The sequence below is a fragment of the Cupressus sempervirens genome, chromosome 3 (genome assembly GCF_028749045.1).
Source record: "Cupressus sempervirens isolate cs-2001-9-10 chromosome 3, ASM2874904v1, whole genome shotgun sequence".
NCBI classification, from domain to species: Eukaryota; Viridiplantae; Streptophyta; class Pinopsida; order Cupressales; family Cupressaceae; genus Cupressus; species Cupressus sempervirens.
Window position 1 is genome coordinate 342,769,408 of NC_143120.1, and position 144,179 is coordinate 342,913,586.

Below are 144,179 nucleotides of genomic sequence, written 5' to 3' on the forward strand. Positions count from 1 at the left end.
AACTAAACAAAATAAAATGATAAAATTAAATCATATGACTAAAAACTATGTGTTTTCTTAAATATTCTATTTATAGTTTTGTGATGGTTTTCTTTGTGGGTTGTTTAGTTAGCCAAGTTAGGATGTGCATCAGAGATGTTTTTTGAGATTTCTTTTATGATTACTTGATTGCATGTCATGATGTATTTTATGATTCAAATTGACATTTATTTTATAATATTTTTTTTGATGAACATTTATGAGAACTTGAGTTTTGAAAACCAATGTTATTTTTGGGTCAACTATTAAGAAACCAAATTTAGTCAATATTACTCTTGTGGTATGGGATACAATTTTGGTTTGTGAGTTTTGGGAATGTAGTCTAGGTGCACGTGAGTGTTTTGCAATGGGGGTCGAATCCCAAAGTAGTTGTTAGGGTAACTCATTGTAAGTTGTGTAACAAGTGATAACATAGTAACTAAAAATCTTGCCTCACCCATGCCTTGAGATAAATTAAAAAGATAAAGAATTTTCCTCATCCATGCCTTGAGTGCTTGTATAGGCTAAGGATGGGAATGGGATGATACCTTGAGAGGTATGACTAGTTTCCTCAGCTTCATGAGATGGTATTTTAGTTTTGCATAGAGTCACTAGGGGGCTGAGGTCTTGAGAGACTACCAAGGTAATCTTAGAGTTGGCTCATGTGATGACATTCCATAGTATGTAGCTTGAGTCTTCTTCATAATTTTTTTAATAGTTGCCTCTAGTGGTGTGCTTGTTGGATGTTACTTTTGATAGTGTATTTATTGTGAGTGGTTACTTATTGATTGGATGCCATTTATTGTTGATAGTTGAATTTTATTGATGAGTGTTAGTTATTCATTGGTGGTGTTTTTATTGTTGAAGTTAGTGATTCGTGGTTTACTTTTATTGATGATAGTTGTTATCTATTGGTTATTGTGTTTGTGACACTTGACATTGATTTGGAGGTGGTTGTATCTTTTTGTCTTTAATATTTACTTTGTACTTAGTATCTTTTGTTGATTTTGGTATGTGATGTTGGTTTGAATGAGTGTCTTTTTGACTTTGGTTATCTTTTCTTTATTAGTAGTTTGTGCACCCTTGAGGTAGATTTGACTATTAGGATTCCTTACCTAGGATTGTTTTATGAGTTGATTAATTATTTGGGGATCATATATTATCTCTCCTACATGGTGGGAGTGAGAATCTGATTAAATGACCACACAGTAGAGAGGTAGTGACTTATTACCATTTGGGTCCCCTTAAGATTGATAGATGTTGGATGTTCATTGATGCAGTCAAGTACCTTTATTATGTACATTTATTTATTATTGCATACTACAACATGTGTAGTTGATGATGTTATCTGAATGTACTTTATCATATCAGTTGTTTTTATGTGTGGTTATGAGATTATGTATGTGTTTATTCATTTCATGATTATGAACATTGTAATTGAGACTTAATTTTTTTAATAAAACTTTATTAAACATGACTCAACATGAAGGAACCCTTCAGGAATGAAATTTGTATTATAATTACATATGTGTGAATGTTGTGTTTGTGTGTATTACTTCCGCATTATCACTTTGATGTTGTTTGAACTTTAAGAAAAAAATAGTTCAGTAAACTTTGTAACAAGTTACCTGTTTATTTCTCCTGGGATTTTACAATTGGACAAAGGCTTATATGATCGAATAGGATGAACATGAAGGAAACCAATCTTTTTTATCTTGAGAAGAAGGAAAATTTCTCACATTTCCTATCCCACTTATAAGAGTGTCTAAATAAGGCTGGCCAATAATATCTATCCCTCATTATCTTCATAGTTGAGACTCTAGATAAGAAATGACCACCTGCAAGGCCGTTATGAAATTCTTCTAATAGTCTACTGGTCTAGTTTGTATTGATACAAATTAATAGGACTCCATTGGAATCCTTCCTGAATAGGATGACATCCACTAAGATGTAAGGAATGGATTGTCATCTGAACTACCTTCAGTTTGTTTAGCCCTTGTGGATGTCTTCCTTCTACCAAGAAAGTAGTCATGTCAGGAAACCAATTATTTTGATTTTCATTCTTAGCTAGTTGTTCATCTTGTAATAAGAAGGAATCCTCCTTAGGTGTCTCAAAAGATGAGATTATTTTCTTACATAACCCTTTTCCTCTCACAAGATTGGTAATCTTGATTTCAATGTCATACTCATGGCTTTGGTGACTCGTCTAGCTCTTTTTTCATGGATGTCCTTATTTAGAAGGAAGTCTTTCACATGTGTATGTGAAATTAAGAGTTGGATCCTATTACTAGACAACAACTGTCTAAATGTTTTGAGAGCCCTTACAACATAAGAACTTAATTTTCTACATAATTATACCTACTCTCATAGCCTTTAAGCCCCTCACTAAATAAAGAAATAAGCTTCTCCAAACTTTCTTTATTTAACTGGGTCAAGATAATTGATATAGTTAAGTCTCCTCCAAGAGAATAGATGATAAAATCCTTATCAAATCTAGGATTTACAAGAGTAGGAGTTGATGTAATTGATTTCTTGATTTATTCAAAGCTATCCTTCCCTTCTTTAGTCCAAATAAACATCATATTTTTCTTTAGCATGACTGTAAGAGGTTTAACCATAGTAGAAAGGTTAGGATGAATCTTCTCACTTAATCCAACTGAGAAAACTATGAAATCATTTCTTATGGTTGGGGAGTGGGAGAGAGAGAATTTCACCTCTACCCTTTTTGGATCTATGGTTAGGTCATCCCTTGACATGATGTTCCCCAATACTTTTCCTTGATCAGTCATAAACACACATTTTTTGGATTAAGAGATACACCATTTTCTCTACATTTTATGAACACTTGATTCAAATGGTCAAAGTGATATGTTGCATGCTTTGAATAGAAATTTATGTTGTCAAAATGTATTACAAAAAAAATTTCCAATGCACCCTTAAAATCCATCTCCATTTTCTTTTGGAATGTAGCACCTGCACTAGTTAGTCCAAGTTGCATTTTACAATAGGCGTAAGTACCACATTTAGTACTAAATATTGTCTTGTATTCGTCTAACTCTTGGAGTTAAACTTGGTTATAGCTTGAAAAATCATCTAAGAATGAAAACATTTCTCAGTCCCTAACCTTGGACAAGATTTGATCCATATAAGGGATGGGGTAGTGATCTTTAAGATTAGCCTTATTAAGGTCCCTATAATCTACACATAATTTGATTTATCCATTCTTCTTTCTAGCTGGGACAAGATTAGTTACCCATGAGGGGTCCTTAATGGGAAAAATAATATTATCCTCTATGAATTTAGAAAACTATTTTCTCAGTAAAGATTCAATCTTCGAGTTAACTAGCCTTTTCTTTTGTCTAACATGATTTGCATCATGATTTAATCCTATGGTATGTTGGGACAAGCTTGGGTAGAAACCCTTTAAGTCTTCATATGTCCAAGAATTAACATCACTAAATTCTTGATATAAATAAAGAAAACTTCTTGTTCAGTCTCAAAGCACACCTTTCCTAGGTTGGGAGTCTTTCCATCAATAATGGTGTCGGGTTTGTAGTTAGCTAGGTTCAAAATTTTGATCCTTTCTTGGTCATCAGAGTTGTATATGCCTTCTAAGGTGACTAGACCTTTAGACGTCTTGATGGAGTTAAGCTTCATGATTTGATCTACATACTAACTTTGTAGCTTGGATTGATTTTTAGTAGAGAACTCTGCTTAATTTTGTTAACTAATGACAATTTTTTATTTTTTATTTTTTATTTTTGTCAATTTTACAGTTGTCTCGAACAATAAGTCTTATATGTTGTTCCTTTGTGTCTACAACATGCTTTGGTATGTCATAATGAGCACCAATTATTGCAAGTTTATCAACATGTTTGTTCTTATTTCTAGTAACACTTTGAATATTGAATCCTTATAAGGCATCAAATCCCAAACTTTGTGTTTATATGATTTGAGAAGGTTATTTTTTGTAACATTCTAATTTCTAGTTTGATTGACAACCAAATCAATATCCCCAAAGACTTGCAAAAGCTTTATACTTCTTCTTTGTGCAATTTGGATACCTTGACTAAAGGCTTAATACTCAACCACATATTTAGCACAACTAAATTGAAGTCTATATGGACAGTAGTATGTCTCCAAATTAGGAGAGACAAGCATTACACTAGCGCCTGAACCATTCTTATTCCTTGATCCATCAAAGAACATATTCCACAGTTCATTAGTATATTCTTTTATTTTCATAAGATTGGGAATAGTAGTATCTTCCTCATGTATACAATAAGTCCTAAGGTTTTTTTCTTCAACCTCTTGTACTAGATCAAAGTGGAAAGCATTAGCTCACTCATCAAAGAGATAATTAGGAACCTCTATCAAGAGAGTAACATGTTCATGGGTTATTCATTGTACATCTTCTTCATGGAGTGTGCAATTCATATTTATAGGGCTAGTTGTATGAATATATATATGTTGTTAAGAGTCGATGGTTCTCCCTTTATGAAATCATTTGTTCCATATACAATCCTAAATAACATGTAGGATCAATTAGATGTAATATAACCTCCTATTTGTGTGGTAAAGTTTCTAGAGAAAAATAATAATTTGTCCAAGAAGGTCAATAACAGATATGTCTTGTATAATAGTACTGTTGGCACTCAAAATTGGCTTCCCGATTTGAGTACCATTCCAAGCTTTTGAGCCCCTTAAAGCGTATTTAATGCATGTATACCCGGCTATCTACTTGAGGCCTAAGAGGTATTTCATGTTTCTAACACCTTGCATTTAGTATGTCTATGTGTCCCATGAAGATAAATTTCCATTCCGAGTCATTCTAGGAAGTTCTATTTTGAGCAATGTACAAATTTGCATTTTTGCTAAGTGTCAAACAATGACAAGAGGCCTTTGCATATCTTGCACCCAATAATGTTTCATGACTCTCCACTTTGGTAATGTTTAGTATGCCTATCAAAGAGCCTATGTTTCAGATTTAAAATTGTTTTGACATGTTTTGACTAGGTTTTGTTTCCCTCAAAGTCGGTGGTTTATTGTTGTCATGCTGATGTAAATTGTTCAAAATTTTGGGAGGCCCTGTTTGACTTCTTATAAATTTAACCTAGTTGACCAAAATGAGAAAATTTCTTTTGTATTTCATTCTAGAGGTCAGATACTTGTTATGTTTCTAATTTGAGCTTATGATGAATCCGTTTGATCAATTTTTGAATGCAATTCCAAATGTAATTTATGATTTTTACTAGTGTCAAGAGATGCAGATTGATTAGTGCCCCTGTTCGAGATGTCATAACTCTAAATCTATGATAGGTGAGATCAAATGGATTATACCATTGTGTTCTACTCTGAAAATTATTTAAGTGTGTCAATTTGCAAGTCTTGACGAATTCATTTGCACACTTTTCTAGGTCCATTCCATTTGAGAAAATCACTTTTCTACTACTGTTCCTAGTTCTGCAAATTCGAGTAGCCCACTTTGACCGCTCACCAAATTCATCCAGTTATTCATCATTAGCCCAAATCCCATATTTATACTATCCTCATGATAGTGAACCAATGCCCCAATTTTTGTGCCTCCAAGTGTCAGTTTGACCTATTTTCAAAGCCCAAACATAATGTGTTTTATTATTTTCTGGCATGTTTTCTTGCAAATAGTTTTGATGAGGCAACTTTGACAGTCAATATCTTTTGATCCCAAAATCGTCATGAGACAAAATCTGATAGGGTAAGAGTATGCAAAACAAAGAATCAATATGTTTGACTTTAGGGCCTAGTCAAATGTTTAGGTCAATTTTTAAGGAAGTCAAAGGACCCTTTGACACAAAATTGGCAGTTGGCAAGAAAGGGTAAAAAATGATTTTAAAGGTTGAATTTGTATTGCAAATTGGTTCTAGTCAGTGAGGTAATTTCATTGGATTGTTTGAGATGTCAAGTGTTTGAATTCAAAAAAAATTCGTTGGACCCACTCTAAGGCCCGACTGATTCCAATTTGGTAAAGTACTTTATGAGTTTGAAGATATCGAAAAGATGTTGCAATGATTCGAATTATTACAATGTTTCATTGTGTATAATATCACTACAAATTCAATAGATGAGACAATTTTTCATGAAATGACTGACACTGAAGGTTGTTGTAAATATTATTTGAACTACACTAGGTCCCCAATCCATGTTGAAAATGCTCCTTGATGTTGTAGGATGTATTGTGGTTACAAATGATTGTGATTCTATTATAAGAGATTGGGATGTGGCACTTCCAACTGCCAAATCTATGATTGAGCTAAGGGAATTACTATCTTATATAATTTCCCTTCAAGGGAGTTTTATTTTGGAAAGCAACAAGGAAAGGAAGAGGAGGTAGGAGTGCCATCATAAAATATGATTATATGAATTAAAGGGAGAAACAATGTTCAACATTATTTGGTTTGCCAGTCTGCTCACGCAAGCACAAAGGGAGGATTAAATCTTTCTTATTTATTTTTAAATGAATATTTGCTCACCATAACTAAGGCAAATTAGAACTAGCTCCAATAACATATATAACACATGTTATGTGGAGTTTTAAAGCTAATTTGGATCATCCTCCCAGTATGTTTTTTTAGACATGATTGAGTACATATTCCTTGGAAAAATGTCCAGACAAATTCCTCTTCACAACCAACATTAATGGAAATCCAATGTGATTTGATAGGAAGACATTCCATCAAGATCTGCTACCTTGACCATTCTCTGCCCTTTGTTATATGCGAATGGGGAATCCTTACAAAGAAAATGGAAAAGTGATCCACAAAGCTGGAGGGAACTCCTATCTTTATCTTCATAAAGATGGGGACTATATACTAACCAAAGCCAATGAAACCATTGGTCTAGAGTAATATGCTCATGTACATGAAGAATATGCCCACTCTCCCATTTTCTTTTCCAAATGTGATCATCTTTTGGGAACATTGCATAATAAGTCTGATCTCCAATCAACGTGAGGCAATTACATTAAGATTTCTGAATCTTGGCTTCCAAATTTTCAAACATATTCACCACCAGTGAGAGATGTGATCAAAGGAGGATGGTGATCATTGTTAGCAAGTGGAGAGAAGGATTTGAAAATATAAAAAAGGCAGAGGAGCCCAAATTAAATTAGTTTTTGTAGGTAGAATAGGATGGGGAGCCACAGGCTACTGTAGGATAAATGAGATGTCTATGCAAAATGTGGAGATAGCCATGGAGCTTGCTCTGAGCCTGTAAAATATGACGAAGAAAAATGCAGCTCAAAAGAGAACTCTCACATCTCCTCATCAATCTTAATTCATATGTGAGAAAGGAGGAAAATTGATAGAAGATGAGATTAATCACATGGAGGATGTGAGATGATGTGGAGGACATTTTCTACGTCAAGAAGAACATAATCTTCCCCACTCACATGTTAGCTTTCCTTACATTGCGGAGAATACTCTAAATCAAACCATTGTGCTCTAGGTTAAGGGAAACGACTGCAAACCATAACAAGCTCATCCCTATTCATTTGTTTGATTTGTGCTTTTATATGTTTTTGACATTGGTCTAGTAGGCCCCTTGCTTTCTTAATGCAACCCCCTTGAGATATGGGAAGTAGCACAAGAAACTGAGAAAATGATTTATGTCCTTAGTCCCACATTGGTCTTGTGGCAACCTTTTTATGTTTTTAAATACCAAACTTTACAAGCCTTAAGTGTCTTAAAGACACAATGGCTTTTGTAAGCCACAAGAAAGCACATGCATGGGCCCACCCAAGCGGCTGGAGGAAGATAGAAATTTTGAACAAACATGCCTGACAGATGGATGATGACATGGAACTCTAGACAAATCATAAATCAACATGTAGCAAGGACCCTCTAGACATGGCATGGATTCCAAGGCAATGACATGGCAAAAAGAAACATGTGGCGCAAAATTTCTATGTTGTTGGTGCTATGGTGGACTTGAGATCCCATAGTGACATATAGACAGGCCACCACATGGTAGGGATGATGACGTGGAGGAGTGGTGATGTGGCATGTGTTACGAGGCATATGAAAAGGTGATGATGTGTACAGAGGTGCCACATGTTGCGATGTCACTATGTAACGATGACATGGTGACCATGCTAATAGGGACAATGACATAGTGACATAATTAGGAAGTGACACATGGCACCTAGGTGGTAGACTTGTTCAGATGATGATGATGAGGTGATATAGACCAATAATAGAATGACACAGGGAAAAGGGGTAGTAAGACAAGATGATCTGTCTGATGATGGTATAAAAGATCAACCAATCAGAGTGTGACACATGTCACAACTCGGTCAAATAGGTTTGACCCAAATTAAAATTTGGAGGAAAAAATTAGGCATGAAAATTTAATTATTATTATTATTCTAAGTTTCTGAATGTGACAAACCATTTTAAATCTTTTGATTTATATTGTAAAGTTTGAACTTTAGAAGAGATTTAAATATTTGTCATAAAAATATAGTCTGAAACCCGTAACAAGAGCCTATTTTTCATTTTGAGATTTTGGGCATTTTCGGTAAGAAAATATAGCATTATTATATACCATTGGAACTGGGAAAGAAGGAACTTTCCATTATTGGAGTTTGCTTTTGCATAGGAAGCCACTGGTTCAAGTTATTCAAGGTTTTGTCTCAGGTATCCATTTTTCAGTTTCATTTAGGTATAGCAACTCAAATTTGATGTATGATGAAATGATGAATTGGGTGAATGCTAGATGCAGTAAAAATGCAGTTAGGAACATTTTTTGTCACCTCCAAATTAGATTGATGAAGGTATTATCAACATTTTAGATATTTTGGAAAAATAAGGGTTTTCATCATCAAGGAAGAGATATTTTCAAGTTTTTTTACAGATAATGATGAGAATCATATCAGATTTTGGTTATAGAAAGATGAGAGATGCATTGCAACAGCAAGGAATGAAGATTCAATTGGACACATGTTGCTTCTAGATCAAATTTGAGATTACATTCCTTTCCTATATCTCTCTCTTTCTCATCCATTGTAAGGGTTCCAATTTTTTATATGTCTCATTACTGTGATACCAGGTTGGTTTCAATTTGTCTATGAGACCACATTGTTGGATCCAGAGCTATGATTCCACCACATTCTTCATCATTTTCCTCCTGAATGAACAACAATAGTTAAGCTAATATAGATAGTTCTGATCTATTTAATGGTTTTATGAGTTGTTTACATGCATCTTGAATGTATAGTTTCAAAGAAATAAATACAATGAGCAAGCATCTTCATAGTTTCATTCTAATTCTCGTCTCCTATCTCTATAATCTGCAATGTTATGTGGTTTAGGGACAAAGAACTTAGACCCATTTGCATCCCCGTAAGGTTGTACGTCTAGTATGTTTTGCTATTGGAATGAAGAGCCAAGTAAATGCTTGATGTATTTGACAGGGTTGCTAGTTATTTGAGAAGGATACTTCATGAGAATGAGGTCTCTATGAATACTAATGTCTGATTCACAAAGTGATAAGATAGATTTGATATCTTGATGTATGGAATATGTCAATGGTATCATAGATGTATGTGTGTGGTTCATGGAATTGCCCAATAGATAAGGCACTGATTAGCTATAGGATCAACTTATTCTTATTGTTGCATATTTGGAGATTTTCTAAAATCAACATTATAATCATCTATTTCCCTTTTCATTTAAGAGTTGAAAGGATGCCCTCACGTACCTTATCAATTTCTTAGGTCATGTTATTAACTATTGCATGTCTACAATCTTTTCATAAGTATAGAAGATAAAAAGGTTTAATCTACTTTGATTAGATTCAGTCTATGCTTTGAATACTAGTACCATATGAAGAATCTATAAGTCCACTCACCTAGGATTTGTAGAGCATGAAGTAGAAGAAGGGTCCAACCTTATAGTTGGCTTGGTGTCTAAGACGATATGTTGTAGATGGGAAGTAGCTACCCCTAGATGTATTTTGTTCTCATCAGGGTAATTTGAAATCGTGAAATTTAAAAACACCAACATGTACAACCTAGACATGCATGTAATGCCAACTTGATATCTCTTAATACTCCCACTATCTGGAAAGAAGTGCCATCTAGTTGAACAACTCCTCTAGTCACTAGCTCATACTTAATACCTAGAAGATCAACTATATTCTTTGGTATAACCAAGCTACTAGTTCCAGAGTCTATCATATGATTGTGACCTAATTTATCTCCTATAATCAAAGAGAGATAAAAGGAGGGAGGTTTTTTCCTCTTACTTGTATCTTCTTCTTTCTAGGTTGCACAAGAATTGTTGCTCCATTTATGACAACTGGTCCATTTTGTCCTTTTACAATATTCAATTCTTAATGCAGTAATTCTAATTAAGATGGCATTGTGAGGATATCCAAAATAGGACCACTAAAATTATTCCTCTTAATATGATCTACAACATTGAGATGAGTATATGTTGACTTGGATATAATCTTAGAAACTATAGGTTTTGATATATGAACTGGGGAAACATGAGGCTCTTTAGACTTCTTGTTATTCTAATTTTGTATTGGAGCAGAAAAACATGTTGTACACTTGCAACCATAGTATGTGAAATGGCCCCTAAAGTTGAAACCAAATTTGATGGAGAATATGAGGAATTCTCTACTACTCTCCTCTTGCTTCTAGTGTTATGAGCTATACCATCATTGTTATCATGAGTGACATAGATATACCCCCTGGATGATAATTCACAAAAGTGTAGTCATCCTATTATTGGGGTTAGAGTCTAGTATTGGATCTATTAGAGTAAAGGATCAATTCAATTTCATTTTATTAAATCACATTTATTCCCTTCTTAAGATTTCCCTTTATGCACATGCATTCCCATTTAATAATTAAATATTAATTATTAAATGTCATTTACCTCTTAGGGATTTCCCTTTTAGGTTTTACGATCTCCTTCTATAAGGATTGATCAATTATACATTTTAATTCATTCTTTCAGTCTGATAATATATTCTTGCATATTTTCAGAGTCAAACCCTTGCCTTCTATTGTCTTTTTCTTCTCTGTGATAGGTTCTTGCATGCAGGTGTTCCATTGGATTTGTGGATTTTTTCTTATGAAATCCTTCATGGTATCAGAGTTAGATCTACTATAGCTTTCTCTTATTTGGAGAAAAAGAGGAATGATGGTTTGACATAAAAGTTCTAGATTTATTTAGGAAATTGGGGGGTCTCTCAATTTTGAGGCACTTTGAGTCCAAAGAGACCTCACAGTTGGATTCAGATGATGTCAAAACTCCTATTTCCATATAAAGCACTTAATTTTTAGAGTCTAGGAAATTCTAAGGCAAAAATGTTTTTTCCTACTAGGGTTGTACAACCCTTAGCACACATTTCAATAAGTTTTTTTATCAAAAAAAGGCGTAATTTTTATTACGTGCACTGTATTAAAAAATTTGCACCATTACGGAGCCTCCATGCCACCATGAAGTTGTCGCACACCACACTTTGCCAGACCTCTATCAACGCTCCACCTGCCTATTGTCCAAGCTCCCCTCCATGCCCAAACACTACTTGAGCTTTTCTTAGTTCTTGGAATCATACACACACCCATGGGACTATAACTTTGGGACTTAAATATTTTTAAAAATTTTTGTTTGCCTTCTAAACCTACCTAGGATTGTTTTGTGATATCTTGAGGATACAAAGGCATTTTTTTGGCTAACGATATATCATTGGAAAGTTGTTTCCAAGACGGACATGATGGTGAAGGTATTTTTTGGACTTTTTATAGTATTTTACCTTTTTTTTTGTCAAAGTCCAATGATCCATTATGAATTCTGGGGGCATCACTTGCTTATTTTAGCTCTATTTTTTTATTCAAAAGAATCGTCTGAAAGTTCTTCTCGAGCACTTTGTAGATCTCTATTATTTTCATTAGTACTTTCCAAAAGGTACACATGATTATAATCTAAATCTTTAATGGTCTATTCTTGTATACACTTTCTTACTAGCTGTTGGGGTTTGGGTTTTTGCATTGTGGAGCATGTTTTATATTCTTGTTTCTAACATTAACTTAAGAAAACTAGATTGAGGTAGAGCTTACGTCACTTATACCTAATTCTTTTCCCTCAATTAAGGACTTTCTAATGAAACTTAAACAATAGAGAAATTTTTTGCATGGTTGCGGGAAAGTAAAGACTAATAAGTAGTGCATTTAGTTGATTTTGTCAAAGCTTTGAGCAAACTTTCAAATTTTCTCTTCTACCTTTCATTCCACTATGGATGCTTTGGGAGCCAAATTTCCCATGCCCATATTTGAGGTATTCTATGATCAATTGGCTGGAGAGTAGGCCACGCTTACATAGTTTAAATCTCTAACATGATCAAAGAACTAGGCATTGGTTGGTTAGACATCTACAGGGAAGACAAAGTAGAAACTGAAGCCTAAAATAGATTTAGTTGGTAGTGAGAGTTCCATCAAGACATCTCCTAGACCACATTCTCAGAAATCCAATCCCAAGGGTTAACCTTCAAAGTATGGCGAGTCTTCCTCCAAGACTAAGAATTGTATAGATGATCCTTGCAGTTTTTGTGGCAAGGAAGGACATCCAATTTGCAGGTGTTGGAAACATCTTGAGGCTTTAGAGGAGGCCATGTAATGACACAATATTGCTTCTCTAAAGCCAAAAAATCCTCCATCAGGGAAAGGACATGCTCTTTCTGCATGAGCTTTGTCTTCTTCAACTACTTGGATTATTGATTCAGGTGCTTCTCACCATATGAAAAACTCACCTAATTTGGTTACCTCACTTTCTTAGAGTGTTACTACATGGACTACTATTGGACTCTGCACAACTTTTAGTTTTAGGTTCTAGCACTATCTCTTTGGAGAATGGTTCCCTACATAATGTTCTATTGGTTTTAGCCATTTCTACAAACCTCTTATCTATCTATCATATTTTTCATTCTAGCTGTGGTAAGATAGTTGAGTTCTCACCATATGATGTGGTTATTTGAGACCTCCACAATCCTGATTTGATTGTTGCTACTGGGAGTGTTAATTTACAAACTCACTCATATAATTTTGATGGCTTCAAGAGCTTCAATTCTACAAGAGTTTCTCTTGTTTTTCATGAAAACAAAGTGAGCAAACTTTGGCATGAGCATTTTAGCCATGTCAATTATATATATCTACAATAGACAAGTACATAGGAGCTAGTGTCTGGGCAATCTTAGATCTCTTGTATTGGTGGTATTTGTCAAGGTTGTGCACTTGGAAAACAACACAAAGATCCTTTTCCAGTAGGTAGATCCATTCGTGCTAAGGCACCATTAGAGTTGATACACAGTGATCTTATGTCTTTCACCACTCCATCTTTTTCTAGTTCTTGTTATGCACTTAGCTTCATAGATGACTTCTCTAGATGCACACAAGTGTACTTTTTGAAGTACAAGTTTGATGTCTTTGAGTCATTTCAAATCTTAAGACATTTGTGGAGAAGTGGTTTGGTCTTTTTGTGATGCATATACACATTGAAAATGATCAGCAATATGTGAATCAGTCTTTGAAATATTTTTACACTAAACATGGTTTACAACATCAGTTCATAGTTTCACATACCCCTTAGTAGAATGTGGTTGCTGAAGAAAGAACAAAACATTATAGGAGATGACCAATTGTATGATACAATCTTGAGATATGAGTTCTTCCTTTTGGGAGGAGGCTATCAATTGTGCCAACTATATTCAGAATCAAATGCCTCACAAAGCATTGTGACATTTGACTCCTGAGGAGGCTTGGAATTATGTCAAGCCTGATGTTTATACATTTTGTATTTTTGGTAGTGAGGCTTGGGCATTTGTTCCATATATATAGCAGAAAGCCATGGAGAGGAAGAGATGGCCACTCATATTTGTTGGCTACTATGAGGATGTGAAGGTGTACATGTTATTTGATCTTGATTCCATAGAGGTATTGTTTGAGCAAGATGTCCAATTTGATGAGCATTATACTCCATCACCAACTTCTCCCTCACTGCTTAGTAATTCCTCCCCTTCTCTACAAGATTCTTTATCCTTTGAGGAATATTTTGATGATGATCCACCTTCCCCTCCCCCCGATGTTCTGCAAGTACCTAAGTGGGCTTGTGATATTGTTGATGCAGTAGGACCTATGACAAGAGATCAGGTTCATATTCTCGTTGCACTCGTGCTTGGACTTATGGTACTGGTACTTTGAGTCATGTCATTTTAGATGATCCAAAAAGTTTTTCACATGTGACAAGACACTCAGATTGGGGAAGGGATATGCATAAGGAGTACTCGTCTTTGATAAAGAACCACACTTGGGATCTTTATTCTCTTTCAAAAGGAAGACAATTGGTTCGGTGCAGGTGGGCATACCATACCAAGTATGCTACAAGTGGTTCTATTGATAGATATAAGACATGTCTTGTTGTGAAGGGCTTTTCATAGGTGGAGGCTATTGATTACTTCGAGACCTTTTCTCCTATCACCAAGATGAATTCTATTTTCCTTGTACTCTCTCTTGTTGCTTCTCAGGGATGGACAATATTTTAGATGGATGTGAAGAGTGCCTTTTGTGTGGAGACATTCATGAGGAGATCTATATGGAGCAACCTCAAGGTTTTATGCAAGACTATTATGTGGTGTGCAGACTTCAGAGGTCCTTATATTGTCTCAAATAAGCCCCTAAAGATTGGTATGAGAAGATAGATTCCTTCTTTCTTGCATTAGACTTCCCACAATGTCATTATGATCCTATAGTGTACATTTAGCATCATGGGGCTGATCGATTGATACTTATGCTATATGTTGATGAGCTCATTATTACACATAGCTCACCCCTATGATTTAGAGTGTTCAACGAGATTTAAGATAGTAGTTTGAGATGATACATCTTGGACTATTGCACTATTTTTTGGGCCTACAAGTTTTTAGTCTTTGGATGGGATATCCATACTCCAGTAGAAGTATGCTCTTGATATGCTTCAAAAATTCAACCTGCTTGATTGCAAGCCTTCTCCCACACCTTTTCAGTTAGGTTTTTTTTTAGCTACCACTTACTCTACTCCTATAGTGGATTCCACTTTATATAGACAACTTATGGGTAGTTTGTTGTACTTGATGCACACACATCCTGATATTTCCTTTGTGGTTGGACTTGTTTCATATTTCTCACATGATCCTCATGAGATTCATTGGAAAGCTACCAAATGTATTTTGAGGTACATTCAGGGTATTACATGTTATGGTATTCACTATACATCAGGGGAACCTCATATTGCTGGTTATACATACTCATATTGGGCTAGTGATATTGATGATCAGAAGTCTACTTCTAGTTTTTCTTTTTGTCTTGGTTTTGGTCCTATCAAATAGTCTTGCAAGAAGCAACGTGCTCATACATTATCGTCTAGAGTCATCTAAAGAGGCAAAATACATGAAAACCATGCTAGCTTGTTAGGAGGTTTTATGGCTTTGACAATTGATGACAAAGTTTGGTTTTTCTCCTGATTGTTCCATGTTTCTTTGCTGTGACAATTAGAGTGCTATACACATTTCTCACAACCCAGTTGAGCATCAAAGGACCAAGCACATTGAGCTTCATAGGAACTTCATCAGGCATTTGATTCAGGATGGATGTCTTAACTTGGAGTATATTCCCACTACTAAGCAGGTTGCAGACATCTCACGAAACCTTTTGTATCCCTATGGTATCTTTAGCTGCATTTTATGCTTGGGGTGAAGGAAGATTTCCTTGGGGGGTCTCGGTAATGAGTCCTTCCTTCCTTCTTTTATTTTTTAGCATTCTTCTATCATTTTTTGGAGTAGTGTTTTTCCCACATGGTTTTCCCTATTTCTCTATTTTTTAGAGATTCAGTTGTGTTGGGTACCTCATCAGGCCATGTTGCTAAGACCCATTTTTTGCTTTCACATTGTAGTTTCCTTGCTTTCTCTACATTGCTTGTAGCTGCATTGTTGGTTATCTTAAGGGGGGTGTTAGAGTAAATGATTAATTTAATATAACTTTATTAAATTACATTTACTCCCTTCTTAAGATTTCTCTTTATGCACATGCATTTCCATTTAATAATTAAATGTCATTTACCTCTTAGGGTTCCCTGTTTAGGTTTTAAAATCTCCTTCTATAAGCATTGATCAATTGTATATTTCAATTCATTCTTTCAATTTGATAATATATTCTTGCATATTTTCAGAGCCAAACCCTTGCCTTCTCTTGTCTTTTTCTTCTCCGTGATAGGTTTATGCATGTAGGTGTTGTACTATATATGTGGATTTGTTCTCATCAAATCCTTTAGGATTGACTAACATTGTATTGCCACCCTAGAGTTTTCTCTTGTGTGGATAAGGGCTAAGAAAATCTACTCTAGGACATACACATTGTTCACAAGAAAAGTTGCATGCAACACAATACACTTGTTCTTGTGCAAAATTATTATGGGTAACAAGTGCCCTCGCTAGATTTTCATTTATATTTGCAGGGGCATCATTACCCATGAACCTGTGTTGGTTCCATGACGTTTGATTTTGATTTTACTACCTATTGGATGGAGGATTTTAAGAATGGGACTAAAAGACCTATTACCTTGAGCTTGGTGTCTCTCTAGAGTCATCACCTTGTTCATTTTCTACACCATTGTATTGTGATCTTGAAATCCCCTTTCCATATTAGAATTTTGATCATCAAACTTTTTATCTAGATTATAATTTTGGTCTTGATGTTTCTTATATATATATTGTGCCTCGTAACCTAAATCATGGCCTCAATTTTATCTATCCCATTAGAAGATATATAAGTTGAAGAAGCAATAACAAGAGGTTGGCTTGTAGTTGTATTAGGAATATGATGGCCTCAATTTTTATTTCATTTAGTGTCATTTTAGAACCAAAGGTAAAAAGATGGTTAGTGGGATGTAATATAAGTTTTGGTTTTTAATAATTCAAAGTACAGTTACATTTTATGATTTTTAAAAGATAATGCATCTTGAAAACTAATTATTGAGTTTGCATAATACCTAACTTTAACAAAAGAAAAAAAACACGATCAGTAATGTTTATAAGATAAAACATACTTTTTTTTCAAGATGAGATGAACAAATTAAAATATGAAAACATTATATCTATTTTGATATATCAAGCTATCATTGAAAGTAAATCAAATTTATGCTTTAATTAAAAGAATTATAAATAAAAATCATAAGTTTCGAAATCTAAGAAGTAAATTGTTATTTTAGTGGTAGTCTCACTTGATTTCATGTTAAAACATGTAAAGTTGACCAGGAGGAAGGTCGAGCATGCTATGCTTTGAGTAAAACATGAATATGAGTGCTCAATGTGTGGGTTATAAGTTCAAAGTTATTCATAGTCTATAGTAAGCCTTTCTTTAATGTAAATACAACATACATCTATTAGAATATAACTAGTTGACCAAGCCAAAAGAATATTGGTTTATGGTTCAATTACAATTTTGAAAGCAGATACATATTATGTATTTGAATATCTTTTGCCACTTTATCTTCATGTATGTGTTTGAAAGTATAAGTAACTTTAGTTTCTACTTACTTTAATCATCTAGAAAATGCTACTTATTGTTTATATAAATCTCGTTACAGGGCCCAAACATAAGAGAGTACAAGAAGAATTTAAGATTGTTATGTTACTTTACATTGATCAATAATCATATATAAATGAGAGAATATTTACTTTTCACATTGGTCGATAATCTCTATATACTTTAAAATGCATGTTCATATTACATGCACGTGCAAATCAAAGAGGGTTAACAATTCACAAAGAGATTACCATAACAATGCTACTTCATGTTTAGTTTTATGACACCTTAACAAAATATCTTAAGACAATGAAAATATCAATAAATAGCATAAGTTTTTGTCCCAGATTTTCTCATGACTAAAATTGAATCCATATGTATTTCTCTTTACTTACAAAAACTTTCCATTTACTTAACATTATATTACATTGATCTACACTCAAATGTATGCATTTACTCATTGCCTTGAAATTCAATCTTAGATCTAAGGTTTTTTATTTAATGGCTAAGGAGTGAATTGGTCAATCTCAAGGTACATATGAATGAACCTGAAATTTAAATTCTAAATTTTTCATCTTTAATATTCATTATCAATTAACTTGTATTTGCGTGGCATGTTGTTATATCATGGTATTTACATATAATTAATACACACTTAATAGAAATAGAGAATCATGTAGTTGTAGAAATTTTTGTTCTTGAAAAACATGCCACAAAATTATATTGTAGGATGTGACATATACACTTTATTGTACACTTTGATGTCCCAAACATTCTTTTCCTTTCATTTTTTGGAAATGAAGAAAATAATTATTAAAACATATTTGAAGCTAAAATTATATTCATCATTATCTAAACCATCTACAAGTCTACATATATCGCTTTTAATAATCACCATCACCATTAATCCAATCTGTGAAAAGAGTTTGATGACCCATTTTGTTTATTAAGCAAGCAAACTCCTAAGTGGTGTCCTTGGACATCACCGCCACAGATTCATATTCAAAAAGGTGATGAAATCTAAAACATGTATTCTTTGCAATCATTTATGTATAGTACATGTCAACCTCACATGAAAAATAAGTTTTAGGATGCAACCATCCTCCCTACAAACTATACAGTTGACCAATTTTCACAAAATTGAAAACATCATTGATTTTTCTAAAATTTTCAGCATTTGATCTTCATGACCTGTATAGTTTGTAGTCAAAAACAACAAAAAAATTGGATATCCCTCCTCTCCCTAACCCCCGTTGCCACCAAATCCCACTTAGAATTACTAGACCTAGAGCCCCTACCCCTAGCCTTCCCCTAGTGGGTCCCCTGTGGAGAGGAAGATTTACCCCCATGGTAAAAAAGTGAAGTTGGAGAAAGGTAAAGAGAAAGAGATGGAGGAATCTGAGGATGAGGGGAGAGGTGGTAGGAATAGGTCCGGGAGAATTATGAAATCCAATGCAAAAAGGAAGTTGAGGTCTGGGGCCTCGCAGGAGGAGGATTCCGATTCGAAGGAGATGGCCCACCCTAAACAAAGATTAAAACAAAAGACTTCAAATTTTGGTGGGGGGATTATGGAGGAGGAGGAGGTCTCACACTCCTTAATGTCTGGCTCAGGAGGTGTGACTAAAGGTGGGAATTAGACAACTCATGTTTTGGCTTCCATTGTGCTGGGGTGCGTGGACCTCATGTGGGACCAGTTCCTTGACACAGTTGAAAGAACGCCCTCCCCTATAACGGTGTCCTCACCTGCTAGGGTTATAACCAAAGACAATGTAATCTCTAACCCCCTGGTTTTGCAGGAAGTTGCTAAGGATTTGGTGGATGGTAATCAACATGGTAAGTAGGAGGTCCCCAAGGAGGCCTAGATGATGACCAACAAAGAGTTGTGCGAGAGAGTGTATGCCTTGGAGGAAAGAATGAGACTTCTAGCTAAGTTCACAATCAAGGTGACTCATGTTGCGGCTACTACTTTGCACCTGTTGAAGGATAACCAGGAGGGAGATCTGACTAATGAAGATTCTAGAATGTTGTTCAACTTCCTAGTCGAGGACTGGGCCAACATCCTCCTTAAAGGGAAGGATGAGAAGAAGCCCAATTAGGGCCTTTTCCTCTTTGCTTTTTATGTTATTTGCTTGCTGGTTCATGAAGTCTTGTTAGTTTTAAGGTGACTATGTCTTTGTTTATAAACTTTTATAGTTTATGTTGTTATGGTGCAGGCTATAGTAGTATGATGCCTACTATAACTCTTATTTTGATATTTTCAGGTGATGTTTTTGTGATTAAAAGCATTAGGGGGTAATTTTGTCTAGTTGTTGACCAATTTGACTGTTGTAAGAGCTAACCCCCTTGGTTTGGCCACTTTTTAATTCAAAAACAAAAAAATTGGGAAAAAAAAATCACTATGTTTTCGTGAATCTGGAAAAAAACAAAATTGACTTTGTTTTGTCTTTAGTACATTTTGTTTGGAGATTAGCTTGTCCCTAAGTTTTATGACAATTAAGATCAAACCAGAACAATAATTTTTTTTTCCAAATTGATTCTAAAGAATCACAACATCATTCTTCCTTCGTCGAAATCAAAGCTTAATATTCTTAAAGTTAATAGACCCATATGACATGAAAATAGACAATTTAAAGGAGAAGAAAAATAAATAGACAATGAGGAAGTGCAAGAATAGACAATTATAAAAGATTGGGCTAGAGACATTCTCGAACTTTAGAGCAGCAAAAGCACTCTTTGAATTTTTTTAGACCTCTTCAATCTTATTTAGATAGACTGTCGAAATGTAGCATCTCTAAGAGGCATTCTTATTAAATGCCAAAGTGGAATGCTAAAGCAATAAATCGTGCTTAAAGCGAATAGGCCAGGGGGAAAAGTTTTACATTATTGTCAGATTATAAGGCAGGATTCCTTGAAAGCCAATACAAATAAGAACTGCCATAGAACATGAAAGTATTTGACACCATGTGTTTTACATGAAAATTTCAGAAGATGCAGGGTTTACAAGTTGATAGATCTCCTACTTATCAAAAAGTACATTGGAAAGTGATGGGAAGAAATTTTGCAAAAGTTAAAAGTGAGAACTTTGAAAACATGAATTTTATTATTTTTAATCAAAATCTAACTGAAGAGCAAACCACAGTTTATCTCATGCTTTAGATACAGAGCTGTGCTCCATCAAGGAAATAACTCCTTGTATGGTGCATTTGACCTGCCAAATACATTAATTTCTTTGTAGTTCTCAGATGTAATCACATCTTTTGGTAGATCACAACAGCCAATTTTTTTCCCCTGAGGAGAATATTATGAGCAAACAAGTAGTTTGTAAGAATAAAAGTACTCTGCATCCCATGTTATGCTTTGCACATGAAAGAAGGGAATCCTAATGAATGGTAAGATCCACAATCAGGCAACAGCACTTTCATATCAGTGCTTTATTAAAAAAAAGCTAGTGCTTTATTCAAAAAAGCATATGTCAAAAGGAAAAACAGATGCACATTTTTCCTTTTATCTTTTTTTCTCCCAAAATCAGAAAGGAAAAACAGGAACACCACACATCAAATTGGTGGATTGCTTTATTGAATGTGAAAAGCAAAGAAATCAATGAGATGAGACCCACTGAGGAATCAACCAGAAACCTAGGTCTATGGGACCCACTGAGGAATCAATTAGAGACCATGGGAGGTAAGGGATCCACTGCTGAAAGCTCTAAAACCTAGTGAAGTGGACCCTGTTGAGGAATAAACCATTAATAACAAGGAAAACCACAGACCATCTGTAGAAAAGTATCCCTTCTTCAAAGATGTTTTTTTTAATGGAGTTTCCCCATGGCACAAGCATTACAACTGAACTGCTTCAGCTAAGAGCCAAGGACAAAGGAGTATCCATTCCGCCAAATTCAGCCGGGTCACAATCCCTGCCTCACCCCTTTTCGATATCAGAGCCTTCAAAGATGTTTTAACAACACAATACAGAATGCAATCAGAAGTAGCAAATCTTTCCAATTACAGATAAACATTAATAGTTACAAGTCACAGACTTATCCACCTGTTAGCTAGACTACTTCAAAGATGGGCTAATTGCACATTAAAGAAGGCAATCACAAGTAGCAAATCTTTACAATTACAGATACATTAACAGTTACAGTGACTGACCTATCCACCAGTTTGATAGACTAATTCAAAGATGTGATACACATTAACAGTTACAGTGACTAACCTATCCACCAGTTACATAGACTAGTTCAAAGATGGGCTGATTGCACATTGCACAAGACAATCGGAAGTAGCACACATCTTCCTAATTACAGATATATATAAACAGCTACAAGTCACTGACCTGACATTCTTCACACCGAATGGATAATAACCCATGTAAGAAGCATGAATTTTCCTCTTATACAATGACTTTATTGCAATTCAATGACCTATCCACCAGTTACCTATACTATTAGCATACATTCTTCACACTAAATGGATTAGAACCCACATTGGGAACATGAATTTTGCAATAACTTATTAGCTAGACTCTTACTAGGCATTCTTCATACCAAATGGATTACAGCCCACATGAGGAACATGCATTTTCCTCTTATGTCTCCTATGCAATGACCTCAACTTTTTCTCTCCCTGTGAGCTTCCAAAGGAAGGAGGAGGGCTGAGGGGAACATCATCAATAAAACCATGGTGTTCATGATCAGTCTTGGGCTTCCCTGGCTGAATTTCCCATTGGAATGGAACTCCTTCACCTACATTCACATTAGATCTGTAGTAAACCCTAGAGGAGTACCCATGTGGATCTTCCCTCACAAGATTACTGCAAAGAAAGAGCTTGTTGTCCAAGTGTAAGGCCCTTCCATCATCCATTGCAGTCCCAGATGAAGAAGAAGAGGAGAACTCTGAGATTCCAACAGAGCTCTCAATGGACTCTTCTGTTTCAGAGAGAAATTTCCTGCTACAATGGAGGGACACATTGAGACCCATCTGATGAGCTTCTTGATAACTCTAACAATGGAGAGGGTGAGAAGTATATAATTAGGAAGAGGGCCCATTGAAGAAAGTGAAACATTTATCCCATATGCCTAGGGGACCATTGAAGAGGGCCCATGGGACAAAGAGGCCTTGCTCTTCTGACTGTAAACAATACAGCAGGGCATCTATCAGTTGTACCCTTGACTATCAGGAACCATGCAAGCACTGCTTACCTACTATGCTATTGTTAATTGATGACCATAGAACAGAATATCTTACGAATCGTACTCTCTTTACTTAATCAGCCACAGGAATGTCATCTGTAAGTTTTCATTCGTTAGGCTTTCATAACAGGAGTTTTATCTAGGGTTTTAAAAAATGAGTTGATGTGGTGGAATCTGGGAACGTCTAAGGTGCAGATTCATTCCAGATATCCTGGAGTGCACGCATATACATCATCATCCAATACTGATGTGCAATTTTTATCTAAACCCACACCCGGTGAACAAATAAAGTAGAAACAATTGCTTTTGGACTTTTACAGCAGCGAAGTCGGAACTTTGTTCATAAAGTTGTGAAAGTTTTTTAATCGTTTATAATTATTAAACTTAGTTATGGTAAAGCAATACATTCTGATTACTTTTTTAAAGAGTTGGTGATATATTATATCTAAAATTTATTATTAATAAATAATAAATAATAAAAGAGTGAAAAGATTTAGTCTTTCAATGTTTTGATTATGAAAATAATCTGGTTATCTTCAAACATTTCATACTTGCAAATATAGATTAACATCATTTGGGGGTTTATATGCAAATGTCTTCACTTTAGACAAGTTAATCTAAGTGAGTAATATGATTGCTTTGGCATTTGAAATGATAATTATGACATGTTGGAAGGTCATCAACTTAAAACATTTTATGAAATATAAATGTTAAAATTAAAGTTCAAATATTAGCTTAAGTCTTTTATCCACCCACACATTTGACCTTACAGATTTTTAGGGGTAAAAATTATCTAAGCAACATCAAAGATTAATTTTTGATGATCAATATTAGTATGAGCCCAATACAAATGCCAAATCAATCAAAATCCTGTTCTAGAGTAAATTGCTTAAAACACCCACATAAAATTGGATATAATAGAGGATAAAAGTGTGGAACATAAATTTATCACCCTTGCATTATACATTACCTAGGCGTATGAGAATCTATATGAGCAAGCAAACTACCAAATTACAAAAAAGCATATATAATTATAATAAAAATAGAATAACTAGAACTATGATCTAGAGTTGACTACATGTTACATTGGATTTGTATGTTCCATGAACATTGAGAAGAGGAGAGAAATAGATGAAAATAAAGAAACAAGGTGTAGAATGCACTTCTTATACCAATCTAATGAGGAGGCATAGTACTTTTTTTTCTTAAAAAAATTGCATATTTATAATGTGCAGATACATATGAACATAAACAAATAAAAAATAATATGACATAGTGTCTAAGTTGGACAATTTTATTTTACCAAAAAAATTCATACTCTAGAAGTACAATGATGCAATTTTTTTTATTTTTATTTTTTTAAATTTTAATTTTTTTATAGTATTTAAGAAGATTTGATACCATTTAGGTACTGAGTTCAAAAAGATAGGCCTACTCCCCTACAAATTCACATATCTCAAACCCAATTCTCATTTAAAAAAAAAAAATTGCATTTCTTTCACCTCTTGTATTGTTTATGCAAATTTGACTCCTTTTTAAAATATATAGCATTTCTCTACCCTTAAAAAATGTTTAAATTTCTTTATTTCTCAATCAAGAGTAAAAATAAAATTTGATGTTTGAAGATGTGAAATTGGGTGTGTCAAGTGGAAAAATACAAAGTGGTTTTTTTTTTTTCTTGAGAATTGTTCTATATGTTGGAAATAACACATTAAGATTCCTCACAAAAAGAATTTGTTATAGTATTCAAGTATTTTGAAATATTAAACTTTTTGTAAATTACATATATTATTAGTTTGCGGTAGGCTATAGAACTATAGGCAAATCTGACTAGTGATTAATTGTGAGTTTTAACCAATCAAACTTCATAAATATTTTTAACAATATAATATGTTAGTATTTAATAAAGTTAGATGTAAAATATTTAAGTTTACTAATTTATAAAATTATTTCTCTTCTATTTGATTGGTTTATAAAATGAGGCAATAAGGACAGGTTTTTGGAAATGTTATTATTCTTTAAGTTTAACTAATATATTTGAAAAAAAAATATAATTGGTCTTTACTATATGATTATTATTATTTAAAACATTGTTGTCTGTTTTAAAGAAAAATAAATTAATTTTTCTTTGGAGGAACTTAGTTGCTCTCCAACCTTGTTTATCAAACTTTTCATATTAAAATCTTCGACACTACAAAAAGATATGATTTTGATTTTTTTTGTATATTCCACTTAATACTCCAAAGATGGCTCCAAAGATGGCAGGCTGGAACCAATCAAATCTACTATTTTTTATTATTTCAAATTAAATTAAAATTACAATAAAAGTGTTCTCATATTTTTTAAATAATTAAAAAATGACATGAACCAACCATTACCCATTTCGCTTCAAAGATTATCCCTCCAAAAGTATTTTACTATATATTTTCCCAAAAATAAAAATTGAAAGCCATCTATAGACAAATCCCTTATTTCTAGATTTTATAATACAAACGAGAAGCTTCCATATTAAACACAATAAAAACTCATATGGTAGGAAACTAAAAGAATAGTTTAAAGATTTTAATTCATACACAAAGACATGCTAAAATTTACATGTTAAAAATTATTAACCATGACACATAAAATTAGGATATATGACTACAACAAATGGTTATGCGGCCAGTTATTTAGTAAATTTTTTAACGAAAAGTGCATAGCCACTACCGTATGACTACTACTAGTCTTTCTATTAGTACCTCAATGAACAAAAAAAATTCAATTACACATGAAACAACCAATTTTATGGTCTCACATAAGACAATCCAATGTACATATTATTATTGAAATAATTTTGAACCATTCAACAAATGCATCATTCTTATAGTTACATTTTGGAGTCATATAATCCCAACACAAAAATTTTCTAAAGATTTTAAAAAAATCTAATACACACTTAAAAATACTTCAAAAAGAGAATTAAAAAAAACTTCAAAAAGAGAAGAATATTTCTAGTTTTTTTAGGTTGCTATTATTATGAATATTGTTGAAAGTCCTTGATACTTTCTTTCGTATAATTTTAAAAAAAATCTTGCATTATTTCAATAAAAAAAATAAATTCAAATATTGAAAGGTTGAGACTTACAAGCTATTGAATCTTCTCCCTTTATGAGGATTTTATTTCTATTAAATGAAACCCTATTTATTGGATATTCTCCCTTCATTAGGTTTTTATTTCTATTAAATAATGATTTGTAAATTATTTTAATCTGAGAACCCATTTGGTACATTGAATGTCGTGAGCTTCACGTAATCACATTTCTTAATTAGCATATATTGAGCTTCATGTTTCTCATGTTTCTTGACGGGAGACAAACATCTTTGCATTGTCTCCTAATTTCATTCTAGTCTAACTAGAAAAACTTACGAGCTTAAACTGTCGGTGTTTACCTATAGTTAGTATGGAAGGACGGTAAATTCCATATATTTAATTCTAGCAACATCCACAAAAATACAACAAATTAAATTGTTGGTGTATGTCTTTTTTTATTATCATGACATCATTTCTTTTAATGTTGGAACAGCCATTTTTACATGGCGTTCATGTCATACATTAAAAAAATAAAAATACAAAATTACTTGAGAGCCATGAGTGATTTAAAATACATACATTTAAAATTATATATATATATATATTTTAAAAATATTCTACAAATTTAGGTTTCATAAAGAAAAGTTGCAATTATATAATTAAAATAATTAATTCATTAATTCATAATATTTATTATCATAAAAAAAAATTATGCCTAAGATAAATATAACATAATATTGATAGAAATTTATGTTAATCTTAAGGGTTATAGTGTAATATTTCACAAGTTAGATGATACACATAGTATTATGTGAAAGATATGGACTAATGAGAAAGTGACTAAGCGATAAGCAATATATTTAGCTTTAATTTTTATCTTTCAAAATATTTTTTTTTTAGCTTGAATTCTTGCAATGATACACACATTTAGTTTGAGTTGATAAGACCAAAATCTTTATTTAGAAAGAAATAAAAAAATAAAAAAATTTAAAAACTAAGTTAAAGTTTTGGTATAAAAGAAAATGTATGTGCTACATCCAACTACTATGTCATCTCTAGGTGGGCATTACACTTTTAAATTAAGAAAAAATAACAAACAACATGAAATCTACTAGTAGAGAATATTGAGTTTTGTCAAGTTACATGATATTACATTTATGTTTTCTAACCAGACACCAAAGCATCATCACTCATTACATAACATTTTTGTAACCTGGTCAGGTTATTAAAACCAATTTTGGTTTATAAAAGCTTATCAGATTCTATTAAACCTGATCAAGTTTTTATTACCTATATGTAGCTATTGTTGCCCACGACCAAGGGCATTTTAACACCTAAAAATACAGAGAACAACAATTTTAGCAACTTTGAAGCACAAACTCGATTGAGCTTTGAAAAATGAATGTCATTTTCAACATTTGCGAGCATGGGCCTTGTTAACAGGGTGTTTGGTCAAGTTTTTTTTGTTTATATTTCTATTTCTTATTAAATAAGGTTTGTAATTTTCTTTTTTTTTTCTTCTAAATTTTAGTATCAGACCCATCAAATAATCCAAGAAATGACACAGAGCTGAAAGACCATCTCTTACGCAATCAACACCCATAAATACTTCAAATGGACAAGCACAAAACCCTTTGTTAACTGCGGAACAACCACAAAACCCACCACCCACTGCGACACAACTTCAAAACCCTCCACTCAATGTTCCCCTTTAACAACCACAACCATCTATAGACCCTCCACACATCCCATTAGATCATGTAAATGCTACCCAGGAGGACCTCATTAATTGCCTTACAGAAAATACCTCTCACATTTCCCAAATGGTAAATATGTTGAGGTAACCCAATCTTGGTCACCACTCAACCTTGGGGGATACACTAAGAAAAATTGGTAAAAGTGCGAAGGAGGTGTCTAGGGAGGTTACAAAATGGGGCTCATGGAGGGATAAGTGTCGTGCATTTTAAATCGACGTGTCTTCAATGAGAAAGTGAAAGATAAGAGCATAAAGAAAGGTGATATATGTACTCTTTTCTATGTGTAATACCTCTCATGTTTGTAGTATGAACCTTGTTATATTTTGATTCGAGGGATACTTGATACTCTTATTATTGTTCTTTGAGATGACATGAGGGTCAGATGTTATACTTTGATTTCAGTATCATAAATGGTATACTGCTATGCTGTTAAGTTTATCATATTTGCATGTTGATGTCATTTTGAGATGACAATAGGTCTATGATGATATTTGGTTATCTGGTATTTTGGATATATCTCCGATTCTGTTATATGATGGATTTTATGCTATGGTGATTTACTTCTTTCTTGTTTCATTATGCTTTATGCGAAGGTGAGTGATGTACATGGATTATTTAAGTATAATTGAATAAATGGTTAAATTAGATTTTTAATGAATTTATTGCTTCAACTATGATATTATATGCAATCACACTTGATCATGTGCTTTAGTGTGCAGGATTTATATCCCTAGCAATGGCACATGGAGTTAGTGATTCAACTATTCATATTTTACCAATGTCGTCCCTATATGGTTGACATATCCTTAACTAATTGTTTGAATTGAACCTTTCAGTGATTATTAAATCCGAACTCATTTTCATTATGTGATTAGATTAGTGAGCATGTTTGTGCATTTAGAGGCTCGCATTGTCGCGAAAGTAGTTAAGGTAATTTCTGTGATTTTGGGTTTTTGGGCTTTAAATTTTATTGAATTTAATTTCTAGTAGCTTTTCCATGGATGAATTCCTATTTCTAGGAACCACCTATTTTTGTTTGGGTCAATTTGGAGTTTAGCTAGTCTAATTGGCTATTTTCCCTAATTAATTATTCACTCAAAAAGTGAATAAGTATGGAAAGAGGAATTTAATTACCCACTTCTCACTTTCGCAAAATACAAAATTGAGAGCCTTTTTTGAGAATCCTCTTTTGGAGGATCATGTTTCTGTTCATTGTGAGAGCTTCGAGTGTGGGATCTTTGAAAGATCAGTCTCATTGGATCCAGCTCGGGGAGACCTTAATTTGGTGTAGTTTTCGACTGTATCTGTGGGTTATTTATTTTACTTGGCTATTTTTTGTTTTAGCCCTTTTGGCTGTCAGGTAGGGCTCTCATGTTTTCTTGTTCTAGCTTCATTTTTGGTATTGTTTATGGTAGCTGTTTGTTTGGAGGCTGAGAACTAGTGTTCCCCTCCATTTCTGTTTGCTAGTTTTTCCCGATTGGTTGGGTAGGAACATTTTCCTAGTTTTTGGAATGAGGGTTTGGGGTTTCACACCATTATGTTGGCCAATTTTTTTCATGCAATGTCTGAACCCAATTTTAATTGGATTTTCAAGGCTTTTGTGCCCAAAGACCAAATGGGTTTTAATTTCAAAGTTTTCCAATTTTGGGGGTTTTACCTTATTTTGTGTGCCACCCTATTCTCTCAAGTTTTCTTGGCATGATGTTGGTCATGGACTTGGATCATCTATTTGAATGTCAGTTAGACCATTGTTTTACTTCTATATTGCATTGGGATGTGTGTCACATCTATCCTCCAGAGCGTGTCCTTAGTTGAGTGATTTTCCACATTGTGTTCTCATTTAGTCCTTGTGTTATGATCTTCATGATTGTGGTGCACCACACACAAGTACATGCACGTACAATTGATGGGTGACTTGCGAGGCTCATTATTTCATGGTACTTCTGGGAGTTATGATCATTGGGGTTGGGTTGGGAATATACATGCCTATGGGTACTCATCGTTGGATGAGCATGGGTATGGTAGGGTAGCATATGGAGGTGGCTTCTATCCCGTAACCTGGTGATCATGATGCCACAGGTTGGTAGAGGGAGCTTTAATCAAGTGATAACTAAATAAAATACCAGGTGGCAATAAAACTTAAGATAATGAAAAAAGTTTTGTGCTAGAGCCTTCTGTCAAGGAGTTGAATCTACACGATCCGAGCTTGGGCTTGTCAACATGATGTTTTCCCTTACTTAGTAGCCCATTGAGTGTTTGACCAGGACCTATAGTTTATGCTAGGGTATAATTTAGTGGCTAATATTCGTAAATTGGCTAATTTTAGAATTTTTTGGCCAGTAATTTGGCTAATAATTTAAGATTTGATACAACCTAAGTTGCCATAGTTTTATAAAATTCAGTTCTAGAATATTTAAAATCGCTCAATAATTTATTTTATTGAAAAATTTAAACTCAAATATTCGCCACAATATTTGTTACATGAATAGATTTGAGTTACCTAAATATAATATATTATTAGAGAAATTAAATTGAACTGACCAATAATTATCATAATTATTAGTTAATTTAGGGATATAATCACCAATATTTATTATTCACTACTGATTTAAAGTATATGTAACGATTCTCATAACATTCCACAAGGTAAAAAAATGTTCAATTTTGATTTGTAATATTCCATGGTGATTAATGAACTTCCTATTATTATTGAGATTTGTCAATATTTTATACAAAAAAAATTATGATTCAAAAATAATCGCCAAAAATAATCATATTTAGAATAAAAAATTGAGAGTTTCACCAATATAAATAATTTTGGTTTTTCAAAATAATGAAAGATTCGCCAATATTTTATATCTTTTTTTGGAGGCGGCTTTCTTAAAGTTTACCCTGGTTTATGCATTGTCTTTATTCTTGGTTTCAATCATCATACTATCTGTCATGAGTGTTAGCCATGGACGTTTTCTTTATGTGTGTTTGTGGTTGGATCATTATCTCCATTAGCATGGTAGGAGTGGACCTATGGGTTCCACATGGTTGAGAGGCATAGCTACCTTCACCATTGTTGGAGACCGGTATACAAAGATGGTCTATTGTCCCAGTGTGATTGTTGCTAGATGTTTTCACTTGGTACTTTGGGTTCTGGAGTATGCTTTCTTGTGATTTATGCTTTCATTGGAATAGTTCTATATCATGTTTAGATGATGTTATTAGTAATGCATTCACTTATTATGATGTTTAGCGTTTGATGTTATGATGTTATCTTCTTTGTCAAAGTATCTTTTGCTTTTGGTTTAGCATATTAGATTTCCTATTCTTATGATGTTATTATGCTTTAGTAGTGACATTCTTATAAGACAACTCCAACTATCTAGCTGGCAGTTTGGGATGTTATATGTGGGGGATGGCTAGGACCTTTGAGGTTTCATGATGCTATTATGGGTGGGAGGAATTGCACACTTAGTTTTTGTTTTAGTTCGTTGCAATGTTGCTTATGTACATTGTGATGTTGCTTCTGTACATTGCGATGTTGCTTTTAGTTATTTCCCTTCACTATTATGTTAGATGGTTAGATGTAGTTTTCATTGAGTGGTTATTGTTTTGAGTGTCTATGCCTTGACTATGGATTCGGTACTCCCTAGTGTGGAGATTCTAACTTTGGTTTCTTGTTTCTTGTTTTCCTTGGTGTGTTTCTTATTTTCCCTAGGCAACCATATGTTAGCATTGGGTGATGCTTTAAAGTATTGCACACCCAGAGAAGAAAAATAGTGCGATATTGGAAAGTATCACACTCCCATAGAAACTCTATCGAGCGACACTTTAAAGTACTGCACACCCTTTGGAGAAAAGCCATACGATACTTATCAAGTATCGCACGCCTTCAGGAGAAGTGTCATCCAAACCCTAGAATTATTGCACTCCTTCTTTAGAAAGGTCATATGATACTGGAAAGTATTGCATAGTGCTAATTTAAAGTATCACCTAGGTTTTGGAAAAACCTATATGGGAAGACAACGAGTAGTTTTCGGTTTGACTAAAAGTTTTTCAGAGGTGTTTTGGATAGCCTTTGTGGTGTTCTTGAATACCTTGGAATTGCATTTTGAATTTAGAATGTTTTTCGATTAAAAAATGTTTGCATTCTTCCATGGTTAGTAGAGGCATTTGGAGATCCGTTTGTGTTTGGATGTTTGTTTAGTCTTCCATAGTGATCTTTGTGATCCTCATATGTTGTATGTTGTGTGCATCCATAATTGTTTAAATTTTTTTATCTTGGCTTATATTTATCCTTGTTCCAAGAATCTTCGGGCGGGGCGTTACATCTGGTATCAAAGCCCATGTCGCAACATTGGAATCTTTGTGTTATGCTTCCACTATAGTTTTGTTTTTTGTATGTGTTTTTTTGGTTACTGGTTGTTATTTTGATATCTTATTGTGACTCTTATGCTGGTGACTCATTTGTTCTAACCCTATCTTGTTGCTTCCATAGTGATGCCTCCTATACGTAGACCTGGTGGTTGGGGTGGTACCCATAGCAATAACCATGGAGAACACCAAGAAGAGGAATGTCAAGATGGAGAAGGAGAACATGGAAATAATGAGCAAAATGAAATTGGGGTATTGATGCTAGTACTTCAGGAGATTCTTTCTCGGTTGGACCCTTGTGTAGAGGAATGTTGACAGGATCATGATCATGAAGAGGGATCCCATCAGTTGGAGCATAGAGAGGAGGAGCATGAACGTGAATGCTCCCGTACTCCATTGAGTGGCCAAGGGCACCATCAAGGTGGTAGGGACCGCAACAATGAAGATTCCATCCATTTGGATATCATGAAATCTCTTCAACAATCCAAACTGCCATTGTATGATGGTAAGGGAGGTGGCCTCAAGCCAGAAACTTTCTTATTGGACATGAAGCGATGCTTCACTATGTACCCTTGTGTAACCAACATGAATGCACATTGTGTGATTATGTAGTTGAGGGACCACACATCCAAAAGGTGGAATTTTTAGGGGTAGAAGCTCTAGATCAACATTGTAGATCTCACCTAGGAGATCTTTGAGGAGAGGTTCTAAGAAAGTTTCTTATCTCCTCAGTTTAGAGAGGCTTGTGCTAATGAGTCCCATGAGATCAGGCAAGGAAACATGATAGTGGATTAGTATGAACTGTGGTTCTTTGAGCTTAGACAATACTCTTGCTACAACCATGATGCTTTATTCCTCACTCATCATTTCATCTAAGGCCTTAAGGAGGTCCTTATTGGAGAAGTCCATATGCATTAGCCTAGGACTCTTGTTCTTGTTGCTGAGAAGGCATGTATTATAGAGGAAAATTTGGCTAGAGGCTTTAGTGGAAAATCTGGTTCTCAAAACCAAAGTGTACGAAATTCAGAATAGGATGCATAGTTTACCCAGTCCTCAAGGAAAGGCCAAGCCTAGTCAACACCCTCTTAGGGTAGTTATCACTGTAAGAACAAAAAGAGGTCTTGGAGCAAAGGTGGACAGTCTTTTGGTACCACCAAAAGGAAAATGGGATAACCAAAGCCGTGGATAGAAATCTCAGTAGGATCGCCTTCCTCAAGGTGGCTAGCAAAATTCTAGCAGGGGTAGTGCACCATATCCTAGCATTACTCAGGGTGGCAACAAAATAGGTTCCAACTTCAAGGGAAACTATTATTCTTGTGGTCAACCTATCCATAAATATTTTGAGTGTTCTATCAAACCATCTACAATACTTGGTAAGAGTGCAACTAGATCTAAGCCCACAATGGGAGATATTGGTAGGAATCATTGAGTCTTTGCGACGGTTGACAATCATCAAGCTGAGCATCAAGGTATAGTGGTTGAGGCTATAGGTACATTACGTGGCATTTCATCTTCATTTTTTTTAATTCTATTGCTTTAGACTCTTTTATTTCACCATCCCTTGTTCAACAATGTGGGCTAGTGGTAGTATGTTAGGTCGATAGGTGGTAGTTTGAGTTAGCCATGGGTTCCAAAGTAGCTATAAACTTGTTGGTTAGAGGTTGTAGTTTGAATTTGGGAACCTTCACCACCACAGTGGATCTTCGTATCCTACCTCTAGGATCATACACCACTGTGTTGTGCATGGATTGGTTAATCGCTCATTAGGTGAATATTGATTTCTGTCATAAGTTAGTATAGTATGTTGATGACACAAGTGGGCAGATGGAACTTTTGGGAGTCTAGAGACTAGTCTCACTTCAGATGATCTCAGCTAATCAGCTAAAGTGGTGTGTCCAGAAGGGTTGTTAGTTGTTTCTTGTTTCTGTTAGTGATCTTGAGGAAGCTAAGAGCCATACGGTGACACTTGATGATCACCCACTCTTCATGAGTATGCAGATGTGTTTCCTGATGAGATACCTAGTATACCACTACAACATGACATTGATTTTCAGATTGTTCTTATACTAGGAGTGGAGCTGATTTTACAAGCTCCTTACCACATGACTACTTAGGAGTTGAGTGAGCTCAGATTATAGTTGGAGGAATTGTTGGCTGAGGGCCATATTCATCCTAGTGCATCCCCATGGGGTGCACCAATCATCTTTGTGAAGAAGAAGGATGGGTCTTTATGTTTGAGCATTGATTACTGACAGTTGAATAAGGTGATGATGAAGAACCGTTATGCTTTGGCAAGGATAGATGACTTGTTCAATTAGATGAGGGGAGCATGAGTATTCTCGAAGATTGATCTGAAGTTAGGATACTATCAGCTTCGTATCTAGGAGGCTGACATTCATTGAATAGATTTTTGTACATGGTATGGGCATTATGAGTTCACAGTTGTACCCTTTGGGTTGATTAATGTACTATTAGTGTTTATGAGTTTGATGAATGGAGTTTTTTGTACTTACCTCGACCAGTGTGTTATTATATTCTTCGATGATATATTGATCTATTTGAAGACTATCAAGGAGAATGAAGTCAATTTGCATCAAGTATTGCAATGCTTGAGAGACCATCAATTATATGGCAACTTGAGTAAATGTTGATTCTTCTAGTTGGAGGTGAAGTATTTGGGGCATATCATCACTGGTGATGGTATTGCAGTGGATCTAGAGAAGATTCGTGCTATCATGGATTGGCTAGTACCCACTAATGTCTTAGAAGTTCACAGTTTCATGGGATTGGTGGGTTACTACTGTCATTGTAGGGCCCATTTGCCGTTGCACCAAAAGCCATGACTGTTAGTGAACATGGAACACCACATAATTAACCACCTATGGGTAGGGGAGCGCGTCGCATCGCCCAACAATCTCCCCCTCGATGCGCATACCAGGTGCTTATGCAGGTCGGGAAGGCACCGGGGAGATTTGAACCCATGACCAGGCCAAAACTAGGCTCTGATACCAATTATTAGGATAAACCACGGACATAAATAAAAACTACATGCAAATATAACTAATAACAAAAAATAATAGAACACACAGAAATGAACACAAGGCACCAAGATTTAACGTGGTTCACCCAATCCCTGGGCTACGTCCACCAAATAGCAAGTCCGATCTTATTACAATCCAGTGATTACAACCTGATTACAATCCGTAATCCCTTACAGCTCAATACCACCGCAAGAACCAATTTCGTATCACCACATATGAAAAATACCCAACCCTAAGCCCTTTTTATACAAGTATTAAACCGCTTTAGGGTTATAACATGTCGGCCATAATATGTCGGCTACCATGTCGGCTACTTCCCAAAATTTTTTTTTAACCCCACTATTTATGAAGTATGTACAGTACTTCCTGATCAGTCACCACAATCTAACAATCTCCCACTTGGGGACTGATCAGGCTCCACACTAAACAACAATCTCCCACTTGGAGACTGATCCTGTAGTAATACAACTACCGCATGGGGCTCCCACTGGATCAAACCACCCTGGACTCTGCTGTTCTTTTATTCTCATTTAGTCTAAAAGACCAACTGAAGCTGAAGAGGAGTTCAGCTTCTCCCTTGTTACAAACTTTGTCAACATATCTGCTGGATTTTCATTGGTATGTATCTTCTCCAGCTTTAACTGTCCATCCTCCAAAACTGACCGAATGAAATGGTACCGCAACTGTATGTGTTTGGTCTTAGAATGCAGAGCTGAATTCTTAGCAAGATGAATGGCACTCTGACTATCTGTGAACAAATAATTATCCTTCTGAGGATGTCCCAGTTCTTCCAAGAAGAACTGAAGCCATATCATCTCTTTGGCTGCCTCTGTAGCAGCAACATACTCTGCCTCTGTAGTGGAGAGAGCATTAATCTTCTGTAGCCTAGAAACCCAGCTCACGGCTGCCCCACCAACAGTAAAGACATAACCTATAGTACTCCACCTGGTATCAATATCCCCAGCCAAATCTGAGTCAACATAGCCCTGTAAATCAATAGTAGAGCCCCCAAAGTGTAAACACTTATTGGATGTTCCTCTCAAATATCTGAGAATCCACGTGACAGCATTCCAATGCTCAAATCCTGGATGACTCATATACCTGCTAATGACTCCCACTGCATGTGCAATATCTGGCCTAGTGCATACCATAGCATACATCAAACTTCCTACAGCTGAAGCATAGGGTACCTCAGACATCTTATCCTCCTCTTCCTGTGTCTTGGGACACATCTCCTTAGTCAATTTCAAATGACCAGGTAAAGATGTGCTGACAGCTTTAGCATTCTCCATAGAGAAACGTTGCAACACCTTCTCGACATAATTAGCTTGAGATAGCATCAATGTTCTGTTCTTCCTATCTTTGCAAATCTTCATACCAAGGATTTGTTTTGCTGCCCCCAAATCCTTCATAGCAAATGCATGTGCTAATTGGCATTTCAGCCCCTTAATATGATCCATGTTAGACCCAGCTATAAGCATATCATCAACATATAAACATAAAATAATGTAGCTATCATCATCCAACCTCTTAAAATAAACACAGTAATCTGAATGACACCTATTATATCCATGCTCATGCATAAAACTGTCAAATTTTAGATACCATTATCGAGGTGCTTGCTTCAAGCCATATAAACTTTTCTTCAATTTGCATAGTAAGTTCTCCTTACCTTTAACCTCAAAACCCTGTGGCTAAGCCATATATATTTGTTCATCCAAATCACCATGAAGAAAGGCTGTTTTAACATCCATCTGCTCTAAATGCAAATCTTCAGTAGCCACAAGACTTAAAAAAGTACGAATAGAAGTCATTTTAACAACAGGAGAAAATATCTCATCAAAATCAATTCCCTTTTTCTGTGCAAATCCTTTTACAACTAACCTAGCCTTAAATCTTTTCTTACCTCCTTCCTCTTCTTTCAACCTATAAACCTTTTAATTCTCTAAAGCCTTTTTACCTGCAGGCAACTTGCACAAATCCCATGTCTTATTTTTCAGCAAAGAGTCCATTTCATCTTTCATTGCAGACTCCCACTGAATCTTAGTATCCACCTGCACAACTTCATCATAACTTTCAGGTTCACCAGCATCAGTAAGTAAAATAGAATACAAAGAGGGAGAAAACCTTTGTGGAGGTCTAATTGGCCTTGTTGACCGTCTAACATTCATTGGTGTGTGTGGTATTTGTTGTTGCAGTTGTTGCACATCATGAGGAATGGCTGGAACATTAGCTTTTGGAGTATCATCCAGCACTACATAATCATCTTCTTTCTTCTCATGTTGCTGCAACAGATCTTTGTACAACACTTTTTCATTGAATATGACATCTCGACTTCTTATAATTTTATGATTTTCAAAATCCCAAAGCCTATAGCCAAATTCATTAATGCCATATCCAACAAAGACACATTTCTTTGATTTAGCTTCTAGCTTGGTTCTATTTTCAGAGTCTATATGAGCAAAAGCTTCACAACCGAAGGTCTTGAGAAAAGAATAACTCACCTTCTTACCAGTCCATACTTCCTCTAGAATACCATAGCCCAAAGGAGTAGAGGGACCTCTATTAATCAAATATACTGCAGTATTGACAGCCTCCACCCACATGTGTAAGGGCAACCCAACATGCAACCTCATGATCCTTGCGCGCTCCATTATAGTCCTGTTCATGCGTTCAGCCACTCCATTTTCCTGTGGAGTCCTTGGAATAGTTTTTTGTCTATGAATACCATTAGTGGAGCAATAATCTTCAAATTCATGACTGCAATACTCACCACCATTATCAGATCTGAGACATTTTAATTTCTTACCAGTTTCATTTTCAACCAAGCATTTCCATTTCTTAAAAGTTTGAAATACATCAAATTTCTGTCTAAGAAAATAAACCCATACTTTTCTAGTTGCATCATCAATAAATGTAACATAATAATGGGAGCCACCAAGGGAAGATACCTGAGCCGGTCCCCATACATCTGTATGCACAAGCTCTAATTTCTCCTTTTTGTTTTCCTTCCGTGTCTTTACAAAACTCACTCTCTTTTGTTTTCCATACACACAACTTTCACAGAAATCCATATTCACACATTTTAGACCTGGTAAAACTTTCCTTGAATGAAGTACTTTCATACCTTTCTCACTCATGTGCCCAAGTCTATTGTGCCACAACGTTGTATCAGAATCTACAGCAGCTATTTGTTCTCCCTGCTCAACTACAGTAATTGTTCCTGAATATTCATTTTTCTCTGAAACAATCAAAGTAGAAGGAACAATATGACCTGTACAAAGATATAAGGTGCCTACTTTCACACCTTTTTCTACTACAAGGGAACCTTTTGAAACCTTCCAATTTTTATCATTAAAAGTAACTACACAACCCTCATCATCGAGTTGCCCTGCTGAAATTAAATTTCTACTTAGTTTTGGAACATGTCTTACCTCATGTAGTAACCAATGATTCCCATTCTGCAACTTAATCTTAATTTTTCCCTTTCCAACAATCTGATAGGGTTCATTATCCCCCAAATAAACAAGCCCAAAATCCCCTTGGACATAATCAATGAAATAACCTCTATGAGGTGTAGCATGAAAAGAAGCACCAGAATCTAAAACCCATGAATCATCAACACTCTCTAAAGACAGAAGCAAAGCATCCTCTTCGGATTTGGTACTTACCACATTTGCCTCTTTGTCTCCATCTGATTTATCTCCTTCATTTTTTTTTCGAGTCTAGCGATCTTTCTTTTTGTGCCTTGGTTTCCCACAGTACCAGCAATCATTTGGTCCTCTCGATTGAGACCTCCTCCCCTTTGACTTTCCTCTTGATTTCCCACAATTTCCAGAGTTACTTCCTCTTTCAGTTGTTCTGCCCCTGCTTTGTGCATTTAAAGCACTTCCTGATGTAGATCCACCTAAGGATTTTCTACGAGTTTCCTCACTTAAAATAACACCGATCAGATCATCATATTTTAGGGTACTAGATCCAGGAACAGAATTACTCACCGCCATTACCAAGCCATTCCAGCTTTTAGGCAAAGAACACAAAATCAAGAGAGCCCTAATTTCTTCATCAAAATTGATACCCACAGAAGATAATTGACTAGTAATAGTATTAAACTCATTTAAATGATCTGCAATAGATCCACCTTTTGCCATTTTCATATTAAATAAACGCTTCATGAGAAATACCTTATTTGAAGCGGAGGGCTTTTCATACAGTGTCGCTAGGGTTTTCATCAAATCTTCCGTCGTCTTTGCTTTTGTAATATTAAATGCCACCGATGGTGCCAAGCATAACCGAATGCTTCCGAGTGCCTTTCTGTCCAAAAGATCCCATTCAGCCTCTGACATAGTTCCCTGATTCTTGGCTTTTCCTTCCAACGGCTTCCATAAATCCTTCTGATATAAATAGTCTTCCATTTGCATCTTCCATAACTGGAAGTTCTACCCATTAAACCTGTCAACCCTCAATTTACCCTCATCTGCCATCGCTCTCACTCAACTGTGAGACTCCCACTTAACCGTGAGAATTTCCTGCAGAGGATAACTGAAAGACAACCTTGCTCTGATACCACTTGTAGGGCCCATTTGCCGTTGCAGCAAAAGCCATGACTGTTAGTGAACATGGAACACCACATAATTAACCACCTGTGGGTAGGGGAGCGCATCGCATCACCCAACAGTCATTTCATGAAGAACTGCTCATAAATAGCTCAACCCATCACTTCTCTTCAACAGAAAGGGAAGAAATATGTCTGATCAACTTGGTGTGAGGTATTGTCTAATGCTCTTAAGGAGTGTTTGACTAGTGCACCAGTCCTTGCAAAGTGCCTAATCCTATAGGTGATTTTATGGTGTGCACAAATGCTTTGTTGGAAGGCATGGGTGCGGTGTTGATGCAAGATGGTTCAATGATTTCTTATGAGTCTATAAAACTCAAGGACCATGAACTTAACTACCCCACTCATGAGTTGGAGCTTGTGGATGTAGTGCATGATCTTGTTCATTGGAGACATTTCCTTTTGGGATATAGGTTTGAGTTGCATAGTGATCATAGGAGCTTGTAGTATATCTTTACTTAGCCAAACTTGAATGCATTATAACATTGCTGGATGGAGTTCCTATGTGAATATGACTTTGATATTCATTACATTAAAGGGAAAGAGAATGTCATCATGAATGCCCCGAGTAGGAGGTGACATGAGATATCAATGTTGTCATTGGGAGTGGATCTACAAGGTCGTATCGTGGAGGCTTTACCTAGTGAAACTTGGTATCAAGAGGTGAAGGCAGAGATTGAGTCTAGACATACCCTTTAGGGAGATTTTTAGGTTATTTTCTTTAGTTTGATGAACTACTATGACACTTGAGGTGTATCTATGTACCTTTGTTGGGTGATCTTCGTACCTTGGTTTTTTTAGAAGTGCATCATGCACCATATTCTATACATCTTGGCGTCAAGAAGATGCATGCTAATCTTAATTAGCTATACTTTTGGGCAGGGATGAGACATGATGTTGCTAATTTTTTTGCTCGATGTCTCGAGTGCCAAAGAGTGAAGGCAGAACATCAACACCCAATGGGTCATTTACAACCACATACCATTCTAGAGTGGAAATGGGATACAATATCTATTGATTTTATCACGAGGTTGCCTATGTCATCACAAAGACATGATTGTATTATGGTGATAGTGGACAAGTTGTCCAAGGTAGCACATTTTTCACCCATGAGAAAATCCTACGCAACTTCTTCTATAGCACATGTTTTCTTGGAGGATATTGTTTGTTTGCATGGGATCCCTCATCAGATTATTTCGGATAGAGATCCAGTGTTTACTTTTGCACTATGGATGTCTCTCTAGGATGCTTTGGACACACAACTCAATTTTAGTTCAGCTTATCACCCAAAGACCGATGGTTAGACAGAGAGAGTGAATCAGGTTTGGAGGATATGCTTTGCATGTATATGATGGACCGACAAGTGAAATGAGAGGATCATTTATACCTTGTTGAGTTTGCATACAACAATGGGTATCCTAATTCTCTTTGCATGTCACCTTTTTAGGCCTTGTTTGGTAGACCATCTCGTACCCCTTTGTGTTGGGATTGTCTAGAGGACCTAGTTCTTTTGGGTCCAGAGATGCTTTAGGATATGGAGCAATAGGTTGTTCGTATTAGGGAGCATTTGGTTACTGCTCAAGATAGGCAGAAGAAGTATGTAGATGCCCATAGGTTGGAAGTCACTTTTCTATTGGTGACAGGGTGTTTTTGAGAGTGTGTTTGAGGAAGAGCCCCATCTGTTATGGGAAAGGCTCCAAGTTGGCACAAAGTTTTGTTAGACCATTTGAGATCACCAAGAGGATTGGTCATGTTGCTTATCGACTAGCATTGCCACCTAGCCTATAACGCATCCATGATGTGTTTCATGTTTCTATTTTGAGACAATATATTCTTGATGTGACCCATGTTATTGATTGGGATGCTTTATAGGTAGCAGACATGAAACTTACTTTAGAGCCCATTCATATCCTATGACATTAGAGGCTGACCTTGCGAGGTTAGGACATCAAGTAGGTAAGGGTCCAATGCAACCCAAGCAATGAGACCTCTGCGACTTGGGAAGACGCTACATGATTGATTGGATTATACCCCTATCTATTTGTTGGCTTCTAGGAGTAAGCCTATGCTAGTGGGGGAGGATGTAGTTCCTCTCGTATTTATAATCTAAACCTTGTTATATTTTGATTTGAGGGATACTTGATACTTTTATTATTGTTCTTTGTGACCTGAGGGTCAGATGTTATAGTTTGATTTCAGTATTATAGATGCTATACTGGTATGTTGTTTAGTTTATCATATTTGCATGTTGATGCCATTTTGAGATGATAGTAGGTTTATGATGATATCTGGTTATCTAGTATTTTGGATATATCTCCGATTCTGTTATATGATGGATTTTATGCTATGGTGATTTACTTCATTCTTGTTTCATTATGCTTTGTGTGAACATGAGTCATGCATGGATTATTTAAGTGTAATTGAATAAAGGGTTAAATTAGATTTTTAATGCATTTATTGCTTTGGCTATGATATTATATGCAATTACACTTGCTCATGTGTTTTAGTGTGCAACATTTATATCCCTAGCAGTGACACATGGAGTTAGTGATTCAGTTGTTCATATTTTTCCAATATCACCCTTGTATGGTCGACGTATCCTTAATTAATTGTTTAAATTAAACCTTTCGATGATTAATAATTAAAAACTCATTTTCATTATGTCATTAGACCAGTGAGCATGTCTGTACATTTAGAGGTTTACATTGTTGCAAAAGTGGTTAAGGTAATTTCTGTGATTTTGGGTTTTTGGGCTTTAAATTTTATTGAATTTAATTTTTGGTAGCTTTGCCATAGATGAATTCCTATTTCTATGAATGACCTATTTTTGTTTGGGATGATTTTTAGTTTAGCTAGTCTAACTGGCTATTTTCCCTAATTGATTATTCACTTGAAAAGTGAATAAGTATGGAAAGAGGAATTTAATTCCTCACTTCTCACTTTTGCAAAATACAAAAATTGAGAGCTTTTTTGAGAATCCTCTTCTAGAGGATCACATTTTTTATTTGTTGTGAGAACTTTGGGTGTGGGATCCTCGCAAGATCAGTCTCATTGGATATAGCTCAGGGAGACCTTGCTTTGCCATAGTTTTTGGCTATATCTATGAATTATTTATTTTACCTAGCTATTTTTTGTTTTAGCCCTTTTTTCCTATCAGGTAGGACTCTCCTATTTTCTCGTTTCAGCTCCATTTCTAGTATTGTTTCTAGTATCTATTTGTTTGGAGGCTGCAAATTAGTGTTCCCCTTCAATTTTGTTTGTTAGTCCTACTCAGTTGGTTAGGTATGAACATTTTCCCTATTTTTGGGATGAGGGTTTGGGGTTTCACATTGTTATGCTAGCCTTTTTTTTGCATGTGGTTTCTGAACCCAAATTTTATTGTATTGTCAAGGCTTTTGTACCCAAAGACCAAATGGGTTTTAATTTTGAAGTTTTCTAGTTTTGGGGTTTTTACCTTGTTTTGCGTATTGCCTTGTTTTCTAAGATTTTCTTTTCATGATGTTGGTCATGGACTTGGATCATCCATTTGGATGTTCGTCGGACCATTGTTGCACTTTTATAGTGCATTGGAATGCATGCTGCATCCATCCTCCCAGGCCTATCCTTGGTTGAGTGATTTTTAATAGCATTATGTTCTCATCTAATCCTTGTGTTATGACCTTCATGATAGTGGTGTGACACACACGAGTACGTGCACATACAATTGATGGTTGATTTGTGAGACCCATTCTTCTATGGCACTTTTTAGAGTCATAATCATTGGGGTTGGGTTCAGAATATGCATGCCTACAAGCATTCATCGTTGGATGAGCATGGGTAGGGTAGGGTAGAATATGGAGGGGGCTTCTATCCCATAACTTGGCAATCATGATGCCATAGGTTGGCAGAGGGAGCTTTAGTCAAGTGATAACTAAATAAAATACTAGGTGGTAATAAAACTTAAGATAATGAAAAAAGTTATGTGCTAGAGCCTTCTATCGAGGAGTTGAATCTACACGATTTGAGCTTGGGCTTGTCGATGCTAAGTGACTCTCTATGATGCTAGCCCCTACTTAGCAGCCCAATAAGCATCTGACTAGGACTTGTAGTTTATGCATTGTCTCTGTTCTTGGTTTCAGTCATCACACTGTCTTGTAAAAGTGTTAGCCATGGACATTTCCTTTATGTGTGCTTGTAGTTGGATCATTATCTCCATCAACATGAGGAGAGTGGACCTATAGGTTCCATGTGGTTGGGAGGCATACCTATCTTCACCATTACTGGGGACTAGTGTACAAATATGGTCTATTGTCCTAGTGCGATCGTTGCTTGATGTTTTCACTTAGTACTTCGGGTTCTAGAGTATGCTTTCATTGGAATGCTTGTATATCATTTTTAGATGATGTTAGTATTAATACATTCCCTTATTATGATGTTTAGCATATGATGCTATGACATTATATACTTTGTTAGAGTATCTATTGCTTTTGGTTTAGCATGTTAGATTTTCTATTCTTATGATGTTATTACGCTTTAGCAGTGATGTCCTTATAAGACAGCTCTAAATATCTAGTGAGTAGTTTGGGATGTTACATAAGGGGGATGGCTAGGACCTTCAAGGTTTCATGATTCTATTACAATTGGGAAGAGCCATGTACTTATTTCATTGCGATTGTTAATGTCCCCTTTTCAAAATACTTAAAAAATTAATAATTTTTGCTAAGGCTGGCGGGGTCAAAAGAAAAGTTTCAAGAAAAGGGGCTAATATATAGAAACTAGTGGATTAATAAATGTTAAATATTATTAAAATATATCGTATTTACTCCTCTTGTCGTGAGTTAGGGTTATGCCCTCTTTAAAGGGGTTCGGAGACATTTTAGGCTTATTCTATAACTTGATTTTTGCTCATTGCTTTGTTGTTCTTCAAAGGCTACCAAACCTATGGAGAAGAAGACCTAAATATGATATTTTGTAAGTTTCTAGGAAGGATAAGGATGGGATTTTGAGGTTATTCCATGTGAAATCTCATGTAAAGTTTACCCTTGTGTTGAATAGTGTAGATTTGTGAGTCCTCTAGTGTGTTTTTTGTAAGGGTTTGGTGTTTCTTATTGATTTTTTCATATCAGTTTCATTTTCTGTTTTATTGCATCTTTTTTTATGTTAAAATAGAGTTGAATAAATGTCTTGGGTTGTGATTCTACTTCTGTGATAGATTGCTAGTGTTTTATGGTGTTTTCGAGCTATTTTGTGTTGTTTTCAAGGGCCTGATGAGCATTATATTTGTCCTCCATTTTGGAGTTGTTGTGGAAAATATTTGCATATCTTGTCATGCCCAAACTACGAGGGCATAAACACACAATTTTTTTTTTGAAATTAATAATTAGAAAGCTCTAAGATCGAAAAGGTTATGTTCACAGTTAAGTATATATTCTCTACACTGAAAAATTAATACTCTCGTTATTAAGTTGATATCGACAAAAGTTATGATATTATAATAACTTATAATGATATGCAAAAATTTCTTAAATAACAATGTACATGAAATCGGGTTTAAAATTGATTGTAAAATCTAATCAAATAAATCCCCCATTTAAACTTATTTTAAATAGGCAATTTAACCTTTCTATACTTTATTTAATTAGGATGAACTAAAACAATTATAACAAAAAAAAAAAAAAAAAAACCAAAACACTACTATCAATATTTAAATTAAAAATTTTGAATGTGAAACTTTAAACTAGACATAAATTTAATTAACTAACTAATATAATTTAAAAACTAACTAAATCAACTAAAACTAAACTAACTAAATCTAAACTTAATTAAATTCAAACTAACTAACTATCTTTCTAATAAAAACTATATAATATCCCAAAAGAAAACTAAATTATCTTTAAAAAAAAAAAAAACAAACTTAAATCTTTATTAAATTAACTAGCAAATAAACTAATCTAACCTTAACTAACATCTAAACTAACCCCTTAACACTCTAACTTAATTTAATCATTTAATAAAACACAACTAAAATAACACAAATTAATCCTAATACTAATACTAACAAACTAAAATAATTAAAACAAACTAACTACAATTAAACAAGACTAACCTATAATCAAAAACTTAATAATAACTTAACCTAAAATAACAACTTTAAAAATTAACACAAATGACAAATGGCAAAACAAAATAAACTAACATCTAACAAAAATTATTAACAAATAAACTAATCTAAAACTAACTAAAATAACATATCAACTAATGTAAACTACATACTAACAACTATACTAAAATTTAATACTAACCTAACATCAAACTAACCCTACAACTAACCCCTAACTCTACCCCTCTCCCCCTACACCCTACCTCCTATCCCATCGGTCTCCCCTCACCCCTGCGCTTCCCTAGTACTGACTTTGCGTCAGTAACACTTCATCCCAAGATAGCCGCCCAAGTAAGGGTTTTGCATTAAATTTTTTTTTTTTTTTTTGCGTAAATTCAACACACTTCCACCCAAAAGCCAAGGTCAGCAAATTTATAAGGAGGGGATAGATGACGTCATCTTCATGATGACTGCTTGACTTTGCAAGATTTAAAACATTGTTAAAACCTCCTTCCAAACTGATGTCCACCAAGGTGAGGGAATACATTAATGACATAAAGTTTTATGGGTAGCAAAAAATAGATATTTAGGTTATGAGTATAATGTTTATTTAGTTATTCATAATCATTTTTATTGATTATTAATTTTGAATTTAAATTCAAAAACAAGGAATCACAGAGAATATTCTCTGTTGCAATGTATTTTTTTTGAAGGATTTAAAACATAGATTTATTCATTGTGACACATTCATACAAGATTTATTGATATCTAAAACAACTTAAATTGAATCATCAACCATAATCATTTGTTCTCCTATATAACTTGGATTGAAATAATTTGACCTTTGTCAAAATTTCCTTTTAAAGCAAATCTATAAGGACTTGTAATAATCTTAACATACCAAGGATTTGAATTATCCATTTAATTCAATAATGTAATTTATCGTTTGATTCTAATAATCATAAAAACTGAATCTACATGCATGATCATAATTTTCATTTTCAACATATAAGAAAACTTGAAATTTTGTCAAATTGAAAATCATCAATTCCATCCTAATTTTGATGTGCATCCATCTAATTTAAAATTACGATTGAATCACATGCTAAACAATTATACTCAACACCAATTTTATTGGCATACCTGATTCAAAGGCTCAGCCAGGAAAGAATCAGGAAGAAAACTCAGCTTCGTTGCCAATCCAACAAAGTTTGAAATACCAATTTACATAGGATATCAATCCCAAATTTCAACAATATAATTGAATTTTCTTCATGAGCCTCATCAAGGGATTCATAACAATTTCTGCAACACATTTCTAGAACCATGGATGGAACAAAATTCTGATCAGGTGACAACAAGCATGACCAAGAACAATTCAACCATGCATATTCACACAAGGTTATCACTATATGATTCACAATGAATCAACACTAGGGAAAGGTGGATTCTTCCAACTAGGAGAAGTCAAGAACAACACCAAATAGATGCTCAATTGGGGCTATAAACCAAGAACTTTCGTTCTTCCATTTCAACATACCATAATCATACAATGTTTGTGCTGACAGGTAGGGGCCCATAACACCCTACCCTTTCTCCTTCTTCTTCTCATCTTGAGAAGATACTCTACACTGGTTGGAGTCTAACTAAATAGACCTTTCCCAAAATTGGTCACTTCTGCCCTATCCAAGGGTGAGTAATACCAAAACACCCATGCAAGAAAATCTCAAAATTTCAAACATAAACATGAAAAGAAATCATCCAAAATAACATGGTTTTCAAATCTTCCCAACATACCCACAAACATACAAACATTCAAACAACAACAAGGTAGCATAATCATGAAACAAGAATGAAATCTAAACAAGGGAGATGAAAATTCCTAACTTCACAAAGAGGTAATGGCAATGAACAAGTTTGAGTAGAGCTTTCCCCTTCCTTGCTCCAATCTTCCAAGACTCCTCTCTAAATGTAGAGATTGGGTAATAACCTCAACTAGTCCAAGAAGGGCCTCTAAAAAAGCCTCAAACTCAACCACCAAAAGGATAAATAACTTCTCTCACCCACTTACAATTCTAGAAACTCCTAACTCAACCCACACTATGGTTAAACACTAAGTGGAGGTGGGGTAATGAAACTCATGGTAGCCATAGTCAATTTTCACACAAAAGCAAAAAGAGACTTTTTGAGTGGCCTCAAAAGTCAATAAAAGGGGCTTAGGGGTTGGAAAAGACCCCTAACCCATACCCATACCCCTTGGGTATAAATATTTCATGTTTTGAAGCCTTAGGAATAGGTTTAGAGCCAAACAAAAGCTAGGAATATAATTAGGACCAACTAAAAACTCTAAAATGTAGATTAAACAGTAATCTAGATTAGGGATGACTAAACTTGATTAAGAACCAAATTAGCAAACTGACACTAACTTAAACTAACTAAGGTCCAAAGGGTACACAACTAACCCTAATCAGCACATTGAAGAGCATACACAATTCACGAGTGTTAAGTGACACTAAAAGAACACAGTTTACGAACATTAACATTTACTGATCACGAAAAGATACATACATACATCTCACAATATAATACTTGAATTATGAACAACAAGGTTTCCAAAATTAACACATAGAGACCAGTTCTGTTCCTCCGTCAGTTTTCTTAGCTAAAATATCTGCACACTCATTGCACACATTAGTAGTCCTAAAAATCACATGTACATATGCATATATACGTATCAGGAAATCACATAAATTAAAACATCCATCTATAACAAAAATCAGGGTTCCTCTCATCCTATTCAATTCTTAACCATTTCAAATCTCTTAAATCAAAGTATCAATCCTACATTTACTAATTTCATCAACATACATATACATCAAACATTAAATGACAAACATCAAATATATCTGAAAGTAACATCACACAACATGAAATAATATAATATATTCAAGTATCAGATAATGTCTCAACATCTTGAGTCGTGAGTATCAAAATGATAAAGTAACAACTAAGGCTATGAAGGGTTGGGGCGACGCATCACAGATCTATTAATGTCATTTTTAGGTCATTATGTTGGCAAAATTTCTATAAAAATTCCTACTTTCAGATTTATCAATAATATGTGAAGTTGTGAAGTTTTTTGGCACTATTTTAGGCATACCCAATTTGGGTTTATTTGAGAAAATTATATAATCTTTCGAAGTGTTGTTTGATTAATTTTAAAATCTGACTAGAGAATGAAAATATGATGTAAAAATTAGAAAGGGGACATTACAATGGTATTAGAGCTATGATCTTGCCAGCCTGAGGGTTTGTAGAAGTTGCATGCAACTAAGTGAAAGAGAAAAGAGATATTTGCAACAAGAAAAGAATAAATTTTTTTTGATCAAACCTCCAGTTGATAATAAAAGTACAAAACCAAAGGAAAGAAAAAGTATGGCTGACCTGAATGAGATGGAAAAAAAATTATTCTAGGATATCTAGAACACTCAAAAGAAAATAGTGGGTAGCCTGGCAGAAACTAGAGGGGCTTTGTGGTTGTTGACAGAAAAACTTCAAGGAGTTGTATCTACCAATGAGAGAGGGAGCACTATAGAGGAGCCAAGAAATTTGAAACCCGCACCCTCTAAATCAATAAAGACTATTTTCTTACATGTAGATGAGCCATCAATACCAAATCCATCCTTTAATCCTATGGACGAGGTTACAGGTAACTTGATTATATTAAGGGCTACTTACAATGGCTTAGATGATGACTTTCACAATTCGATACCTTTTAGAGAATATGTGGATATGATGAACACTTTGATGCTAAAGAAAGAGTACAAGAGGGAATAGGAAATAAGTGGAAGAGAGCTCAAAAATAAAATAAAAAAGTTTACAAGACCTACATTTGATGGAACAAATGAAATTTCTACTAGAGCATGGAAAGAAAAATTACAAACCTTCTTCACACTTAATCCCATGAAGGAGAGTGATGTCATTCAATCTGTAAGTCTACACTTGGAAGATGTAGCCTATGATTGGTGGTATCATGGAATGACTATTCAAGGTCATGATAAGGTAAATACATTTGATGATTTTAGTCAAAGAGTGATAGATAGATTTGATCTCAAGGATGATGAAGATTATTTTAAAGAATTGTCAAAATTGAGAGAAACCAAATCAGTTAATGAGTATGTAGAAGAATTTTAAAAGGAGGTTGTTATGGTACTTGATATGAGTGAAAAGAGGATTATTTATCTTTTTCTTGATGGTTTAGAAGATTCTGTTAAGAGCTTGGTTAAGGCTTTCTCACCCTTAACCTTATAGGAATCTATCAAAAGAAGTTTGCAGCTTGAAACTTGTGTGCCTATGAAACTAGTCACTAATAAAAAAAACCCAAATCTTTGGCAACTTAAGGGAAATTTTCAAAAGAAGAATTTTCTAGTACCATCACTAAGGAATGTGATAAATTCAGCAAAAAAGAAGGTAGATGAAGAGACTAGGACTGAAGTACAAAGAAAAAAGCTTTGTTTCACTTGTAGAGAGCCATGGGTTCTAGGACAGATGTTTGGGGAAAGGTCAAGTACATTATATTGAGGTTTCTTCAAAATATGATTTAGACGAGCATGAGAAATTTCATGACACTAAGGAGGAGGAAGAATAAGAGAAAGTAAAGGAAATTAGCAAGGGTGGCACTTTGGCAACATTATCAGGAGTCCCAAGATACCATCCCTTTCAAATTTGAGGGGTACTAGCAGGGAAAAGGTTGACAGTTCTTCATGGTAGTGGGGCAACTCACAATTTTATTAATAAGGGATTTGTCATGAAAAGAGGGCTTAAAGTAGAGGATTTTCAGGGATTCAACGTTACTGTAGCGGATGAATTCACAATGCCTAACACATGAGTGGTGAAACAACTTAGGATGACTTTAGGAGATTATGTGTTATGTGATGACTTCTATGTTGTTGGAATTGAGGAAACATATCTTGTATTAGGTGTTCAATGGTTGCACTCTATTGGAGGGTACTACATGAACCATCAAACCATGGAGTTCAATTTCATTCCAAAGGGAAAGAAGTCTTATTGAGAGGTTTATCAAATGTAGCACCTAGCGTGGTCATTGCAAAGAGGATGGAGATGAATTTTCAAAGAGGACAAGTAGCTTGGGTAGTAGGAGTCATAATCCACCCAACAAGATCTCCAAAGAATCAAGGTAATTTCCATTTTGAGATTCAAAATATTCTTGATAAGCATAGTGTAGTTTTCAATGATTTGCCTCCAGGATTGCCACCAGATAGAGGTTTTGAGCATGTAATAGAGGTAGAGTAGGGTTCCAAACCTGTTATAACTACTCCATATCACCATCCAAGATGATATAAGGAGGAAATAGAAAAGATTATTAAGGAACTCATGGACATGAGATTCATAAGGCCTAGCTCTAGTCCATTTGCATCATCTGTAGTGCTTGTAAAGAAAAAAGGATGGTACAATGAGAATGTGTATAGACTACAAGGCTCTAAGCAAGAAGACCACAGAAAATAGGTATCCCATACCATGCATAGATGAACTTATTGATGAATGCATAGATGAACTCAAATCTACATGTGGAAAGAAGATGTGGAAAAGACTACTTTCAGATGTCACTATGGGCACTTTGAATTTCTTGTTATGCCATTTGGCCTCACTAATGCACCAGCAACATTCCAATCTTGTATGAATAAGGTATTCAAAAAAAATCTTTAGAATTTTTTTTTGGTGTTCTTTGATGATATCTTGATTTACAGTAAAACATGGAAAGAGCATCTAGAACATATAGACACTATTTTGGAAATTTTGGAGCAACAATCATTCTATGCTAAGTTATCTAAATGTGAGTTTGGTTTGACTAAGATCCTATATTTGGGACATGTAATAAGCTCTAAAGGAGTACAAGTTGATCAAATAAAAATTAGGCAATTTTAGATTGGCCTCCACCTACCAATCTTACATAGTTGAGAGGCTTCTTCAGTTTGTGTAGCTATTATAGAAGATTTGCCAAAGGATTTTCTCATCTTTCTTCCCCCTTGACTGATTTGAAAAAGAAAGGACCCTTTATTTTGACATAAAAGGCACAAAATTTTTTTTGATAAACATAAAAGAGGTAATGAGCTCATGCCCTATGCTTGCAATTCCAAATTTCTCTTTACCTTTTGTTGTTGAATGTGATGTTTCCGGAGAAGGTATAGGGGATTTCCTAACTCAAAGGGGACATCCAATAGAATTTGAGAGTAGACAATTAAATCAATCAAAGAAAAGTTATTCAATCTATGATAAGGAAATGTTGGTAATCATGCATGCAAATTATAAATTTAGACAATATGTGGTATGTGGGAGATTTATTGTAAAGACAGACCATAATAGCCTCAAGTTCTTCTTGAACTAAAGGGATTTGAATGATTATCAACAAAAATGGGTAAGAAAATTGCAAGATTATGATTTTAATATTGAATATGTGAAAGGAAAGAATAATGTGGTTGTTGATGCTCTCTCAAGGAAACCCACCTTGTGTTCCTTAACATCTATCTCTACTAATTGGAAAGCCTCCATAATCTTAGAATATGCTAAAGATTCCTTTGCCACAAAGATTTTGGATAATTTAGTGGATGATAATAGGTATAAGGTTGTTGATGAGATGATTTATTACAAGAACATGATGTTCTTAGTGCCAGGATCAAAGACTAAGGAAAGGATATTGAGGGCCTTTCATGACACACCTTTGGCTGGTCATTAAGGATAATTCAAGACATATAGGAAACTTCATGAGTGGTTTTCATGGAAGGGTATGAAGGAGGATGTCATTAAACACATTAAGGAATGCATAGTATGCCAACAAAACAAGAGTGAGAAAATTTGTCCTACTAGGTTGTTGCAGCCACTTCCTATTCCATGACATAAATGGGAAATTATTTCCATGGACTTCATCACTTGGTTGCCCAAGGTTCAAGGTAGGGATTGCACATATGTGGTGGTAGATAGACTAACTAAGTATACACATTTCTTTCCCATTGCATCTAATTTCAAGGAATCACAAGTGGCAGAATTGTTCTTCAAGGAAATTTTTCAGGCTAAATGGCTTACCTAGAAACATTGTCAGTGATCAAGACAGTATATTCCTTAGCTCTTTTTGGAAGGAGCTCTTTCATTTGGCAGGAACTAAAATCACTCCTAGTACTAGCTATCACCATCAAACAAATGGACAGATAGAGATAGTTAATAAATGGATTGAGGGATATTTGAGGAACTATGTTTCAAATCAACAACATTCTTTGGTGAAATGATTGCACCTAGGGGAGTATTTTTACAATACATCTCATCACATGTCTATTGGTATGCCTCCTTTTCATGCTCTCTATGGTTATGATGCCCTTTCCTTTACTGATCTAGTACTTTCAGATAACAGAGTACCTGCAGCAGGTGATTTCATTAAGCAAAGCCAAGACATATTAAAGTCCCTCAAGGATAATCTACAACATGCACAAAACTAGTAGAAGTTGTATGCTAATATGAAAAGGACTAAAAGATCTTTTGAGGTAGGAGACTTGGTATTTGTTAGATTGCATCCATATAAGTAAAACAACTTGAAGAGGAGTGGGGTAGAGAAGCTCAAGCCAAGGTTTTATGGGCCTTATAAGATCATCAGGAAGATAGGAGAGGTAGCTTATGAATTAGAACTCCCATAAAATAGAAAAATACATAATGTTTTCCATGGCTCTTGCCTAAAGAAGGTTCTAGGCCAAACAATCACAATATCAATAGAATTACCACCTCTTGATGATGAAGGTAAATTAGTTTTAATACCATAAGAGGTTTTGGATACAAGAGAAAAAAGATTGAGAAATAGGAGCATCACAGAGCATTTGGTCAAATGGAAAGGATTACCATTGAAGGATTCCACTTGGGAAGGAAAAAAAATTCTTGACCATGCCAAACTTCATTGCTTGAGGACAAGCAATATTTGGAAGGGAGAAATTTTCATGTCCCCTTTTCAAAATAATTAAAAAATTAATAATTTTTGCTAAGACTGGCATGGTCAAAAGAAAAGTTTTGGGACTAGGGGATAATATTTGGAAGCCACTAGATTAATAAATGTTAAATATTATTGAAATATATCTTATTCAACCCTCTTGGTCATGAGTTAGGGTTATGCCTTCTTTAAAGCGGTTTGGAGACATTTCAGACTCATTCTAGAACTTGATTTTTGCTCATTGCTTTGTTGTTCTTTAGAGGCTGCCAAACCTATGGAAAAGGAGACCTAAAGATGAGAGTTTTCAAGTTTCTAGGAAGGTTAAGGACAAGAGTTTGAGGCTATTCCATGTGCAAGCTCATGTAGAGTTTTCCCTTGTGCTGAACAATGCACAAGGGCAATTTGTGAGTCTTTGGGTGTATTTCTTCTAAGGGTTTGGTGTTTCCGGTTGATTTTTTCATATCAGTTTGGTTTGATGCTATATTGCAGCCTTTTTTCTATTAAAATATAGCTAAATATATGTTTTAGGTTGTGATTCTACTTCTGTGATAGATTGCTAGTGTTTTATGGTGTTTTCAGGCTATATTGAGTTGTTTTTAGGGGCCTAATGAGCATTGTATTTGTCATCCATTTTGGAGTTGTTGTGTAAACTCTTTGCAGATCTAGAAATGTCATTTTTAGGCCATTATGCTAGAAATTTTTTTGTAAAAATGTCTACTTTCAGATTTATCAATAATATGTGAAGCTGTGAAGTTTTTTGACACTATTTGGGCATACTCAATTTGGGTTTATTTGAGAAAATTATATAATCTTTCAAAGTGTTGTTTGATTAATTTAAAAATATAATTAGAGAATGATGATATGATGTAAAAATTAGAAATGGGACATTACAACGATGTTTCTTCTATACATTGCAATGTTTCTTTCAGTTATTTCCCTTCACTACTATGGTAGATGGTTAGATGCAGTTTCTGTCTAGTAGTTATTATTTCGAGTGTCTATACCTCAACTGTGGATCTAGTACTCCCTGATGTGGAGGTTCTAACTTTAATTTCTTATTTCTTTTTTGCCTTGGTGCATTTCTTGTTTTCCCTAGGTGACCATGCATCAACATTGGGCAATACTTTAAAGTATTGCACACCCAAAGAATAAGAATCATGTGATATTGGAAAGTATCGAACACCCATAAAAACTCTATTGTGCAAATTTTTAAAGTATCACACATCCTTTGGAGAAAAGTTGTACTATACTTATCAAGTATCACATGCCTTCAGGAGAAGTAACACACACCCTTTGGAGAAAAGTTGTACGATACTTATCAAGTATCACATGCCTTCAGAAGAAGTGTTTCCCAAACCCTGAAACTATCACACTCCTTCTTTAGAAAGGTTGTATGATATTGGAAAGTATTGCATAGTGCTGATTTAAAGGATCACCTGAGTTTTGGAAAAACTTGTTTGGATGGACAGTGGGCACTTTTCAGAGGTGTTTTGGATACCCTTTGTGGTGTTCTTGAATATCTTGGAATTTCATTTTGAATTTAGAATGTTTTTGGATTCAAAATTATTTGCATCCTTTCGTGGTTAATCATTTTGGTCAATAATGACATTTGGAGATCCATTGGTGTTTTGATGTTTGTTTAGTCTTCTGTTGCAATCTTTGTGATCCTTGTATGTTGTATATTGTGTGCATCCATACTTGTTTAAAATAAATTTATCTTGAGTTGTATTTATCCTTGTTCCAAGGATCTTTGGGAAGGGCATTACACTTTGATCCTATTACTAGAAACTCCCTAGAAGAAACTACTAAATCGTTTCCTATTCATTGGTCCATTCATTGTAGTATGAGATAAATGTTTTGGGATAGGTGGTATATGGTATTTGATCTACCACTATGTAATAGTTATGAGGTGCCTTAATATTTTTTGAGAAAGTTATATTGTGAGTTCACGCTTAGTGAGAGGCCAAATTACTTTGATATACACCAGTTCTAAGGTAAAGGAAAACATTGTGCATGGGATAGAACTAGGGCCTGTAGGGTGGTACCAACACAAGGAGACATAAAACATGAAAAAACATGTGCCACATTGTGGTCCCAATAGTCTTAAAGGAGTCTATTGATTTACAGACCCTTCATGGAGCTACATCACTGACCAATATCATCATTCATTGTGGCACACATTTACTTCTGGGAGTGGATGAATCATTACCTATGACACCCCCACCATCATTATACATACCATTAGGATTATCACAACCTACGCTAACTCTATCATCATCACTTGCACCACTAGTGTCATCCTCTCTTGTTCCATTTGCATCATCATCATCAGATGCATAATTAGAGTCATTAGGGCCAATTCAACATACATGTTTTAGATACCAACCTATATGTCATGGGGTAGATTTTGAGGTGAATTAGGATGGTTAACATCATATCCATATGTACATTGTGGGAGGAGATGGTATGCATCTAGACATGAGGATTGGAAGTTCACAGATGATTTGATGATGATGGCCTTTGTTGGAGAGGAGACACAAGTATGTTTGTTTGAGTTTTCACATTTTATTAAGTAATCACCTAAATACCATAAAAGTAAACATTTTACAATATGCAATGTAGGGTACAACATGGAATATTAGAACACCACACAATACTTATTTTTCTAGACATGTGGGGTTAGGAGTAGGAACACCCAAGGTGAACTTTTAAAAATATTCTTAAAAAATAAAACAATACATTGGTTTCTAAATACTATTTCTTAATTTCTATGACACTAAAAATACAAAGTTTCCTTAACCAATCTACTGAATCCTTGCACACAAGACATTTCAATGGTCAAAATCCTCATGTTGATTTTGGTATCCATATAAATATGTGAATGAAGGGCTGTGACTACAAACCAACATGTTTTTTCATAATACCTAATCTCCATTCAAAAATTGTGGCTGCTTAATTACATGAGAAATCCTCATTGTAACATAAATAATAAATACATCTATAGTCATTGACCAAAAAATTTTGCTTCTAATAAGAAGGTAGTATACATGATACACTTCCAATTTGTTCCACTTTCACAATACCACTCGATTACTACCTGTGTATAATACTACCACAAAATAGAAACAAGGATACACTTGAGTTGTGTTGTAATCAAAAGCATCTTTTCGTATGGATTATTAATGATCATAATATAGTTTCCTCATTTTCTAACTCTCAGTGTAGTCTCTTTAGATCTCCCCCACTCCAAAAAAAACCCTTTTAATCTCTTTGCACTCTCATACTTAGGGGCACCTCTCTGAAAAATCTTGAACTTATTAGATGAAATGTCACATCACTTAAGCCCTATAGAGAATCTTTGAATGAAACTTTAGATAAACCATTCTTTGCATCAATGATCACCCATAGTCTTCCCTTCAAAGATGTAACTATAATGTTTTGATTGTGCAAATATGCAAATACCTTTTGGGAGCTTTCCTAATCTTTAAATAAAATCAAACCTCTCTTAAAAATTTGGAAACTTTATGGTGGTGAGATATACACCTTTGCAAAGTTTTAACCTTCTTGGAAAATTATGCTTAATACACTGATGGATTTACATCTTTATCCAAACTCTCTAACAAGATAACATGTGAGGAAGAAAATAACTCCTCTCCTCTTCTAGTTTGACAATCATTCATAGAAATATGTCTGCCACATTCTACACACTTATCATAGCTTAAATGAAAATGCATACAACATGATAAATAACTCCTACAAAAATAATAATGGTGTTTAAAACCATCATGTGAAAGATATGTATAAAAACCATGTAATCCTGTAGGAGAATGATGTACACATTTGTGTTCTAGAACTGGTAAATCCTTTGGGTCTATATGCATTGATGTAGGACTTGACAATTGATTCGTACATTTTTAAAATTCTTTGACAAGAGTGTCATTGTTCTACTCATGTCTCCTTGCTTCTTGTTTTTGAACTTGACACCCTCATTCTTGGCTGTTGGAATTTACAAGTGGGAAGATTTACTTCTAAGGGGGGGGGGGGGGGGGGTGTGAATCAGAAGTAACTAACTTTAACCTTTTCAAAAGCATTTTAACTGATATCATTCACATTCATCTAATTCACCTAATAAACATGAAAGTAAAGACATGCATCCAAACATATAACACAAGAATTTGGTAACCTAGAAACCCTTCAAAATGAGAAGGTAAAATTGGGGTGGGGATGACACCCACAAAGTATCAATACAACAATATGTAATTGTTTGAGGTTACAAAGTTTGACCACTTCCAATGGTCTACCCTATGAAAGTTATGTCTTGTTAAAGACTTTACACCCTATTAAAAGTGACCTGGTTAAAGGATTTACAAATACTCACTTGGAATGTTACCCTGTTAAAGGATTTAGCACCTTGTTTAAAGGCTTACAACATGGCTATTTAACCAACCTATCATCATAGGATTTTCATTTCTAATACAATTTCTAGAGAGTATTAGAAAGTCTTGACCTGATGACTTGCAATCCTTAATTGCTGATTCTAGATCGTTGTTCTACTCTATCTACTCTGATCCTTACTTGATCTAATATGTCTCTATTCGAAAGTCCGATAATCTGTTCTTGATCAACTAAATTTTGCAATGCTACTCTACTCTTCTCTAAGTCTTTACACCCTTCTACACTTCACTATAATTCACCCATACACTTCTCACTCATGGACACATACAATGGGGTTTCATATTCCTTTTAAAGGCTTCAAAGACTTAGGGGTAGGTATGAATCTATGATCAATATTTACTCTTCATTTCTCGCTCAATTCTTGCACTTTTCCTATTGGTTGCATGCCTTCTCCATTTTTCTTATTGGATGCATGATGATTACATAGGTAATGCAAAATATTCAATCTTATCTTCAAGATCCTTCGAGATCCATCCTGATTCAGCTCAAAAAATGGTTCACATCTGAGTTTGTGAAGGCACAAACTCATATGCAGATTCTATGTTACTCGACACTTACTAGTTGCTGATGCTTGGCACATATAGGAATTCTGTCTCACTCAAATCCTATAGAAATTCTATTTTGCTCGACACCTATAGTTACTTGGCATCACATATCACTCAGCACTTGAACTTCACTCGACACCTAAAGTTCACTCGGCACCTATTAAATTCTTTGGCTTGACACACACTATAACTCGACACCATCTTGAGAATGTGGTTAAGTGTGTTGACACTCAATTGTCAAAACCAATCTGAGACCAACATTGGCTACATCAAAAAACATTATGCACTTTTATGTTTTGAAAATACATGATTACAAAATTAGTTTGCATGTTCCCATTCTCATCCTCAAATATCACATAATTTGGAATTTCATTAAAATTATCTTCTTCATTCCTATTCATGATTTTTTCATTTATAGTCCTTGATAGAAAGGAGAAATAATTATAATTATTACCTCTCAAGTCATTGTTGGCATCTCCTATAAGAGAATGAATATATGCAATTGAATCAATTCAATATGCATTGTCTTCTAATTTACATGTGCAACTAAAGTATCTTTGTTTTCCTATTTTGATATTGAATGTTGTATTCTCAATATCATCTTTATTAATTTTTACCCTATTTGAATGGACAACAAACTTGTGGTCTATGATTGTTACAAACCTTCTATTTCTTCAAATCATGTGCATTTGATTGTGTTAGCATGAATGTTGATGGTATTCTATTGGGGGAGTATCCTAAGCATTGGAGAGTATTGACATGTTGCATTCATGACTCTGTTTGTCATTGATGTCAACATAGTAGTAATTCTGTGAAGACTTGTAGAGCAGCAGACATAGATCATACTTGTATGGACAAATTTTTGATGTACAAGTGAAGTATGGTTAAGGACATGTTCCACTTTGTGTCCTAATGACAAGGTTAAATGTGTGTAGTCTAAGTCAAAGATGTATGAAAGCTATAAGTTATTTATGGAGAGTAGTGTAGAGAAAAAGTGCATGGAAAGTAGTTTTTGATGATCCTATTATATCTTCTAGCAAAGATATAATCTGGTGATGCACAATTAGAAAGTGATCGAGGAGAATCTAATGGTGACATAAAAAATTGTGCAAGTCCCAAAGTCACACATGTGAAGTTTTGTATAGACTATGAGATGACAGGGCTATTGTGATTACAAATTAATTAATTATCTTATTATAATTAATTGGGAAAGCCTCAAGGGCAACTCAAGGAATTATTTTGAAGATATGGTATAAAGGAAAGACATTTTTCCTTGTTTGTAATATATAGAATGTAAGTGAGATATGTAAATGTGATCAAGGAAGTGCAAATTAGATTAGAGTGTTTTGATGAATGTAAGTAAGTGATCCAAGGGATTATTGGATGCAAAGTTAATGATCTGGTATCAAGATCAGAAGGAGTAGAAGTCTCGTTGATAGGACATAAAAAGAGGAAGGAAGTACAATACAATTCTATTATTCTGCAAGGAGTAATTTAGAGATCATTTGGATAGTGGGTTCATTGGTCTTGCCCTTGAAGCTATTTGGAAATGGGTCCATCTATTTTCCACAACTCCTAACAAGGTTAGCACAACTCCTAACATGGATTCAAAGTCTCCTAATAGGGACTAATATGCACTGAATGTGTTTCACAAACTCCTAATAGGCTCTATCCTCTAACAAGGAAATTTTATATTAGTACATCATTTTTATGGGTTTCATCCCCATTAGAGTTTTCCCTTTGATCAAGGGCTTCCCTAGTTAAGATATATGGTGTTATTGTGCATGACTAGCTTGTTATGGTTTCTAATTATATTTTTCACATGGTTAAGTTTTATAGAGGTTGATAATTATGACAATAGTTGGATAAATGATTCATCACCTCCCCTAGTTATATTGGTGGACTATATATTCTAATAATTGGTATCAGAGCATTAGGTCCTTGAAGGGAAAGCTTAACAACTTTGGGAGATCTATGTTAGAATAAAGTCTGAGATTTGATTGAATTAGTTATGGCATTGGAAAGAGGAAGAAGATAAAGGTATGAAACTTTTTTTCCTATTGGACATGTAAATAATTTGGTCATTTTTCATCAAAGTGTCCTAAGAGAGTAAGGAAGAGTAGAAAGAATTTCCTTTTTGATGATAATGAGGAATTTAAAAGAAGTATGGAAAGATTTTTGTGCGATAGTAATAATGATGATGAACTTGGATTTGTTGAGGAAGTGATAGAAGAGATAGCTTTAGTAACTATTGTTGATGATTATTATTCTGATGAAGATATTATTCAAAAGGCTGACAAAGAGAATGTTGCGTTGTTTTATGAGACTAACATAGAGTTACAAAATGATGTGCAAATTATTGATAAAATAGGAGAACATAGATTTGAGACAAGAGAAGAAGTAAGAGTTGAGTTAGAAACTCCTACCTCTAATAGGAATCTAATAAGAATCACCCTCTAGAGTAGATAATTGGAAGCAAAAATAAATGACCGATGACAAGGAACAAAGTTAATGAAGAGATATGTTTGATTTCTCAAGTTTAACCTAAGAGAACATATGAAGCTTATGAAGATGATCATTGGATTCAATCAATGAAGGAATAATTAGATCAAAATGTAAATAATGACACATGGGAATTAGTTTCTAGACCTTAAGACAAGAATGTTTTAGGAACCAAATGGATATTTAGAAACAAGATGAATAAGCAAGGCGAAGTTGTAGGGAAAAAATAGAGACTTTTGTAAAGATAATCTTTAGAGAAAGAAGGAATAGACTATGAGGAGACATATGCTCCTGTAGCTAGAATGGAACTAGTAAGAATGTTCTTATCTTATGCAATGAATAAGAAATTGAAAGTTTATCATATGGATGTCAAATTAGCCTTCTTGAATGGAGAACTTGAGGAAGAGGTATACATTGAGTAACTTAGAGGTTTCCCTTTGAGAGAAGAGAAAGATATGGTATGGAAATTGAAGAATTCTCTATATGGTTTGAAGCAAGCACCTAGAACCTGGTATGCAAGATTGGACAAGTATTTGACAAATCTTGGATTTGCTAAAGGTATGGAAGATACTAACTTGTATTTTAAAGAAATAGAGAATGAATTGTTGATAATATTAATATTTATTGATGAAATAAATATTTGGAGGTAATGATGAAGCAAGTGATAAGTTTTCTTAAGAAATAAAAAATGAGTATCATAGGGGAAATGATTTTTTTCCTAGGTTTGCAATTTGTACAGACTAGTGATGGCATTTTTATTTCACAATCTAAGTACTTGAAAGACTTGTTGAAAATATTTGGCTTGGAAAGTTGTAAGCCTATTGCTACACCAATGATAATTGGTCACAAGTTATCTAGCAAAGATGAGACACCTATAGTTGAGTAGAAGAAGTACAGATCTATGATTGAAGGTTTGTAATAGCTCACTCACACAAGACTAGATATAGAGAATACAATTGAGATTATAGCTAGATTTCAAGCTTATCCTAAGGAGTATCATCATGTAGTAATAAAAAAAGATATTTATATATTTGATGGGAACATCTAATTATGGAATATGGTATGATAGATCAAGTGACTTCACTCTATGTGCTTATACTGATGCAGATTGGGTAGGTAGTATGGATGAAAGAAAGAGAAGCAATGGTGGAGCATTCTTTCTTGGAGGAATATTAGTTTCTTGGCTAAGCAAGAAACAATATTTTATTTCACAAACTACAACTAAGTTAGAGTATGCAGAGTTAGGATTAACCTTAGAAATAATAGTTACATGAAAATATAACCAATATAAGAAAATAATAGATCACACACAAGAGAATACAAGACACCAAGATTTAACATAGTTCACCCAATTTTTGCATCATATGTTATGAAAATCCCTAACCCTGAGCCTTTTTATACAAGCTTTTGACACTTACAAAATTAGGGCTAGAATAATAGACAAATAGTAGTCAACATCTTTTACAAGATGAAGTCATTTTTGGCTTTAACCCCTGTAGGGGTGTTGCCCCTCAACCTCACCCTATATTATGATAGGGAGCACACTTGGGGCATTGCCCCTTGAACCCATCTTGGAGGCATTGCCCCCAAACTCCTATAGAAATAATATGGGGAGACAATTGTGCTGAATAAACCTCCAAGTCTGATTAGGCTCTGCATCACAACAATCTCTAACTTGGAGACTAATTAGGCTCCACAAAAATAACCTCCCACTTGGAGACTAATCATAGCATTTTTAAACATGTAACTCCCACTAGAATATCAAACCACTCTGGAATCTCCTATTCTTTTATGTTATTCAGTCTAGAAGACCAACCAAAGTTGAAGAGGAGTTCAACTTCTCCTTGTCACTACCTTTGTAGACACATCCGCTAGATTGTCATTTGTATGTATCTTCTCTAGCTTTAACTATCCATCATCCAAAAATAACCAGGATGAATGATACTCTAGCTGTCAATAAACAAATAATTATCCCTTTATGGGTGTCCTTATTCTTCCATAAAGAACTAAAGCCATATCATTTCCTTGGCCACCTATGTAGTAGCAACATACTCTACCTCTATAGTGGATAAAGAATTAACCTTCTATAATCGAGAAACCTAGCTCATTGTTGCCTAACCAACAATAAATACATAACTTGTAGGACTCCACCTAGTATCAATATTCCCTACCAAATCTGAGTCAACATAGCCCTTTAAATCAGTACTAGAGCCCCTCAAATGTAAACACTTACTGGATGTTCCTCTCAAACGTCTAAGAATCCATTTATCTGCATTCCAATGCTCAATTCCTGGATGACTCATATACCTGGTAACAACTCCCACTACATGTGAAATATTTGGCCTAGTACATAACATAGCATACATCAAGCTTCCTACAACTGAAGCATAAGGTACCCTAGAAATATTTTCCTCCTCTTCTTGTGTCTTGGGAAACATCTCCTTAGTCAACTTTAAATGACTAGGTAAAGGTGTGCTAATAGCTTTAGCACTCTCCATAGAGAAACGTTGCAACACCTCAATATAATCAGCCTGAGATAAAATTATTTTCCTATTCTTCTGATCTCTACAAATCTTCATACCAAGGATTTTCTTTCTTGGCCCCAAATCCTTCATAGAAAATGCATGTGCTAACTAGCATTTTAGCCCCTTAATGTGATCCATGTTAGGCCCAACTACAAGCATATCATCAACATATAAACATAAAATAATGTAGCTATCATCATCAAACCTCTTAAAATAAACACAATAATCTGAGTGAAACCTGCTATATCCATGCTCATGCATAAGTCTGTCAAATTTCAGATACCACTGCCAAGGTTCTTGCTTCAAGCCATATAAACTTTTCTTTAATCTACACATTAAGTTCTCCTTACCTTTGACCTCAAATCACTGTGGCTGAGCCATAAATATCTCTTCATTCAAATCACCATAAAGGAAGGCTATTTTAACATCAAGCTACTCCAAATGCAAATCTTCAGTAGCCACAATACTTAAAACAATGTGAATAGAAGTTATTTTAACAATAGGAGAAAATTTCTCATCAAAATCAATGCCTTTTTCCTGTGCAAATCCTTTTACAACTAACCTAACTTTAAATCTTTTCTTATCTCTATCCTCTTCTTTTAACCTATAAACCCATTTATTCTGTAAAGTCTTTTTATTTGAAAGCAATTTTCATAAATCCCATCTCTTGTTTTTTAGCAAAGAGTCCATTTCTTCTTTCATTGCAGACTCCCACTGAATCTTTGTATCCACCTATACAACTTCATCATAACATTCAGGTTCACCAACATTAGTAAGCAAAATAGAATACAAGGAAGGAGAAAATATTTTTGGAGGTCTACTTATCCTTGTTGACCATCTGACATTCACTAGGGTGTCTGGTATTTGTTGTTGTGGTTGTTGTAGATCATGAGGGATTGATGGAACATTAGCATTTGGAGTATCATTCAGCACTAGATAATCATCTTTTTTCTTCTCATGTTGCTGCAACATATCTTTGTACAACACTTTCTCATTGAATATGATAATCTTGCTTCTTAAAATTTTATGATTTTCAAAATCCCAAAGCCTATAACCAAGTTCATTAATTCCATATCCAACAAATGCACATTTCTTTGACTTAGCTTCTAGCTTGGTTCTATTTTCAGAATCTATATGAGCAAATGCTTCACAATTGAAGGTTTTGAGAAAAGAACAACTCACCTTCTTACCAATCTATGCTTCATCTAGAATACCATAGCCCAAAGGAGTAGAGAAACCTCTATTAATCAAATATAAAACAATATTGATAGCCTCTACCCACATGTTTATGGGAAACCCAACATGCAACCTCATGCTTCTTGCACACTCCATTATAGTCATGTTCATGTGTTCAGCCACTCCATTTTTTTGTGGAGTCCTTGGAACTATTTTTTGTCTACGAATATGATTAGTAGAGAAATAATCTCCAAATTCATGGCTACAATACTGACCACCATTATCAGATCTTAGACATTTTAATTTCTTTCCAGTCTCATTTTCAACCAAGTATTTCCATTTCTTAAAAGTTTGAAATACAATAGATTTCTGTCTAAGGAAATAAACCCATACTTTTCTAGTTGCATCATCAATAAATGTAACATAATAATGATAGTCACCAAGGAAGATACCTGAGTTGGTCCCCATACATCTTTATGCACAAGCTCTAATCTCTCACTTCTCTTTTCCTTCCTAGTCTTCACAAAACTCACTCTTTTTTTTTTTTCCATACACACAACTTTCACATAAATATATGTTAACACATTTAGGACCTAGCAAAACTTGCTTTGAATGAAGTAATTTCATACCTTTCTCACTCATGTGCCTAAGTCTATTGTGCCATAGCGATGTATTAGAATCCACAATAGCTATTTGTTCTCTCTGCTTAATAGCAACAACTGTTTGTAAACATTCATTTTTCTCTGAAACAATCAAAGTAGAAGGAACAACATGCTCTGTACAAAGATATAAGGTTCCTACTTTTACACCTTTATCTACTACAAGGGAACCTTTTAAAACCTTCCAATTTTTATCATTAAAAGTAACTACACAAGCTTCATCACCGAGTTGTCCTACTAAAATTAAATTCCTACTCAGCCTTAGAACATGTCTTACCTCATGTAGTAGCAAATGATTCCCTTTCGACATCTTAATATTAACTTTTCCCTATCCAATAATCTAACAGGGTTCATTATCCCCCAAATAAACAAGACCAAAATCCCCTTGGACATAATCAATAAATTAACCTCTATGAAGTGTAGTATGAAATGAAGCACTAGAATCTAAAACCCATGAATCAACAACACTTTTTAAAGATAAAAACAAAACATCCTCTTCGGATTTGTTACCACATTTGCCTCCATTGTTCTTTTGAGTTCAACAATCTTTCTTCTTATGCACTATTTTACCACAATACTAGAAATCTCTCAGTCCTCTAGATTGACACCTCTTCCCCTTTGACTTTCCTCTTGATTTCCCATGATTTCTGAAATTATTTCCTCTCTCAGTCATTTTGCCTTTGCTTTGTGTGTTAAAAGTAGTCCTTGATGTAGATCCACCTAAGGATTTCCTATGAGTTTCCTCACTCAAAATAACACCAATCACATCATCATATTTTAGGGAATTAGATCTAGAAATAGAATTACTCAAAACCATTACCAAGCCATTCCATCTTTTAGGCAAAGAAAACAAAATTAAGAGAGCCCTTATTTCTTCATCCAAATTAATACCCACAAAAGATAACTGACTAGTAACAATATTAAACTCATTTAAGTGATTTGAAATAGATCCACCTTTTTCCATTTTCATATTAAATAAATGCTTTATGAGAAATTCCTTATTTGAAGTGAAGGGCTTTTCATACAATTTCGCTAGGGTTTCCATCAACTCTTCCATCATCTTTGCTTTTGTAATATTAAATTCCATTGATGGTGCCAATCATAATTCAATACTTCTAAGTGCCTTTTTGTCTAAAACTTCTCATTCCTAATTTGTCATACTTCCTTGGATTTTTTTTTCTCTTCTAATGACTTCCATAAATCCTTCTAATAGAGATAGTCTTCAATTTGCATCTTCCATAACTAAAAGTTCTACCCATTAAAGTTGTCAACCCTTAGCTTACCCTCATCTACCATTTCTCCCACTCAATCATGGGACTCCCACTTAATCATGAGACCTTCTTGTAGAGGATCACTTAAAAAAAGAGATGTACATCTAGCTTTGATACCACTTGTTAGGATTAACCTTAGACAAATATAATAGTTACATGCAAATAACCAATATCAAAAAAATAATAGATCACACATAAGAGAACACAAGACACTAAGATTTGAAGTGGTTCACCCAATCCATAGGCTATAGCCACCAATATCAAGTCCAAAATTATTATTATCCAGTGATTACAACCTGATTACAATTCATAATCCCCTACAGCTCAATACTACCACAAGAACTAATTTTTGCATCACACATTATGAAAATCCATAACCCTAAGCTTTTTTATACAATCTTTTTGCTTCTTATAAAATTAGGGCTAGAATGATACCTTTTACAATATAATGTCATTTCCACTAAAAACCCCCATGAGGGCATTTCCCCTCAACGCCACCCTATACTGCGATAGGGAGCGCACCTGGGATGCTACCCTAGGACCCTGTAGGGGTGCTGCCCCTTGAGCCCACCTTATGGGTGCTATCCCCAAACCCCCGTAGAAATAATATGGGGAGAAAAATGTGCCAAATAAACCTTTGAGTCTAATTAGGGTCCACATCACAACATGTAGAAACAATAAATAATTGCAATCAAGTCCTATAGATGAAGCAAATGCTGAAGGATATTGAGATAGAATTCTTAGAACTTGTTATCATTTACTGTGATAACACAAGTATAATAAGTATGTATAAGAATCTTGTATTGCATTCTAAGACTAAGCATATATCTATTAAGTATCATGTTTTGAGAGAGAAGGCAACAAAAAAGGAGATTAGATTGGAATATGTGAGTACTAAAGATCAGATTAAATATATCTTTATAAAGCCCTTACCTAAAGATACATTTGTGTAATTGAGAGGTATGCTTGGGGTTGTGCCCCTACCTACTTTAAAGTAGATGATGTAGAGATTGCATTAGTACAGTGGTACAAAGCACTATTATTTGACTAGACTGAATGTTGATGCTTCCTATATGGGGGAGTATTTGTGATGAGTGGAGTCATTGAGAATTCTTGGTATTTAGTATTGAACAATGTCTTAGGAAACTTAAGCTAGTTGAAGACTTGAAGTAGTAAATTGACATAATGAAGCCTTTGTCATTAATTTCAATGGGGGAGATAATGCATGAAAAACATCTACTAAGTATGTACGGGGGAGATATATATATAGTATGAAGAATTCTAATGCATGGGGGAGAAGCTAAGATTTGTTTAGCATGTGAACAAATGATGCTAAATCCTAGAAGATGGATAATAGAGAAGTGTTCTAGAGGATTTTAGATTTGATTAATGAATAGGATTTGAAAAGATGAGTTCAACAGTTGCAACAATAGAGTATTGTTTGATATCCTTGGAAACTAGATGTTTTCATCTATTTTGTCATCAATGCAAAAGTGGGAGATTGTTAGCATGGATGCTGATGGTATTCTGTTGGGGGAGTATCCCAAGCATTGGAGAGTATTGACATGTTGCATTCATGACTTTTTTTTTTATTGATGTCAACATAGCATTAATTCTATAAAGATTGGTAGAATAGCAGGCATAGATCATACTTGTACAGATAGAGTTTTGATGTACATGTGAAGTGTTGTTAAGGAAATGTTCCACTATGTCATGACGATGAGGTTAAATGCGTGTAGTCTAAGCTGAAGATGTATGGAAGCCATAAGTGATTTACAGAGAGCAGTGCAAAGATAGAGTGCATGGAAAGTAGTTTCTGATGATCCTATTATATCTTCTAGCAGAGATATAATCTAGTGATGCATAGTTAGAAAGTGATCAAAGATAATTTGATGGTGACATTAGAAAGTGCACAAGTCTTGAAGTTACATGTGTGAAGTTTTGTATAGATTGTTAGCTGATAATGCTATTGTAATTACAAATTAATTAATTATGTTATTATAAATAATTGGGAAAGCGTCAAGGCAAACTAAAGGAATTATCTTGAAGATAGGGCATAAAGGAAAGATATTTTCCCTTGTTTATAATATATGGAATGTAAGTGAGAGATGCAAATGTGATAGAGTAAGTGTGAATTAGATCAGAGTGTTTTGGTGAATCTGAGTAAGTGATCCAATGTATTTTTAGATGTAAAGTTTGTGATATGGTATCGAGATTAGAAGGAATAGAGCTCTGGTTGATGAGACAGAGATAGAGGAAGGATGTACAATTCAATTCTATTATTCTACAAGGAAAAATACAAAGATCATTTATATAGTGGGTTCATTGGTCTTGCCCCTGAAGCTATTTGGACAATGGGTCTATCTATCTTCCACAATTCCTAACAGGATTGACACAACTCCTAATAGGGTTGGAATCTCCTAACAGGGATTCAAAGTCTCCTAACAAGGACTGATATGTACCAAATGAATTCCATAGGCTCTAAGTAGGGTCTATCCTCTAGCAAGTAGCTTTTATATTAGTATATCATTTTGTGGGTACCATCCTCACTGAGGTTTTCCCTCTGATCAAGGGCTTCCCTAATTAACATATCTAGTGCTATTGTGCATGAGTATCTTGTTTTGGTTTCTAATTATATTATTCACATGGTTATGTTTTATAAAGGTTGATAATTGTGACCATAGTTGGATAACTGATTCACCCCCCTCTTAGTTATATTGGTGGAAAATATATTCTAACATATTTTATGCTTCTTTTTAAGCTCTTTTAGGTCCTCATAGGTCATTGTATCCTTCAAGTGTTCAAGATCAACCATGTGACCCTCCTAGTATCCTTTCAAGTCCTAGGTGCTCCCAAGTGTTCCTAGGTCAAGGGTGGCTTTCAATTATTCACTCATAGATCCTAGCCTTCCCTTTTGTAACATTCCCTCTAATTACCAACAATGCTCTTTAATGTTTTATATGGCTTGTCGAGGGCTCAAATTTGTCAAATTCATAATGCCATACTTTTTGCCATTAATTTTGGCCTAGAGAGCTTTCTAGTATCATTTTTTCATAGCTCTAAAGTTTATAATTGAACTAATGTTGTATTATATTCATTCCTCTTATGTTATTGTTGTGTCTACATTAGGTTACCCCATGTAGCTCAAGGTTACTCAAAAAGTGAAAGAAATGAGTGAGCACAACCAAACTAAAAAAGGTATTAAATACAAGTTAAGTTTATATTTTTAAATTTATTATGAATGAAAATAAACATGTACTCAATATTGATGAATATACCTAGCTTATTATATATATATATATATATATATATATACAAAAACAATTAGGTTATATAGAGTTGATGAATACACCTAATCTTGTTGATGTCTACACTAATACATTTGGTACAAAATTGCAACGGCAGTGCCGTTGCAATTTGGTAACAAATGTATTAGTGCTAGGAGAGGGAAGACGTAACATTCTCATATTTTCTTTCAATTGAATTTCATCACCATGTCATAAAATATTATCTTTTCTCATCTAGGAAATTGACAAAAATATCTCATTAGTTGCATTTATCGATCCCAACTGGTATTGAGAAGGGGGATGAATCAGTACCAGTCATAAAATTGGTTATCCTTCTTTCTTCAACCAATCTTAGTACAATCCACTTTACACTTTATCTATAAGATAAATTCATCAAGATAAAAACAAAATAACTCAGACACGTAGAAGAAATCAACACGTTGACACAAGTATTTTATATGTGGAAACCCTCAATATGAGGATGAAAACCATGGTTGGTGATAATAAACCCACTAGACCTTATAATTCATGTAAAGGGGTGCCCAATTAAGAGCTAAAAAATGCTACTTTTGAAAGCACATCTTGTTAGGAATGCTTGTAACCTATTAGAGTTACTAAAGCCTTGTTAGAGCTACTTGTCTATAGTAGTTACAAGTCTCCTTTTGAGAGACACCTTGTTAGAGGATTTTACAATAGGATTCCAAAGTAAAGTTGGCCTTGTTAGGGGCTTATAGTTAGATGTGATGGTAAGAATGCATACCAATTGTTTGACTTGAATGTGGCACTTCTTTTCCATGTAGATCTATGCTTAGACTCCCTTGAAGATGCTCTTATCTTCCTACTTATTTGATTAGTGATTTATCCTCACCTCTCCCTTGGTTGTCTATAATAGTTCTTCGCTACTATTCTTTCGCTCTACTATGCTTTCTTCTTCCCCTATAGTAGTTAATCTCTTTTGACTTCTCTTCTCTCTATTTTCTACAACCTCATCAACAACATTTGCACTTTGTTGCATACACCTCTTTTTAATTTTAGGGTATAGTTACCCATAACTGAATTGTCGTGCTCATTTTGAACTCTAATATTTAATTCCATGTCTACTATGTTCATGAAGGACACGTGAACCCTACACCTAGGGTCTAGGCTAGTAGCTTTTTCCAGTCTTAGTTGCACATGAATGTCGATATGTATTCTTTGCCTACGTGTATCATTTTGGCTTCTCCTTTCTATCACATCAGTGGTGACTCATCATGTTGATGACTTACATCAAATGATATCCATCTCTGACTTCTTGCTAGTAGGTATGCTAGAGTGTATGTTTGTGGGAGTCTTGAATGATATCTCTAGACTTCTTCCTCTTGTTTATTTCTCTCAACTAGTTGCCACACATTTTTGCCAAAAATATATTCTTGGCCATCAATGACAACACTTAGTGCTTCTCTTACTCTTCATGCCAAATATGCATGTGGGGCTAACAATCTCCCCCTTTGGAATTGATGGAACAACACATTTTACACCATGGTCCTCATTTCTCTTCACAAAGTCCCTTTCTCCTACTTTTTCTTGTACCAATGAAAGGTGCCAGTAGGCTGGTAGATGGACTTGGATAAAATATTTTGTACACTCTCCTTATAGTGTGTTTATCTTTTTCATGTCATGTTGATCTCTTTTTCTATTTCTATTTTTTCTATAGGTGTCTCTCTCCACCTTGCATGGTTTCCTTCTTTTTCATTACATTATCCCCCTTTTGATGTTCTCCTCTTGTTTTGAGATTCTCCCCACTTTAATTGTCACATGTATGCAGTAGTCAAAGGTGTCAGTAGGTTGATATATTGACTTTGAAAAAATGTGTTCGATACTCTCCTTATAGTGTGTCTATCTCTTTCATGTCATGTTGGTCTCTTTTTATGTTGTTGTTTTTTCTGCTTCTCTCTCCACCTTGCATTATTTCCTCCTTTTTCATTATATTCTCCCCCTTTTTATATTCTCTTCTTGTCTTGATATTCTCCCCTCTTTTATTGTCCCATGTATATTCCTTTTTTTCTCCCTATTTTTGTTATCAATGGAAAAATTTGTTGTGGGTTGACTATAGGTTGCTGAATATATCTTGATATTGCCCCTCTATGGTGGAAAGATGGGTGTCCCATGATGCCTTCAAAGTTGTGAGAGCATTTATCTCACTATTTATCTCACTATTTATCTCACCTAATAATATTTCTAGTTCACTCATGATGTTTCTTGGGGTTTGGTGATGTTGGCTTCTACACCTGTAATTTGTGCCTAAATTATGCTTGTCATTGGAGATAGTTTGCATTGTATCTCCATAAGCCTAGGTTCTTGATTCTCCTATTCATCCTTGATCTCATGAATGATATGTAATGTCCCTTATGTTTTATAAATGGTTTTCAAATTTTGTAGCTCCTATTGAGATTTTTAAAATTTCTCCTCCAGATCTGGTGATAGGGCATGTGGATCGAATGGCTTCTTTAGAACTGAGGCTGTGTCTTGTGAAGTTTCTTTCAAAATTTATTTGATTTCTTGTAAGGTTTTTTGGTTTTTTTCCACTTTTTTCTTACAATATATTCATCCTTTTGGTTGCAAGCTTCTTCTCAACTAGTTCTTCTACACTTCCTTGGTTGTCTTTGATTCTGTCAACTAGAGAAGAGAGTTGATTGATAAGATCCATATTAAGATCATAGTTGACATCAAATTATAGTTCTGCAATAATGTTTTTGGTAATCACCAGTGTGCTAGCTTGTTGCTCCTTCCTAAAATATATCTTCCCTTTTAGATGATTCTTTTATTAATTGATTTATTCTAGATACATGTCCTCGACCTTTTCTTTCTTTTCAACAATGAGTGGATCTATCTCCTCTTTTTGCTCTACTATCCCAACATCTCTTTAGTAAAATTATCCTTCATCTTCTGAGATATGATATGAAAATGATGACGAGGATGAAGATATCATTGTGTATCTAGCTGGTTTTCTTCTCTTTCTTACTTATTCTCCACCTATAGTTCTAGACAAGCTTGGTACTCTCATTTTACTTTCTTGTTTATGTGTCATGATTTTATACTACTTTGATTATTATTGTGCTAGTTTAACATTATCACTTTGTCTTTCCTTTTGTTATTCTACTTCCTTTGGTCCTTTTTTGGGTGGGGGTTCCATGTCTTCTTTCATAATTGGATACTTTTGTTATAATGTTTAGAATAACTGAGAGGGGGAGGCGGGGGGGTGGTGTTGAATTAGTTATCCGAGGTCCATATTACCAATTGAACAAATACAAACTTAAACTACTTTAGATCCTAACATTCCATAGCTCGATCTCTATAGTCAACTTTTAGTAACATCAACTAGTAGTCCACTATCCTAAAAATAATAGACTTGTAGAATGTAAAAATTAATAGTAAATCATGACAAATAACATTGACACAAGTTTGACACTAGGATTTAACTTGGAAACCCAATTTGGGAAAAACAACCAGCAACATGTGACCAACCTTTTACTCTTTTGAAGTGAGCTCTATTAGGAGGAAACCATGTTAAAGATTACAAAATACACAGTTAAACATTAGCTTGTTAAAGCATTTAATCACCATATTAGGAGTGGCCTTGTTAGAGGACTTTAGAACATTCCATGAGAATTTCACCTTGATTAAAGGATTTACATATGATTGTTAGGTCAACCTTGGTTAAAGGAATTCAAATACTAATATAATGATCAAAAGTAACAACAATTTTTGATATGTCAAGTAAAACTCACTTTGCAAATACAAATCTTAGTTTGGCTCACAAGCTGATCCACTATCTAGCCTTCATTGTCATCTTGGTCGCTAATTAGCTTGGAAACCCTTCAAGAAATCATACTATTTCTCTTCTTAACTCTTCTCATCCTTTTGCTTAAGTTCAAAAGTCAATAGCATCAACTACTACTCCAACCTTCAACCATATTTAATGTTATCCCTTGTACCTCCTTGAATAGGTAATTTTGATATTTTGCTTCTTAAACACCACCATAGATCTTAGGGTTACAATTAGATTCAACACATACAATGAATCTGTCCACCTTATTGTTCATCCTCTCCTTTTATAGACACTTCTTCAGGAATCATTGCATAGAAAAGTGAAAATGTGGTTTCCCTTGATTTAAATTTTCTAATCATCCATCCTTATCTTCAACACACTTTTCATATTCCAAGAAATCAACTCTATTGAATAGAAATCATGATTTCTCATAAATTGTTAAAATTTTCTTCCTCGACCAACATTACATTCTAACACTTCGTCATCACTGGGTTACTTAGTTGATACTAAATTTCTTGTTTGAAACATATATTGTTACTCAATCAATACTGATGCTTGGTCAACACTATTTCTTCTTGGCACTTCCTATGGCTCAATCGAAACTAGCATCACTTGACATATACTTCCAATTCTTAATCTTCTACTCTACTTCTCAATCAAGCCTATACATTTGGTCTATATTTCATATCTTCTTCAAGGTTTTAGTACAAATGTCTTCCTTACTTGCAACATGTTTTAAACAATCACTTTATCTTGTCAAAGTCTAACTAATCAAGTGTCCATTTGCACTTTCCTCTTTAAAACTCACCCTTTCCTTTAGATAGTTTTGTAATGACCAACTTCCCAAATCCTCTTCATAAATGTAATAGATATTAAACTTAGATTAAATAGCTAAATATATCACCAATAAGGTTTGACATCAATGACAACATAATAATTGTTCCAATTGTTGTTTCCAACAATCTCCCTCTTTGGTATTGTTGACAACACCTCTAGTCACCATGCAATCCAAAATATGTACTATCTCAAGAAACTCCCTCTTTGTACATTATCTTATCTTCATTAATATCCTTAGTTTCATCTTGGTTCACAATTTTGTGTCCAAAAATATTTTTCTTTAGTTTCATTTTGATTCTCATCCATGCAACTTTGACATGCAACACATAATCTCCCTTTATCATATTAGATTATGAAATCAATTAGATTCTTTTGTTTTTCTAGCACCAACTCATATTCAATCTCTCCCTCTTGTTGATCCCAGCATAGGTAATTGCTTCAATATTTTCCCTCTTTATGGTAATTGAATTACATCATTCTCCCTCTTTGAAAAAAATGCCAAAGACATTTTGACTTGTGCATCTTTTCATGTAGATATCTTGATGTTAGTTTTGAATTCATCTTCTATCATATTTGTATGAATAATTCAACATATTTTCCTTCTTCATTAATACTTAGGAAAATCTTAAAGTAGGACTATATGCATCAATTTATAAGATAGTATGATCAACACATTTGATGCAGAACACCATTTTAGCTTAAGTAGATTTGTCTAGGGGAATCACCCCTAGTTTACCTCTTAGATATTCATGATCATCTTTAGGTAAAGCTTTAGTGAATATATTAACCATTTTCTCTTTAGTGTTCACATACTCTAATTTTAGTTCTTTTTCTATAACTAGCTCCCTCAAGTAATGATACTTGATAGCAATATGTTTGGTCTTTATGTGCATCATAGGATTCTTTGATCTTTTAATAACACCCATGTTATCACAATAGATAACCAATGGATCAATAATATCTTTTTTCATATCTTTCAACAATTGCTTGATCCATATTGTATTTGAAAAATTTACTACTGTTGCCACATATTCAACTTCATGTGTTGATTGAGAAATGCAGTTCTACTTCTTGCTTGTCCAAGAGATTAGTCTCTTTCTTAGAAATAATTCACCTCCACTTGTTCTCTTTCTATCATCAACATTTCTCACCCAATCAAAAATAGTAATTTTTTTGAGTTCAAACTTATCATTCTTCTTGTAACATAATTCATAGTCTTATGTTCCTTTCAGATATCTCAATATCCTTTTCACTACCATAATGTGATTCTTGTTAGATTGTGGTGATTGATCAGGAAAGTACTGTACATACTGTACATACTTCATATGCAGTAGCCGACATATTATGGCCGACATATGGCCGACATGTTATAACCCTAAAGCAGTTTAATACTTGTATAAAAGGGCTTAGGGTTGGGTATTTTTTCATAATGTTGTGATACGAAATTGGTTCTTGCGGCGGTATTGAGCTATAAGGGATTACAGATTGTAATCAGGTTGTAATCACTGGATTGTAATAAGATCAGACTTGCTGTTTGGTGGACGTAGCACAGGGATTGGGTGAACCACGTTAAATTTTGGTGCCTTGTGTTCATTTTTGTGTGTTCTATTATTTTTTGTTATTGGTTATATTTGCATGTAGTTTTTATTTCTGTCCGTGGTTTATCCTAACAAGTGGTATCAGAGCAAGGTTGTCTATCAGTCATCCTCTACAGGAAAGTCTCACAGTTAAGTGGGAGTCTCATAGTTGAGTGGGAGCGATGGAAGATGAGGGTAAGTTGAGGGTTGATAGGTTTAATGGGTAGAACTTCCAGTTATGGAAGATGCAAATGGAAGACTATTTATATCAGAAGGATTTATGGAAGCTGTTGGAAGGAAAAGCCAAGAATAAAGAAACTATGTCAGAGGCTGAATGGGATCTTTTGGATAGAAAGGCACTCAGAAGCATTCGGTTATGCTTGGCACCATTGGTGGCATTTAATATTACAAAAACAAAGATGACAGAAGATTTGATGAAAACCCTAGCGACACTGTATGAAAATCCCTCCGCTTCAAATAAGGTATTTCTCATGAAGCATTTATTTAATATGAAAATGGTAGAAGGTGGATCTGTTGCAGATCATTTAAATGAGTTTAATACTATTACTAGTCAATTATCTTCTGTGGGTATCAATTTTGATGAAGAAATTAGGGCTCTCTTGATTTTTTGTTCTTTTCCTGAAAGCTGGAATGGCTTGGTAATGGCAGTGAGTAATTCTATTCCTGGATCTAGTACCCTAAAATATGATGATGTGATCGGTGTTATTTTAAGTGAGGAAACTCGTAGAAAATCCTCAAGTGGATCTACATCAGGAAGTTCTTTAAATGCACAAAGCAGGGGCAGAACGACTGAAAGAGGAAGTAACTCTGGAAATCATGGAAAATCAAGAGGAAAGTCAAAGGGGAGGAGGTCTCAATCGAGAGGACCAAATGATTGCTAGTACTGTGGGAAACCAGGGCACAAAAAGAAAGATTGCTGGAATTGAAAGAAAAATGAAGGAGATAAATCAGATGGAGACAAGGAGGAAAATGTGGTAAGTAATGAATCCGAAGAGGATGCTTTGCTTCTATCTTTAGAGAGTGTTGATGATTCATGGGTTTTAGATTCTGGTGCTTCATTTCATGCTACACCTCATAGAGGTTATTTCATTGATTATGTCCAAGGGGATTTTGGGCTTGTTTATTTGGGGGATAATGAACCCTGTCAGATTGTTGGAAAGGGAAAAATTAAGATTAAGTTGCAGAATGGGAATCATTGGCTACTACATGAGGTAAGACATGTTCCAAAACTAAGTAGAAATTTAATTTCAGCAGGGCAACTCAGTGATGAGGGTTGTGTAGTTACTTTTAATGATAAAAATTGGAAGGTTTCAAAAGGTTCCCTTGTAGTAGAAAAAGGTGTGAAAGTAGGCACCTTATATCTTTGTACAGGTCATATTGTTCCTTCTACTTTGATTGTTTCAGAGAAAAATGAATATTCAGAAACAATTACTGCAGTTGAGCAGGGAGAACAAATAGCTGCTGTAGATTCTGATACAGCGCTGTGGCACAATAGACTTGGGCACATGAGTGAGAAAGGTATGAAAGTACTTCATTCAAGGAAAGTTTTACCAGGTCTAAAATGTGTGAATATGGATTTCTGTGAAAGTTGTGTGTATGGAAAACAAAGAGAGTGAGTTTTGTAAAGATAGGGAAGGAAAACAAAAAGGAGAAATTAGAGCTTGTGCATACAGATGTATGGGGACCAGCCCAGGTATCTTCCCTTGGTGGTTCTCATTATTATGTTACATTTATTGATGACGCAACTAGAAAAGTATGGGTTTATTTCCTTAGACAGAAATCTGATGTATTTCAAACTTTTAAGAAATGGAAATGCTTGGTTGAAAATGAGACTGGTAAGAAATTAAAATGTCTCAGATCTGATAATGGTGGTGAGTATTGCAGTCATGAATTTGAAGATTATTGCTCCACTAATGGTATTCGTAGAAAAAAAGCTATTCCAAGGACTCCATAGGAAAATGGAGTGGCTGAACGCATGAACAGGACTATAATGGAGCACGCAAGGAGCATGAGGTTGCATGCTGGGTTGCCCTTACACATGTGGGTGGAGGCTGTCAATACTATAGTATATTTGATTAATAGAGGTCCCTCTACTCCTTTGGGCTATGGTATTCCAGAGGAAGCATGGACTGGTAAGAAGGTGAGTTATTCTTTTCTCAAGACCTTCGGTTGTGAAGCTTTTGCTCATATAGACTCTGAAAATAGAATCAAGCTAGATGCTAAATCAAAGAAATGTGTCTTTGTTGGATATGGCATTAATGAATTTGGTTATAGGCTTTGGGATTTTGAAAATCTTAAAATTATTAGAAGTCGGGATGTCATATTCAATGAGAAAGTGTTGTACAAAGATCTGTTGCAGCAACATGAGAAGAAATAAGATGATTATGTAGTGCTGGATGATACTCCAAAAGCTGATGTTCCAGCCATTCCTCATGATGTGCAACAAATGCAACAACAAATACCACACACACCAGTGAATGTTAGACGGTCAACAAGGCCAATTAGACCTCCACAAAGGTTTTCTCCCTCTTTGTATTCTATTTTACTTACTGATGCTGGTGAACCTGAAAGTTATGATGAAGCTGTGCAGGTGGATACTAAGATTCAGTGGGAGTCTGCAATGAAAGATGAAATGGACTCTTTGCTGAAAAATAAGACATGGGATTTGTGCAAGTTGCCTGCAGGTAAAAAGGCTTTAGAGAATTAAAAGGTTTATAGGTTGAAAGAAGAGGAAGGAGGTAAGAAAAGATTTAAGGCCAGGTTAGTTGTAAAAGGATTTGCACAGAAAAAGGGAATTGATTTTGATGAGATATTTTCTCCTGTTGTTAAAATGACTTCTATTCGTACTTTTTTAAGTCTTGTGGCTACTGAAGATTTGCATTTAGAGCAGATGGATGTTAAAATAGCCTTTCTTCATGGTGATTTGGATGAAGAAATATATATGGCTCAACCACAGGGTTTTGAGGTCAAAGGTAAGGAGAACTTAGTGTGCAAATTGAAAAAAAGTTTATATGGCTTGAAGCAAGCACCTCGGCAATGGTATCTGAAATTTGACAGTTTTATGCATGAGCATGGATATAATAGGTGTCATTCAGATTACTGTGTTTATTTTAAGAGGTTGGATGATGATAGCTACATTATTTTATGTTTATATGTTGATGATATGCTTATAGCTGGGTCTAACATTGATCATATTAAGGGGCTGAAATGCCAATTAGCACATGCATTTGCTATGAAGGATTTGGGGGCAGCAAAACAAATCCTTGGTATGAAGATTTGCAGAGATAGGAAGAACAGAACATTGACGCTATCTCAAGCTGATTATGTTGAGAAGGTGTTGCAACGTTTCTCTATGGAGAATGCTAAAGCTGTCAGCACACCTTTACCTGGTCATTTGAAATTGACTAAGGAGATGTGTCCCAAGACACAGGAAGAGGAGGATAAGATGTCCGAGGTACCCTATGCTTCAGCTGTAGGAAGTTTGATGTATGCTATGGTATGCACTAGGCCAGATATTGCACATGTAGTGGGAGTCATTAGCAGGTATATGAGTCATCCAAGATTTGACTCATATAGACTCTAAAAATAGAATCAAGCTAGAACCTAAATCAAAGAAATGTGTCGTTGTTGGATATGGCATTAATGAATTTGGTTATAGGCTTTGGGATTTTGAAAATCTTAAAATTATTAGAAGTCGGGATGTCATATTCAATGAGAAAGTGTTGTACAAAGATCTGTTGCAGCAACATGAGAAGAAATAAGATGATTATGTAGTGCTGGATGATACTCCAAAAGCTGATGTTCCAGCCATTCCTCATGATGTGCAACAACTGCAACAACAAATACCACACACACCAGTGAATGTTAGACAGTCAACAAGGCAAATTAGACCTCCACAAAGGTTTTCTCCCTCTTTGTATTCTATTTTACTTACTGATGCTGGTGAACCTGAAAGTTATGATGAAGCTGTGCAGGTGGATACTAAGATTCAGTGGGAGTCTGCAATGAAAGATGAAATGGACTCTTTGCTGAAAAATAAGACATGGGATTTGTGCAAGTTGCCTGCAAGTAAAAAGGCTTTAAAGAATAAATGGGTTTACAGGTTGAAAGAAGAGGAAGGAGGTAAGAAAATATTTAAGGCCAGGTTAGTTGTAAAAGGATCTGCATAGAAAAAGGCTATTGATTTTGATGAGATATTTTCTCCTATTGTTAAAATGACTTCTATTCGTACTGTTTTAAGTCTTGTGGCTGCTAAAGATTTGCATTTAGAGCAGATGGATGTTAAAACAACCTTTCTTCATGGTGATTTGGATGAAGAAATATATATGGCTCAGCCACAGGGTTTTGAGGTCAAAGTTAAGGAGAACTTAGTGAGAAAATTGAAGAAAAGTTTATATGGCTTGAAGCAATGACCTCGGCAATGGTATCTAAAATTTGATAGTTTTATGCATGAGCATGGATATAATAGGTGTCATTCAGATTATTGTGTTTATTTTAAGAGGTTGGATGATGATAGCTACATTATTTTATGTTTATATGTTGATGATATGCTTGTAGCTGGGTCTAACATGGATCAAATTAAGGGGCTAAAATGCCAATTATCACATGCATTTGCTATGAAGTATTTGGGGGCAGCAAAACAAATCCTTGGTATGAAGATTTGCAGAGATAGGAAGAACAGAACATTGATGCTATCTCAAGCTGATTATGTTGAGAAGGTTGTCAATGTTTCTCTATGGAGAATGCTAAAGCTGTCAGCACACCTTTACCTGGTCATTTGAAATTGACTAAGGAGATGTGTCCCAAGACACAGGAAGAGGAGGATAAGATGTCTAAGGTACCCTATGCTTCAGCTGTTGGAAGTTTGATGTATGCTATGGTATGCACTAGGCCAGATATTGCACATGCAGTGGGAGTCGTTAGCAGGTCTATGAGTCATCCAAGATTTGAGCATTGGAATGCTGTCAAGTGGATTCTCAGATATTTGAGAGGAACATCCAATAAGTGTTTACACTTTGGGGGCTCTACTACTGATTTATAGGGCTATGTTGACTCAGATTTGGCTGGGGATATTGATACTAGGCGGAGTACTATAGGTTATGTCTTTACTGTTGGTGGGGCAGCCGTGAGTTGGGTTTCTCGGTTACAGAAGATTAATGCTCTCTCCACTACAGAGGCAGAGTATGTTGCTGCTACAGAGGCAACCAAAGAGATGATATGGCTTCAGTTCTTCTTGGAAGAATTGGGACATCCTCAGAAGGATAATTATTTGTTCACAGATAGTCAGAGTGCCATTCATCTTGCTAAGAATTCAGCTCTGCATTCTAAGACCAAACACATACAGTTGCGGTACCATTTCATTCGGTCAGTTTTGGAGGATGGACAGTTAAAGCTGGAGAAGATAGATACCAATGACAATCCAGCAGATATGTTGACAAAGGTTGTAACAAGGGAGAAGCTAAACTCCTCTTCAGCTTCGGTTGGTCTTTTAGACTGAACATGAATAAAAGAACAGTAGAGTCCAGGATGGTTTGATCCAGTGGGAGCCCCATGTGGTAGTGGTATTGCTACAGGATCAGTCTCTAAGTGGGAGATTGTTGTTTAGTGTGGAGCCTGATCAGTCCCCAAGTGGGAGATTGTTAGATTGTGGTGACTGATCAGGAAAGTACTGTACATACTTCATAAATAAAATTTTTTCTTGGGAAGTAGCCGACATATTATGGCCGACATATGGCCAACATGTTATAACCCTAAAGTGGTTTAATACTTGTATAAAAGGGCTTAGGGTTGGGTATTTTTTCATAATGTTGTGATACAAAATTGGTTCTTGCGGTGGTATTGAGCTGTAAGGGATTACGGATTGTAATCAGGTTGTAATCACTGGATTGTAATAAGATTGAACTTGCTGTTTGGTGGACGTAGCCCAGGGATTGGGTGAACCATGTTAAATTTTGGTGCCTTGTGTTCATTTCTATGTGTTCTATTATTTTCTGTTATTGGTTATATTTGCATGTAGTTTTTATTTCTGTCCGTGGTTTATCCTAACAATTCTCCTTAGGACTTGTAGAAAATCTTGTAACTATCCCAACTGTTAATGTAATATTAGGTCTGCTATGAACAACATATTGTAGTTTTATAATCATTTATCTATATAATATATGGTTCACATCAATAAAATTATCATTCTTAGATAATTTATGTCCTGTGACCATAGGTGTACTGACTTGTCTTGAATCTTCCATTCCAAAAGTTTTCAGTATCTCCTTAATATATTTGGATTGAGTAATAAACATACCTTTCTTCATTTGATATACTTGTAAACCAACAAAGAATTTGATCTCACCAAACATTGACATTTCAAATTCCTTCTTCATCTCATGAGAAAATGATTCGCATAATGTTTCCTTTCCTCCAAATATGATATCATCAACAAAAATTTTAGATAAAAATTCCTCATTGTTCTTACTAGTCTTCAAGTACACATTATTGTTACCATTTGTTCTTTCAAATCCAATATTCACCAAATAGTTATGGAGTCTTTCATACCATACTCTAGGATCTTGTATCAAACCATATAGATCCTTGTACAACTTAGACACCATATTCTTCTTGCTAGGATCCACAAAACCTTCTAACTACACTATGCATACTTCTTCTTCAAGTATCCCATTCATAAATCCAGATTTGACATCCATTTGATATACCTTAAATCATTTGTAAACAAAATATGAAACTAGTGTTCTAACTCCTTTTAGTCTTCCTACATGAGAAAATGTTTCCCAATAGTCAACACCTTCTTCTTGTGCATATCCTTTGCATACCAATCTAGCCTTGTTCCTTGTGACTTCACCTTTTTCATTCATCTTGTTCTTGAATACCCACTTTGTTCCAATATCATTTTTGTCTTTAGGTTTGGGTACTAGTGTCCATGTTTTATTCTTTTCAATTTGCTCAATTTCTTCATTCATTATTTGTATTTAATCCTTGTTATCTAAAGCATCTTTTAAAGATTTGGACTCAAAATCAAAAACTAAGCATGCATCACTTCTGAGACTTTTTCTTGCTATAACACCATATTTTTTATCTCCAATAACTTGCTTAGGTGCATGATGTCTTCTCACATATTTTGCTAGCACATGTTCTTTTCTTCTTTCTCCTTCTAGAGTTTCATCTTGAAAAATGATTTCAATCTCATTTTCTCTTTCTTGTTCAAGTTTTGGTTCAAGTTCTCCATGCTCAACATTGTCTTCCTAATGTTTGGCTCCCTCTACCTATGACTCAACATTATTATTTTTTTGCTTGGCACCCACAGTGTGCTGCTCGACAACTAGTTGTTGTAACTTGACATTTCCCTTCTATTGTTGATTTGTAGCTTTGTTGACTAGTTAATGTGGGGTGCTGGGAGCACTATCATTTACATAAATGAATGAACTATAGTCTTTAGGATTTTTCTTGCATTCAACTTAATTCTTTTCTACATACTCATCAACTTTCACATTTGCACTTTCCACAACTTTGTTAGTGTTAGAACTTAAATACTTATAAGACTTGTTCTTGGTGGAATAACCTAGAAATACACCTTTACCACTTTTAACATCAAGTTTTCTATTTCTATTATCTTTTAGTATGTAACATTTTCTTCCAAAAAATTTAAAATACTTTACATTAGGAGCATACCCATACCATAATTAAAAGGTGTAGCATTTTTACCTTTCTTGACTTGCACTCTGTTTAAAGTATAAACAATTGTACTTACAACTTCTCTCCAATATTTCTATGACATATTTTTCTCCATCATCAATGTTCTAGCACAATCCATGATTGATCTATTTCTCCTTTCAACTATTCTAACTTGAGGAGGGGTTTTGGGTGCTAATATTTGTCTTTTGGTTCCTCTAGCATTGTAGAATATGCTGAACTCATTATAAATGAGCTCACCACCTCTATCAAATCTCAAGCACTTCAAACTCTTTCCTATCTCCTTTTCAACTCTAGCCAAATACCATTTAAAGAACTAAAAAGCATATGATTTTTATTTAATAAACATCATAGTCATCATTCTAGAGTAGTCATCAACAAATAGAATGAAATATTTGTCTCCACAATAACTTTGAACACTATTAGGTCCACATAAGTCAGTATGAACCGATTGCAAAATATCATTGCATGATTATGTCATTCTCTTCAAACTAGACTTTATCATTTTTCCCAATTGATATTATTTACACATAGAATCATTATACTTCTTCAATTTTGGCAAGGCTCTTACTCTTTTCATTTTACTAATGCTAACTAAATTGCCAAAATTTACATGACATAACCTCTTGTTCCATAGCCAAATATCTTCATATTGTGCAAATAAACATGTGTCATCAAATAAATGTAGGTAGAATAAGTTACCTCTTGTTTGATCACCACTTCCAATCAGTTCACAATCAACATTAAATATCTTCACCTTTTTGTGATGGAATGTAACTCTATAACCCTATTTGTTCAAGTATGAAACACTCAATAGATTATAGTTAAGTTCTTCAACCCAATAAAAATTGTCACATTTGATCTTCTTAGTCAATTGTATTGATCCTTTACCTTTTACAACATATGGAACATCTACTAATTTAACACATCCGCCCTTGTATGGTCCAATATTATCAAATTTACTTTTATCAACAGTCATGTGATTTGAACAACCACTTCAATTATGCATCTATCACTTTTATTCACATAAGAGATGTTTGAAACTTTCTCATCTTCATCAAAATCTTCTTTCATAGAAACATAGACTACTTCTTCATCATTACTTTTGGATTTAGTATCAGTTTCTTCTTCGGCAATGTAACAAGATTTCTTACCTTCATCTTTGTAGTCCTTGTATCTCTTGTTTTCTGGGTCATCTCTTCTCCCTTTGTATTTTTCTTATCTCTTATCATCCTTGTCTTCTCTATTAGGACATCTTGCAACAATTTGACCAAATTTGTTATATGAAAAATAGATTATAAGAAGTTTACCTTTGTATTTCTCTTTGCCTCTTGCAAGTCTTCTAGCCATTGGTGCTTCAAGTTCATCGACTTCATCATCAGATGTGTCATTGTCACTTTTCACATGTTTTCCTTTTCCTTTCTTACTAAGAACCAATTGTGATTTCAAAGAAGATTCAACAATAGTAAATGTATAATAAAAAAAATTAGACATCTCAAAAGGAATAAGCTTACCAATCACACCTTCTAGGGTTAGGGCATTACTTGGAGTACATCTTAGTTCTTGTATTGTAGAAACCCTAATAGCATAAATAGGAAGTAAAACTCTCAATACCTTTCTTATTACTATTTCATCCTCAATCTTTCCATTAGCACCTCTAAAAGTATTGGAAACCTCTTTGATTCTTACATAGTGTTGGCTCCTAATTTAACAGTGTTTAAACAACCAAGTATGCAAGGTAAGAATGTGTCTATGGGCACCTATCTCCAATAATGGACACACTTCACCAAGAACTTGGGCCAACTATAAGGCTAAACTCCTTCTGCACTTCAGGCTCTGCAAAACCTAGGCGGGTATACCTATAGATTCTTTATATGGTACCAGTTATCAAAGCATACACTAAATCTAATGTAAAGTAGATAAAAACCCCTAAATCTACTATACTTAACCAGGAATCACAAGCATGAAATAGCTAAGAACATAACTCATGAAATTGGCAAGCTAAGTGCAAGTTAACATTGAATAGCTTTCAACAAAAGATGGAAGATTGATTTAATATGTTGATATCAGCAAGACCCAGGTATGAGCAACAAAACCTAATGATCCTATCTCTGATCAGTGTCTTATCTATTGGGCAATTAAATGAATTATAACCATACATCTTCTAAAAATCTTAGACATATCTCTACATCAAGATCCCTAATCTATCCTTCACTTTGTGAACTGACATCTGCTACAGAATGAATCTCATATTCTAAACATCCTATCATGAAATCTGCAAACCCTATGAAAAACATCAAGAAATTACATGGTTCTTTGCTCCACTAGCAGGACATTTTAATCACATACATTCCTAAATGAAATGCAACCTAATCTATGCTCTTCGATCACAAATTAGAAGAAATAATGGATCCATAATTAGGAGACAAGATTCAGACTGAACTTAAAACCTTAGCTATGCTTTATTTGTTTTCCTTGAAACCAAATACATGAAAGATATACAAAAATTAACTCATAAATCACCTAATAGAATAGAACTATCTGTATAAAACATCAAATGCTACTCAATACAATAGAGAAATGCTGGGTGTGTGGTTTTCACAGTCTAAGCAGAGCTCCAAGAACTGAAAATGAAAAACCAACCAACAACCTTTTCAGAGAAGAAGAAAGAATATTTATGGAGAAGACAATTCCTGGATTCAATTTGCAATCGACACTTGTCCCTTTGGAAATCCTTCCGTAGAAGAACAATAGCTCCTTTCTAACTTCTCTCTATAACTGAAAATCAAATCCTTTCATTTTGGCTCATAAAATATCTCAAAATGTAATGATGAAAGGATGCAACTAATTCTTGATACTAAAATGAATTCACCATAAAAGTGAAAATCCAGTTCAATGTAACTTTTAGAATGTAAAAAAAACTGCTTAAGGATGATTTTCTTTACATTCAGGTTCCAAAAGCTCTTCAAAACTACCTTGTAATTGATTTAGATGATTAATGATCACATTTGTCTGTTCTGTTGCCAATGTCCTTGATTTCACAAATTGACCTATAACTTGAACCAAGAAGCACCTGTGCAAAAACAAACTCTAGATTTGGAAAGTTCAAGTTCTCCTGGTTCCAACGGTATATTGGAGCACCCCTTTTGCCTAGAAAATAATCTAGTTATGGCCTTCTAAAGTTTTTAGTCCTGTTCATGGCTTCCTTTGTATTTTGCAAAAAATTAAACTTTTACTAAAGTTTAAACTATATAAAGTTTCAAACTTTATTTAAATGAAATTGACGTAGATTTGAGGGAAAATAATAATAAAATATTAAAATTTGAAAAGTCTCAAATTTCCCCTCATTTTCTAGCCAGATCAAACCAAGTTTGACCAAGCTTGACATGTGTCATCTTCTGATTGGCTGAGACTTGGGCAAGTGCCACATGTCACATTTTGATTGGACATCCTTATTAGCGCCACATGTACTCTTCTTGCTATGTCGCTATGGTTAACTCGTGAGCATCTTCACTAGGCGAGATAGCGAGGACATGCCACATGGCATGAATTCAGCTACCCTTGCCACCTCGCTATGGCGAGTCATCGTGGAGGTCCCGTTTGGTGAGTTAGTGATGACCCTCCGATCTGGACACATGTCACGATCTCGTTCAATCTAAACTCACTTGTCTTTTCCAAATTTTTGGATTTTTTCGGCAACTTGCTATGTCGCTAGCCAAATTTTTTTGGATTTTTCGACTAGCGACTAGCCAAATTTTACCTTCTCTAGTTGCCTTTCCTGTTGATGTCATTCTTGCTCGTTATGCATTTCCATTCAAAATTTCATTAGGTATCTCACAAACTACCCAGTGAAGTCGGGCCTGCATGCACATCTTGCCTTTAAAAGGCTGTGTCTTAAAAACATTTGAATATATGGTGTATAGGTGTATTTAAATGTTTTTTGAAACTCCAACATAGTGAATATGGGACTAAACATCTCCATTGAAGTCTGCTTCTTTAAAATTGTGCAGCTTCTCTCTCTGATGTCGCATGGATACTCTGAACTAGAGTGGTTTCCTTCATTTATATTGCTGTATGCATGCTTTGACTATGTATGGAATTTTTAGTTTAAGCCATGGAGACCCCGCCTGCTCCCACCTAACGTGTTCCTGCTGACTATGTGGGCACTTCCTTACTGGTGTTTTCTACAAACTGCCCGTGCCTAATGTGGATAGTGTTCCTTAGAGGCTACGACTTCTTTTAAACTGTGAGGCTCCCAAATAGACTGTTGCCTGCAGATTTCTCTAGTGCATTGTGACTACTCTCCCCCTTCATCTCTGCTGTGGGCCCTTTTTGGATGCCATGGGTCTCTTTGCTACACTGGAGTCTCATTCACATGTGCCCCTGCCGTACCCTGCTCTATTAAAATGCAGGTCCATTAACACTGGGTGTTGCCCTGTCTGCTGCAAGTGGAGCTCTTTTTTACAAAAATGTGCATCTCCATTTTGCTTTGCATGGGCAGAATGCTTGAGATTTTGTTTTTAGCATGGGGATTTATCCATAAAATGTTTACAGCCAAGACTTGAAAACATCTGCATCATCATCCTTGTGTTGAATCAATGGCTCCTTATGTTCAAGTCGTGGATTCCCCTGTTTGCTTGCTGTTGATGCCTCTGAGCTCTTCTTGTGCTTGGACGTCTCTTATTTGATGTCATGGCTTTGAAAACTCTTGGAAGATTTTTCCTTTTGGCGCCTAAATGTAATCTTTATTCCCTTTTCAACGTGTCCTACTTGGTTCATCTCTTAGCGTGGATTCCTTTCTTTGTGGCGAGTTCTTTCCTCTTGCTTGTGTGGGTTGAAGTCACGTCCTCCAAGACTGAAGTCACGACCAACAAAAATAAAGTTGTCTCCACTTCCTCATGCTTCCAGCACACTGTAACTTTGAATTCTAGAAGATGTTAAACAATGACAACAATTCTATGAAGACAATAGTGAATATGGTAAGAGCATTGACCCGTAAAACTTGGGCAACTCTGTGATTTATCACACAGATCATTAGCAGCAAAGATCACCATTTTCTAAAGCAAACCCTCCAATACACTCACATCTAAACAACAATCTCCCCCAATTTAACCAAGATGTACATTGTACTCCAAAAGTGAGAAGCACCTTTGAAACATAAAACATGGACATTCCCAGTGATAGTATAGAGGCAATGTTTATACAATTTCTAGAAACCTTTCAATCTTAAAAAATCACCTCCATAATTGATGTCTTGGTGTTCATTTCATCCATGCATGCTTTGCAACACAACCCACTTATTCGAGGATAAAAAACGAGTTGTGGCACCAAGAGGAATATGGCACAAATTTAGCTTATCTATTGCACATACTGAAAATGACCCTTCTTGGATTTTGTTACAAGACTAACATTGATCTTCCTTTTTCCCTTTTTAAATTTGATGCAAGAAGCATCGTTAACCAAGATTAATCCAGTCCTATATGCAGGGCATGCAATCATGGGTTGTGATGATTTACACAAGCGTCGGGCCCATTTTCACATAATTGCCACTACCTCTCAATAACAATGAATCTCTGGTTTCTAAGAGCTTCATGATCTAGTGATTATAATGAATAAAATCATAGTGATTTCATCCTTAACATCTTTGAAAAACTCATGATTCTCTTATTAGGCTAGCGAAATCAGTCGGGCCCAAAGTGGGTTCGGCTAATTTTTTTTTAGTTTTTGAACACCTAAGTCTTAAAACTAACCCATTCATCACCTCAGACTGATTAAAATCAAGCTCAATCACTGAATCATCAAATAAAACTCGCTTTACCACTTATTTGCAAACTGTGAATTTGGTGCTAGGAGGTCCTTGGACTGGCCTTAAAAACTGATCCAAACACCTGACTAGGCTCTAAAAATTAGTACACTAAATCTTTGTTCTGCATACTTTCACCCTATCAAATCTCATCTAATGACGAGTTCCCAGTCAAAAGATATTTTCCATCAAAGTTGCCTTCTTAGAATTACCTGCAAGTAAACAAGTTAGAAAACAACGAACTAGGTTTGGATTTGGCCTTGAAAACTAGGTAAATGGGCACATGGGGAAATGAAAACTGGAAGACTGGTTCTCTATCATGAGGACATTATAGATCTGCAATTTGGGGTCATGATGAATAACTGGCCACAAATGGCGGATGTTCAACGTAGGCTACTCATAATTTTGCAACTAGGAACATTAACTGAAAAGTGATTTTGGCAAATGGAATTGCCCTAGAAAAGTGTGCATATGGATTCCTCATGACTTGCAAACTAACACATTTGTATTATTTTTAGAGGACAACATAATGGTATGATCCATTCAATCTTAACAATCATGGATCTCAAGTTATGACATCACGAAAAGGGTTTTTGACAAATCTGCAAATGGTGACACTAGTTAACAAGTTATAAATTGTGTTTGGAATCATGTTAAAAAATTGATCGAACAGATTCGTCAAGACTTAAAACTTGAAACATAGGAAGTCTCTAATGTCTACAATGCAACACAAAAATAATTTCAGCATTTTGATCAAATGGTCAAAAGTTATTACAAGTCAAACAGGGCTTCCTAGAAATATGTGCAATTTGCAAAAGCATGAAAATAGTAACTAACAAACTTTGAGGGATTCAAAACCTAGTCAAACGGACTTGAAATGGCTTGAAATATGAATCATAGGTTCCTAGGTATGGACACTAGATACTCTCAAAGAGGAAAGTCACAGAACCTTTCTAGGTGCGAGATATTCAATGGCAAACACAACTTACTGTCGCTATTTGTCACTTAGGGTAAAATGCAGATTTGATAATTTCTCAAAACAAGACTTCACAAGATGACTGAGAATGACAATTTAACATCATGGAACGTGTAGATAGGCTAAATGTAGGGTGTTAGAAACATTAAACACCTCAGGGGCCTCAAAGGTATAGTCGGGTGCATATGCATCAAAAAGCATTTATAGGGCTTTAAATTCTCAATGGTGCTCAAAATCAGGGCTACAATTTTGAGCGCCAACACATAGTACTGAACTATATTCTCACCTTTTTCCATTCTCATTTCATCAAATTTTCTATCAAGCTTTCTGATTTAGCTTTCATGACATTATCATCTCCTTCATATATGGTCTTTAGTTTATCTCACATTTCCTTTCCATTCTTGCAATATTTTATGTCATCAAACTTAGCATAGCTTAGGGCTGATGCAATCTCCAACATTTCCTGATTATGTTCTTGTTTCTCTTTGATTTATTGAGTGGACAGAGGGACTTTTTTATTATCTCCACATATTCATTGTCCACAAAATCTAGTACACCATCACCAATTCCAGCTATATGTAGCCTCATACATCTTTTCTATGTAGTAAAATTCTCTTTGTTTAATCTTGACACCTCCTTTTTGTATATCATGATCTTTAGCTTTAAGCACCTTCAAATATTTATGTACATGAACCAATGCTTTGATACCAATTTTTAGAATGTTTAGAATAATGAAGAGAGGGGGGGGAAGGGAGGTGATTCAATTTTCCAAGGTCTAGCTATACTAATTGAATAAACAAACACTTAAATTACTTCATATCTTAACATTCCATAGCTTGTTCTCTATAGTCAACTTTTAGTAATATCAACTAGCAGTCCACTATTCTAAAAATAAAAAAATTGTAGTATGTAAACATTACTAGTAAATCACCACAAATAACATCCACACAAGTTTGACACTAGGATTTAACATGGAAACCCAAGTTGGAAAAAAACCACCATTAACATTTCACCAACTTTTCACTCTTTTAAAGTGACCTCTATTAGGAGTCAACCCTATTAAATGTTAGAAAACACATTGCTAAATGTGACTATTGTCACTTAGGTTTGCACCCTTGTCCAAAGCCTGTGCATGAGGACAACCTAGTGAAACATGGAAACAACCTCCAAGCTGTGGGACTTGAACTATGAGGTTGAGTCTCTGGAGAAGGACAGCTTCCTCTTACTATCAGAGCACACCTAACTACTCTTGGAGAGGAAAAGGGAGAATGAGAGCATGAAAGAAAATCTACCTAATCTAATCTAAAGAGGTGATGCACCAAAATAGAGTGTTTAGACCAATCTCTGCCCATATATGCACTTTTGAACTAGAATGAAACTAAGGATATACACATTCAGACTTGCTTTAATCTAATAATCACACACAGATCAAAAGACCAAGATCAATGACACAAGGAAAGAGAGATTCACTTATATTATCATTCATAGGCCAAGGAGATATAGTCATGCAAATCATAGATCTCTACAAAACACTAGTAAGAGGCAAAGAATTCTTACACTTTCATACCAATGGCTAAAGGAGATAAGACATAAAATCATGTATTTTAGAGGCACAGGGGAATTTACATTGAGAATCTATAGAGCAATAACAAAGAAAACAAAGAAAGGTCGACCTTTAGAAAATTCACAAAAATTGCCTTTATAGTTCAGGCATGACTGAGATTTTCCCTCCAAAACTATCCTACAACCACTGCCATCAAGGCTCTGCCAAGAACAATCATGGAGAAAATCTGATCTAGATTCAGATCCAGATGCAATGATATTAGATCTTCTATGTCAACTAATGCCTTGAGAGGATAGAAATGACACCATTGATTGTCCTGACTAGGTAGATGGATCAATTGGGGGTGGTGGAGTGTTCTTCTTGGTTTCACATTCATTTTGGGTTGGTTGGGATTGATTACAAAGATTAAATGGCATAAAAAATCCAACTTTCTTCATTCTTGAGCACCTGAATCAGCAGGGTCAGCAAGTCAACTAAACTCTGCATCCAAAATGGGCTATGTGGACCATTAACCTCTTTCCTTTTTGCCACCTCGCAAGGTCTTCCCAAGTTGACCACCCCTTTCTTTACTAACTATGCCACCTTGCAACCCTGACCGCGACAGTCACATTAATTGCCGATCACTAATCATTACTGCCTCCACCAGACCCACTGGGACACGTGTCACCGAGGCACTATGTCACTATGTGTATCCTCTGAGCAATTTCCCATAGCGAGATAGTGCCCACCATGGATCCAGACCGATTTGACAATCATGAAAACTCATCATATTACTGTGCTATCTCCCTAAAACTTCTGGGCCCACAAAACACTTGGCAACCACTTGGCACATCCTAGTATCCTCATCTTGGCGAGACCTGGCCCCATTAATCTATGTGGCACAATGGCGCTATGTCACTATGGGTAATATCCCCGCAGCTTTCCATAGCGAGATAGCACCTACCGTCAATTTGCTTAGATCTACGGTGATAAAGAAAATTGCACAACTGCAAACTGAGCTGGCTGAATGGACCATGAAATATCACCACTGTATTATGACCCACCTGACAATTGCCACTGAGGATGAGCCATAAGATCACTTTGGAGAAGGGTGGGCCCATTACGTCATCTGTGCCACATGTCGCTGAGGTGCTATGTCGCTATGGATAATATCCTCACAGCTTTCCATAACAAGATAGTGCCCACCCTTGATACAGACTGATCTGATGATCGTGAAGACTCATTGGATTACTATGCTTTGTCCTTAAAACTTTTGGGTCCATGAACCAACTCAGCACACTTGGCAACTAACTCAGCTCGAACTGGTACCATCCCTGTGATTTCATAACACTTGGCCCCACCCTACCACATGTCACTAAGGCACTATGTCACTATGGGTAATATCCTCACAACTTTCCATAGCAAGATAACACCCACCATTGATCTTCCTAGATCTGGCGGCGAGCAAGATGGATCTAACCTATTAGTATACCAACCAATAAGAATTGGCCACATGCCAACCTGTCTGAAAAGTCCTCATTTGTGGCCTACCAAGTGAAGTAGGACCCACATTCCACACAGTCATACCTTAGCCAATGAAAAGATTGACCAACTGCCAATTTGTGCCAAATTTCATCACTGATATTCAATGGGGCATACCTGGGACCCACCTTCCTTCTATTGTTGCCATAGTATCATTTTTCGTCTGGGCACTATGTCGCTAACGATGAGGAACATCGATTTTCTTATAGTGCCATAGCGCCCGTCATGGATCTAGCAAAATTTGGTGTCGGAGAAACAATATGGAAAGAGAGGACCCACTTGACATGTGGTGAAAAGGAGCTATGTCGCTATGGCAAAGGACCATGCAACTTCCCATAGCGAGATAGTGCCAACCATAGATATCTTTTGATCTAATGATGAGGAAGCTATGATCCTACAAGAATAAACCTAGGAAATAAGGAATATCCTAAGGTTTCATCATTTAATTTTTTTGATATTCCTAGGATGATTTAAAATAACATTAAACTGGAAAGTGACCATTGGGTGGGCAAGTATTTAAAATTCAAATATTTGGCAGGGGGCACAATATGTAACAATGACCTTATTAAATGATTTAATCACCCTATTAAGAGTGGCCTTGCTATAGGACTTTAGAACATTCCATTAGAATGTCACTTTGATTAAAGGATTTACCTATGAATATTAGATCAACCTTGATTAAAGGATGTAAAATGGTGATACAATGGTTAGAAAGTAAAAATAGGTTTTGATCTATCAAGTAGAACTCACTTTACAAATATAGATCTTAGTTTGGCTCACAAGTTGATTAATTGATTGGCCTTGATTGTCAGCCTAGTCTCTGATTAGCTTGGAAACTCTTCAAGCAATCACACCACTCTTCTCAACTTTTCTCATCCTTCTAGTTAAGTTCACCATTCAATAGCATCAACTACTACTCCAAACTTGAACCATACTAAAAGTTAGCCCTTGCACCTCCTTAAATAGGTAGTTCTAATCTTTTTCTGCTTAAACAACACTGCAGATCTTAGGGTTATAATCAAATTCAACACATAGAATGAATTTTTCCACCTTTTTGTTCATCCTCTCCTTTTCTAGAAATGTCTTCATGAATCATTTCATAGAAATGAAAAAAAACAATCTCCCTTGATTCAAATGTTCTAGGTTATCCATCCTTATCTTCAACATGATTTCTATATTCTAAGAAATCAGCTCTATAGGTTGGAAATTAAAGTTTCTCATAAACTGTTAAAATGTTGTTCCTTGGCCAACACTACATTCTAATACTTGGTCATCACTAGGTTACTCTGTTGCTACTAAATTTCTTGTTTGCCACACATATTGTCACTTGGTCAATACTAATGCTCGGTCAACAATGTTTCTACTCAACACTTATTGTGGCTCATTTGACACTAGCATCACTCAACATATACTTCAAATTCTTAATCTTCTACTCTATTTCTTGGTCAAGCCTATGCATTTGGTCTATCTTTGATCCCTTCTTCATGGTTTTAGTACATCTATCTTCCTCACTTGCAACATGATTTAAACACTCACTTTATGTTGTCAAAGTCCAACTAATCAAGTGTCAATTTGTAGATTCCTCTTCATAACTAAACCTTTTCTCTAGATGATTTTGTTATGACCAACTTCTCAAACCCTCTTCATCAATCAAATAGATATGACACTTAGATCGGATAGCTAATTGTCTCACCAATAAGGTTTGACATCAATGACAACATAACAATTGTTCTAATTGTAGTTTTAATAACTTTTCTTTCTTAGGCTCTTCAATTGGAATATAAACTATGGTAGAAGATTCCTCTCTTTCGTGTGCTTCCTTTTCTGGTGACGAATCAATAGAGATGGTTGTTGTTTTGATTGTTTCTTATATCTTTTTTTGAGTCATGCCTTTAATTGACCTGACTTTCTTGTGTATTGTTTGTTTAGTCTCCTTTGTAACCAGTGAGGCATCTGCCAATTGTTCATCTTTCTAGTTTGAATGGAAGACTTGTCTTCCTTAATGGATTCTCATTCCTCTTCTTCCACCACATCTTCCTCTCTTTGAGTACTAGGAGTTTTGTGTCCCCTTTCTTATTATTTTCTCTCTTCTTCTATCCTTGAGTGTGTCCCTATACCTATTTCTTGGGCCAGCCAGTTCCCATACTCATTTCACCTCCTATTAATTGATTTCTCTTAAGATAGACATCAATGTCTAGTGTTATCTCTTTTAGATTCTAACTATTTCCTTTTTTGTCCAGCTCCTCTGTCTTCTTATGAGATCTATTATATCCATTATATTATTGAATCTTCCTCTTATGATTTTTTTTTGTGATTTGATCATTTTGGGTCACATCTTCATTAGAGAGTCTTCCACCATATTTTTATAATCCTTTACTCTAGTGCTCCATTCATCATTTGATAGTTTTCTTAAATCTTTGGGAAATCCTAAGCCCACATCTAATAGTCTCCTATCTCTTATTCTTAGACTAGATTGTACAACATTTACAACTATTTCTTTGTTGTCCTTGGTGAACCTTGTGAATCTATTCTCAAGAATAGTGTAATAATGATTTCTTACAATTATGTCTACAACCTTACTAATAGGAATTGGTTTAAATTTTTTCTTACCTTTATCAGGTGCTAGTGACACTTCCACTCTAGTAGCTTTAATGATCACAACTACTTTAGCTACATCATCTTTAGATTTTGTTTCTTCAACTTCTGGTTCCTTAGGAGATTATGCCCTTCTCCTCTCTACTTTCATAGTTATGTGAGGCAAGCTAGTTGCAAGATTTTCTATTATTTCCTTTATTTTCATCACCTTGGATGGCATAGCAGTGGAGGGCTTGGATGCATGACTCCATGTGATTCTTGGTTTAGTAGACTTTTGTGTTGCATGTTGATTCAATAAGAGTTTGTCTCTAATTTTTGCACATGTGCCAAACCTTGGAAAAATGATGCTTCCTTCTGAGGCTAGAAGCCTTTCTATATGGTTGCTAGCTTCTTCATCTTTAACCTCATAGCTAAAAGGTGTCAACCATAGAGATCTGGGTTGTGCTAAATATACAATGCACTTATCCGTGCTTGCTAGAAAGAAAATCCTATCCTTGTAGATTTCCACTAGACTTGTGGCTATCCTCTCTCTTTGATTCATTACCTTTTGAAAATGATTAAAGAAATCCTACATCATAGATTTTCCTTTTCTTTCCAATCTCCTATATATCTCTCCTATTGAAGCCATGACTGGTTTGTATTTTCTCCATTTGATCTTTGGGGATCTGGGGAATTCTCCCCTTAGGTAGAAGAAAATGCATATTAGTATGGATCCATATCTTAGAGTTTGATTCTGATGACCATTCTTTATCTTTCCAACACTATCTAGTATTTTTCTATGAAGATATGCACACAAATCAACTTTTTATTTGTAGTGAACAATATGAACAACTTTGTAAGCTATATTGCTTGGATCATAGTCACTTTTGCTGGCGTGACACAATTTGTAGCCCAACACCATGGTCAAAAACTTCAATTTGGAATTTGAAATGTCACTTATGGTGTACACCATTTCATCTTGTGTTATCCTTCCTCCTATGACCAAGGATACTTATTTTTCCAAGATAATGTTCATGGACAAGTCAACACCATATGCATTAAACCTAGTTACCCCTTCAATTAGGGTTTTTTTGATCTTATATGGTTGCCCAACCACATATATTTGTCATTAATTCTAAAAAGAACAAACCTTACTTATTCATTATGAAAGAAATTGGGTATTTCCACCACTTTATATAGAGTTGACTCCACTAGATCCTTCTTTCCCTCTTTCAGAACTCCTTCGAAACAGAATGTGTTGTACAACTCTTTTATCTCTTGGTGGATAATCTCTTGCATTTCAACATCTAGATATGCACTCACATATTTTGTGAGTAGAATATCATCACGCAAAGATGATAGTGTAATTCCATCTTCAACCCACTTCCTCTTGCTATGATTCCTTGATACTCTAGATGAATCATTTGCCTACTGCCAATTAGGTTTACCTTGCTAATTTATTCTACCATTTCTTTTGATTCAATATTTCTCAGTATGTAGATTTGTAAGAGTTTCTTCCTATAGATGATACTTCCACAATCTCTAGATTTTTATTTTTAAGTGTTTTACAATATAAAAGAATAGGTTTTTTCACAATGAAAAGTATCAAATGACTTTCAATTCTTTTATTTATATCACAATATTTGAACCTTAGGGTTAGAATGATTAGCAAGTGCCTTACCAACCAAAGGACATATATCATTAATGTATCAATCATTTGCAATGGTTAGTTTCTCAGAGACTTGATCAATAGGTTATATTTGATGTCTTCATTCCTTCCCTTTTATCTACATTGCTACTAATTTTTTATTAGGGAATTGGTTCCTAATTTTTACTTTTATCTGTAGACCCATCTAAGATATATGAGCTTAATTATTTTGTGAGATCTCACCAATGAATGCTGATTTTTCAACCTCATCTAGGTTAGTCTCAACCTCTTCACTTTTCTTCTTCCACTTAGTTGTGAAGTCTTTCTCCATGTAGTGCCTCTCCCATTTGACTTCTATGAGTCATCTTGATGGATGCAACCTTGTTGATCTCTCCTCAAGATGGGATCATGATTGTGACCATGAGTGGTCTACACCATAGAGGTGATTTGATGTATGTTTCTATATTAGTTGCCTTGATTATGCTTTGACTGATTTATGAGATTATGATGTGATTTATGGTTCACTGAGGTTTATGCCAGTGGTTACCAAGATCGATGTGGTATCATGAGGTTGTTACGTGATTACCTTGAGATGTGTGCAGAGATTTTACTGTGTACTTTTTACCATGCTACACTGGACTAGGTTCCTATAGCAGTGGGTGGTCATGTTTATGACAGTGTTTTCTTATATCTTTTAAGTGCCTTTAAGTGTTGTTTAAACAATCATTATTAAATTCTTAAGTAATTAGAAATGGGTTGTTCATTTGGATTATTTGGTTATGTGCTGTAGACATTGACCTTGTTATATTTTGATCTGAGAGATATTTGTTACTTATGTTATGTTTTACTTTTGAGATGACCTAAGGGTTGGATGTTATACCTTAATTTCAGTATCATAGATGTAAGACTACTATGTTGTTTAGTTGATCATATTGCATGATGATGCCATTTTGAGATGATAGTGTGTTTTATGATGATATATAGTTATCTGGTATTTGGACATATCACTGATTATGTTATGTGTTGGATTCAATGCTATGGTTATTTACTCCATTCCTACATTGTTATGCGTTATGCATACGCAAGTGATGTAAATAGATTATTTTAATATAATTAAATAAATAGTTAAACTAGGTGATTTAATGCATTTATTGCTTTGGCTATGTTATTATATGCAATTGCACTTGATCATGTTGTCTAGTGTGCAGGATTTATATCCCTAGCAGTGGCACATGGAGTTAGTGATTCAGCTATTCATATTTTACCAATGTCATCCCTGTATGGTCGATGTATCCTTATTTTAAATGTTTAAATTAAACCTTTAGGTGATTATTAAAACCAAACTCATTTGCATTATGTGATTAGACTAGTAAGCGTGTTTGTGCATTTAGAAGTTCGCATTGTCACGAAAGTTGTTAAGAAAATTTATGTGTTTTTTGAGTTTTCAAGCTTTTTAATTGATTTATTTTAATTTTTGGTAGCTTTTCCATAGATGAGGAATAGCCTATTTTTGTTTGGGTTGATTCGGGGTTTAACTAGGTTGCCTAGTTAATTGCCCTAATCGATTATTCACTTGAAAAGTGAATAAATATCCAAAAAGGAATTTAATTCCTCACTTCTCACTTTTGAATTAGAAAGTTGGAGAGTAAAACCCAAAATCCTCTTCATGAGGATTTACTATTTTGTTCATTATGGGAACTATAGGCATGGGATTGTTGCAAGGTTGAGTTTGTTGGATCCAGCTCGGGGAAACCTTGGATTGCTATGATTTTTAGCTACTTCTGTGGGCTATTTATTTTATGGTTCAGATTTTGATTTTTCCCTTTTGGCTGTGAGGTAGCGCTTTCCTATTTTATTGTTGTAGCTTCGTTTCTACTTCTTTTTTTGGTAGTCATTTGTTTGGAGGCTGAGAACTAGTGTTCCCCTCCATTTTTGTATGCTAGTTCTACCCGGTTGGGTGGGTATGAACGTTTTCCTATTTTTTCGGATGAGGATTTGGGTTTTGCACGATTATGCTGGCCATTTTTGCATACGGTGTTTGAACTTGATTATTTTTGGATTTTTGGAGTTTTGTGCCCAAAGACCAAATGGGTTTTAATTTTGAAGTTTTCCTAAATTTTGGAGTTTTTACCTCATTTTGCATGCCGCCCTATTTTCCCAGTTTCTTAGCACAATGTGCGTCATGGACCTTGATGATCTGTTTGGATATCAATTAGACCACTATTGCACTTTTATGTTGCATTGGGGTGTGTGTCACATTCGTACTCTTGACACTGTGGTTGGTTGAGTGATTTTATACCTAGTTTTATGGTTTCTTTTGGACCTTTGTTAATATTTCGTGGACACTAAGATTCATGTAGAATCTATGCTCTCGGATTGAGGCTGATTGAGTGAGTTCATGATGTTTGGTCTTGTTGCATCATTAGGATTCATGTAGAATCCATACTCGTAGATTGAGGCTGGTCGAGTGATTTCATGATATATGGTTTTATTGGTTTTTGGGATTCATGTAGAATCCATCCTTTCCATGTTGCTTTTAGTTGGGTGTTATCTTTTGCATTGTCTTCTCATCCTATCCTTGTGTTTTGATCTTCATGATGGTGGTGCACCACACACGAGTACATGTGTGTACATTTGTTGGGTGACTTGCAAGTCCTGATCTTCTATGGTACTTTTGAAAGTTATGATCATTGGGGTTGGGATGGGAGTATGCATGCTCACGGGCACTTGTCATAGGATAAGCATGGGTAGGGTAGGGTAGCATATGGAGGGGGCTTCTATCTCGCAGCCTAGTGATCATGGTGCCATGGGTTGGCAAAGAGAGCTTTATATAAGTGATAACTAAATAAAATGTGTGAATGGTAATAAAACTTAAGATAATAAAATGTGTGAGCACCTGATTAAGTTTGAGGACACAATGTGTGAGCACTTGTTTAAGTTTGAGGACACACGATCTGATCTTGGGCTTTTCAATGCCAAGTGACTCTCCATGATGTTAGCCCCTACTTAGTAGCCTATTGAGTGTCTAACCAAGACTTGTACTCTTTGCATTGTCTTAGGTTCTCAGTTATAGCCATCATACGGTCTAGCGTGAGTGTTAGCCATGGATGTTGTTTTGTGTGTTTGTGGTTGGATCATTATCTCCATCAGCATGGTGGGTGTGGACCTACGGGTGCCACATGGTTGGGAGGCATAGCTACCTCTACCATTGCTAGGGACTGGTGTACAGAGATGATCTTATATCCTAGTGCAACTTTGGCTGGAGGTGCTCACTTGGTACTTCGGTTTATGAAGTATGCTTCTTATGATTTATGATTTCATTGGGATGTTGTTTATCATGTTTAGATGATCTTAGTTTTGACGCATTCCTTATTATGATGATTAGCATGTGATAGGTGATGTTATCTACTTACAGGTTTATCTTTTGTTGTACTACTAGCATGTTAGATTTCCTTATGCTTTTGGTTATTAGCATGTTTAGTAGTGACATCCCTATTACGACAGTACCAATGATTTGATTGGTGGCTTGGAATGTTATGCATGGGGGATGTCAAGGGCCCATGATGGCCTTATGATGCTATTGACTGTTGGGAGGAACAACATACTTAGTTTGGTTGTTTAGTTATTATGATGTTATTTGTGTACATTGTGATGTTTATGTTCACTATGATGTTTCTTTTAGTACATTCTATTATTTCTATGATATAGATAGATAGATGTTCCTCTTTCTTGTTCCTTGGCATATTGTTGATTATGCACTCGAGTGTTCACTCCTCGATCTATGTGGATCCGGTACTCCCTGGTGTGGAAGTTCTAAACTTAGTTTTTTTTTCCCCTTTTGTCTTTTCCTTAAGTTTTTCTTGTGTTTCTATGGGTGACATTTTATCAACATGATGTGACACAAAAATGTATCGCATGCCCATTGAAAATTTTTCATGCGTCCCCTAATTCTATTGCATGCCTCTTGGAGAAATATCATGCGATACTAGAAAGTATCACACCTCCTTGTAATAAATGTCGTATGACACCCTTAAAGTGTTGCAAACCTTTGGGAGAAGCATTGCCCAGTCCTTGAAAGTGTAGCCCTCCTTCTTTAGAAATGTTGCATGATACTTTTCTATGCTCTATTAAAGTATCGCCTAGTTTTTTGTAAAAACCTATGCGGGTGGGCAGCGGGCACTTTTTGGTCTAGTTCAAACTTTTTGAGAGTTGATTTGGATACCCTCTTCAGTGTTCTTCAACCCTATGGTGTTGCTTTTTGATTTTTTTTGTGTGTGTTTTATTAGTCTATCTCTTGGGGTTTAAAATATATCATTTAAGTATAAGGAATTATACTTAAGATATATTTTAATATATGCAATGAATCTTTTGAGATAGGTTTCAGACCTCTCAAAGATAAGATAAAGATTCTAGGAAATTTTAGGGCTTCAGAAATCTAAACTTAGCCAATTTTCAAGGCTTCAGGATTTTAGACTTAGCCAAATTTAAAAATTCTGCATTCTACCCCAACTTGGTGTTTTGTTGATGTGTGGTTTTTTCTTCGAGCCCTCATCTTGTGTGTGATTGCTATTGGCTTTTGTTTTCTTGTCTTAGTTTGGTAGTGGCATTCAAAGATCCATTAGTTGCTAGGATTGTGGTAAAGTCTTCCATTGCGATCTTTGTGATCTTTGTATGATGTTGTCTTGTGCATTCATACTTGTAAAAAAAAAAAAAAAAAAAAAAAATATATATATATATATATATATATATATATATATATATATATATATATATATATATATATATATATATATATATATATATATATATATATATATATATATATATATATATATATATATCTTGGCTTTTATTGAATCCTTGTTCCAAGGATATCCAGGTGGGGCATTACACTCCATTTTTTCCATGGTCACATTTTTTTCTTTTCTAACTAGAGAATTGATGCCCTTACTTCTGCTACATCTGTAGTCTCTTGCAAGATTCACAATTTTTTGTGGCAGATATAGTAGGTCATTTTGGTACCTTTCCATGGTTTGGAGTTTTTCTTTGGGTTTAACCTCAACTTTACATTGAGTTGTTGGGTGTCTTTTTTTTCCACAAGTCATGCAAACTGGTGTGGGAAATCAATTCCTTCCAACATGACTCATTACCTTAGGAGACTTTTGATTGTCTCAAGCTTTGATTCAATAATCTTCTACTCTATATTTGTACTTTTTGCAGTAGTAGAAAGATATGTCTATTCTCTTCTCATTAAAATGAAATGTACACTATTATGTAGTGTGGCCATAGAGATGGTATTTTTTATAGTACCCTTCATTGTTGCACTACTAAACATGTTTTGTCTACTTAAACCAACACACACTAGATGTGTGTCCTATCTTGACACAAAAGCTACAAGTGGGTTTTGTAGTACTCTTACCATTTAGAGACTTACTTCCTAATCTTCTATTATTCTCATTATTTTCTCTAGATGTCTTCCATTCTTTAGTCTTTCTATCACCTTGGTATCTAAGATTGGTTTTTCTTTCATTTCTTCTTTGATCCTTTAGTTACTTATCAATCTTTTCAATGTAGTAATTGAATCTCCTCTATTTTTCATTGTATTCATTTGTACTTCTCATTTATTCAATGAGTTTGAACACTCTCTCTATAAATTCCATGAATTGTTCCGTATTTGAGTGACTACACTATTCAGTCTTGAATTCATCCACTCTCTTTGCCACTGTAATGGCCTCATCTCTTATTAGGATGGAGGCATCTTTTTTAGCTTGAGCTTTAACAACTTCTTTGATTGGCTCATCTCTTTCCTTTCTTAACTAAGTGGAGGTTCCCTTTAGTAGATGTATTTCAACCATTAAATCAAAGATGGCTTCCTCTAACTCTTTTGAGCCACTATGTTTCTTTTTTCTATAAGTTCTTGACTTTCATTGAGTTTCAACATCAACTTCTTTCTCTTAGTTAAGAATTTTCTTAGCTTTTTCTTCAAGTCCTCCATTTGATCTCCCTTCAATTTGTTAGACATGTTGCACTAGGGATGTATGCTCTAATACTAGTTGTTAGTCCCAACTATACTAAGAGGGAGGGTGTGGGGTGAATCAATACCACTCGTAAAATTGGTTATCATTTTTTTCAAGTAATATTAGTATAATACAATTTATACTTTATCCATAAGATAAATGCATCGATAATTTTTTTTAACTCACACACACAAAGAAAATCAACATATTGAATGTCAAAACCCTTGATGTGAGGATGAAAACCATATATACCTACTAGCCCTTTTAATGCATGTAAAGCGGTGCCCGATTAAGAGCTACATAATTCTTCTTCTAAAAGCATGTCATGTTAGGAATTCCTATAGCCTACTAGGGTTACTAAAGCCTTGTTAGAGATACCTGTTTAAAGGATTTACAAGTCTCCTTCTGAGAGACACCTTGTTAGAGGATTTAATAATAGGCTTCCAAATTAAAGTTTACCCTATTGGTGGCTTATAATTAGATGTGATGGTAAGAAATAATACTAAGTGTTTGACCTAAATGTTGCACTTCTTTGTTGTATAGATCTATACTCTATCTTCCATGAATATGATCTTATTTGTAATCACCCAAAAATGATCATCTAGACTATAACTCCCCTTTCTACCAATTTTTTTAAATTTATCTATTACTTATCTTTGATCAAATTCTCAAATATTTTTTTACAACAATTATAATCTATAGTTTAACCACTTTATCCTAATCCTTTTATTTAATTGAAAGAATTTGCTCCCTTTTTGTTAAATAAAGTCCCTAAAATTCCCTTATCCTAAGTATGCACACATAAAGTATTATTCCTATTTTAAAAATAAAATAAAAGGCTTTTTGTCTCACATGAGGTGTAGACTTTCCAAGGTGGGTGGAATCTTCATTCTCCTCCACACATCTCTAACCTTTTAAAACTCCACAATTTATCTTTATTAGGTGAGATTCTTGTCCACATGGATACCTCAAGATGCATCCTCCACCCTTGATTAAGTCTCTCTTGGCTTTTAATCTTGACCATCTATTTTTATTTAAAAGAGAGGGCTCTCTCCTCATTCTCCAACCTTATGCTTATTAATAATTCTATATTGTAGGATTTATAGGTGCTTTGGATGATTGAAGGAATTTGGAGGACTCTTGCATTTGCACCTCATACTTTCTTCTCATACTTGCATACTAACATTCTTAGTTTAGTTTTCTTTTATACTCATAGCTTAGATCATCTAGTCTAAATAGAAGGCTTTGTAATCTTTCATACTTGTTAGCTTGCATCTTGCATCTCATCTAGTTTAGCTTTCATCTTGCATCTCATCACATAGTGATTCTTGGATGCTAGCATTCATGCTCCCATCTTTGAATCTTTCATTCTATGGTAGACCTTACAAGGGTTGCATAAGCTAGATACATTTGAGAGACATCATGTCATAGCCTTTGCATGCCATAGATATGAAGCTATAAGATGCCTCTTGGGATGTTCTTCATCATGAAAATTCTCAAGAATAAGGGTTTATATAAGTGTGCCACATTTTTGGTATACATTTTTGGTGCCCATCGTGGGGGTCAACAACCTTATCTAGCTTTTCATCACCATTTTAGCTTGCTATTTTAGGTTTTATTTTTATAGATAGAAATATCATTTGATACTTTTCCAGTATCATGTGATACTTTATACTATACCAATACAATACATTTCTAGTTTTACCATCATAGTGGCTTGTGTATTCTATCATTTGGCTATTTTATAAAGTATCACACTGCCTGATATAGAGTATCACACTAGGAAAACTGTGGCTTGGGTATACATGGAAGTATCATATGATACTATATTTATAGATAGAAGTATCACATAGTATTTTTTTCTTAGCTAATTTGGTTTCTAGTTCTCATTTTTAGTTTTAAAGCTTGCATTTTGAATTTTTGGTTTCTCTAACAGTTACTAACAAGTGGTTTTATAGGGTGTTTTTAAGATTTCACTAATCATTTCGTGCCATAACCCTATTTATTTTATAGGTTCTCTTTCTTGCTCATTTGCTAAAATACATTGCTAAAAATTGAAAAAAAGGGCTATTAACATTTTCTATACGGCTGCCCAAACAAAAAACAAATTTTTTTTTTTTTTGTGTGTCTTCTTTCATTTTCAAGTGCAACATTAAACTAGTTGTTTCTTTCTATTAAGCACATAAAACTCACAAGGGTTTATTGTTGGTAGGCGAGTATGCTCTTCACCTTTTAGGTAAATTTGAAATCTTGAACCTTCATTAAATCACAAAAGTGTGTGGGATACTCTATTCTTTAGTGATTTTAATTAACTTGATTGGTGTGTTTGGGGGAAACATTAGGGAGTAGGACAGTATGCTCTTCACATAAAGGGTGAATCACAAATCTTGACCTCCTTGGTGTGGATCCATTTTGTTAAAATCCTAGTGAGATTCATACCTTTAGAGGGCCTTATATTGGTGGAAAGATATCAATAGGAAAGACCCAAAGTGAGAACAAGAAAAACCTAGCTAATCTAACCTACTATTATCACAAACTCCTTAACAAAGGCCAAAGCCTTGGGGGTCGTAACACTTGACTTCACTTAGTGAAAGTACTTGTGGGATTGTGACCATGAGGAAATCACTAGGTGGGTATGCTTAGGGTACTCTTATAGTTGTGAGGCCTTTTTCTTGTATCAAGTGCAAGAGGGGTGTTACAAATGAGACCCTTACTAGACACTCTAGGATTTCGAAGCCACTCTATTAGCCACTCAATATCTTGGTCCAAGGATTGATCCTAGTGGAATACCCAAATCAACCCAATATTATACACTCACCATATGTGTCCCTTTGGTTGTGTTAATATAACTTCCATGACAAAGACAATAACTATTGTGCACAACTACTTTGTGTGAGGTGAGGGGGCATCAAGTGTGGGCTAAGGTATTGAGTAATGAACTATGACCTTTAAGTAGATATTTTTTGGTGTATTTTTAATTTTTGCTAGACCCATAGATATCTATTGAACACATACATGATGGTAGTCTTCATAGGATTTTTACATTGAAACCTCCCAAGTATTTGTATTGGCAAGGTTGCTTTGTCCCTTGTCCAATTTCTTGAAGATGTGTTTTTGTGCCACAAATCGGTTTCAAAACACTATATTATCATTACCAATTGAAAACATTTTGCTACAATAGTCAAACTTTCCTAAAATGATCATTTTTTTTTGAATAGGTATTTTGGGGACAAAGTGACAAAAGGTTGTCTCAATTGAACTTCTATCATACTGCTCTTTTAAGAAGTATCGTATGATACTCTTGGAACCTTGAAACTATTGTTCTACCATATAAATTGTATTGTATGGTGATACTACATTTTGTCATACTACCTTTAACAAACTATCATTCTGTTATGTTCTATTGCCTTGGTATTATGGAAACTATCACATGATATTATTTTCTAAACTTGTATCACCCGGTCTTTTGAGCTCTACCACTTGAGTCTGTCACTTGCAAAATATGAGCTTTGATTGTGTTTTAGCTGAATAGGGGTGTCCACACTTGGCTCTATTTTGTCCCTAGGATTAAACTTACATGTTTAGCTATATTCTAGATTGAAAAGATCAGCTTGGCTCCTTCAATGAAAACTTGATTTTATAGATTGCTCGGTTGTCAAAATCTACTTATGCTACTTCTTTGGCTATTTTCTATTGGCCTTCTTTCCTAGCTCCTATCTTGAGTCACCAGTGTCATAAATTTCTTGTAGGATTTTGACAAATTATTATCCTCACTACATTTCTTGACAAGTGAACATCTTGATTTTGCAAGTTTTAATTCCAAGCACTTTGTGTCATCTTATTAAGGTAAGTATTTGGCTATAATTTGGTTAAGGTATCTATCATTCCCTCATTTTTTAATAATTGGATTCTCCAACTAGGTGTCCATGTAAGAAAAACTTTGAAGATAAACCAATTTTTGACAAGGTTGAATAAGAAAAGTCTACCACTTGGTACGACCCTATTAATTACTTTGGTAGTTCTTTTGATACCCCACTTGATAATCCTATAGCTAAAGAAAATGTATCTTTTACCATGAATAAAGAAGAGATACTCCACCATTTAGATAGGTTCTTCCATATTAGGAGAGAGTACATTGAAAGAGGGAAAATGGATACTCAAGATGAACAAGCTAGGCTAGAGAAAGAGAAATGTGAACAAGCTAGACACATAGCCTCTAGGATAACTACACATGCTCACAAAGAAAATGATTCCCATAACTAAAAATCTCAAGGTATTGGGAACACTTACACATATGGCTTTGATAATAAAAATTCTAATGGTTCCTTTAATAACTCTTTCACAAATCATATACACTATGGAAACAATGAGAATAATACCCATCCAAGAACCACAAGATCACATGTTGAGGGATATGCATCACCACCTAGATACTCAAAACCTTTGCCTCATGAAATTGAAATGGATAATTAATTTACTAGTGAGGACCTCATTAGGTTCCAACAAGACATGCCTATAGAGGCTCATGCTTAAGGCACTAGAAGAAATGGTGATCGGTACTTTGTGTATATGAAAAATAAAGGTTAGAGGATACCCCATAACTTTGGCATCCAATGAATCATTCAAAAGAGAGAACCAACTAAAAGTGAGATATTGAAGAAGCAAGTCCAAGTCTTACAAAATCAATTTACACACATGTAAATGGAAAAACAAAAAGCTAAGACCTCATTTTTTGAGACCATGTGTGCTCTTCCCTTTGAAAAGCTTCTTTACATGATGTAATTTCTATGGGATATAGAGGTTCCCAAATATGATAAATATGATGGAAATGGTGATCCACACAATCATATTAGACAATTTTATGCACTTAGCATGGAATTTGTGCAAGAAGACACATAACCCATGCAAGTCTTTCCAAGGACTTTAAATGGACAAGCCATGTAATGGTTCACTAAGATGTCCCCACCTCTCAAATATTTTGATGACCTTGTGCAACAATTTATTCAACACTATTCTTACAACATACAACATCCCATCACCATGCTAGATCTATGCAACATTTAGGAGAATTAAAGGGAATATTTTTTTACCTAATTACAAAGGTGGAAGATTACATGCTAGATATCCATCAAAAACCCTCGAGAACAAGAAGATTGATATTTTTGTTAACACTCTTGTACCTAACCTATACTGCAACCTTAGAAAACAAGTGTTCACTACATGTAATTATATGATTGAGAGTGCTTATCACATTGAGGATGTTTCAATTAAGAAGAGTGAAATAATCTTGACCAAGGACAAAAATGGTGATGGTAATGGAAAGGATAAAAAAAAGCCTTGGAATAAAAATAAATATGTTGTCAATGATGGGGTGGTGGATGTTCTTAAGACACAAGAACCTACTTTTCACTTGGCTAATGTTATTCTCACTACTAAACAACAAGAGGAAACAATATCTAATGACTCCAAAAAATCTCAAACCTATGACAAGACAAAGTTCAAAAAGTCCTCTAATCCTAAGGGTAGCTTCACTTCGTTGTTTGATTCATATGATTTGATCTTAAAGACATTCTTTCTAACAAGTTTGTTACACTACCTAATAATTCAAGACCCTATGATCCTACTATCAAACTTCCTTAATGGAGAGATGATCACTATTACAATTACCATGGAAACAAGGGCCATAATACAAACAATTGTATTAAGCTTAAGGATGTGATACAACCTCTCATCGATGGGGGAAAAGTTTTCATTGATGTGTTGGTTAAGAACTATGATTGTAAAACCTTCAAGGACCCTATCCAAAATTATGAACACAGAGAAACTTTAAAAGAAAAAAAAGGGTAATGACACTAAGATCAATTACATATATACCAACATTGAAAATTTAATAATCATGCTTGAACCTATTGAGGTGAGTGTCTACATGATGGGGCCCAAATTTGATGAAGAGTTTAACTGTGATATGGATGATGAAAGGCCTAAAATAGTCTTGAGAACTCTTGATTCCTACTAACACATTGATAACAATAGACCTAAGGTTTCACTTAGGGTATTGTATCTCTCTTCTTCTCATGGTGAGACACTAAACACTATTACTAGGGGACACTCCAAGGTTTTCCTTAAAGTGGAGGATAATTCTTAACACACTTCATCTTCTAAGAAAACTATTACTTCCTCTATATCCAATTATGATCCTACGAGTTAGTGGCAGTGAAACTTAGCTCAAATATATATCTTTGAGTTTCTAAAGTTGTCTCCTTTTCACAAGGGGATCTTAGAAAAATCCTTACATGTAGCTAGTGTTCCTGCATATATCGGCATATATAAGTCCCAAGCTATGGTGAATCATATATTGTCACCACATTACCTTACATTCTCCAAAGAAGATGAAAAATTGCTTAGTCACCCTCATAATCTTGCAGTATACATTGAGGTTCAACTCTATCATACTCAAGTGAAACAAGTATTAATAGACAATGGTTTTGGGTAGAAAATTATTTCTTCTAGTGTTGTTCAACAGTTAGGGTTGTCTAAAATTTCTATTGACCCTAGGCACAAATAACTATAAAATTTAATGACGATGTTGAATTTTCTTTCAAGGGTCTTATCATGCTACCTACAATGCAAACTTGGAGAAATTGGAGATTTTGAAATAAGAGAAGCTTATGAGAAGCTATGTGTGAATGGAAACCTAAAGGATGGATACAAGATAATTGTAGACAATGGGCTTACCCATGCCCTAGGATTTCATAAATTTTTTAATGTCTAATGGATAAAAAATCATGCTTACCCAAGTTCATGGCCTGAAAATTTTCTTGGAAGGAGGACTAATAATGATTAACAAAGAAATCATTCACAGGGTAACTAGGTACCCTTCTTTGGATTTTTTGAAGAACATAAAGGTCAAAATGAAGAATGATGTTGAAAAATTGACCAAGGAAAAATGGAATGGTCATGGTATGTTAATTGATGGAATCAATGATACATTAATTGAATTTTTTGTTTTTGTGATTGTACACAAGTTCTATCAATTAAGCAGATTGAACAACATGTCATGTGTTGAAGTTGGTTTGGGATACAATATTATGAAGAAATATTTGTGAGCTTCAATTGCACCAACCTATAGAGAACCTAGAGGTAGTGAGAAAAGAAAAGAAAACCTTTGTAAGTTTGGTTCCCTACTAGTTTGCATATTTTCTATGCACAAAATTATTTTCCTACCATTGAAACAATTGGATGGGATAGGAATAGAACTTCTATGGAGCAACTGAATGACTTAATAAATAGATTGGATGATAATTTTGAGGTAGTAATGGATAACTACTTTGAAGAGTTCAAATTTAAAATGAAGAATAGAATGAGAATTCTAAAGTCTATTATAGAAAAATATTATGATGAAATATGTTTCATTGTAGAGACAAATTTTGTATATGCAAGGGTAGTGTATGATTCCAATGCCCTATGAGGTAAATGTGGATGATGTAACGACAACAATTACTACAATCTTAGGAAAAAAAGTTGATGCTAGTGTCAAGTATTTTGGGACATACAAGACTATTATTGTTGAGCTAATTACACAATCCAACACACCTAAGGTAGGTAAACAAAGGAAAAGGAAACTTGTTGAGGCCAATGAGAAAGAACAAGGAGAAGAGTTTGGACAACCCTTAGAGGCTAAGGAAGGCAAAGGAAAAGAGCTTGTAGCTATCAAGCCAAGAGAAACCAAGTAAAATAAGGTTGTTATAATTGAACCCAATGTGCAAGAAGAACTGAAGAAGGAAATAAAATAAATGGTGGCACCTAAAAGGCCAAAGAGAAAGGTGGTCATCACCAAAAAGAGGTTAGCATAAGCTCCTATCGAGGTAGTCACAAAAAGTTTGTCAAAGATAAGGAAACTGACTGAAGTTCAAGCAAAGTCAAAGAGAATGTTGATCATTGCACATGAGGAGGAAGATGAAGAAAAGACCAAGTTTGATGAGACTGCCAAACTTCTAGTAGTAAAAAAACTCCCTCCAATGATTGTAGATTAGGTATGTGAAAAATTGATGGAATCAAAAAGCATAATGAGATTTAAAAACAATCAATTTGATTCTTTGAACAATGATGATCAAGTTAAGCTTGAATGTGAAATGATTGATATGATGATCAAGTTCAAGCAGACACCCCTAGAATTGGGAACTAGATTTCTAGTGGGATTGTAGAAAAGAGTGGATGCTAAGTGGAAATGAGTATTGTCCACTGAAAAGAAAATAAGAGAAATAACATTAGCACAAGTTATGCCAAATTTAGGGAAGACACACATGTTTTTAGCCCTTAAAGGTTTTGTTAAGAAATTTATGCATAGGGATAGGGAATATAAAGTTTTGAAGAGTAAAGGTCCTAAATTTGAGCATAATAGTATAAGAGTATGGGAAGATGTGTTTGGAGTGCTTAATCGAACAATAGAGGTGAGGGAAGACCAAGATGCAATTCAATTTGAAAATGAATGTAAGTAGGAAATGGCCATGTTGATAGAAGAAATTCAACAAAGTGTCAGTGGATATGAATGGAAAAAAATATTACTAATTAAAGAGGACACTAACACCCCTCCACCTAATCCTAATATATTGATTGAAGAAGAAATTCAAAGTTTAAAGATAGACTCAAGAAAAATCTATACACACCCAATTTTGCTATAGATAGTTGAATATCCAAAGCTTGAAGTCAAGAAGAATGATGATGTTATAGTCACATTAGTTATAGAGGCTACAAGTGCCGAGCAACTTGGTAAGGCATTAATTATATATATGCCACCAACTTATATGAAAATTTTGCAAAAGGTTACAAATTTTGATAAAGATTTATGCACTTAATTGGTCGAAGATGAAATAAAATAGAAAGAGAAAGAGGATACTCAAGTTCTTATTCAACTACCAAGTGAAAAGGTTGCTTAAACAAAAACTATGACACCTATGCAATAGGTGATATCTACACTAGTGAAACAATCAAAGGACAAGTGGAAGTAATTACAACTATCACTGTGAAGTGATACACCCTCTAGATCTTAGGATGTGACTCGTGCAAATGAGGAAGATGATGAGTTAATTAACCTTAATGTGGTAATTATATTACCTACATATGATTTGAATAATCTTACACTTGAACAAATGCAAGAATTGAAAATCTTGTTGAGTTGTAAGCAAAAACATGAACAACTAAGAAGGGAGTAGAAGATAAAATGGGTACTTCATACTGTCAAAGATATTTTTTTAGATACATTTGGAATCATATATATATATATGTAAATAATCAATATACAATTTTGGATCAGCTACTGTATATAGTTTACAAAATTTAGACAAATGATATAGAGACAAATAAAAGTTATTACAATGGTCTGAGATAAGAATAGAACATAAAGTGTGATATAAAATTTCATAGGAACTTGTACAGGGAAAAGCCAAGCTTTCTACATCTATTACACAATTGGAAACAAATTTTAAGACCATTAATTCTTTATATTTAAAATTGTGTGATATAGATTTCTTTACCATAGATAATACACACTCATTAGAGCTATTACATGCAGATATAAGAGATAATATTATTACATTGGGAAAGAACAAAATTTCAAGTTCATCCTCTTATTATAAACTAAAATTCAATCAAAAGAGGTTAGCCAAGCTCATGGCTAAAGATACAGAGATAAGGCACATGTTGGCATTGATTCAACTTCACTTATTGTCACATATAGAGATAATTTAGAAACTAATCTCTATTACTAGAGATATTTTGAAGAAAAAGGAAAATTTTTCAAACATTGCAGGATTTGTTGATCTAGCTGTCGATCTAGATATTCAATTTCAAATTTTGGAATAGGTTCTAAAGACAAAGAATATGGTAATGAAAAGATGTACAAATCAAAGATTACATATCAAATTTTGGAAGATTACAATTTTGGTTTCAGGGGAAGTATACATTTTTTGAGCGAAATGATTGCACAAAAAGTGTTTTTGCAACTAATGCCAAAAGGGGAGATTGTTGATCTCTAAGCTTATGTTTTTGATTAGTGTCCAAATACTTAGTCATTTACTAGGAAAGATTACAAGATCATCACTATGACCAAGTTATCTAGTAAAGGTCAAGCATACATTACTTATGTTGAGTAGAACAATGATTATTGAGCATTTAGTAGAGACTGAGAAAAGATATGAGCCAAGAAATATAATATGAGCAAAGCAATACAATAACGACTGAGCATACTGATAAGTTATATAGAAGCCGATTAATAGCGCAAATGTTTATGCATGATTGAGTGTTAGAGCATTCAAGTGCTGAGTAGTTCAGTTTTGATATGAGAGTTTGTAATGGCACAAGCTCATATGTATACAATTTTGGCCAACTTTTCTATGATATTTAATATTTGAAGAGCTAGCTAAGATGTTGATTATTCTTCATTGTAGAAGGTAATGATCCCTAGGTGAACAATTCAACCAATCAAAAAAAGGGATGTAAGAAACAAAAGATGGTAAAGTGTTAATAGTCAATTGAGATCTAGAACCTTCATAGAAAACATGTTTAAAGAGGATTCTAACCCTAGAATCACAAGGAAAGTATGAGAGAATGGCAGAGAGATTACAAGTGCATGAAGAAGGTGAAGTTTGAGAGTAGAGAAAACAAAGAGGAATCAAAGGAGGGAAGGACTAAATAGAGTTTTTAGATTAGTAGAATTAGATCAATGATACATCAAGGAGACCCAATATTAGCTTGAAGAGCATATTGAGGGTCATGTACTAAGTCAATTATTTTTAATTGAGAAAAGGTAAATCTCTTAACATAGTGGTCTTAATAGGCCTATGTAAATCTCTCAATAGAGTCATTACTTCATTGTGATTGTAAAATCTTTTAACAAGGTGAGACCTAATAGTCTCTTCAAATTTTAACAAGGTGTACCCTCATAGGGTAGAACATATTTTATGATCAAACATTGTTAATAGGTTAATTTTATTGTTGTAACAATGAAAATTTGTAGGTTTCATCCCCACCCTAGTTTTACCTCCATCTTGAAGTGTTTATGGGTTACCAAATCATTATATTATGTGTTGAATTATTTATAGGTATGATGTATTTCATCCATGTTACAAAATTCTAGTTTTAATGGTAGATCTATGAGATGAATTAGGTGTGAGATTATTTTATTAGTTTTGACGGTAAAATTTTTAAGATCTTGATTAACCCTACCCCACTCTTAGTAACTTGTTTTGTATATACTTATTCCAACAATCTTGAGGTTATGCAAATGCATTTGAAGAATAAACAAGAGTTAGTCCAAGTAGATCCAAATCTGTCAGTTGCAAATAGTTATGTGGATCTACCAATAATTTTGGAGATTGAGATTAATGCCATTGAACCTCTATAGACTAACTAGGATAACACATTAAGTAACATTTTGTAAATACACATACTAAAATCAGATAGGTTTGGTTTGAACCCTACACCCCATGAGCCATGAGCCATGAGTGACTAAAATAAGGGGTAAATGCATTAATGATTAGGGGGAGTTTTGAAGTTTTAAAGATTTGAAACATGTATATACCGAATGTGGAGTCAGAACATGTAAAATGTTTATTGAGTCAAGGTATGGATTCTATCCTAAGGGGGGTAGTTATGTTTCATAGTTGTAATGAAATTTTTTTTATCATGAAAAAGTGTTTTTTCTACTAATGTCAAAGGGGGAGATTTTTGATTCCTAAGTCAAGTTATCTATTAGTGTCAAACATTAGTCATTCATAAGGCAAGGTTGGTTGGTCATCGCTGCAGTCGAGCCATCCTATATAGCTAAGACTATGTATTAAAGACTTGTATATATTTCAAGTTTTGTGCTAAGTAATAGTTACTATCAAGAAATCTAGAGGTCATTAAGTAATCCACTAATTGTTAAGGTTTTCAGAGATAGTAGTAGAATCCAAGTGATGTAGAGGCCAAGCAATTCACTATATGCCAAGAATACTTAAGGCCGAGGGACAACAAAATGAAATAGTTTATGTCTATTAGAATTTATAAGTGGGAAGATTTACTTCTGAGGTTGGGGGGGGGTGTGAATCAGAAGTAACAAACTTTAATCTCTAAAAACTTTTAATTGAGATCAATCACATGCATCTAACATCTCTAATAACCATGAAAGTAAAGACGTGCATGAAAATAGATAACACAAGATTTTGGTCACCCAAAAACCCTCCAAAATGAGAAGGTAAAACTGGGGTGGCGATGACACTAATAAATTATCACTGTGGTAATATGTAACTAGTTAATGTTACAAAGTTTGACCATTGTCAATGGTATGCCCTATTAAAAGTGACCTGGTTAAAGGATTTACAAACACTCACTTGGAATGTTACCCTACTAAAGGATTTGCAACCCTGTTAAAGATCTACAATATAGCTATTAAGCCAACCTATCATCATAGGATTTTCATTCTCCTAATACAATGGTTAGAGAGTATAGTAGAATGTCTTGACCTGATAACTTACAATCTTCAATTGCTGATTCCAGATCCTTGTTCTACTCAATCTAATCTGATCCTTCCTAATATGATAATTCTCTATTCATAGTGTTGATACTTTGTTCTAATCAACTTGATTCTACAATGCTACTCTTCCACTAAATTCTTATACCCTTTTTTGCTTTGCTAACATTCTTTCATGCATTCCCACACAACTTCTTTCTCTTCCTCTCGATTCTCTCATTACTAAATTATGGGGTATCAACCTCCTTATAAAGGCTTTTGAGATAGGTATGAATCTATGATCAATATTCATCCATCTTTTTTCACTCAAATATTTACACTTTTCCTATTGGTTGCATGATTTCTTCATTTTTATGATTGGATGCATGTTGATTACATAGGGAATGTAAAAGATTCGATCTTATCTTTAAGATCCTTTGGGATTCATCTTGAGTCAGCTCAAAAGTAGTTTACATCTAAGTTTGTGAAGGTAAAAACTTAGATGTTGATTCTGTGTTACTCGACACTTATTGATTACTAATGCTTGACACATATAGGATTTTGTCTTGCTTGGCTCCTATAGTAACTCTGTCTCGCTCGACATCTATTCTTTTCTTGGCACCTATAGTGACTCGACATCTATAGTGACTTGACACTTGAAACTTGCTCGAAACTTGAAGTTTACTCGATGCCTATTGTGACTCAACATCTATACTATACTTGGCATCAACCTTAGAATTTTCTTAAGTGTGTTGACACTCAATTGTCAAAACCAATCTGAGACCAACAATGTCGAGTGTCTTTATGGTATAAGTGTTGATCAAGACAATTTTAAATATTTGTTTGGAAAGGCACAAAACCCTATGTAAACAATTTTTGATTATCACAATGAGGTGATAATGCATTGAATATACAATATTTTATATTAGTATTGTAAGTAAAAATTGAAGGACTAGGTAGTGAACATTCTAACAAGTGTTTCAGGGTTCAAATCTCTTAATAGAGTAGCTTTAATAGACTTTTGTAAATATCATAATAGAGCACTCACTTAGCTATGATGTAAAATCATTTAATCAAGGTAGGACTTAACAATTATTTTATCCTTTCATAGGATAGACCCCTCACATGGTAGATCATCAAAAGTGATCAAAATATTTTATCCATAATAGGCACAACTTTATTACTATAGCAGTGAAGATTTTGTGGGGATCAGTCCACTGCAGTTTTACCTTCACCTTGGAGGGCTTTTGTGTTACCAAATCTATGTGTTAATGTGTTATGTGTTTATGAATTTTTAATCTTTCAATTAGAAGTTATATTTAATGTTATGTTGAAGTGAACAATTACATTGATGTGAGCTTAATGTTCAAATGAGAGTTTATGTGAAGATATCAAACATGTTTCATGTTTGAAGTGTTAAAGGTTTTATAGATTCTAATTTATGCCCCCCACAACCATCCCCCCCACACCCACCCCCCCCCCCCCCCCCCCCCACCCCCCCCCCCCCCCCCCACCCCTATTTGTCTACTTTTTGTCCACCATGATTGGATTTATTGTTGTAATTTAAAAAAAAAACTAGGAACAAATTGATTTAAATTTAGACAATAGACTTTAAATCTTATCTAACTGGAGACCTTTGTGTTTAAAATAATAGATCTAAACTATTGAGAAACTACAAAAAATCTATAGTAGAAATTTAGAAGAAGAATGCATTCTACCAGCTAGGGTTTTAGAGAAAAATAAAAGAAAAATAAGAAAAAAAACCATGTTGGAATTAATCAAACAAATATTCTTTTATGCATTTAATTCAAATCAAAATATTTGTTTAAAATATATCTAGAAAGGCTAGTTTTTCCAAGGGTTAGACTCTTCACTATGATTTGGACCCCAAACTCTAAGCCATAGCCTTCAGGTGTTCATTTTTCACCTTATTGTCTCTTAAATTCCCTCTTTCCCTTTGAATACAGAGACCCAAACATTATTGAAATATTTTCTAATAAACTAGGTATCCTTCTCAAGTATGATATTATCCCTTTCAACCATCCACACTTGGATGTTAGAGTATCCCTTCCAATTAAACTCACCATAAACTCATAGTGGGTTCATGGACTCAGTTCATCAGGATTCAAGATGAAGCTATGGAATCAGTTCATTAGGATTCAAGATGAAGCTATAGTGCACAAATTCCAACATGGACTTGGGAACTTCAATATCCAATGTCAAGATAGAACACAAGGATCAATTGAAGTATGCTTAGACCAAAAATCTGATTCAACATTATGCACTCAAAAGGACACATCAAACATTGACAATGTTCATAATTCCTTAGCACACTTTGATAACTTATCTGGAGAACTTTAGATGGTGAAAAAAAATAAGATTTCAAGTACTGAAATTGGTAATGTTTTTCATTTAGAGTATGGACCAAAATTATGCTTGCCACTAGTTTTCAAAGTTTCTCCACCCTCTTCAACCTTCTTAATAATTTTGGTTTTTGATATCCTAAGGTTGAAGCCTTTAAATAGGGGATCTACTTCTCCCCTCTTTGTCGCAAGGGATTTTCTTAATAAAACTCTAATTGTAGAATTGAAGGTTCATTAGATTGGGGATCAAATTGTTTCAAAGATAGCATCCAACATCATTTTTGGGATAGCAAAGGAAGAAGGTGTCATCCAGGGTGAGAAAAAGTTTATGACACTTGATGACCTACTCAAATAATTCTAATATTGGAAAAATCAAGCATCTCCAAACCCCTCATATGCATACATAATTTCAGATCTCAGGGAAGTTGCTCATGATACTAATCAAGGAGGACCTACACAACTAAATGAGACTCACTAGGTTTAAAATGAATGTTAGTTAATGATTGGACCTTTCATAATGAGGATTCATTTGGTTTAGAGGAGTGTATATATCAATAGGTTCAAAAGATGTCTAAGAACCTCTATTGTCAACAATTGGCTAATATTACCAATGAGATTGAGCATAACATTACATAATCCTCCATAGAATCTGAGTACCTTACTCCTATGGATTTCTTTGACCACCATCAAATTATTTCAATTTCTCAATCTCCATCATAGAGCTAACATGTCCCCAAGACACCAAAATGTAGAGGTAGACCAAAAGGCTCCGAGACTAAATTTGAAATAGCAACAAAGATCCAAACTACATTGGATCATAGTTTTATAGTTACCAAAAGATTAAAAATGAGAAAAAAAGTTTATCCTTGTTAGCAATCAAGATAAACTCATGGAATGTCAGAGGCATTAATGCTTCTAACAAAAAAGGTAGGATCAAACCAACAATTTCTTCTATGAAGGCATATATTATCATGCTACAGAAAACCAAACTTTCTCAAGACACATTTGAAAAAATAATTTCCAAATGGCCAAAGTGGTCTTCCTTGCACTCTCCTGAGATAGGAGCTTTATGAGGTCTCACTATCCATTGGAATCCCCAAACAACTCAGGGAAAAATCATTCAACAACATAAAAATTGGTAGATGATGAAGATGATAGAGTTCAATATTTATTTTATTTTGATAAATATTTATGGACCCACTTCAATGCAAGACAAACTTAGAGTTTGGAACAACCTCACTCATATGATTCTGCTTCAAGATTCCCAGTATGTCATCCTAGCGGGTGAATTTAATGCAATACTGAACCAGTAGAGAAAGCAGGGGGTATTAGTCCACCCATCAAAACTATCCAAGAATTTTATCACTTTGTGAACAATAATAATCTTATGGATATTCACCCTACTCAAGGTTCATTCACTTGGATAAACAAGAGAGCTAGATTTGCACAAATAGTTGTTTGCTTAGAAAGATTTCTTTTATCTCAAGAATGGAAACTCTATAATTTGAATATAAATCAGAGATCCTATCTCTACTAGGATCTGATCATTTCCCAATTTCACTTACCATCTCCTAGTTTGAAAATGGTGACAATATTTAGAATCATTCATCTTTCAAATTTGAAAGGATGTGGCTTCACCATCCTCATTTTCTCCACCTTATAAAGTAATGGTGGGTTAGTACACCCTATTTTAATGGATCTATGATGCACCAATTTGCCATGAAATTGAAGCATACTAAAAATCTCATAAAAAAATGGAATCAAAAAGTTTTAAGAATGTATTTAAATAAAAACAGGAGGTTAAATTTAAATTGGATGACGTGTACAACAAGATTATTCAAAATGATGTGAATGAAGATACCTATGTAAAAACAAAATTTTATAGAAAGAGTGGGAAGGATTTTGTAGTAGAGAATAAGAATATTGGAGGCAAAAATCAAGAGAATTGTGGCTACAGGAAGGTGACAAAAATGAAAAATATTTCCATGCTTCAGCTAATAAAAAGAGAGTAGCTAAGATAATCTTTGAAATCAAGGATGTAGTTTCAAGGAACCTCATCTCAAATGAAAAGAAAATTCATGAAAAAGGGGTTAAATTCTTTAAGAATCTTCTTGACCCAGCCACATTTCCATTACCCTTAGAATTTCAAGTGAATGAGATCTTATAATCCATTCTAAAAATGGTGTCACCTCAAGAGAATGCCATGCTTATGACCGCCTTTTCTATCCAAGAAATTAGGAAAGTGGTTTTCTCTTTCCCCCTAGATAAAGCTCTGAGTCTGAATGGATTTAACTTTTTGGGATACTATTGGTTGGGACCTACTAGCTACCATTGACAAGTCAAGGAAAAATAAAAATATGCTCAAGTACTTCAACACCATGAGTATTATACTAATCCAAAAATTCAAGGATTCAAAAATGGTTGCTGACTTTAGGCAATTTCCTTATGCAACTTAACATACAAGATCATTACCAAGACCATTTACTTGAGGATGCAACATCTCATTCCTACGATTATCTCAAATGAGCAAGGTGGTTTTGTCTCGGGTCAAGAAACCATGGAAGGGGCATTGGTGGCTCACAAGTTCCTTGATTCTATTAATACTAATCAAGCATAAAATTTTGTGATCAAATTATACATGATGAAAGTATATGATAGATTATGTTAGGAGTTCCTATTCCAATTCTTACTCAAAATGGGATTTTCAAAGGGCTAGTACAAATGGATAAAATCATGTATATCAAGAGCTTGGTTGTCAATAATAGCTAATGTTAAAATAGTGGGATTCTTCTCTTCTACACAAGGAGTTAGATAGGGATATCCTTTATCCTAAGTACTATTCATCATCATGGTTGAAACATTCGGTAGAACTATCAAACTTTAGAATGGGTTAGGTAAGTAGAAGGGTGCAAACACCAATGGCACAAATGTATCCATCACCCATTCTTTATTTTTTGATGATACCCTATTATTTGGTCTATCACAAGTTCAAGAGTCTTGACAAAAAAAGCACACACTACAACTATATTTTGATGTTTCAAGGAAAAAATAAACGCTCAAAAATTTAAAAAATACCTTTTCAACACCAACAAAGTTATATTTGATAGAATAGTTTTGATCTTGGGATTCTCAATGGATTTCTTTCCATCTATATATCTTGGCATTCCATTCTTTGTGGGATTAAATAAAACAAGTTATGTGTCTTCAATCCTTCAACATATTAAGAGAAAAGTTATGGCTTGGAAAGCTAGATGGCTTTCATTATCAAGAAGAATCATCCTTATCAAATTAGTAGTTTCAAAATTGCAAATTATTATTTATCTATTCTTAAGGAAGTCCAAAAGTTGATAGGAGACTTCCTTTAGACAAGGAACATGAATGAGGAGAGGAAAATACCCCTCATATCTCTCCAAGAAATGACACATATCCCTACAGTAGGAGGTGCGAGTGTTCATGGCTTAACAAATAGAAATGGGGTGTTTGGTGACAAACTAGTTTGGCAAATGTACAATAAACCACAATCCACATGGTCCCAGATAATGCATCAGAATTATTTGGATAACAATGACCCTTCAAGATTTTTTTCAATTTTGGACCCCTAAAGGGATCAGTCATATGGGACTTCATGATATCTTTAGGAGACAATGTCCTTAAATATGCCATTTGGGAAGTACCAATGCAACTAAGGTTAAGTTCTAGAGAGACTCATGGAATGTTCAACCTCTATTATCCAACTAAAAAAACTCAATAGATATCATAATAGTATCAGAAGCTAATTAGGGGGCACAAGTAAATCAATATGTATTGGCAATCTGCATACATTTAGGGCAAGTCATCTGGAAAGATCCAAATTAATTACCATTGGCACAATAGAATAGATATAATCTTTGCAACATTTTGGAAAATAAACATGTCTTCCTCTTGGGTAGCGAAGAAAAACTAATTTGGGCCCCAGCTAAGGATGGTAAGTAATCAATCAAAGAGGGTTCTAGACTACTACAACAAATAGGTTCGAACAAAATTTCATCTCGGGCATATTCATTTTGTTGGAATCATGTTGTTCTACCAAAAGCTAGTTGCTTTGCATGGCTTGCAATTTAACATAGGATTTTGACAAGTGACCAATTGGACATATCTCATATTACCCCACCATTTAATTTTTTTACTACGTAATGCATGTTAGGAAATCATTGATCATCTCCTTATGAACTTCCCTTTTGTGCAACAATGTTGGACTTTTGTCTTGAGAAATTTAAACTATAGCACTCCACTTCTAAATAATATATGGGATCTTTTTCAAGCATGGCCATTTCTTTATCCAAATTCTCTATTCACTAACATCTAGAAGTGTGTCCTAACATTAGTCATATGGGCCATCTAATGGGAAAGAAATAAATGTATCTTTAGGAAAATAATTTCCTCTATCGACAAGGTTTTAAAAGGCATTGAAAGATCAATGTCAAAAGTGACTAATGCAAGCCTAAGAAGATGCAATATTAATCCTATCATCACCCCATGGGATGGTAGGATTCTTTGAGTGTGGAAAAATTTAATTATCCCATCTGGGTGGGGTGTAAGCAAGTCAGCCTCAACTTTAATAGATCGGTTAGTTGTTCATTGGCATCCACCTATAATGCACTTTATGAAGCTCAATTTTGATGGGGCCTCAAGAGGAAATCTAGGAGCTTGAGGATTGGGGCATGTACTAGAGGCTGCCAAAGAAATGTAATCTCTCACTACCTCCCCTCTTCCTACTAGCACTAATAATATTGCTAAAGAAGAGGCTCTTTTCGTAGGACTAGTACTAGCCAAACATGGAAATAACCATCGCTTGCACATTGAAGGAGATTCTTTGGTTATCATTAATCCATGCATCAGTATGCAAACATACTCCTAGAAACTTAAATACATCTTAAATAAAATATGGAGGCTCTTAGATCAGTGCCAGGATGTGTGCCTTTTGCACAGGCTTCAGGAAGGCAATACAGTTGTAGATTTTCTCTCAAATTTAGGCTATGATGGGAAGGTGATATCTTCTCTAAATCTGATACACCCAATCAATCATCACAAGGATATTAAAAGTTTGATAAATTTAGATAAGGAGGCTTGTCATTAGTAAACTTCTAAACTCAAGCATGTTGTGTCATGGTTGCAAATGTTGAGTTCATTATTAAGATAGTACAGGGCCTTTTATGCCTCCATCACTCCCATGTGTGTTTAGTTGTAGTACTGATGCACAAACCCTAAAGAGGATAGTCAATGCAAAGGTTTCACATGGCACTTCCCAATTATCATGTGCTAAATTATTCAGTTAGTGCATCCTCAATTCATAATTACTGACATGGATACTACATATCAAAGCATATTAATGAGAAATTTCCCATGTACTTTTTCTGCTTATAAGATAACTTGCCTATTTCATATTGGGGAATTACTCTTGAAGATGTCAACACTAGGGGATGTCTATGTTTTGTGTGAAACCTGTCACACGATGCATAGGATGGTCTTGCCAAAAAATTATTGCATATGGATTTTGCCAAGCCTTGAAGAGAATGTATTACCAATGCAAATAGATGACATGACCCTGTTGGTGTGATTTTTCATAGTATAGAAAAACTTTTGATATTTGGGTGAAAAATTAGTTAAATCTTTGATTCTTGCAAATTAGGGTTTTATCTTATGAAATCCTGAAAATTGTTAGATTATCCTATTTGTGCCCTATTTTGTGGGTGGTATTTTCCTTTTAAATTCTCAGGGTTTGTCTCTCCAATTGTCCTTGAAAAGGCCCTAAGTGTGTAAAAACCCTTATACCTTTGTTTTGTGTTGCCCTAGTTTTCAAATTTTCAAAAGGTATTGTTTCAAATATTTTGGCAGGGAATTTTATCCTAAAGATTTGTTTGCATCAAAATACCTTTTTATCCTTATGATAAACCTTTTATGCGCTTTAATTGTGATATTTTATTTTAAAAGTGATGCCAAGTTGAAATGTTTTTCAACACTGTTGATTTTCTCAAGATCAAGGGTTCTTGCATTCCCACATTATCAAGTTGCAAGGTCTTTAAATAAGGTGGGGAAATGCATTTGTGACATGTAGCCCCTGATGGTTTTTGAGATTTAGTGCACCGCAAAAGGTCTTGTATGTTAGCATGGGTCAGGACACTTTTTGCAAATTTTTCAGATTTGTCAGGACACATTTTATTTTCCTCTGCTATCATTGGTTGTACAAAATAATGAAAACTTTACCTTATGATCAATATTCATCAACCGTGGATCCTGTTTAGATCCACAGTTCCCTCATTCTTGCATTATCAAGTTGCAATGTCTTTAAATGATGCAGGGAAATGGATGCACGACACGTGGCAATGGTAACATCATGGGCTCGCCTTTTGCAAAAAGGTAATAATAGTGTGTCCTCCATGGTGGTTGTCAGATGACATGGAATGAAGAGGAAGCATTTCATTGGTCCGTCCAAATTGATTAAAGTGCACAGTCATTGCAAGATTTTGATCACCATTGATTAAAGCAAGATTGACAAATCACACTTTCCCACATTATCAAGCTGCTCAATTTTTAAATAATGCAAGCAAGCGGACATGGTGGGACCTGAACCAATCTTTAGGAAATGTGCTGAGTCATGCCACACTAGAAGAGATTAAAAGTAACAAAGTATGCTCATGGGTGGAAAGTGACAAGTTTGCCAAGTTGGAAGCAACAATGTCATGGGCACGAAAACTTCAATCACTGCAATTAAAATTGTCAAAGCACATGGATTAAATGGTAACATTTTCATTGGTCAAGTTGGTTTGGTGGGCCACAAAATAAAGAGATCTTGATTCACCGTTGATCAAGGTAAGATTGACGGTGCCTGCATTCTCACATTTTCAAAATGCAAGGTCTTTAAATAATGCAGGCAAGCAGGCTTCTGACACGTGGCCGAAGATCTTAGAGTTTTAAGAGACTTTCTATTTTTGAAATGAAATCGTTTGATCAAAGGGAGATCAATGGGTAGAATTCAAATTCAAGATACAACATGAAAATAGCGATTGCAGAAATGAACATGATATAGAGTTTCCTTTGTGCGACCTAAATACTCTGATATAGCATGCGAATTTGCCATTATTGAAGCATAGTTATAGATTTTCTTAGTGCAAAAGAATTTCTAGAGCCAAGGCATGAAATTTTTCAAGGGTTTCAGCAAAATTCACAGAGAAAACTATAGAGAAAGGAGGGCAAATTTGGCGAGTAAGTGATTTGTAACCAGTAGAAATAAAAATTTGATGCTACAAAGGTTCTAAACTCTTAAAGATGCCTCAATGAAAGGATTTTTCTGGGCAAACTGAATATTCAAAAAGGGGTGTGCATGATGATTTTTTGGAACAATTACCTTTGTCAGTTCATGAGATAACTAAGGGGAGGGAGTTGATTCCTAAAAACCATAGAGTAGCTGTAGAAGAGGGTTTCTATGACAAGGCCAATTGGGTATGAGATGCTTAGGTATCATGGGAGGTTTGGAATTATTCAGAAAGTGGTTTTTAGAGCGAAAATTGGATACTCCTCTGAGCAATGTCTGGGAGTTTGATATTGGAAAGTTGACAATCCCTAAAGTTTTCTTCGACAATGCTTTATTAATGGATTTGGACAAGAAGTATGACCCAATTACAGGGTGGATAAAGAATCATGCTGGAGTAAACCTCTTGAGGGTCTATCCTGAATTGATTAGAGAAGTTTTTAATCTTAACCCTAATGAATCTCATGCTAGATTTATTGATCCTGAAGGTTTCTATGATATCTCCAGGGAGAGAATAAAAGCTTCTCATAGGGTCCAATAAGTCTACTATCTTGAAGATGTGATTAGAAACATTTTCACCTTACAAGAACAAGAATTGAGAAAGGAAAAGTGGACGGTGTTTAGCAAAACCCTTGAATTCATTAATGCTTTTGATCCCGACTATGACCCATTGAAAGAAAAGAAATACTGGGGAGCCAAGATACAGGCCTTGATGAATAATTTTTCTTAGATAACACAAGCTATGAATGAAAAAAGGGCTACATATGTTAGGGCATACCCAGACAAGGCTGCAAAAGTGTAGAAAAGAATCAATACTAAAAACATAGTAATTCCTAGCTAATATACCTTGCAGAAAAGGTCAGGTTATGTAATGATTCAGAGTCTTCAACAGGGCCTCTTCATCAAGGAGAAAAACTAGGAAGTCCATCTACAACTAGTGCTCCAAAAAGGCAGAAGTTAGAATAGGGATCTTCTTCTTCTCAGCCAAAACAATACTCCCCGAGCTAATCCCTAATTAGGATAGATGATTCATCATCTTTAGGGAAACAATTAAGACAAATTGGTGGAGAAGGGGATATAATTGTTAATTCCATAGATCTAGAGATTGGGGAACCACAAGAACCCCCTACACCTTCCTTGGAGCTTATTGTTGCTGATTATAAAGGTAAGGCAATTAATCCTATAGTTTCCCAAGCCTTTGAGAGGTTTGTAAATGATGAAAATTTTGTGAAATCTAGAGCATTTGCACAATTTTTGTGGATATTGAATATAGGCAATTTTGAAAATACTTGTGAAAATATAAAAGCAGAGCAACCAAATAAACCAGACTCTATTATTGAAGAAGAGGTAAAATCTAAATTTTTGAATGCTTTTGCCCAATTTATACCTGAGGCCAGGAGGCAATTAGTTAAACAATCGGAAGTCCTTATCTTACCTGAATGGGATATAGTGAATGCTGTGGTTTTTTATTCAGTAAGAAAACAAAAGGATATCTAGTTAGAAACTGAAGAAGAGATATTATAGGCTCATAGAGGAGTCAAATTTAGTGATGATCACCAAGTCCTTGTAATTTGGTCAATTGAGAAAAGGGATAAAACTAGGATGCAGGAAATCTCTACTGCAGAACATACTGGTGCATTAACAGTATACAGGGCTGGTGAGGTTTGTAGTAAACATTTAATGGGAATGGCTTCAAAAATGCTAAAATTTGGTGGTGTGGTATCTGGCCAAGAAGAAGATAAATTTTCTTAGCTAAATTCTAGATTTGAAGACGTGCTAAAGGCATATGAAGAGAGGGGCAAACACATACAAAATTTGGAGAATTAGGTGTCTCAAATGGAGAAGATACTTGGGAAGGGAAAGGTGGGAGAATCCAGTGCACTTAGAATTGCATACCCTCCACAGTCATTTGTTAAAGCAACCCCTATTGTTGAAATACTAGATACCCCTGAAAGGCCTCAATTCTATACTGTAGAGGACTTTGAAGAAGAAAAAACCAAACTACATGAGTTGCAGGTAGAATTAAAAAATCAATATGAAGGAAAATTAAAGAAGGGTGTGATGTATTTAAGGGATAAAATACAATGGTCAACCTTCTTTGATTAGTTGACAAGAATTACAACCCTCATGGGTGAGTTGAATAGAGATGAAGTTAAATTGACTCCTCTAGCACAGAAGTGGAGGGAGAGAAATAATGATATCACACTCATGTGTATATCTACCATCCAAATGCCTTATCATCAAGTAGGGAAAATTTTTGATTTATTAAATAAGCTAGAAGATTTTGATGATAAAAGGGATTCTTTGCAAAAAAGATTATAACATTTTTTTTCCAAGTATATTGCTGAAAAATTCATTTTATTTCCTTGTGCTTTAGAATCTGTTGACACAATAAAGGAAAAAGAAAAGTGGAAAAAAGAGTTGGATGAAATATTTTATGAAAGGATCAAGAACATCATGAGTGAAACTGGGCACTAGTTTTGGGCAAGAACAAATGAAGAGTTGGTAAAGATACAATTATTTTATAATGCCATTAGAAAAGAGCTTGATGATTTAGAGGAATTTGCAAATTCTTTAGTGATTATACAAAGAGAGGCTCTAAATTTTGATTGGCCAGATGATGCTGCTTATAATGAATGGAAAAATTAGTTCTTAGAACAAATGTCAGAAGATGATGAGGAGGAAGATGCAAAAGTAAAAGTTATCCTCATAGTTAATAATGAAGACATGGAAAATCCCTAGATTAAAGTAAGTTTGCAAGTAATTGAAGATGATACATCACTTTCAAACCTCATGGCCATTTACTCTGAGGATGAAAAATAAATGAAGAATCAAATCAAAATTTCTTGTCTCAACAATTAAGAGTGTAACAGAAAGGGACCCACCAAGGAGTGTTCAATGTAGTAGCCTTTATGTTATTTTCTTTTGTCTTTTATGACAGGTGTATGTAGGTATCTTTCAAAAGACACCTGTCACTTTCTTTTAGCCTGAAGCTTGTTGCATCTCAAACTATTTAAGTGAGATTCCAAGGCTAGAGAATGGTCCAAATTCTATTGTTTCTAAGTGATATGCTTAGTCTATCTCTGGTCCAAATTTTTGAAAGCAAGTTTATGATGTATTTTCTTTGTCAATTCTCTAAGAATACATGAATATAGAATGAGCTGTGTTTCTTTCTGAAGGTCATTCTGAGTCTATTCTAAATGATATACTATTTTCAAAGAAAATGAATACAAATTGTGAACTGTCCCCATATCAGTTCTTTATGAATCTTGTCTCCTTCTAATTACTTGGTTATCTTGATATTGTATAAGTAAAGGCTTGTTCAATTGAATGCAATCTAGTTAGGTTGTATATCTATTTATCACTGTTGTTAATTCAATGGATTAAATAAAAGCTTTGGTGAATTTGATAAGTTTTCTTTATTAGTGGAAAGGGTTTTGAATGATAAATTCTGATAAGAATTACTGATAGAATTTGTTGTAAGGCAACAAGTTAGATCTAAGAATTTGCTATAGACTCTAAACCCCAATGGATTAGGCATTGATTAAATTGATTCAGCTGAAGGAGAAGTATGTCACAAATGGTTGTCAAAAATGTAGAATTAAACCAATTTTACTTTTATTTCATGTAGATCTTCAAAGTTGGCCAGTACTTGTCTGCATGGAATGTTTTAGCTTCAGTTAGCCACTATTGTTAAGAAGATCTGTAGATCTATAGAAGAAATTTTTGCCATATCTGTTATATGGGATGTGTTTATCAAGTTATCAAGAATTATGTATGTGTTTGAGGATTTGAGATGAGAATCAGAATGAAACTAAAAATAATCCTCATACAATTTTCCCATTCTTGAATCATCCTTGGGTATACCCACCCTAGTTTTGCAGAGCCAAAAGAGTAGAAAACCACCTTTGGTTTTGTTGAAGTTGGGTCCAAATGCTTTGCACATGCAATTGTTAACAAGAATTGGCCGACCTTTAGATTGTATGAGTATTATCATTTTGGTATTAAGCATTTTGTTGCTTAGTAGTTTTAGTCCTTTTAAAGCGCCAACAAATTGGCGACTCTGCTGGGGAGTTGTCCAACACATCTGTGAAGAGTACTACAATTTCTTTGGTCTTGCTGTGTACGTGTGTGTCATGTTATCCAAGTTTTGCCCATGGTTATAAGGGAATCTTTTAGTGAAAAACCTTGAGAATTTAAAGAAGATAAAGCCCAAGTACCATAGCTACACACTAACGTATCCAGCCTATCCAAGTGTCTTATCTAACAAGAAAGAGTTGTAGTCTTACAACATTAGTGATTGATTTATCTGTGCTAGATATTTTTTATTTTTACTTGTGTGTTTTTTTCTTTGAGTCAGCATTAAGTGTCATTGTATGTTTTCTCGAGAATAGGGTGACGACTTAGCCAAGGTTTTGAAGCTAGTGCTTATTTTAACAAAACGTGAATATGGCTGACAAGAGAAAGAACACAAGAGCTTACATGAGAGCCAATCCTGATGTACCAATGTATAATGATCTACCCCAAGGTGGTAGGAAGAACCAAAATAAGAAAAAGACAGATCCAAATCCCATCTGGAAACCCAGAGGCAATGCATCCATCAATTCTCAGTATCATCCAGTATTAGGAAGAGAGTCTTCTTCACTTAGTTCTGAATCTGAAACTACAAGACTCTTAGGAGGTATTTTTAGTACCCCATTACCAGATGAGAGAGTATTTTAGGACAAAGATGTGTCCACGGTAGGAATTGCTTCATCAAGGCCAGATCTTGTAGCAAATATGAACTATAGGCTAGGATTTAGGAGTTCATTTGATAATCCTTTTAATCCTAGAGTAGCCCAATACGTGGAACCAAATCTTATAGATCTGGACGATCTTGCTGATTCAGAAGCTACTTTTGCAAATCCTAAACAAGTGCATTCTGAGATAGGAGTTCTGAAGAAATGGATTGCTGAGGAAGAAGCCAAACCCATTTATCTTGAAAAAGAAAAGGAGCAAGCCACCTTGGATGCCATAATAGAAAGGGATGCTCTGCTAAGAAGGATGGCTGCTTTGAAGGAGCAGAATGAAAAGTTAGAAGAAAATACCACAACTCTCCATACTGATGTATTTGGAGATGTAGACAATTTGAGAGCTAAAGTTCAGGAACAAGAAAAATGCCTAAATCAAACGCAAGAACCAATCATTGCTCAAGTCCAAGCCTATAAACCTATTCAAATGGAGCCTGTAGAGCCCACCACAAAAGCTCTAGATAAAAGGAAAGGCAAAGCTGTAGGAATCCAAATAAATGAACCTCAAGCTCTACAAAGCAAACCCATACAACCCTCCATGTCAAAATTAGATTTAGATCTAGAGAAGGCTAGAAAAGAGAAGGAAGATCTTGCAAAAGAGCTTGAGAAGGTTGAGAATGAAGCTCAAGCTACAAAAACTAGGAGAAAAATCCAATTCATAAAATCTAATTTTGCATTGGCTTCATGGCCCAATTTGTCTATCCCACCTACAATTCCTATACCAGCTAGTGGTCCAATAATCTTAACTCAGGGAATACCCCAATCTGCTCCTACCTCATCTTCCACTATTGGCACCCAAGTCCCATTTGTCCCACCTCAACAATCCCAAGCTGCTCCTCTGAGTCAAGCTAATATAGCTAATACCTGAAATGTTCTTGGTTTCCAGAAGAAACCTGTATACCTGGAAAAGTATAAACAAATATCATTTTCTGGTATTCCTAGTGCTCCACATCCCATATAATTTGGTTTAAGAGACAAAATGGTTAAGTTCTCTGGGAATAATGCTATTACTAGTGAAGAACATTTGAGAATTTTCATTGATATGTTGAATGATTATAAAATTAAACATGAAGATATGGTAATGAAATTGTTTGTGCATTCACTAACTGAGGATGCAAGGGATTGGTTTAGGAGGTTGCTTGATGACAGTATTACCTCGTGGAATGACTTGGAGAAATTGTTCAAGGATCAATATGGAGACAACACTAATGCAGGATTCATGTTAAATGAATTCAATAACATCAAGAAGAATCCAAATGAGTCCACATTTGATTTCAATGTAAGATTCCAGAAAGGTATGTACAGACTATTTCAAGTTATGAGGTTGAATGAAGATGTCTGTCTCACAACATATTTCAATTCTTTTGATAGAAAAATGGCTTATCAATTGAGGGATAAAGATCCCAAGAATTTAAGGGATGCCTATAGAATTGCAATAAATATAGAGAATAATAGGAAGGCATCTAGAAAATTGGGTAGGAGGGATGATCCAAAGCTTTTTAATCCTAAGAACAATAATAAAAGGGAGGCTGATAAAACCCCTATAGGAAAGAAGCTAGAAGAACCCACTATAGGCCAGATTTTGGAATTGCTTAAGAAGATGAATCCCACTAATTTTAATAAGCCAAATATTGCTAAGAGAACTCTTGTGAATAACAACAGTTTCAATGGGCAGCCTAGAATGCAAAATTACCCTTACACCACTTAGTGGAAAAATGGTAAGCCAGTTCCCAACCAAACCCAAAATGTGAAGGATAAGGGTACTCCAAATCCCCTGCAAAGGAACACTATGACTATGAATGATGATGTACCATGGTGCATTATATGTCAATCACCTCATTCTACTGATTATTGTGCTATTGCTCAGTCATTTGCCCAAGGTCAAGGTGTGCAACCTGAAGAAGAAAGTGAAGAGAAAAGCCATGATGATATAAGTTGCAATATGGTAAGCATGTACGATGATTTGATAGATTCTAATTTAGAAGAGCCTAAAAATGACACTACCAGTCAGAGAATTGCTCATCATTTACATCATTAGCAAGTGCTTTCTGATGATGAAGGGTATGATATAGATAAGGTATGCATTACATCCTCTAATGTAGTTCTCACAAGCTTAAGAATGCCCTCGAAAGATGAAATTGATAGAATTACAACAGAAATGATTTCACAAGTCCATATTAACTACAATTTGAGAAATAGAACAGTAAATAATGATGGAGGAAAGCCATCCAGTGTATTCATCAAAGATATCACCCATAAGATGAATGATCAAAATAAGAGAGTCAATGAAGATGTGCCTAAGATCAAGGAAAATAAGGGTAAGAAATGGGAACCAAAAAGGAAGGTTCAGTTTCAGACAAATGAAGCAGCAAAACTAGTGGTGCAACCAAAGAAATCAGAAATTGATACTATCAAGCAAACAGTAATGCCTATTGTTACAAAGGTTTCAAGTCTAGGTACTCTTGTTAAACCTACTATTACTGAACATGCTGATATGATATCTATGTTGTCCTAAATAACTATGAAAGTGCCTTTGTCTGAACTCTTAAAATTGAAGAGCATAAAAGCAAGGCTTTCTCATGGTTGGGTGGGATAGGAAATAATAATACTGTTATAGATCAAACTGTTGCCCAACAAAACCCATTAGTAATAGAGGATAGTGGTATCATATCTTAGATTCCCCAAAGGTTTTTAGATGATTCCTTAGTGACATTTATAGAAGATATTGACCCTTTTTTCCTCAGTCTAATCATAAAAGGGAAGACCCTAAAAAACTATATGATAGACTCAGGAGCTTCCAACACCATAATGTCTTTTAAAGTAATGGAACCCTTAGGATTGAAATTGGATACCAAGTAGGGCAGATGCAGAGGAATGGATGCTAGGGAAGTCCCAATCATAGGTACCATAAATGCTTTACCATTCAAACTAGCTGCATATCCTAATGTAGAGTTATCCATGCCTATCTTGGTGGTGGATATACCTCCACACTATGGAATGTTACTCTCCAGAAAATGGAGTGCTACCATGGGGGGAAGCCTGTAGTGTGACTTAACCTATGCTAATTTCCACATTGGGGATAAAGCTGTTAGGGTAAATAGAGAACCAAGGGTTAATCACATTTTAGGGGAAGAAATTGACAAAGATGCCACTTGTTTCTTAGATACTGGGGTCAATTCTTTCAGAGCTGAATTGATTATTCAAGAAGTTGAGAATTTACCTACTATAATTGAAGATGAAGTTGAATGTTGTAAAAACTCACCAAAATTATAGACAATGTTCTTTGATGGGGCTAGTTCTAAAGAGGGTGCAGGGGCAGGTGTAATTTTTGTCTCCCTTGAGAATAATATCTTCATATATTCATTCCCATTGAAGTTTTCTTGCACAAATAATATTGTAGAATATGAGGCATTATTGCTAGGATTGTTAGTTGCCACACATCATGGGATTAAGAAGTTACATGTTATAGGGGATTCTAAGTTAGTCATCTCCCAGATAAAAGAAACTTATGCATCCAAGAATAGGAGACTAAAGCAGTATAGAAATGCAGTTTGGGATTAGATAGAATCCTTTGATGCATTTGGTATCTCATGGAGACATAGGACTCAAAATAAGATGGCTGATTTGTTAGCAAATATAGCAATCAAGCCTAAGGAAATATACAAAATAGGCCTTCCATACCTGATAACATTGAAAACTGGCAAGTCTTTGAAGATGACAAAGACATTACAAATTTTTTGTTAAATGAAGATAGGTACCATGGTCAGGAAATGGATTGCAGTGAACTAATTGAAATGATAGATGGTAAGGAAACCATTTTTGGCCAAGAGATTATGCAATTGAAAACCAATAAAGTGCCTAAGGGGCTAGTGGTCTCGGAAAACATTTTTGATAACCAAGACAGAGCAAAACCTGGAGTTAAGGATCTTAAACCTTAGGAATTAGAAGAGATAAACCTAAGCACTGATGAAGCCCCCAAAAAAGTTTATATTGGCCAAAATCTACTTTTTAAAATCAAAAAAACATTGATTGACCTACTTAGAAAGTATAGACATGTTTTTGCATGGTCATTTGATGACCTTAAGGCTTATAGGGAAGATCTGTTCCAACATGTCATACCCTTAAAAGATAATGTAAAACCTTTCAGACAGAAACATAGACCAGTAAACCCTACCCTAGATCCCAAAATGCAAGAAGAGTTGATGAAACTAAGGGATGGGGGAATAATCAAACCAATTAGGCATTCCACGTAGGTTTCAAATTTGGTGCCTGTCAAAAGGAAGAATGGAGATATAAGATTGTATGTTAATTTTAGGAACTTAAACATTGCATCTTTGAAGGACAATTATGGATTACCTAATATGAAAGTCATGTTGCAGCAAGTGACTGGCTCTGAGTTAATGTCAATGATGGATGGTTTCTCTAGATATAATCAAGTTCTAGTAAAGGAAAGTGAACAGTTCAAGTAAAGGAAAGTGAACAGTTCAAGACAACCTTCACAACCCCATGGAGAACATATGTATATGTAAGGATGTCTTTTGGCCTGATTAATGCAGGAGCTACTTTCCAAAGAGCCATGGATGTGGCATTTCATGATTATGTTGATAAATTTATGGTTGTATACCAGGATGATCTTACAACATATTCTAAGAATGCTAAGGATCACTGCAGACACTTGGAGAAAATCTTTATGAAAGCTCTGGAATATGGGGTATCCTTAAACCCAAAGAAATGCACATTTGGGGTGACAGAGGGAAAATTACTAGGATATATAGTGTCTAAAGATAGAGTGAAAATAGACCTTGAGAGAGTAGCAGCTATTTTCAAAGTCCCCAAGCCAAAAAATGTAAAAGGAATTCAGTCCTTCTTTGGCCAAGTCAATTTCCTTAGAAGATTTGTTACCAATTTTGTTGAGATCAGTAGACCTATCTTAAAGATGCTCAAGAAAGGAGCTACTATAGATTGGGATGGTGAACCTTCACAAGCATTCTAGGATATTAAAATTGCAATAAAAAATGTTCCAGTACTGAGAACTCTAGATTACACAAAGCCTATGCATATCTTTTCTTTTGCATCCTTTCACACTGTAGCTGCAGTTTTATTGTAGAAAAATCAAGAAGGATATGAGGAGCCCATTGCATTTTTTAGTAAGTCATTGCAGCCTACTGAACTGAAGTATGCAATAAATGAAAAACAAGGATATGCTTTAGCAAAGGCTGTAAAAGCTTTTAGATGTTACCTAGTAGGTGCAACTGTTATTGCTTTTGTACCTAGTGCTACAGTCAAGGATATATTTTCTCAATAGGAAGTATCAGGAAGAAGGTGTAGATGGATCAATAGGATCCAGGAAGTCAATATTGAAATAAAAATGACTAAGTTGGTAAGGGGTCAAGGTTTGGCTAAACTGATGGCTGAAGCTAATCTAGAGGCTAATCAGATAAATCTGGTAAGTGATGATCTTAGAGCTGACTTATGTGACATGGATCAATGTGATTGGTACACCAATGTTATATATTACCTACAACACATGGAAGCTCACCCTCATCTTCCTGAAAACAAAAAGAGGAGTACTAAATTGCAAGCCATTAGGTATATAATTGTCCATGGCAACCTATGGTGGAGCAATTTTGAGGGAGTATTGTTGAAATGTGTTGATCAAGAAAAGGCAAAAGAGGTCTTGAAGGAAATGCATGCTAGAGTGTGTGGGGGACACTATATGGCCAAAACTACTGCACATAAAGTAATGACGGCTGGATTTTGGTGGCCTTCCCTTTTCAAGGATTCTTAGAATATGATTAGAAAATGTGACCCTTGTCAGAGGTTTGCTGAAAAATTGAAGTTCTCAGGTCATACTCCATTGAAGCTAGTGGAGGTTCAAGCACCCTTTCAACAATGGGGTCTGGATTTCATAGGAGAAATTTTTCCCAAGTTTAGCACTGGCTACTCCTTGATTCTAGTGGCTATTGATTACTTTACAAAGTGGGTAGAGGCTATCCCCACAAGAAATGCAACAAGTAAAGTTGTCAATAATTTCCTATTAAGTAATATTATCTCTAGATTTGGTTGTCCTCAGAAAATTGTAACAGACAATGCTATGTGCTTTAGGTTTGAGGAATTCATTAAATTTTGTGATAAATATGGAATAACAAGGTCATCATCCTCTCCTTATCATCCACAAGGAAATGGGCAAGCTGAATCCACCAATAAAAGCTTGTTAAAAGTCATTAAAAGAACCTTGGATGATAACAAGAAAGCATGGGATTGCAAGCTATAATTAGCAATATGGGCTGATAGGGTAACTGTGAAGAAAGCCATTGGTGTAGCTCCATTTGATATGGTGTATGGAATTCAAGCACAAATTCCTCAAAACAACTTGATGGGACTTTACAATTACATTCAATTGTATGATGAAGATACTATAGATGAAATGCAAGAAAGGATGAATGAATTGGTGGGATTGATAGAAACCAGAAGAGAAGCATCTCTTAAGAACCAAAATTTGCAACTGCAAGTTAAGACACTCTATGATAGAAGAACGGTAAGCAGAAAGTTTGAAGATTGAGATCTAGTCTTAATGTGGAATGCCAGAATTGAGGATAAAGGAAAACATGGAAAATTTGATCCTATCTGGTTAGGCCCATATCTAATTGAAAATACTTGGGGTGAGGATTCTTATATACTCAAAGATTTATTGGACAATATTCTTGAACTGCCAGTTCATGGATAGTTCTTGAAGAGGTATTTTTCTTGAAAGATACCTATTATTTCCATGAGCAGTAGTTTAGAGTTTCCTTGTATATATTTGTAAATTCTTTCTCCCATGAGCTTCCTTGTACAATTTGGTTTCTTGTTTCGGCGTGTTGTTTTGTGCTCTCTGAAGAAGTTGTCATGTTTGCACTAGGTGTGTGGTCTACTCTTCCATAGATTCTAAATTCTTGCATAGACCCAAGTGGTCTATCATCCCTAGACAGATCCACTGTTGGTGTGATTTTTCACAGTATAGAAAAACTTTTGATATTTGGGTGAAAAATTAGTTAAATCTTTGATTCTTGCAAATTAGGGTTTTATCTTATGAAATCTTGAAAATTGTTAGATTACGCTAGTTGTGCCCTATTCTGTGGGTCGTATTTTCCTTTCAAATTCTCAAGGTTTGTCTCTCAAATTGTCCTTGAAAAGGCCCTAAGTGTGTAGAAACCCTTATACCTTTGTTTTGTATTGCCCTAGTTTTCAAATTTTCAAAAGGTATTGTTTCAAATATTTTGGTGGGGCATTTTATCCTAAAGATTTTTTTGCATCAGAATACCTTTTTATCCTTATGATAAACCTTTTATGTGCTTTAATTGTGATATTTTATTTTAAAAGTGATGCCAAGTTGAAATGTTTTTCAACACTATTGATTTTCTCAAGATCAAGGGTTCCTGCATTTCCACATTATCAAGTTGCAAGGTCTTTAAATAATGCAAGGAAACACATTTGTGACACATAGTCCTTGATGGTTTTTGAGATTCAGTGCGCCACAAAAGGTCTTGTATGTCAGCATGGGTCAGGTTACTTTTTGCAGATTTGTTAGATTTGTCAAGATACATTTTATTTTCCTGCGCTATCATTAGTTGTTCAAATCAATAAAAACTTTACCTTATGATCAATATTCATCAATTGTGGATCCTGTTTAGATCCACGATTCTCGCATTCCTGCATTACCAAGTTGTGATGTCTTTAAATAATGTGAGGAAACGGGTGCAGGATGCATGGGAATGGTAACATCATGGGCTCACCTTTTGCAGAAAGGTAATAACAGTGTGTCCTCTATGGTGGTTGTTAGATAACATGGAACGAAGAGGAAGCATTTCATTGGTCCATTCAAATTGATTAAAGTGCACAATCATTGCAAGATTTTGATCACCGTTGATTAAAGCAAGATCGATGGATTGCACTTTCCTACATTATCAAGCTGCTCAATTTTTAAATAATGTAAACAAGTGGGCATGCTGGGACCTAAACCAATCTTTAGGAAATGTGCTCAGTCATGCCATGCTGGAAGAGATTAAAAGTAATGAAGTACACTCATGGGTGGAAAGTGATAGGTTTGCCAAGTTGGAAGCAGTGATGTCATGGGCACAAAAACTTCAATTACTACAATTAAAATTGTCAGAGAAAATGGATTAAAGGGTAACATTTTCATTGGTCAAGTTGGTTTGGTGGGCCACCAAATAAAGAGATCTTGATTCACCATCAATCAGGGTAAGATCGATGGTGTTTGCATTCCCCCATTTTCAAAATGCGAGGTCTTTAAATAATGTGGGCAAGCAGGCTTCTAATGCATGGTCGAAGATCTTAGAGTTTTAAGAGACTTTCTATTTTTGAAAAGAAACCATTTGATCAAAGGGAGATCAACGGGTAGAATTCAAATTCAAGATACATAATGAAAATAGCAATTGCAGAAATAAATATGATATAGAGTTTCCTTCGTGCGACCTAAATACTCTGATATAGCATGCAAATTTTCCATTGTTGAAGCATAGTTATAAATTTTCCCAGTGCAAAAGAATTTCTAGAGCTAGGGCACAAAAATTTTCAAGGGTTCCAACAAAATTTGCAGAGAAAATTGTAGAGAAACGAGGGAAATTTTGGCATGTAAGTGATCTATAACCAGTAAAAATAAAAATTTGATGTTACAAAGGTTCTGAACTCTTAAAGATGCCTCAATGAAAGGATTTTTCTAGGCAAATTGAATCTTCAAAAACGGGAGTGCATGATAATTTTCTGGAACAATTGCCTTTGTCAGTTCATGAGATAAATAAGGGGAGGGAGTTGATTCCTAAAAACCCTAGAGTAGCTATAGCAGAGGTTTCTATGACAAGGCCAATTGGGTATAAGATGCTCAGGTATCCATGGGAGGTTTGGAATTATTCAAAAATTGGTTTTTAGAGAAAAAACTAGATACTCCTCCGAGCAATGTCTGGGAGTTTGATATTGGAAAGTTGACAATCCCTACAGTTTTCTTCGACAATGATTTGTTAATGGATTTGGCCAAGAAGTATGACCCAATTATAGAGTGGATAAAGAATCATGCTAGAGTAAACCTCTTTAGGGTTTTTCCTGAACTGATTAGAGAAGTTTTCAATCTTAACCCTAACCATGCTATGCATGAAACTATTGACATGGGTAACCTACAAGCAAGGTATGATGCACAAAAAACCTACTTGAAAAGAGGGCCACTACAAGAGCATGCTGCCAAGGTTGGTAATTTGTCTGTAATTACTATCAGTACACTAGAGCCACTATTGAAAAGACATTTTAACATTAGGGCTAAGGAATTATATGTTTCTCTTTGTAAGATTTTTGGAATAGATGATGTAGAATAAATTCCAGGCTCAATTGTCCTCATCATGGCACAAACTCTTCAATTTGGAATGAGCTCTATTATGGATTTTGCAACATTTCTCGCAAGAGAAATTCACAATGGTTTGGTTGTGATAGCAAAGGAAAAGTAGATAAATCATTTTATTGGTATTCATTGCTTATGCATGTGTGCTTGTACAAGGGATTTATATTTTTCTCCATAGGTATGGAATTGGAAACAACCAAGGAGGGGAAGAAGAATCCAGTATAGTTGTGGAGTGTAGATATGACCTCAGAAGCCACAGGTGCTAGTTATGTGAGGTTTGATAGGTATTTTGCATCACTTGGGAGGTGAATTAGATTAGAGTAGTATAGATTTGTTTTCAATATTTCTCATATCGTAGGTAGAAATTATAAGTTCCTTCCTATAGCATCATACTTTCTGAGTGTTCCTACAAAATTTCTAAGAACAATTATAGTAGATGAATTAAGTTAGAATATAAGTTAGTATTTAATTGTATTGCCTGCATTCATTTCAGTGAAGAGTTAAGTCTTTTAGTTTCCTAAAACACTAGTGTAGGTTCTTTCCTTATATTTTACGTTCCTTCAGCATAAGCATAATGACTCATTAAGAAACCTAGTGCACATATTGTGCCAACCATTTGAAGTATACGTCCCTAGGTTGACAAATTAAATGCAGCTCATGGTAGGGAAAATAGTCCTTAGATTGAATATACTATTCCTAAGTATGGCCTTGGGAATGATTATTATACACCTATTGTGAGGTAGATCATTTTTGGTGCTACTGTTGGGGTGGTGTCAAGCTAGGAGCATTCTTGAGTCATCATTCTTAGTTAATTTTTTTTAAAGAAATTTGTAGTCCTAAAAATTTCTTCACTAGTGTGAATAATTCAATTGCATGCATTGAAGAGGAAGATAATAAGATGAATTTGGCAGATTTCTTCCATGAGAGTTTGTTAATTTGAATGAAGAAATTGAAGAAGAAGAAGCTGAGTTTCCTTTTGAGGATGCAAGCCCTATTTTTCCTATAGAATCATCCTCAAGAGCAGAACCTATAGATACAAGTGGTCTTTAACTTTTTGTTGAAATTTTGGCCAGTTTCCTTGATAGTACTGCTCCAAATCCACCAGTTGTTAACAATCTAGTACCCAATGTTCCTTTTTAGTAGCAACCTCATAATCTAATACCTCTAGTAATGGAACAACCTACTTTTCCATTTCCTCTTCCAAGCCTCATAAATAATGCTAATCTCAAGAATATACCCACAACGGCTCTTCTAAAGTTCTATGGCCTTGCAACTAAAGACCTTGATACTTTCTTGTTTGAGTTTGACATACTTTGTCATAGCGTTGACTACAATAATAATGCCCATAAGCTCAAGTTGTTCCCAAAAACACTAAAAGGATCAGCTCAATGATAGTTCATGGGCTTAGGAACCAATGTAGCAGGAACTTTGGATGAAATGCAAAATCTGTTGTTGGATAAATACAAAGAGTATTGCAAAGCATATGGTTTAAGAGGAGATGACATCTTTAGGATATCACAAAAGGAGGAAGAAACATTAGAAGACTATGTTTCACATTTCTTGTATACACTACAGAAGAATCCTTAGCATGTGTTGTCTAAGGATTCACAAAAGCTAGTCTTTCTGAGAGGTGTGCATGATAATTATCTAGAAGCACTAGACCTAATAGCTGGTAGTGATGTATATAAATCTTCTTGGGATGACCTCAAAAAAATTTGTCAAAATTGTTCAAGGTTAACTATGAAGAAAGGCCAAGGATATTTTTCCATAGTCACTAAAGGAATCAATCAGGGTATTTCAAAGGTCAAGATATCTAACCTACTTACAAATTTCAAGTAGGACATCATAAATGATGTTGCTACACATCTCAACACAATGACTAAAAAGAAGAAGCATGCAAAAGCTGAATCATGATTGGCTAAGTATTGTCCTCATTGCTACAAACAAAAGCAAGACTACACATGCAAATTGGTAGCCAACCTAGAGAACCAACATTTGTGAACTGAGTACATGAATATCGATGGGGATACTAATTAAGTGTTCTTCTTTTCTCAATGCCAACCATGGGCCTCGAGAGAAGGTATGCTGCAAGATCCTCTACAATTTTCAAACCCTGATAGTAATTAATGGAAAAACCAAAGCTATCAAAATCCCTCCTAGTACTCCCAACCTTCTTGGCCAAACCAATACAATAACCAGTGGCAAAACCAACAAAAAAATAAATGGCAAAATCAATAGAATAACTGGCAATCGCCACAGGGAAATTGGTAGCCTAACAATCAATGGAGGGGCCCTTCACAATGGCCTAAACAAAATCATGGTAACCCACAACTACCACCTCTATTTCAACAACCTACAATAATGCCACCTCCAATAGAAACTAATATTAACCCTAAGAAAACTTAGTTGCCTGCTTAGGCTTAGCCAAATCTAAAAAACAAGTAATTGCAATAGCAAATGTACACTATAGATACTCAACAATTCCCTACATATTCCTCAGAAGTATGTAATATACATTTAAGGTTAGGTAAAACTTTTCCTACACTAGAATACCCTATTATAATGGAAGTTACAGATACTCCTACAACAACCCTTCCATAAGTGATACTGCTAGATATCAACCACCCAACTGTACACCTAGCAAGACTTCTGACCATACCGTAGTGAATCCTCCTTTTCCACATAGGCTAGATAAAGAGAAATCTATACCTTAAAAGGAAAAGACATTTGACATTATTGAGCAGCTAAAAAACATGCATGTTCAAATTCCTATGTTTCAAGCTATCAAGGATGTCCCTCTTTATGGAAAGGCTACTAAGGAATCATGTCTTCAGAAGTTAGGGTGAAAGTAGAAAGGTCCTCAAATAGTTCATATTCTTGGGAAACTAGTAGATATCATGTTAAGGAAGGTAGTAACACCGAAGTATTCAGACCCTAAAAGTCTAGTAGTTAACTTGATCATAAATGGACAAGTTGTGAAAAATGCTTTAGTTGATCTTGGGGTAGCAATCAATGTAATGAGCAAAGATACAATGGATATATTATGCATGGAGGGCTTAAGGACAACTCCCATAGTGTTACAACTTGCAGATAATTCAACTGTCACTCTAGATGGTCTCATAGAAGATGTGATAGTGACTCTAGATTCGTGGGAGTACCCTACTGATTTTCTTATCCTATAGCCCAAAGTCAAACTTGCTGGCTATCCTATCATATTAGGAAGACCCTAGTTAGCCACTATTGATGCCAAAATTAGTTGTAGATTAGGTAGTATGAAAATTTCAAATGGTCAAAACATAAGGAAGCTAGAGCTATATCCACTTGCCGAACCCCAACTAGATTTGGGAGAACCTATTTGGCCAAATTTAGGAGATGAAGAGGAAGAACTAAATTTTGTAGCTTAGCTCATGATGTTGCATAAACAAGATTTTCTAAAAATATAGGAAGAAGATGATATAATACAAAGAATTCTCACTAATGAGTGTATAGTGTTGGAATTTACAAGTGGGAAGAATACTTCTAAGGGGGGGGGAGGGGTGAATCAAAAGTACCAAACTTTAAGCTATAAAACTTTTAACTAAAATCAATACATGCATGTAACATATCTAATTAACATGAAAGTAAAGGCATGCATGAAAATAAACAACACAATATTTGATCACTTAGAAACCCTT